The 144,179-nt window shown below is 34.5% G+C and overlaps 4 protein-coding genes and 5 pseudogenes across 13 annotated transcripts; 4 read left to right on the forward strand and 5 right to left on the reverse strand.

Moving 5' to 3' along the window:
* Window positions 1–5,449: 5,449 nt before the first annotated feature.
* Window positions 5,450–6,559, forward strand: LOC118055644 (UDP-glycosyltransferase 74F2-like). The gene is made up of 2 exons (XM_073408132.1): window positions 5,450–5,837; window positions 6,219–6,559. The coding sequence occupies exons 1-2, from the start codon at window positions 5,450–5,452 to the stop codon at window positions 6,479–6,481; spliced, it is 651 nt and encodes a 216-aa protein (XP_073264233.1). The 3' UTR covers window positions 6,482–6,559.
* A 7,936-nt stretch (window positions 6,560–14,495) lies between these two features.
* On the reverse strand, window positions 14,496–20,673 carry LOC118055635 (LEAF RUST 10 DISEASE-RESISTANCE LOCUS RECEPTOR-LIKE PROTEIN KINASE-like 2.4). 3 transcript variants are annotated; one of them, XM_035067584.2, is made up of 8 exons: window positions 19,831–20,673; window positions 19,580–19,612; window positions 19,032–19,064; window positions 18,501–18,536; window positions 18,304–18,333; window positions 18,025–18,060; window positions 17,227–17,316; window positions 14,496–15,718 (listed from the first exon to the last, which is right to left on the reverse strand). In XM_035067584.2, exons 1-8 carry the CDS (start codon window positions 20,615–20,617, stop codon window positions 14,574–14,576), a joined length of 2,190 nt encoding a protein of 729 aa, XP_034923475.1. In that variant the 5' UTR covers window positions 20,618–20,673; the 3' UTR covers window positions 14,496–14,573. The 3 variants fall into 3 exon arrangements, with proteins under 3 accessions (XP_034923475.1, XP_034923476.1, XP_073264271.1); XM_035067585.2 differs by lacking the exon at window positions 18,304–18,333; XM_073408170.1 differs by lacking the exons at window positions 18,304–18,333; window positions 18,501–18,536.
* A 7,417-nt stretch (window positions 20,674–28,090) lies between these two features.
* On the forward strand, window positions 28,091–94,562 carry LOC118055641 (uncharacterized; annotated as a pseudogene).
* On the forward strand, window positions 28,940–36,583 carry LOC140955367 (cytochrome P450 81Q32-like). The gene is made up of 3 exons (XM_073407929.1): window positions 28,940–28,946; window positions 29,382–29,674; window positions 35,966–36,583. The coding sequence occupies exons 1-3, from the start codon at window positions 28,940–28,942 to the stop codon at window positions 36,272–36,274; spliced, it is 609 nt and encodes a 202-aa protein (XP_073264030.1). The 3' UTR covers window positions 36,275–36,583.
* On the reverse strand, window positions 69,074–70,085 carry LOC140955390 (rust resistance kinase Lr10-like; annotated as a pseudogene).
* Window positions 81,777–87,755, reverse strand: LOC118055639 (LEAF RUST 10 DISEASE-RESISTANCE LOCUS RECEPTOR-LIKE PROTEIN KINASE-like 2.4). Of its 8 annotated transcripts, XM_073408171.1 has the most exons (8): window positions 86,942–87,755; window positions 86,710–86,742; window positions 86,154–86,195; window positions 85,624–85,659; window positions 85,428–85,457; window positions 85,220–85,249; window positions 84,425–84,511; window positions 81,777–82,971 (listed from the first exon to the last, which is right to left on the reverse strand). In XM_073408171.1, exons 1-8 carry the CDS (start codon window positions 87,711–87,713, stop codon window positions 81,827–81,829), a joined length of 2,175 nt encoding a protein of 724 aa, XP_073264272.1. In that variant the 5' UTR covers window positions 87,714–87,755; the 3' UTR covers window positions 81,777–81,826. The 8 variants fall into 8 exon arrangements, with proteins under 8 accessions (XP_073264272.1, XP_073264275.1, XP_073264273.1 ...); XM_073408174.1 differs by lacking the exon at window positions 86,710–86,742; XM_073408172.1 differs by lacking the exon at window positions 85,428–85,457.
* A 7,154-nt stretch (window positions 94,563–101,716) lies between the features above and the next one.
* Window positions 101,717–103,312, forward strand: LOC118055638 (UDP-glycosyltransferase 74F2-like; annotated as a pseudogene).
* A 15,829-nt stretch (window positions 103,313–119,141) lies between these two features.
* On the reverse strand, window positions 119,142–128,629 carry LOC140955397 (rust resistance kinase Lr10-like; annotated as a pseudogene).
* LOC118055646 (uncharacterized) overlaps window positions 123,159–144,179 on the reverse strand; it is a 49,318-nt pseudogene continuing 28,297 nt past the window's right edge.

The raw sequence follows: 144,179 nt of genomic DNA on the forward strand, positions 1-144,179 counted from the left end.
ATCACCGACGGAATAACAATCCGTCGGTATTATTGAAGCGGGAATTTTTTTTTTTGGCGCGCAAATTCCGTCTGTAAAACCGTCGGTAAATTATTTTTTTTTGTTTTGCCGACGATATAGCGACGGAATGGGGAATCACCTGACGAAACACTACAAGATTTAACAGTTTTACCGACGGAATTTTTCCGTCGGCGTAAGACACATACTCCATCGGTAATTAATTTACCGACGAAATCAACCGACGGAGAATTTCCGTCGGTGAATATTTTTGTCGGTAATTTTTTTGTCCGTCGCTAAATCCATCGGTAATAATATTTTACGACGGATTTACTAAGCGGAACAGACGCGTCGGTAAATTTTTTATTATTACCGACGGATTTACCAACGGGATTTACCGACGGAAATTTCCGTCGGTAATTATTTAAAAACATTTTAAAAAATTCATTTTATAAAATTATAAAATTAATTAAATTAACATAAATCAACATTGTATAATATATACTCAAAATGCTTGGAAAAAAGAATAAGAAATCAACTCAAATAAATAAAACAAAAAACTTAATTCAACTAAAAAAATTCATATGAAAAAAATGAAGTTGCAATTGCTAAAAAATTTTAAAATCCTATAAATAAATCAACTAAAAAATTGATCTCATATGAAAAAAAAAATCTCACAACAACATTTATACAATTATTATAAACAAAATCAATTAAAATTAAATAAAAACAAATACAGTGAAAAAAATCATGAAAAATAAGAAAAAAGAAAAATCTTACCTTAAATATTACTTGCAAGTGAAGCTAAGGAAAAAAAATTCGTAAAGCATATTAATTAAAAAAAACTAAGAGGATAAAGAAGAAAGAAGAAGAAGACATACCCGAGCATGGAGGAAAAGAGAAGGAGATGAGGAGAGAAAAGAAGAGAAAGAAATAGATATTGATGTTTTTTACATATAGTGAAGAAGAAGAAGAAGAAGAAGTAGAAGTAGAAGAAGAAGAAGAAGAAGAAGAGAAGAAGAAGAAAGAAGAAGTAGAAGCAGTAGAAGAAGAAGAAAAGAAATAATGAGTCTGTCTCTTGTAAAATAAGCGGATTCAGGTTTTTTTTTGGGGCGCGTTACTGACGGATAATTTAATATTAATATTTTTTAATTATTCCATCGGTAATATTTAATTTAAATTTTCAATTTCGTAAAAAGTTTTCAGAAACTGCCAAAAATTACCGATGATTTTTCAATCCGTCGGTGATTCCGTCTGTAATATTTAAATGAAAATTTTAAATCAATTGAATTTTTTCAGAAAACCGCCAAAACACACCGACGAATTTTCAATCCGTCGGTGATTTTGTCCGTAAAGTAAAACAATTAACAGTGCAATTGGAAGATGAACAATTCTGGAGCTCTCTGGAAAATACCGACGGAAAATTCCGTCGGTAATTCCCTTTGTATTTGACATGATGAACAGTGTTCACAGTTTACCAATGGATTTCCCGACGGATTTATCGACGGAATTACCGACGGAATTTTCGTTGGTAAAAAATGACACGTCGTCATTTTTTTTGCTTTGTTTTAATTTTTTTTTTTCCCACGGTAATTCCGTCGGTATATACCGAGGGAATATTTCCGTCGGTAAAATCCCTCGGAAATTTACCGACGGAAATATTCCCTCGGTATTTCCATTTGTATTTATTGATTTTCTGGTAGTGAAAGGTAAGCCGACGGACGTGTTCCGTCGGTAATGTAGTCGGTAAATATTTTACCGACGTACTATCAATCACAGACCGACAGAATATTTCCGACGGTAAAACTGTGAATTCTTGTTGTTGTGTATGTAATGCAATCCATGTTGATAGTGAAGATCTAAATGGGATTTTCTTGATTAAACAACTGGTGTGATATAAAGGAAATAATCTCAAATCATTGACAACTAAAAATATTCAACTTATTCTCTCATTTTATTGAATAAGTTAATCATTTACTGAAGAATAGTGCAATTATTTGGTGTTTTAATTATTGAATAAGTTAATCATTGATTAAAAATAATTATTTGGTGTTTTAATAAGTTTTTAGCAAAGATTTTCATGAAGGAAATAAGAATAAGTGGTACAATTATTGAAATTTGTATGTAAAAAAACCATATGAAATGTGCAAAGTCAACATGATAACCTCCTGATTAACTTTGAAAACAACGTAAAAAGAATTTAAAAAATGCTATTAAAAATAAATAAAAAGAATATAGGTTTATATATTGATATATGAGTTGGCATGAGTTTCCAAAGCTTGCATACAAGCATTGAACCTCACCAAACCAGTGAGAAAGAATCGCCACTTGATCAACAATCAAACAACTTAAGCATGGAAGAAGACTACAGTACCTTTGCAACGCTAAAAGATTTGATATCTCACAATCGAAACATCATGGCTAAAGATTGTGAAGATAATGCTAGCTAGTATGTATATTCTATAATTCTAAATATCATGCTAGGATTTAAATAACATCTCTTGAAGATCACACTATGATTAGATAACATCTCTATATTTTAATTTTTGATATATATATATATATATATATTATATATATTATATATATATTATATATATATATATATATGGATCAATATAACATTGTTGAGTTCCATTTGAACCATGCTATTCATTTTTTAGTTTTAATTTGGTATCAAAACAAGTTATTGCTCTAAATATTAGCTTCTGTTTTTATTTAAAGACTAATTTAAGCTGTTTTATTTAACCATTTTTAAAACAATTTGTTTCAATCCTCTTCATTCTCTAGATGATTTTTTATTTATTATCTTTTTAATGATACATCAATTCATGATTTGTTGATTCATCATCCTTAAAATCTCTATTATTTAAATAGTTTGAATACTCTCATTGTTATTGTTATAAAAACCATCATTATGCCTTTATGGTATTCATTGTTTATTGTTACATCCAAGTAGCAAGCATGAAAGTTTGACTTGGAATTTGATTTATTGAACATTTTTGTTCTCTCTGATTTTTTATTGTTGCAAGCATATATAACAACCTCAACCAAAATTTTATTTAATGACCAAATAAGATTGTTTATCGATTGTGATCATTTTGACAAGTAGATGAGGTTACAACGGCAATATAAATAGTATTAATATACGTCAAACTCATAAAAAGTAAAATTATCATGAGTTTGAGGGAGCGCGTTAATAAATTGTGACATGTTTAAGAAAATAATCAAGGTAATATTTCCTTGATCATTTCCTAAAAAGGATAAAAAATTAAAAAAAATATTTCAATTATCTAATTAAAAGAGATGATCAAGCATTTTATATAATTTATTTTATTCTATTTCTTTATATGTCTTGCTATGTAGCTATAGAAACTCCACATGAGTTAAACTTAATTCATATATATTAAATAATATCATTTTCTTCTAATTTTAAATTTGTACAAATCATCTTGTTGTTGTTAACCTAGTTATTCGATACTTAAAGGGGATTCTAGACCACAACATACATTACACCAAACACTCTTTATAGTCGAATAAATATCATGTACAACTAAAAAGCAAGATATTGTAGCACGCTCCAAGATTGAACTAGAATAATAAGTGTTGCACATATGTGATGTCACGATGATGTTTATGTCAGAGCAAGATCTTTGTGGTGATGAAGAAAAGAACAAAAAATTCTTATTTCTTATTAGTAAAAAAAGAAAAAAAAGAATGGAGTCACCACTTAATATTTTGATTACTAGAAACCTTTACTGGTTTCAGGGTCTAGATAAAGGATTTAATTGTATATAAGAAGGATGTATCGCCCCTAGTACATCTTATTTAAGGTAAGTTGTATTGTTTGTTTGTCTAATATAAACTAACTTATTGTTTTGTATTTCTAACCATTGGTATTTTTATAAGGTTTAGAAAAAGTTCTTATCAGTAAAAAAATCTTTATCCTATCAATTTAAATCTTAACCATTCTAATGTCAATTTCTTTTTTAATTTTCTTTTAATATCTGGAATACGTCCTTACATATAAGTTTGTGATACTTGATATTCAAACAATCAAAATAGTTTTTGATAAAATGTGTTGATGCCAAAGTGGTTCTTGATTTTAGATTTCTTCAATGTGGTCTTCAATTGAAATTTATATTTCAAATTTTTCTTTTAATTAAGCCCTATTTACACCAATTTAGTATTTTAAAGTTTCAATTGTCTCTAATATTACAATATTTGCGAATTGATTCGAATTAGACCTTCAAACTTGATTTTTTTTCAATTGAGTCATTGATTTAAATCCACAAAACCATTAGAAGTTTAATTATGTCCTTGGAATTTAATTAATTCTTTCAATTTTTGTTCAATAGACTTTTAAACTTATTTTTTCTTTAAATTAAGTCTTAAATAAGTCAATTTAAACTTGTTAGAAAGTTTGGATTTCAACCTCAATATTTCCTTCCAATTTTGGTCAAGTTTGGATTTTAACCTTAATCTTCTTCATTTTTCCATCATATCTTGTCAAAATATCATAATCTAGTTGTTTTTTTGGTATTTTGATTTTTTGCAGCTCGAAGACTATCTTCTCGTGTCTCAAAAATATTTTTGGATTTTATATTTTATATTTTTTTGGATTTTTTTAAATACACATTTTTTTATAAAATAAATTTAAAGGGTTCAAAATTAAATTATGACACTAAGCAATGACATTCATAGGTAGAGAACTTTATTGATTTATATGCTTGTTAAAAAATGACATGTCACTCTCAACACAACACCTTGCCTGCCTATATGTTAATAACTTTGGAGCCCTTTCCTTATCTTCCTATCTAGTTGAAGTGGATTATAACTTTATCTGGAAGAAATTTTTTAATGAAAACATTTAAGCTCATTATATTTCTACCAATGACAAGCTTTTGGTTCTTAATGCCATGTGGCAAGCTTATGGTTCATTCTCTCACCATTAGCTTGAAGATCATTCTAGGATATCCTATGAACTTAAAGATCATGCTAGGATATCATGATATCATATCTCTCTAGTGATAAACCTATTTATATTTAACATCATGAACATCATGATATAATATCTCCCTTTGTGCTCCCTTTCTTCCTAAGTTTTCCAGTATGTCCTCTACATATTTTAGAACAATTTTTCAAGCTGGAGTGTGAGGTAGGCAATTTTGTACCGCATAATTGGACTTTAAAACTATTTGCACTTCTTTTACGGTTTCTGGTAAAATCTCATTCTCTTTCAATTTCCATCCCAAACCAATTAATTTCATCAATTCCATCCCAAATAATTGTGAATTGTAAATGATTAAAATTTGAAACTCTTAGCAGTAAAGGTAACAGAATCATGAATATTTAGAGATAAATAATTTGAACTTGTTGTGTTTTTATGTTATGTAAATTAAGGGTCCAAATCTCCACAAATATTTTGTTGTTCCTTCAGGTAGTGGATACAATGTCAAAAGTTTGCCCGTTATTGACAATTGGACCAACAATCCCATCTCTTTCTATCAATTGGCTCAGCACTAAGCCCACTGCATCAGTTGTATATATGTCCTTTGGTAGCTGTGCTACTCTAAGCAACAAGCAAATGGAGGAAATTGCATGGAGCTTAAAGAGGAGCAATTTTCACTTCTTGTGGGTGGTGATGGATTCTGAGAAAGGGAAGATCCCAGAAGGGTTTGTTGAAGAAGTGGAGAATAAGGGATTGCTAGTGAATTGGAGTCCTCAAGTGAAAGTGCTAGCAAATAAGGCTGTGGGATGTTTTTTCACACATTGCGGTTGGAACTCAACAATCGAGGCATTGAGCTTGGGTGTGCCAATGGTGACAATGCCAGGATGGAGTGATCAATGATCTACCATCATTTGTTAGTGATGCAGGTTCATATCCAGCTAGACGAGAACTCCTCCTTGGTCAGTTCTCAAATTTTCTTGAAGCAAGATGGCTGATATGGAACAGCTTTAATGAGCTTGAAGTTGAAGTGTGAACTCCTATTCCTTCATAATATAGTCATTTCTTTTGTTCATTCATTGGATGTTGAATACTGCTTGACATTTTGCTATTTCTGTACCAGGTAGTGAACTGGATGAGAATCAATAAATGGCCAATCAAACCAATAGGACCAATGATTCCATCAATGTTCTTGGACAAACGGTTGGGAGATGACAAAGATTATGGCTTAAACCTTTGCAAGCCCAATTCAGATGTTTGCATGATGTGCCAGGATGGAGTGATCAACAAACGAATTCTAAACTCGTTGGAGATGCTTGGAAGGTGGGGGTCAGAGCTAAGGTTGATGAGCATGGAATTGTGAAAAGAGAAGAGATTGCCATTTGCATAAAAGAAGTGATGGAGGGAGATAGAGGCAGAGAAATGAAAATGAATTCCAAGAAATGGAAAGAGCTGGCTATCGAGGCTACAAGCGAAGGTGGAACTTTTGATACTAACATTAATGTACTGGTAGCTATGTTGAGAAGCACCAAATGATTTAAATTATGTCACCTTATGCACAGTGCATTTGTATTTTATTTTTTCTAGGAAATTAGAGTTAGAAAATAATAATAATTGAAACTCGTTAATCCAAATAAAGCAAATTACATAACTGATGAGGTGATTTATCACCCACGATGGAAGATACTTTTGATTCTAATCTCTTCACAATAATGCACATGTATTGCCTATGATTTGCTTGGGCATATATTTTAAAGACATTTATCTAGTTCAATCCAGGACGTGGACCTTCATATGTTCAGAAAAAAACAATTTGATGAGAAACCTTCCGCAGATTAGGAAGTATCCATCATTGCAGAGTGATATTTTATTAAATTATTCCATCAATTTGGAACCAATCCATCAATTAGGAAATATTGGTCATGTTTTCTGGCATAACAGATCCAGGGGCAGAATTGATCAAATTTATACGGCATAAGTCCGGTACCTTCACCAAGTCGGCAGCAACCATGACATCGGAGTAACCTTCCGCATTGCGGGAGCTGAACGTAGAATTATATGCAGTAGAATTTCCATTGGAGGACTCAGTACAGGATTTTCGCAAGTTATTAAAATTGATCTAAAGGTCATAAAGTCGGTGCGAAGGTTATCGAACCAAAAGTTATATGGAAGATAGTTCCTGTAGCTGATGTAATTATCATATGCGATGAGAGATCGATGAGGTATGGAGAAGCAATCATCCATCTGAACAGCAGCTTCCACAAGTCGAACAGTGAAGTTGCTGTATTCGATCGCCTGAACATAATATTTCACCGTCTTCAAGTATAAAGTTGGACGATGGTTTTCACAAACAAGTTCATAACTTTTGTGGCCGCAGCTTTTGGGATCGGTGTTTAATCGAAAAGGGTAGCTGATATTATGGATGTTTCCACAGGAAGAAGGAGAGCAGTAATTGCTGTTCTTTCTAGCACTGCAGCTATGGTGGATGGCTATGATCTGTAGAAAAAGAAGGGCTGCATATGCACCAAAGAGGTGCCTTAATGTTCCACTGAACATCAGGACACCAATCGTTTCGTTACACTTTGGACATGAGTTTTATAGCATATGTTTTAGTAAATTACATGAAGAGCTTCTTTATGGCTTCCAGTTAGGAAAGTCAAGCTAGTCGACATGATTGAGCTTCTTGTTTTGGCATGATTTGACTTTACACGAATCTAAAGTAATGAAGATGGCATCTAGATCTGAATTGTTTGCCGGTTCATTTAAATTACTTTTTGCCATCAAATTTGAACATTGAATTGCAGTCCACTATGGAAAATTGGCTTTTGGATATGGAAAATCACTTCCTGTGGTCACCCGTGATGTGAGGCGTCCCAAAGTCTCTCTTCCTTCAATATTTTATTTATTTATGGAAGGTAGATTTGAATTATATAGTAAAAGTACGGTATAATTATACGTTATTAAATATAATTTTAAACTAAATTATTGAATTGAATTAAAATTTTATCACAAAATTTTAAAGATAATTTTTTATATTGAGGCAAACTTTCAGGTGAATCGGTGTTCGGTACGGGCTTGTAATATAGGTCAGAACAGACTATATAAATTTTTATTATTTATTTTCTTTTGACTTATAGACTTTCTATTTGGTAAAAATCTTTTTTCTACGAAGATGTGACAACTTGTTTTGAAAATTTTTTAATTTTACAAGGATCTTTAATGAGTTACAACATAATTTCTAAGTATGGTTAGAATTTATTACTGTTCTAAAATCATTTTCTTACAAAGAATTTTTATTCATCCTAATTACACAAGGAAAAAACAAACGGGTGGTGTTTGATAACATATTGATTTTTAGGATCATTGGGCAGATAAAGACTTATGATTTATGAGTTTATTTTTATTTTTGTTTGCTATAGCTCAAGGCTTGTTTGAATTAGAGTTTGAGTTTATTAGTAAAGGTTTTTAGTTAATTTTTATAAGTGGATCAATTCAGCATATAATAATAGATCCATTAGGGTTAATTTCTCAAAACTATTTAAACATTTATAACTTAAATTTTGGCAGCCATTGATGAATAATACTTCTGATTTTTTTAATTTTAACATGTGAGAGATTTTTGTATTTTTTTTTATTCTTGAACAAATTGAATCTATATATAAAAAATTAACCTACTTTTGTGGTCTTATTCAACCCTTATTCCATTAGTGATGATATTTTAAAATAAGTTTTTATTGTATCAAATATATTTTTCATTTTTTGAGATAAAATCTACAAAATCAAAAGGTTGGCATAAAACAGACTACTTTCTTCTTTCGACTAAAATTGGTACCTTTCATATTAAATTAGCATAAAATCTGGGGTTGCAAACATATATGGAAAGGGTGACTTTTTACCCATGTTTTGCTCCAATCACAGCTTAGACGTGTTTGGCATTGCGTTTTAAAAGTGCTTTTGAAAAAAACAATTATTTTTATTTTTATTTTGAATTAATATGTTTTTGATGTTTTCAAATCATTTTAATGTGTTGATCTCAAAAATAATTTTTTAAAAATAAAAAAAATATTATTGACATACTTTTCTTAATGAAACAAATATTTTTCTTGTTCTTCAAGAGTAGTGTCGCACGTGTGCGGCGTCGCGACGATCGTCCACCCTCAAGGAAAAATTATAAGGGTCTACTTGGCAAATGTGTAGACACAAGAAATTCTTGTCTCCTATCAGTGAAAAATTTGAATGGGAGTCGCCACCTAGTATTCTGGTCACTAGGAACCCTAACAGATCTTAGAGATTAAGTACGGAGACTGGTTGCGTTAAGGGAATGTATTAACACCCCAAATACACTCTACCTAAGGTAGAATGCATTGCTTTAATGTCTGATAAAATCTAAGATCTTGTTGTGGTTTCTATTTGTTGATCTGTCTATGGTTCAAGAAAAGTTCTCCTTTGTAAGGAGATCCTTATCTTATCAGGTAAAAAACCTAATTATTTTAAGTCGTCAAAATAAAATACCTTTTTAATATCAGGAATATGTTTTGCGTATAAATTCATAAACCCTGATATTAAAACAAAACAAAATAAAATTTTTGTTGTTTTTGAAATTTTGGTCAATGTTCTCTGGATTTTAATAAACTGGTTATTAAAGTCAAATTGCATGCTAAAACATTGTTTTTTCTTTTTTTATGTATGAAAAATACAATATGATTTTTAGCTTTGAGACACTTGGTTGTATGCACAAAAACATTTTTCTCTTTTTTCAATTTTTTTTGTATTTCTGGAAGTTTTAACGAAAACCTGGTATTTTAATATAGGATTTTGTATTTTTAACGACATAAAATACAGATCGATATTAAGTAAAAAAAAGAAGACATAAATCAAAAGGTGAGCAAATCACAACATATTAATAAATATATTGAAATGGGCCGAACCAGACCCAAATGCATGGGCTAGGCCGAACCTAGCCTATCTATGTGTGTGAACAGTGCCCTCCACTGTTCACATGCTACGTGAACAGTGGAGGCATGGCAGCAAAGGAGAAGAAGCAGGAGAAAGAAGAAAGGGAGAAGGGCTGACCTGCGGTGGCGTGGAGGCGGTGTTGATTGTGGCTCACGGTGGCGGCTGGGAAGCTCGGTGGAAACGACTGCAATGCTTCTTCTTTTTATGTGTAAAGACAACAACCCCTGCGTTTTCTTCTTCTTTTTTTCTATTTTTACTCTCGATTCTCGCCTCTATATCCATGTGCTTCTCCTCTCTTCTCTCTCTATTCCTCTGTTTTTTTTTTATGTTCTTCTTTCTCTTTCAGTTTTGTTCCTCTTTCGGTCTCCCCGACCTTCTCTGCTCTTCTCTCTTCCCTCTCCCCTCTTTTGTGTTCTCTCTCTTCTCTTGTTGTCTCTCTTTTGGTTTGTTTTTTTTTTCTTCTTCTTCCCCTTTTGTACACTCTCCTTTTTTTGGTCTTCCCCTTCCCTTGTTTTTATAGGCAAAAACAAGGGAAGGAGACGTGGATGGGGCGGCCATTGTGCTACCGCCCCAAACCACCCAAGGGGTACGTCCCCTCCATTCTTCCACCACGTGGCAAGCAAGTGGGTTGTCGGCGTCTTTTTGAGAGAGAGCTGGCGATGGAACAGAGGAAAAAATCTTGTTCTTCCTCCCCTACTTCGCGCGTCCAGGGGAAGAAGAAGACATGGGTGTCGTTCAAAACGACATCGTTTCAAGTTTTTTTTGTGAACAGTTCATGAAATGGCGTTGTTTTTCCCAAAACACGTCGTTTCATTTAAATAGATTTTGACGCCAAAACGCCTCATATTCAAAATTAGGGCTTCAATTTGCGCGTGTTTTGCATTTTGGTCCTTGGTCTCGGATTTCTTCAATTAAGTCCCTAATTGGCCATAAAACTTCAATATTTATGCAATTAAGCCCCTGATTTGACCAAGAACTTTAATTTCTTCCAATTAAAGCCCAAATTAACTCCAAAAATCCATTTTTCTTGCAATCAAACTCTCCATAAATTAATTTAAACATTCAATAAAATTTAATTGAGTCCATAAACATCTGATTTTCGACTTTTCATTCTTAAATTGAATTTTCTTTGTCAACAAGGCTCTCATCAATTAATAAAATACTGTCAAATTTTAATCTTTGTATTTTTAAAACCTCCTCAACAATTTTTGACCATTTTTTAAGTGTTTTGAAATCCTTTTTCACTGTCATATTTTTTTTATAATATTTTTTGATTTATTATTATTATTTTGTATTTTATTATTTTTTTGTCCGAGGATTCAAAAATGGGTTACAACAAGTAGTACCATCATCTTTCAAGAGGGGGGGGGACATCAAGTTTTATGTTAAGTTTTTTTTATCTTCCAAAAATAATCATTTTTGTATATTCTATCATTGTAGAAAAAAAAAAAAGCATTTGTCTTCCTAGTTTATAAGTTAAAAAAAAAAAAAGGCAAAACAATATTTTTCATATTTTAGCATTCTATAAAAATACTTGTTTTAGTATAAAAAATATAATTTTTTTTAAAAAATTGTTTTTGCATTTGAATAAAAATGTTCGTATGTTATTTTTTTAAAAAAAACAATATTTGTGCATTTATATTTGAACTTAATGGCAAGTTTATTAGTCATATTAAGTTTTTGTTAAAATCAAAAGGCTCATTAGACCGACATACCCAAATTTTAACAAAACAAACTTTGGTCTTTTTTTTTTCTCAAATAAAAAAAAAATGTTTTTTTGTTCTTTACTTAGTCTTCCAAAAATAATCATTTTTGTATATTCTATCATTGTTAAAAAAAAAAAAAAAACATTTGTCTTCCTAGTTTGTTTGTTAAAAAAAAAGAAGGCAAAAAAATATTTTTTTATATTTTAGCATTCTATAAAAATACTTGTTTTAGTATAAAAATATAAATGTTTTTTTAAAAAATTTGCATTCGCATCTGAATAAAAATGTTCTTATGTTATTTTTTTAAAACAAAATATTTATGCATGCATATTTGAACTTAATGACAAGTTTATTAGTCAAAATAAGTTTTTGTTAAAATCTAAAGGCTCATTAGACAGACATACCCAAAATTTAACAAAACAAACTTTTTTCTTTTTTTTTTTCTCAAATAAAAAAATGTTTTTTGTTCTTTTTTTTATGCTTAAAATAAATATACTCACAACAAACCATTACTTTTGAATGTTAAGAGAAGTATAACACATTTCTATTTTGTTTTTTTAAAAGATGTTTTTATAGGTTTAATATTTATTGACATTACATTAGAATTGGAAGTGTTGATCTGAGTTGGGTTCACTAAGCTTAGTATAGGCTCACTAGTATATTCATAGATATTAATTTGAGTTGTGATTTGGATTGATTAACTTAGAGTTGGTAATTCACTAAGTAATTGAGAGTAACAAAATTAACCAACTGGATTTTAAAATTGTTAGGTTTGAACCCTCAATAAAAAGTTTACTATATTGTGATGAACTCACCATCACCTTATAAATAAATCATAATAGTATAGCATAACAAACTATTAGCAATGAAGACAAGACTGATAATGCAATTTATTTCAGGTTGGATGTTTCAGGGATGATATTATCTTTTTTTTAGACATAACATGTGCCTTATCATAGATCTCTAAAGACCAGTTAATGTTTTGAATAACTATAAGAGTCAACAAGTTATTTTTAATAAAATAAAAAGAAACAATGTCATAATGGAACAAACATTAAGTAATTTTAGAAATTCATATTTTAATGTGAGAACGATACATGACTAGTGTATATTGGATGCTTTGTAAACCAGTTAATTGCAAGTTTTAACAAATGTTGTAACTTTTTTGGGTCCTCACACAAGAAAAGAGATAATACAAAAAAAAAAAAAATATATATAAAAAATAATAAAAATAATAGAAATAAATAAATAAATAAGTAGTACAAAAATATATCAATGAAAAGAGGATGCCAAAGCGCCCCAAAAAATGATCAAAAATTGGTTTAAGAGGTCCAAAATACAAATATTGAAATTTGACAGTATATCATTGACCGGTGAGAGCCCTATTGATTAAGAAAATTTTATTTGAGGAAGAAAAATACAAAATCAAATGTTGATAGACTCAATTAAATTTTATTTAAGGATTTAATTAAATTTATGGAGGGTTGATTGCAAAAAATATATGTTTTTAAGTCAATTTGGGTTTTAATTGGAAGAAATTAAATTTCTGGAGTCAAATTATAATTTTAGAGAGTTGATTTGGTCAAATCAGGGGCTTAATTACATAAATATTGAAGTTTAATGGCCAAAATGCAAAACGCGTGCAAATTGAAGGATTGATGTGAAATCTGGCGCTTTGGCGCTAGTTTTCATTTAAATAAAATGGCGCGTTCTAAGCAAAACGACACCGTTTCATGCGTAAAAAAAAAAGAGATGAAACGGTGCCGTTTTGAGGTGGCACTGTTTCATCATCTTCTTCCCCTGGACGTGCAGCAGGGGAAGAGAAATTTTGTTTTCTTCCCCTTGTCTCTTCCTCCCACGTGCTTTAGAGCCGAAGTCAGATACCACCCATCTCATGATGAGATGCTAGAGGAAACGTGCCCCGCAAGCGACGCATGCATGCTCACAGTAACCGGCTAATTAATTAACTGGTTACTGTGCTCATGCACAATTACCAGTCATGGTTTTTTTCCTTCTCCGGCGGGCCCAACCGATGCGGCTGGGCTAAGTCCAGCCCTGTTTTATGCGGGCTGGAACATCAGCCCAGCTCTATTAACTAAAGGCTGGAACATCAGCCCAACCCACGCGGCTGGGCTGAGTCGAGCCTTGTGGTTGGGCCAATACAGGCCTAGCCTAGTCCATTTTATTTTATTTATTACTTTTTTTCTTTTTTTTTTGTTCTTGTGTGTTTTTTTATTATTAAAAATACCTGGTTTTTGAAAAAAAGAACTTTTGTCTTCAAGCATACGGCCAAGTCTCTCAAAGCTAAAAAAAAAAACTCATATATTTTATTTTTTATACAAACAAAAAAAACTTCAAAAAAAAAAATATTATTATTTTAGCATGCATTTTGGCTTTAATAACCAATTTATTAAAGTCATGAGAACTTGGCCAATATTTAAAAAAAATCATAAAAATATTTTATTTTGTTTTAATGTCTGGGATTATGAATTTATATGTAAAACGTATTCCCGATATTAAAAAGGTAGTCCTTTATAGATATTAGACCGATTAGATTTTTACCCCATAAGATAAGATCCTCCTTATTGAGGAGGGCTTTTCTTGAACCTTAGATGGACCAACATGATAAGTCCTTAGAATTTTTTAGATAATAAAACAATGCAGCTTACCTGAGGTAGGATGTATTTGGGGTGCTAATACATTCCCTTGATGCAACCAGTCTCCGTACCCAATCTCTGAGACCAGTTAGGGTTTCTAGTGACCAAAATACTAGGTGGCGAATCCCACTCCATTTTTCACCGCTAAGAGACAAAGAATTGTTTGTCTCACCATATTTTCCACAATAGATAGACTTACCATTTTTCCATGCGTGCGACAACAAACACGACTATCATCAAAATTTAGATAGTTAAGGCATACAAAATTAACATATTACTTAAATAAACAAACATATAAGTGTATTTCTATCAACGACCAAATTGATATGAAGAATCAACGCTACAAACATTCGACGGATCTCTTAAACTTGTTGGATTAGCCATATTGATCCTATCATCATTTGATGTCTGTTGTGGAACGAGAAAAGGCTTATGAGGCATTTGTAGAGATTCAATATCTGCTTCAAGCATCTGTACAACTCTATGCATCGATGGACGATTAATAGGCTTCAATTGTATACACCATAAGGCCACTATAGTCATCTTTTTTATTGTGTTCTTTTCCTGCTCTGTCGCTTGATCTTCAAGTATATCCTTTCCTTCATTAACCTGGTCATAAATCCATGAAGGGAAGTACATCTGACTTGAATGATCTGCCAATGCATTCAGATTTTTTCTTCTACCAACCATTTCCATCAACAACATCCCAAAACTATAGACATCAGCTTTGTAAGAGACGCCTCCGATACTTTTGTAAAATAACTCAGGAGCCATGTATCCCATCGTTCCTCTAGCCATAGTAAGGGACACAATGCTATTATTAGTTGGATACAATTTTGCAAGTCCGAAATCTGAGACTTTTGGAGTGAAATTTTCATCCAGAAGAATGTTGTGAGGCTTGATGTCAAAATGCAAAATCTGCATGTCACAACCTTGATGTAGATATTCAATGCCACGAGCCACCCCAAGAGAAATTTCATATATTTTCTGGTTGCTCAGCGGTATGGTACCTTGCCTAGAAAAAATATACTTTTCAAGAGATCCATTAGGCATGAACTCATATATAAGGGCACGCTTTGAGCCCTCAACAGTAAAGCCTATGAGCTGCACCACATTGCAATGGTGAATTCTTCCAATGGTTGCAACTTCATTGATAAATTCTTGCCCATTACCTTTTTCTTTGCGTAAAATTTTTACAGCCGCAAAACGACCACTACGAAGCTTTCCTTTGTACACCGAGCCATAACCTCCTTCACCTAACTTGTCATTGAATCCGTGAGTTATCTTCTTAATCTCCGAGTAAGAGTACCTTATAAGCGTGAGATTATTATCATGACTTTGCAAGAATTCTTCAATCTTACAATACATTGATAAATGCCTTCTTCGCCATTTGTAGACCAATAAGGTTATGAGACATGGAAGCCCACAAATGAATAATATTGTATGATATATCCCTGCATATAGACATTATAAGAACATTAATCAATTATGGAAACATACTATTTGTTATTAGATTGCCATGTAAATTGTTTTTTCTAAATGAAATTATGATTCTTAATTCAAACATGTATCCACAAAAGCATCGATTTTTTTTTTTTTAATTTGAAAATTCTTATCACCAAATAAATTTAATTGAGATTTCATTGATTTAAGGGAAAAATCAAAAACATATATATATATATATATATATATATATATATATCAAATTTTTCTTGCCAATATATGTTGTTTTCAAATTTTGTAATTTTATTCATTAACTTATAAAATATCTCTCTTTATTTCTTAGAACAATAATTAAAAATTAGTCCTCAAACTTTTAATTCATTTTTTTAATTCCATCTTAATCCTCTAATTTTTAAACTCAAAGCTCTAATAAACAATGAAATAATTGTATATTTCACACCTCCATTCTTGATATTTTTAATATTATTTTTTTATTCGTTCAGTCCCTTTAGTATAGATATTTTTTTAATATGATCCCTCTATTGTGATTTGATCAATGCTTCCATTAAATGTCAACGCATGCCAAGAATATATAATTTTACACCTATAATTTTTTTTTAAAAAGAATGATTAAATTTTTTTTTATAAAATCAACAATTGAGAAATATTAGAAAAAAATTTCAAATTCTGAAAATTGAAATAAATTTGAATAAAAAAATTAGATTGAAAAAATGAAATTGACAAACCATTAGGGAAAAAAAAAACACCATGGAGTATTGTAAATATTATATTTTTTCATAACAGAGAAAAATAAAATATGTTAAGTCATTCTTTTTTATTTACATTTTTTATTTTTTAATATTTAATAACTTTTTAAATACTCCATTTCTTTTCTTTTTTTTACTAGATGCTTTGAAATTTATTTTTTCTATTTTTAATTGATAATTTTTTAGATATGCAAAAGATAATGGATGGAATCATTGAAGTACCAATACGTAGAGATAAAAATCGCACTTAATGGTTTCGAATCTTAATATACATTCATTGTCCATTTTAAAATTTCAATGAAGGGTTACAATTTATTTTTTCCATTTTAATCTAGTATTTAATTTGTCTCTAAGAGTTTTAGAGATTTTTAATTTTGATTTTTTTCCCTAATGTTTCCCATTTGTTTGTTATTTTTTTATAATTTGTATTATCTTTCTTTTATTTTTGGTAACTTTTGCATTTCTAAATTTTTGACACTCATCCATATTTAATGGAAAAATTGACATCGGTTGCAAGAAAATAAGTAATTAGAATTGAATTGAGGCATTTAAATTTGAAAGACTTATTTTTAACAATTTAAATAATGAAAAATGAGCAAAAGGTAATGCATGGATGAAAACCATTAAATATGTATCTCTAAAATTGATATTATCTTTTAAAGATTTTGCATCTTAATGATTTTGCATCTTAATATATATATACACATTTAATGGTTCATAGTTATTCCAAGAAAGCAAAAGAGAACACTTACCGATATACACAAGTAGCACAAGTAGTGTAATGAGCAAAATTATGAGAATGCTTAGTGCATCTGAAGATATGATCTTTGTGCTATACTTTCCTGCCAAATAAATAAATGAAGGGAATGAAAACAAATAGAAACTAAGAAACACAAACAATATTACATAAAGGCTATGCTCTTGACAGTCGCTTAATTTGGATAGTTGCATTGGACACTCCCCTCCTCTATGAGCCAAGAAAGTTTCAACAAAATCCTAATTTGAAGAGAGAAACTAAAATTGTAATAATTATAACCAAGAATAGATAAGGACTAAAATAAGATTATATGGATAAACTTGCTAATAATATTTGTTAAATTCAAAAAAACTTTTATCTCGATGCTCTCATGCGCTAAACAATGCATGTATAATCATATGGAAATGTACGTAGCTTATACATCATATTTTAGCAATCGTAAGATTCTTAATTAAATTATAATAACCTCTTATAAGGAAAATAAAATATTAAAAAAAAAATCTATTTATACCCAATATATATGCATTAAACTTTTTTTAAAACCATCCCTGCAAGAAAAATTATTAAGGAATTTTGAATTGTAATAATTTTAAACTTTTGTATGGTTTTTGTAATAATTTTTATGATACTTCTAATTAAACTAATCTATAATTAAGTATAATTATCTAAACTAACACCAAATATTTAGATTAACTCCTTGAACCGAATAAAAGAAAACTTTCACATACATTTTTGTAAGAGAAAGATTGTAATTTAGCCTAAATAAGACATGCATGAGCTAATTAATCCTCACCGTGCTTACAAAAATTGAATTCCAATCGTGGTTGCCCTACAATAACAGAAAAAGAGAAACGTAAATATGTGAAATATATATATAAAAAAATATAAGTGAAAAGGCTACGAAAAGGGCATTATTTAAATCCTTTAGGATACATGCATGCATGCATATATATATATATATATATATATATATATACACACACACACACACACACATCACAATTCACAAATAAATTTATTACTACTACTCTGCTTAGAAAGTGTTATAATAAGATAAAATAAATTAACTCACCGGAGCTTCGATAAAATATCAAGTCGCAAGCTATATTCATAAAAAAAAAAAAAGAATAAAAGGTATTGTCACTTATCAGTGTCTAAGATTTTTGGTATACAAAAAAATAAAGAAAATGCCTTCGAGATAAATTTATCAAATCTAATCCGTATATTCTTTTTTGCAAAATTGAACCATAATAAATAAAGACTCCTCACCTGGTAAATCCCTAGTTATCAGCCATACATCAACGACTACATTTCAAGGAAAATATAACATTGCGTCAATATTCAGAATCTTATAATTCATAAATTTAACTGAAGGAAAGAGCATGCAAGTGTGTTTTGGTATTCAAATAACCTGATAGCTAGAAATAGACTTGGAGAGTTTAAAGCAAAATTAAGAAGAAATGTACTAAAAGATTATCAAATTGAATTCATTATTAAGAGAGTGGATTATCATTCTGAGAGCTAATCATTTCAACAAATTCATATATTTTTAACAGCAATAACTTCTTAGATTTACTTTAAACTTAGCTAGAAATAGGCATCTATAGTGGATATCCTTACTTCATACTCAACCTTTCACCATCTTTCATGCAAATATTTCAAGATTTTAGGTAGAAAAGTTAGAGAGTTTACGTAATAGCAAAGTTTATAAAGATCTCTCTCTCCAATTCATTTTTTTAATGTCTTGAACCTTATTTAGGTTTTATGTTAAAGAATTTAGATAAATAGAAAAGTTCTTACCAAGGTAATTTAGTATACGATTAGCCAGAATACCTGCAAGGAAAAACAAACAAATAATAAAGAGACTAAGTAACATCATATTACTTTTTATTGAGGAATATAAAAATAATTATGCATTTTGATTTAAAAAGGTTGAGGAATTGTATATAATATTTTAAATTATCATTACAAGGTGAAAGTTAGTTTTATATAATATATGGGGTGTAAAATTAAAATTATGATAGAGAAAAATATTTGTTTTTTAAAAAATTAATAAGGCTGTAAGAAAGAGGTATATGATTTTTAAAATCTGAGAGAGAGAGAGAGATAAATTTCATATATAACTGTGGAGGGGATGTTTAAAACTCAAGCCAAGTACTTTGGTCATTGCCCATTGAATAATATATGTTAATGTTTCGTGTATTGGTAATAATAATAACAATTAATTATTATTATTATTATTTCAAACAAAACAAACAGATTATAAAATAAAATAAATATGACAATCATGTTTATATTCGCATATTGATATAAAAAATATAACCATGATGTTAAAGAGAGGTACTTACCTATTGCACTTTGGATTGGAGAACTGCTTAATCCTACATGTATATATATATATATATATATATAAAGAAAGAGTTAAATTAATTAAATTAATTAAAATCCTTTTATGAGAATAATTATGCAACTGATATGAATGAAAGAGCTAATAAGAGCTTAAGACAAACGGTAAAGCATTATTTTCCTCTTTTTATCAGCGACCTGTGTGGGTGAGAGGGAGAGGGAGGGAGAGAGAGAGAGAGAGAGAGTAACGTACCGCAATAACTGCTTATGTTGGCTTCATCAAGTTTGCAGGGGTTCTCTTTCAGAAAATCACAACAGGCCCCAGACCATGAAAGATCAAACCCATATAGAATATTATCGCGGACTTCTTCTATAGAGGAAATATTGGTCCAATTTTTCGGCTGAAAAGTGAAAGGCGCGTAATACATCAAATTTACACGGCACAGGTCCGGTATGTCCCCCACGGAAGATTCAATTAAGACATAGCTGGAATAACCCTCCATATTGTGGGAATTAAAAAGAGTACTACCATTTTTGCATGAAGAAGCATCCACAATATAGCGTGGAGGACTCGGTATTGGCTTTGGGCAACTTATAAAAATAAAATTTACAAAGGACCAAGTACCGCTACCGAACCCGCCAAGATCATATGGAAGATAATCCATGTTGTCGAAAGTATAGTAGATTAAAGAATGACGAGGGATAGAGAAGCAATCATCCTTCTGAACATCAGCATCCACAAGTCGAATCGTGAAGTTGCTGTAATCGATTGCCTGAACGTAATATTTTACCGTCTTCTTCTTCAAGTATAAAGCTGGGCGGTTGTTTTCACAAGTAAGTTCATATTTTTTGTTGCCGCAGCTATTGGGATCGGTGCTTAGTCGAAAAGGGTAGCTAATATTATGGATGTTGCCACAAGAAGATGGAGCGCAGTAAACACTGTTCTTTCTAGCACTGCAACTCTGGTGACCGGCTAGGATGACTAGTAGAAGAAGGGCTGGGTATGCACCGAAAAGGTGCTTTGATATTCCACTCAACATCAAGAGAAAACTTGCAGGGTAATAAAATAATGGTTTTGTTTTGTTACTCTGCCTGCATATATATATATATATATATATATATAGGTTTTTCACTGTAGTAGTTTTTTTTTTTCTCGTTTTTGCTTTTTTTTTTATATATATATAACATGTATTTTTTATCTAAAATTGACTTTTTCTACTTCTTCTTCTTCTTTTTTTTAATTTTTTTTAAATTATCTTTTCTAAATTTTTTAAATATTGAGCTAGTTAAAAATTTAACTATCTAGTTTTTTTAAAAAACATTGTGGATTGCTATAATATTCTCATACATTGTTTTTTTATGATTTATTTATTCTTTTTTTTTTTTCAAAACAGTCTTTGTAATTTTTTTTTTATATTAAGTTGGTTGATAATTTAACTTTGTAGTTTTTTTTTTTTTAAAAAAAAACAATATCGATTGCTACAGTGTTTCCCCTACATAGTTTTTGTTTTGCTGCATATTTCCCCACATATTTTTTTAAAAAATTATCTTTATCGAATTTATTTTTTTCAATAATAAGTTGGCTGATAATCTAGTTTTAGCTTTCCCCACATGTTTTTTTTTATTTGTTTTTCTTTTTTTTTCAAAATTGTCATATTTTACATTTTTTTTGTTTTGTTTTTTTCAGAATTATTTTTGTTGATTTTATTTTTTACTATTGAGCTTATTGAAAATTTAGTTTTTTTAGTTTTTTTCTTTAAAACACTGTAGCTTTCCCCACGTGTTTTTTTTTTTTCCGCTTTTGTTTCCTTTTTTTTTTACATGGTTTTTTTTAATTGACCCAAAATTGACTCTTTTTTTTAAATAGTCTTTGTCGTTTTTTTTTTATATATTGAGCTGGTTGAGAACTTAGCTTTGTAGCTTTTTTCAAAAAAAAAAAAAGGATTATGAATTGTTACAGTGTTTCCCTTACATGGTTTTTTGTTTGGTTGTAGTGTTTCCCCCACATGTTTTTTTTTTTAAATTATCTTTGTTGAATTTATATTTTTAATATTAAGTTGGTTGAGAATTTAGCTTTAGCTTTAGCTTTCCCCACCTTTGTTCTCATTTTTTAAAATTTTTCCCAAAATTGTCTTTCTTCTTTATATTTTTTTTCATAATTATTTTTGTTGATTTTATTTTTTTACTATTGAGTTGATTGAGAATTTAGTTTTTAATTTTTTTTTCTTTGAAACACTAGATTGCTACAGTGTTTCTCTACATAGTTTTTTATTAAATAATTTTTTTTTCAGAATTATCTTTGTCGATTTTATTTTTTTCATATTAAGCTGATTGAGAATTTAGCTTTGTAGTTATTTATAACACTGTAAATTGCTACAATATTTTCCCACATTATTTTTGCCTTGCTACAATGTTTCCCCACATGTTTTTTTTATCGATGTTTTTTTTCCAAATTTATTTTTGTCGAATTTTCTTTTTTTATACTGAGCCGGTTGGCAATTTAGCTTTTTTTCCTTAAAACATTGTTGATTGCTACAGTGTTTTCCCATATGATATTTTTTTTTAATTATCTTTGTCGTTTTTATTATTTTTAATATTGAGCTGGTTAAAAATTACAACTGTAGATTTTTCTCATAAAACACTATAGATTGTTACAGTGTTTTCCCTGCATGTTTTTTTTCCTTTCGTTTTTTTTTATATTTGTCAAATTATCTTTGTTGAATTTTTTTAATATTGAGCTGGTTGAGAATTATAATTGTATATTTCCTCACAAAAAACTATAGATTGCTACGGTATTTTCTTAGATGATTTTAAAATTGAGCTGGTTGAAAATTTAACTTTGATTTTCACCACATGTTTTTTTTCCATTTTATTATTATATTTGTTTTTTGCTTTTTTTCTTCCAAAATTATCATCTTCTTTTTTTTCATTTTTTTTTGTGTTTTTTGTTTTCATAATTATTTTTATCGATTTTGTTTTTTATATTGAGCTGGTTGAGAATATAACTTTGTAATTTTTTCCTTTAAAATATTATTGATGGTGATATTTTTTTTTTTATATAATTTTTTTTCACAAATCCACGATAATACACAAACATAACACAAGCCCACGGCATCACTCGATCATGTCATCTAGTAATATATATATATATATTTTTATGTGGTCTTGGGAACAATACTTTTTTATAAACTGGGTCCATCCTCGTTCAATACAAAAAGGGATCGATCATGGGTCAAAGTCGACGAATTAATAATTGCATGGTTACTACTGAAGCCTTAGGAAATTATATGAGGAGTTCGCACCAATGAAAGTTAACGCAATTACAAAATATCAACGATCACTTTTTAATTTTTTTAATTTGATAATCATTTCATTTATAATATTTAATTTAAAATTTTAATTTAATTTAATTTTTTTAAAAAATCATTAAATAACACTAATGACTTTTAATCTCAGTAATTTTATTTATAAAAAAACAGTAATTAACCATACGAATTAATTAAACTGGATATTTATATAAACGGGGTCCATCCTCATTCAATACGAAAGTGACCGACCATTAGGAAATTACAAGAGGAGTTCCCATCTTGGGTCAAGTCTACGAATTAATTATGGCATGGTTACTACTGAAGCATTAGGAAATTACAAGAGGAGTTCCCACCAAAGAAAAGGGGAAGCCAACTTTGAATTTTATAAAAATGCACAAGGGGTACCCACCAGTGTTCTTTCTAGCACTGCAACTCTGGTGACCGGCTAGGATGACTAGAAGAAGAAGGGCTGGGTATGCACCGAAAAGGTGCTTTGATATTCCACTCAACATCGAGAGAAAACTTGCAGGGAAATAAAATAATGGTTTTGTTTTGTTACTATGCCTGCACATATATATATATATATATATATATATATATATATATATTATGTGGTCCTGAGAACAATACTCTTTTATAAACTGGGTCCATCCTCATTCAATACAAAAGGGGGATCGATCATGGGTCAAGTCGATGAATTAATAATTGCATGGTTACTACTGAAGCATAAGGAAATTACATGAGGAGTTCCCACAAAAGAAAAGGGGACGCCAAATTTGAATTTTATAAAAATGCACAGAAGGGGTACCCACCAATGAAAGTGAAGGCAGCTTTTACGACTTTGCAGCAATTACAAAATCAAGGTAGTGGTCGTCTTGGACCGTTCAGTCAATTAAAGGAACCCAGCCCAGGAATATCCAAGAAGCAGAGAAAACTAAAAGTAGCCGCGTCGGCTTCCCCTTTCTTCAGCACCAGCCTCAAACCAGAGAACCTACCCAGAAAGATTAGCTAAAAAAGAGAACAACATGTTCACAGACTCTGATGACATTGCAGGACTTTGGTTTCTAAGATCACTTTTCTTCAGAGTTCACAGCTATGACAATAAGCCATCAAAGACAAACATGTTCTTGAAAAATTTGGCAAACAAACTTAAATCATCTGTAACAATATTTACAGACTCTGATGACAGATTGGTGAAACTTCATTCTTTTAATCTGTTTGTTGGGCTAGTCCTAGCAAGCACTAGGATAACTTACTGGTGAAAAATAAAAAAATAGTAACTTATTGGTTCTTGGCATACTCTGTCTGTATACGCCATCTCTGCCCTAAATTTCTTCATTCAAACACATCCATGTTTTATCTAAATTTCTAATTTCATATTGATCCAAATTTTAGGGTATTTTTCTTAACCTATTCCCTAAGAAATGATCAAAACTGGAATATATCTTAATGTTATTAGGGCCTAATCAAACAACAAATGAGAAGAGATTATAATCCTTGAGTTGATGACGATCATAAGTAGTAAATGGTTCTCTCTTTCATATATTATTATCTAGGATTTAAATAAATCTAAAAATAAATGTTGCAATGATGTATTTATTGCGATAGTAAATATGATTAGAAAAAAAAAACAAAAAACTACTATGAAGATATATCTTATCTTATTGGTTGGGTTTTTACAATTTACACTTTCTAATTTATTGAATGATACTGTTTTTCTTGCCCCAAAATTCATTTTGACGGGATAGAGATTGATGAAGTGGATAATTGGGAATCTTGAGCTCACAGGTCTACGAAGAAGAAAAACAAGTGCTAGTGGATGATGAGATTAAGAGACTTGTCGGAATGACTTTCCAAGTCTATGAAAAAAGAAGAAGCAAAGTAGCTTAAACAACAAGTTGATGGACATCCCGTTCCACAAGCTTGAAGAAAAACAACAACAAATAATAGACTAATGAAAATAATTGTAGGGCCCATGAAAAGATGATTGGCAACAAGTTGCTTGAAATGTCAAAGATAAATTATGGTTGGGTTTTACATTTTCAAAGATAAAAGATGATGAGATTAAGAGACTTGTCCAAAAATCAATTGTTTGAACCATAGTTTTAAGACTCGGCCCGGTGGTCGGCCCGGTCCAAGGCCCTGGTTCCGGGTTTTGACTGGGTCACCGGGTCGGCCGGGTCAAAATTTATTTTTTATTTTTTTTAAAAAAATCAAAACGACGTTGTTTTAGGAAAAAAAAACAAAAAAAAAATAAAAGTCAACGGGTTTGGGGCCGGGTGTTGACCGGGTCTTGCCGGGTCCCGGGTCGACCGGGTCTGGCCGGGCCAATTTCCAAGCGGGTTTTGGCCTTCACCCGGACTGGTCCCATGCCCGGGTCGGCCGGGTCCCGGATCGACCCGCCGGGCCGGTCTGAGTTTTAAAACTATGGTTTGAACAAATGACTTCCCAGGTCTATGCAAAACAAAAAAGAAGCAAAGTAGCTTAAAGAACAAGTCGAAAGAACACCCCGTTCCATAAGCTTGAAGAAAAACAATAAGAAATAATAGACTAATGAAAATAATTGTAGGGCCATGAAAAGATGATTAACAACAAGTTGCTTGAAATGTCAAAGATAAATTATGATTGTTTGCTTACAGAAATTATATTTTTTTATAATTCATAGAGAATTAATGGGTTTTTATTTTTATTTTTATCAAATATTATGGAGTTGAAGGGTTTGGTTGAGAAAAAAGGTATTATTTACATATCCAACGTATTAACAAATAATTAAAGAAAGCAAAATTGTTTCCATCAATTCAGATTAAGAAGTTAGAACCACTCTAAAAAATTCAGATTAAGAATCCAACAATAATTAATATGGAAGTAAATCAACCTAACATATATTTCTTTCTTCAACCAAATTAGCAATAATTAATTGATGATATTGATCTTCGGGAATCTTGACTTCACAAGTCTACGAAGAAAAAGAAATGCAAGTGGATGATGAAACTGTCGGCAAATCACTTCAATCCATTAAAAAAGTCAAGGAAGAAACTTTTTTATTCCACAATATCAAATAAATTGTTCAGAACACAAGTTAATGCATGTCTATGAAGAAAAAGCAAAGTAGAGAACTGTTAGTGCAGATTAATTAGGGTAGGAGTCGGTTAGAGTTAGTTTACAATATAATAAATCGTTTAAGTATATAATGCTACATAGGAGGATTATGTAATAAACCAAATATGATTATAAGGAGAAATTCATACTTCTACTTGATCTCAGTACATAGCATTGTTACATCTAAGAATAATATATTAAGATTTTGTCATAAATTTCCATCTTATATACTTGATTTTAAAATAAAATATAAAACATATAACAACAATAGAGAAACATATCTTCTCTTTTTATCAATAAACCAAATATAATTACCTGCTTTAAGAAGAAAACGAGGAGAAATTCATGCTTCTACTTGATTTCAATCGTGTGAATTAAGGCCGAGAAAAATCTACTATTTGTTTTTCGTAGCTTGCAATCTTGCTAAGCATGTGATAACAAGCTGCTATTAAAGAATTCCTCTTTGATCCAAGGTGTTTTTGTAGTATTTACATCGCACTCCCATGCCAGCCTAATACATATATTAACAGATCTAATTGTTTTTTTGGACGTTGTTGCTGAAGTTTAAATCCAAAAATATAGTAAACATTCTTAATAACCATCATACTATAATCTTTTAAAGTTAGCATTTTCCCCCCCTGGAGATCGAACTAGATATAATAGCACGAGAAGTATAATTGTCAAATCTAGTTTGGATCATTAGATTATCGCGTGTGAATTCAGCCACCGCACGCAAGGAGTTGTTTCTGTGGAGTAAATGTTAGTAGTTGAGGGCTTAAGATGGCTCGAGAAAGCAATAAATGTGACAAGCCCCCTGCAAAACAATCTCATTAATGTGCGAGAAATTTGATTGAGTTCGAGTCAGAGTCCACTCCTTTGGCTGCTTCTGCAGCCTTGATGACGAGAAAAGACATGTTCTTGCTTCTTCCATGACTATCACCACCACGTGATTTTTTTTTGGGGGGTCTATCCATATTCCATACCGAATTGTTGCTCATATTTACTCTGGAATCCATACATGTTATCAAATTTCATAAATGCTTTGCCCTGTTTTGATAAAATTTTGAGACACGATGCCCCATGTTCTACTATAACAACCATGCTAAACACACCGAAAACCTTTCTTGAAATCATTTTCCGAAAATACCAAGCATTGGATTTGTGGAATATATCGATGGGATTCACTTGTTCAATGTGTAGAGTTTTCTGCAATTAACTTCAAGATTTTCAATGAGAGTAGTATTTGTTTCGATGTTAAATTCCCCAGACTAATAAGGAATCTCACATCGATTAAGAATAAAACCTTTTCCGTCTTACATTAATAATATATATAACTTGATTGAAATCGATGTCCGTAACACCATAAGATCAACGATAATGAAACTAAGATCCATGATTATGCATGGTGCGCCACAGGCATGATTTTTTACCCGGACACAGGCCAGTTATGGCTTGATTTTAACAGAGAGGAACTCCCGTTGATATTCTGGAGTCGCATTAAGCTCGATGCTATCGAATGCTTTTCACACATTAATACTGGAATTTTGCCATTTTCATTCATAGATCAACGGAATTAGTTTTCCCGGTTTTCTTTAGAATGTTCACAGCCGCCGGAGACTTTTTCCGTGGTAAGTGCTCTCTCTCTCTCTGGTTCAATTTTGAAGGCAGTAAACAGCTTTAAACGCCAGGGTGACTAATGATCTAATGATTCACCTGCCTCTGCAATTCGCGTGTGAATTCTCTAAAGCCATTTATGCTAAAGTTCGTTTCAATGTAAACCTATCATGGAAGTATACCGATTAGCAAAGTACTCGCTACATAACATAGGCCTGATTTACTGAGAACTGGGTAGAAAAGCCCATGAAAAACAATGTTTTCGTGTTAATATGAAGATACCATGCCAGCAGCCTTGTAGTCAAATATGAGTACATAATTGAGAGCTGGACAAAGAAGACCAGACACGAGGAGAATGGGGCCTCTATGCTTACTTATTGAGCAAAACCTCACATAAAAAGTGTGTTTGGTATTGCCTTGAGTTTCAACAAAAGTCCACCAAGTTTTCAAGTATTATGACAAATAATACTTGAAAATAAGTGCGATCAAACAAGCAAGCAGTCAACAAATGATTGACAAGCAAAGCAAAATAAACGAGAGCAGCAATGCTTCAAATTCCTACTTACAATCTCTTTTCTTTGCTCACAAGACGATACCATATTTCAAAGTATGCTCCTTTTACTTCAGTGGCACTCAAAATTTTGTTGATTTCCATCAGGCGGTAAACTGGTTGGCAAGCCAAAGGTCAATAAAGCCAATAGGACCAATGATCCCATCATTTTACTTGGACAAGCAGCTGGAGGACGATAAAGAGTACGGTCTCAGCCTCTTCAATCCCAATCCGGACGGGTGCAATGAGTGGCTAGATTCAAAGGAAACTGGCTTAGTGGCTTATGTGTCATTTGGAAGCAAATGGCAGAAATTGCTTGGGGCCTAAAGAGGAGTGCCTGCTGCTTCCTGTGGGCAGTCAGAGAATCGGAAAGGAAAAAACTTCCAAGCAACTTTGTGGAGGAGTCATCAAAGAAATCTCTGCTTGTGACCTGGAGCCCGCAGCTAGAGGTTCTGGCTCACAAGTCTGTCGTTGGTTGCTTCATGACTCATTGTGGGTGGAACTCAACACTCGAGGCGTTGAGCTTAGGAGTGCCAATGGTGGCAATGCCAGAGTGGACTGATCAACCAACAAATGCAAAGTGCATTGCCGAAGTTTGGCATGTAGGGGTTAGAGTGAAGGAAAATGAAAAGGGGATTGTCACTAAAGAAGAGGTAGAAGGGTGTATAAGGGAAGTCATGGAAGGTGAAAGAGGGAATGAGATGAGAAGGAACTCTGAGAAATGGATGAAACTGGCCAAAACAGCAGTGGAGAAAATCATCTGTTGACTAGGTTCTTGGTAAATAAGAGGTATGACTGGTTTGCTTTAGCGGCGAAGAAATATTTTTTCATGTGGCATGGTAAAAAGAGGAAAGATGATAAGATGTCTTCTAATAATTCAGCAAAAATAAGATGTGGCTTCTTAGAACCAAAACCAGTTTGCATGTAGGAGCTGAGCTCAAGAGAACAAATGCATTAATCCTCTAATAAGAAAGAAAGTGATGAAATGTTGAAACATGCAGACACAATTCCCAAAATGATACATCCTTCAAGTACATCGCAGCAGCTGATGAGTTCTTGGATGCCTTCCTTGCCTGATGTATCCTTCAAGTACATCGCAGCAGCTGCCACCTCCTCAGGAGTAACTTTCCCATCATAATCCCTGCATACAAGTAGGATTACTGGATGTAAGTGTCATCACAGGATGGAGTTCATAAACCATCTTATTCCCTGTATTTGCATCCCTCTGCGTAGATGTTAAGGAAATTGAAGAGGCCAGGATTTTGAGGGAGATCTTGGAAGTGTTTTTTGCATATATTTCCATGATAAATGTGGGGGATCTGATTCCAATGTCGCAGTGGGTTGATATTACAGGCTACTTGAAGAAGTTGGATAGACTAAGTAAGAAGATGGATGTGTTCTTACAGGGACTGGTTGATGAGCATCGAGATGACAGGGACAGAAACACTATGATAAACCGGTTTCTCGCTTTGCAAGAAGAACAACCTGAATACTACATTGATGACATAATCAAAGGCCATGTTCTGGTTAGTCAAACCTAACGCTTTTTATGTTGATTCTGTTGGTGGGAGAAACCACTGGTGGTGGCTTTGAAACACTCAAAGGGGATAAAAACACAAAGTTTTATTACAAATCGAAGCTTATAATTAACACAAAACAAAAGCTTAATACACGCCCTCTCTCTCTTTCTTTTTCTTTCTAGTGTTTCTCTCAATTCTCTCCACACGAAATAACATAACTGAGCACCCTATTTATACATAAATTCAGAATACGAAAATCTACTGTTCCAGGTGTGAAGGCGGCTGCGGCTGGTGGCTGGCGGCTGCGGCTGGTGGGTGGTTGCCTTCCTTGACCATCTAGGTGCTTCTAGATTGAGTTTATTCAACAAATCTCCCCTTTAAACTCAATCGAGGGATGTCATGCCAAGCATGAACTTTAATCGGATGAATACTTCTCCTTTCAATGGCTTTGTGAAGATGTCAGCAACTTGATCATTTGTGTTGCAAGATATCAGTTGGACTTCTTCATTCTTCACATGTTCCCGGATAAAGTGATGACGCGTATCAATGTGTTTGCTCCTCTCATGATACACTGGATTCTTTGCTAATGCGATTGCTGATCGATTGTCGATATAAATCTCCGTAGGACTTTCTTGAGGAAATCCCAAAAACTTCAGCATATTCCTTAACCATATTGAATGGCATACGGCTGAGTTGGCAGCAACATACTCAGCTTCACAGCTTGATAATGTGACAATCGATTGCTTCTTGGATGACCATGTGAAAAGATGTGTCTCTCCCATGAAAAAGACAAACCCTGTTGTGCTTTTCCTTTCATCCCAATCTCTACCCCAATCACTATCCGAGTAGCCTACAAGATTAAAGTCTTTACTTGAGGTATAAAACGTACCTTCATTCATTGTGCCTTTGATGTAGCGAAGAATTCTCTTGGCTGCATTCAAATGAGACTGGTCTGGTGTCTCCATGTATCTGCTGACGAGTCCGACTCCGTAGAGTATATCTGGTCTGGTACATGTCAAGTACCTTAAGCTTCCTACTAAGCTTTTGAAGTAAGTTGGATCAACATTTCCAACCTTACTCTTCCTCAATTCCACTCCATTCTCAACTGGAGTTGATACCGGATTGCAGCTTTCCATCTTGAACCTTTCAAGAATATCTTTGGCGTAACCGCTTTGGGATATAAAAATCCCTTCTTCCTTCTGCGTTACTTCTAAGCCAAGAAAATGTGAACATTTAGACCAATGTCAGTCATTTCAAAACTCCTGTACCATGCTTCGTTTGAAGTCATCAAACATGGTAGGGTTGTTGCCGATGAATATCAAATCATCAACATACAGGCACACAAATAAGATGCTGCCATCTGCTCCTTTCTTCACATACATTGCGTGTTCATATGAACATTTTTCAAATCCATTATCTTGAAAATACCTGTCAATTCTGGTATTCCAAGCACGCGGAGCTTGCTTCAAACCATAGAGAGCCTTCTTCAACTTGTATACTTTGCCTTCATTTTCAGCATCAATGTATCCAAGTGGTTGTTCAACATAGATTTCTTCTTCTAGGAAGCCATTCAGAAATGCTGACTTCACATCGAGTTGATAGATCTTCCATCTATGTTGTGCAGCTAGTGAGATCATCAGTCTGATTGTCTCTAGCCGGGCTACTGGAGCAAATACTTCTCCATAGTCAATGCCTTCTCTTTGTTTGTAGCCTTTAGCCACTAATCTGGCTTTGTATCTTTGCACATCTCCTTTGGCGTTCTTCTTCGTCTTGTAGACCCATTTGACTCCTATTGCTTTCTTGTTTTCTGGTAGATAAGTCAGCTTCCAGGTATCATTCTTCTCAATGGCATGTATTTCTTCATCCATTGCTTCTATCCATTTCTCTTCTGTGACAGCTTCATTGAAGTTTAATGGATCACTATCTGCAAAGAAACAAAACAGAGTTGTATCTTCCATGACCTGAGTGGTATCGTACAACTCTTCAAGATTCCGCATCCTTCTTGGTCCTTCTGATGAGGATGCTGGTGGTGTTGATGATGATGCTCCTGGTGTGTTCCTCCTGTTGAATACAGGGAAACTGTGTGCCGGACTTTGTGGTTCAGCTGCTGGCACAATCGGTTCTTCGACAAGTACTGTTGGTACTTCTTCACCTTCAAGGATCAAATCAGTGTTGATCCATCTGACTGCTTCTTGATCACCATTCCATGCCCAAGATTTATCTTCTTCAAAGATAACATCTCTACTCGTAATCACCTTCTTCGTGATGGGATTATACAGCCTGTATCCCATCCTTCTTTCACCATATCCGACAAAGATGCATTTCTCGCTCTTATCATCGAGCTTTCTCCTTCTTGCATCTGGGATCTTTGCATATGCCACACAACCAAAGACTCGTAGATGAGTAACACTTGGTTTGTGACCACTCCATTCTTCTTCTGGAGTGACTCCTTGCAAACTTCTGGTTGGGCAGCGATTCAGTAGATACACTGCACATGATACAGCTTCAGCCCAGTATTGCTTGGGCAGCTTCTTTGCTTTGAGCAGACTTCTTGTCATGTCAAGAATCGTGCGATTCTTCCTTTCTGCTACACCGTTCAGTTGTGGTGTATAAGCTGGCGTCGTCTGATGTCTGATGCCTTGTTGTGTACAATAAGCTTCAAAGTCATTTGCTGTATATTCTCCACCTTGATCAGATCTTACGGTTCTGATCGTGTAACCAGTTTGCTTCTCCACAATTGCTTTAAAATCTTTAAAACAATTGAATACTTCTGACTTCCTCTTCAGAAAGTATATCCACGTCTTTCTACTAAAATCATCAGTAAAAGTGAGGAAGTACCTATTTTGTCCAGTCGACATAGGCGTAATTGGGCCACACACATCTGTGTGTACTAACTCCAGTGGCCTCTTTGCTCTCCAGTTGACTTCTTTGGCAAAACTGGATCTGTGATGTTTGCTGAGGACACAACTCTCACAGACTTCATCTAGATGATCAATGTGAGGCAAACCTTTGACCATCTTCTTGCTTGCTAGCATCTTCATACTCGTGAAATTCAGATGTCCAAGCCTCAGGTGCCAAAGCCATTCTTCACTGTTGGTGATGGCACTCAAACACCTTGCTCCATCATACTGGATGTCCAAAGGAAACATCTTATTCTTGGACATTTTCACGTAGGCCATTAATCTCCCATTGTTGTCTCTAATTGCCAGATGACAATTCTCCGAGTAAAAACTATATCCTCTCTCCAAAAGTTGACCTAAGCTGATCAAGTTCTGCTTTATGGCTGGGACATAATAGACATTGGCGATGTAGCTGGAATCGCCATTCTTCAACTTGACTGGGATGCTGTCTTTACCTTTGAATGGAACCTTTGTGGTATCTCCAAAAGTAACTAGACCTTGCTTGGTCTCATCTAGATCACCGAATAACTCTCGGTAGCCGCACATGTGGTTGCTGGCTCCAGTATCTAGATACCATATCTCCTCTTGTTTCTCGCCATGTCCTTGTTGGACAAGTAATGCAGATGCTTCTCTGTCATCCTTCTCTGCATAGTTGGCTTGCTCACGTATCTCCAACGGAGCTTTCCATCGGCATTAAGTGCTATAGTGCCCAAATTGATTGCAGCTATAACATTTGATATTTCTCTTGTCACGGTTATTGTAACCGCCTCCTCTTCCTCTGGGAGTGAATGCTTGTTGGCCTCAGCCTCCTTTGGTGGTGTTTCTGCCACCTCTTCCTCTAAAGCTTGTATTCCAAGAACCTCTTCCTTGGAATCTCTGGAATCCTCCTCTAGATTGTTGACTTCCTCCTTGAGTGGTGTAGCCACTTGATGAAGTCTCCCCTTGCTCATATCTGTCCTTGAGGGACAACTTTGCTTGTAAGGCATGCTCGATGGCCTTATCTTCATTTCGCATTACAATCTTCTGCTCATGAGCTTGCAAAGAACTAATAAGCTCATCCACTGTCAACTTGTCCACTTCCTTGGACTCTTCAATTGCGACAACAACATGATCAAATTTTGGATCTATGGATCTCAAAATTTTCTCAATAATTCGAGTATCTATGATGGCTTCTCCATTTCTCCTCATCTGATTGACTATCACCATAATCCTTGTATGATAATCAGAAATAGATTCTGAGGACTTCATTCTTAATAATTCGAATTCTCCTCTCAAAGATTGAAGACAAATCTTCTTGATTCTGTCAGCACCTTTGTATTTCTGTTGGAGAGCCTCCCATATATCATGTGACGTTTCAGCGGAAGCTATTATCTCGAATGTATCTTCATCAAGACCTTGATAGATAATGGTCTTTGCCTTGTTGTCCTTCTTTCTGTTGACTTTCAAAGCTTGCTTCTGTGCCTCTTGTAAAGCATCTTCTCTTTCTTTGGATTCTGGTTCATCATAACCAGTTTGTACAATATCAAAACACTCTTGTGACCCAAGAAATGCCTTCAATCTGATGCACCAACTATCATAGTTGTCTTTGGTCAGCTTCGGGATGAGTGTATGTGTACCTTCTGTAGTCATTTTGCTCTTTTAATGACTATATCGCCTTCTGGGAGCCGAATTTGGCCAAACGGACACTGTAGATCGATCCGGAATGGTCCAAATAGTAGGGAACCGGTCTGACTTTGTTGAAATCGTGTCAGAAAATGGGTGAACCGGTCAAAAAACCAATTCTGTACGGCGGGCGGTTCGCTGGGTTGAACCGGGAATATTCTGTGGAATATTCGTGGAATATTCTGTGGAATATTCTGTGGAATATTCCTTCGGCTCGGCTGAGGCTGGAACGCGGCTCGGCTCGGCTCGGGGTACGGCTCGGCTAGGACTCGGCGTATACGGCGCGGCGCGGCTCAATATATGGCGCGCGTGTGGCTTAGTCGTCTTCAACCTCGGGGCGCGTGGGATGCGCGTGGGCGATCTGGCTGAATATTCAGGCGGCGCGTGTGGGCTACCCCGAACTCCGATTTGGCTGATTTTTGCGGCAGTGAGTTCGTCTTGATGAGCTCTACACTGTGGAATGATCAAAACTTGTTTTTGACAATTTTGAAAATTCAGATATACCCCAAAACTCTTCTGTTTTCCAACGAACGGGGCTCTGATACCAATTGTTGGTGGGAGAAACCACTGGTGGTGGCTTTGAAACACTCAGAGGGGATAAAACACAAAGTTTTATTACAAAATCCGAAGCTTATAATTAACACAAAACAAAAGCTTAATACACGCCCTCTCTCTCTTTCTTTTTCTTTCTAGTGTTTCTCTCAATTCTCTCCACACGAAATAACATAACTGAGCACCCTATTTATACATAAATTCAGAATACGAAAATTTACTGTTCCAGGTGTGAAGGCGGCTGTTGACCGGCGGTGTGAAGGCGGCCGGCGGCTGCGGCTGGTGGGTGGTTGCCTTCCTTGACCATCTAGGTGCTTCTAGATTGAGTTTATTCAACAGATTCAATCATTTAACTTGTTAAGGAAAAATGATGTTTTTGTTTTGATTCACTCAATTTTTCTTACGGTTTGATCTTTTGGTATCATCTCCCCTTTCAATTTCTTAGAGTTTCATTCACTAAAAAGGGAAACAAAACCACAAATTATGCCTAAAGCCACCTGTTTTTCTCTCCACCGCTTCATCAAATTTTGTGTCAACGTATTAAACAATTCATCATGTATTTTTCTCAACCCGACCTAATCCAACGTATTAAACTAATAAATTTTTTTTGACAAGATAAAATCAACAAAATAAAGATCATCATCGATGGTAGCATGACATGACATGCATCGCCATTAGATGAAGACACGTGTGCAAACACGTGATAGATAGTTTTCCTTGTATTTTTTCATTTCAGTTTTTAAATTAGCCAAATTAAGGAAAGAGAAAGATAAGGACAAATAATGGGAGAAAAAGAGAAAAACATTATTGGCATGCTCCAAATAATGGGAGAAAAAAAATATTGGCATGGAGATAATGGAGAAAAAAAGAGAAAAAAAATATTGGCATGCCAAATAATGGGAGAAAAAGACAAAAAAAATATTGCCATGGAGATTCCAAGTCATTTTCAGATAACAAACTTGTTCATCGCAGGTGGGCATCTTTCTCTTGATTTAAGCCTTTGTATAATGTAGATGAATCTACATTTTCTATATGATGAATTTGGTGCAACAACTACTAGCATACTTGCAAGTCTCACTAAATACTTCAAAGAAATATGAGTATTTTGTGCAGGTAAACCCTTCTCATCTTAGCTTTCGGGTCGGAGCTGGCTTGAGTTTAATTCACTAAATATTTTGTGTAGGTGTTGTTGCTTGGGGGAACAGAGACTGCTGCTACATCTATGGAATGGGCATTAGCCAATCTACTCAACCATCCAGACGTGCTAAGGAAAGCTAAAGCAGAACTGGACGCTCAAGTTGGAGACCGCTTGATAGAAGAGTCAGATTTTGCAAAACTAAATTACCTTCAGAGCATCATATCGGAGAATCTGCGTTTATGTCCGGTGACACCGCTTATACCACCGCACATGCCATCCTCCGACTGTACCATTGGAGGATACCATGTCCCAGCTGGGACCATATTATTTGTAAACGCATGGTCTCTCCATTGAGACCCTACACTGTGGGATGAGCCCACGAGTTTCAAGCCTGAGAGATTTGAATCTGCAGGCAGAGTTGATGCATGCAAGTTCATCCCCTTTGGGATGGGAAGGAGAGCTTGTCCTGGAGATGGCCTAGCAAACAGAGTGATGACCTTAACTTTGGGATCGTTGATACAGTGCTTTGAGTGGGAAAGGGTTGGTGAAAACAAGATTGACATGACAGAGAAGACAGCAATGACCATGTTCAAAGTTGAGCCCTTAGAGCTCATGTGTAGAGCTCGCCCGATTCTAGACATGCTTCTCTCTTTAAGTGATCAAAAAATATATATAAAATTGTCAAGAGTGCTGCCAATATTATATGTATTATTTTCAAATAATAACAATAAATTACCCCTTAGGGTTTGATTTTCTTGTTATTTTGGGGAATGATGCTACCAAATGTTAAAATGATATCAAACTCTAACTTTCAGCAAAAGTTTTTTGGTTCCATCAAGAAGGGGAAAAGATGAAGGTTAATGATAATAAACGTGGATTATCAATTTATCTAATTAAAATAAAATTTTTTGTTTTTTAAATAATATTAAAATAAACATAAAAGTTTTTTCTTTTCCCTTATACATACCAGCTTTTTTATCTACTATTACAATTTTTTTAATGTAATAAATATGTATATTTATTTTTTATGTTGAAAAAACAAATCATTCAACCCATGATAAAGTAGAAGTCATATAACTATTATTTTATTTTTTATGTTAAAAGAACTTTCATCCGACCCGGGGAAGATAACTTAGTGGAAATCTAAAATGGGTTATTATTGATTAAAAAATTGGTCCCCTTGCCAACCCACTTAATAAAAGGATGGTAGGGATTTCGTGTCCTGTTACATCAACATGTTTATTTAGGTACGTAGGCATGTTGTTGGGTAAAAAAGTGATTGAAAATGGATTTTTAGGGTTTAAAACACCCCTAGTTTACTGCAATAAATGATATATTTGGGTAGAGGTCTCAGCTGGGTAATGTCACATACCCTTGATGACTTTCAATGTCAATGGCTAGGTCTTCTAGAGGAAAATCATTGTAAGTTTGAAAGATTTGTTTGGGGAGGGGGGGCTTTATGTTTAGTATTCTCTGGACTATATGGAATACTAGGACCATTTTGATATTTGAGAAAAAGCAGCCAATCTAGAAAGATGTCTTATGACATTTGTTCTACTTTGCTGCAGGTTGGATCAGAAATCTGAATTCTTCATTTTTCTATACAGGTGCTGATCTTTATAGAAATCAAGAATGCATTTCGGCTTAGTCCGTTTAAGTTATGATTTCATTTGGTTTTTGAGTTGTTGCTCCATTAGTAGGGCTGTTTGTTTCCTTATTTTTCTTCCTTGTAATTAGGTTGATGCCTAGGTTACAACCTATGTAGCTAAAGCTCTGCTCTCTCTATTCAGGTTTTCTCTTTTTATTCTATATATATTCTTGATTTCACCCAAAAAAAAATGACGCATTGCTTGCTATTTGTTTTTTTAGAAAAACATAAAAGATCAAACAACTACTCACAGAATTGATAGAGAAAACCACACCTTTTCATTATAATGTTGAGTGAAATATATACAAGAGAAGAGTTTGTTTTTGGTAATGAATACATATGGACATTGCTATAATTCTGGCAGAATATTTTCTGCAGTAAATGGAAAGATTTGTAACAGTTGGAATGCTAAACTTTGGTAGGAATATGTTGCTTGATTTTGGCAGAGTTTATGCAGATTTCCTTAATACACCCCCGCAAGATAAGACTCCCATTAGTAAGGCCAATCTTGGATCTAAGAAACTCAGTACGCTGCCGAGATAACAGTTTTGTCAGCAGATCTGCGAGCCGATCCTAGGTGTGAACATGATTGACATGAAGAGAACCCTTTTGAACTAAGTCATGCACAAAGTGCAGATCAATTTGAATATGCTTCATTTTGGAGTGATGAACTAGATTGAACTGAGATGAGTAGCTCCAAGATTGTCACATAGCAGAGAAGGTGGAGCTTTGAGTGGAAAGCCAAGTTCATTGAGAAGACTAAGCAACCACATTGTTTTAGATGCTACATTGGCTAAGGATCTATATTTAGCCTTTGTAGATGAACATGCAACAACCCGTTGTTTTTTTAAACTCCAGGAAATGGGATTGTGTCCTAGAAAAATGATATAGGCAGAGGTGGAAGTACGATCATCAACGTTGCCAGCCTAGTCTGCATCAGAGTATGTTGTGAGATGCCAAGTGGTAGCCTTTTGGATGTGGATACTATGGAAGATAGTTTGCTTCAGATACCGAACGAGTCTTTTAACTGCTGTCTAGTGTGTATTAGTTGGCCTGTGCATGAATTGGGATAACTTGTTCACGGTAAAGGAAATATCAGGACGGGTGAGGGAGAGATATTGAAGACTCCCAAGTACTCGATGAAATTCAGTATTATCAATAGAGGCAGTGCCATCAACCAGTTTTAAAGATATGCCAGTAGATAGGGGGTACAGACATCCTTGGCACCAACCATGTTGGTTTTGGACAGCAAGTCACAGACATATTTATGTTGTGACAAGAATAAACCTGCATAGGTTGAGATAACTTCCACTCCTAGAAAATAGTTAAGAGGACCCATATATTTCAAAGAAAATTGATCACCAAGCTGCTGAATAAGAGATTGCACAAAGCTGGAATCATTTCCAGTAAGCACAAGATCATCCACATATACCAACATATAACACATAACAGAGCCACGGTGATAAATAAACAAGGAGGAGTCAGACTTAGAATTATGAAAGCCAAGTTGAATAAGAGCATGCTTGAGTGTTGAATACCATGCCCAAGGGGCTTGTTTAAGCCTATAGATAGATTTATGCAGCTTAAATACATGATGAGGTTTTGTTTGATCCTTGAACCCTGAAGGTTGACTCATTTAGACAGTCTCAGTAAGCTGACCATGCAGAAAGGCATTGTTAACATTCATTTGCCTCAAGGTCTAACCTTGCATGACAACAATAGTGAGCATAGACCGAATGGTTGCATGTTTTAGAAAGGGACTAAAATTTTCTTTGTAATCAATCCCAAGGTGTTGGTGATAGCCTTTGGCAACAAGTCGAGCTTTGAAGCGAGCAATTGTGCCATTTGCTTTTCGTTTAACACAAAAAACCCACTTACAACTGACGGGTCTGCAACTAGCTTGGGGTGGAACTAAGTCCCAAGTGCCATGTCTCATATGAGCAGTAAGCTCATCAGACATGGCTTCACGCTAATTTGGCATGGACAAAGCTTGGGTAACACATGTTGGTTCTAGACTTTGAGGAAGAGGATGTTTGGTGACAAAATTGATTTGTTTGGGTTTGAATATGTTATTCATGGATCTGGTAGTCATGGAGTGTGTCCGATTAGATGGTGGTGATATTATGGTTATGGGAACTAGGGGAGACACATGATGGGATGAAGGAGACACTGGTGTAGCTAGGTGATCTTATGGTGAAACAGGGGAGGGTGGATGAGTAGTCTCACAGTTTTGCTCAATTACACACAGGTTCAACAATGATGAAATAGGAAAATTATTTGAAGAGTGTAAAGAAACCAGAGAATGAGAGGAAGAGGGGTTACCTGAAGGAGATGATTCCACGGTGATAGCAGATTCTGAAAACACTAGCGAAGTAGAAAATACGGGCGGGGCAGCACTCAAAGTAGATGACACAGAAGAAGAGGAAGAAGAGTGAAATGAGGCTAAGGTTTATTTCTCATCAAAGAGTACATGCCTTGAGAGATATATTCTATTTGTTTTGGGTTCTAGACAACGGTAGGCATTTTGGGTTAAAGAATACCTCATGAAAACACAAAGAATGGACTTGGGTTGAATTTTATGTGTGTTATAAGGTTTGATTAGGGGATAACAAATACACCTAAAAGATTTTAATTTAAGATAGTTGGGCTTTTGGCTAAAAAGACTTTCAAATGGTGATTTGTTTTGTAGTAGAGAAGTAGGTTGACGATTAATGAGATACGTGGTAGTATAAAAAGCATGTGGCCAATATGAGAGAGAAAGATTGGCATCGTGTAGTAGAGTGAGACCAGTTTCAACTAGATGGTGATGCCGACGTTCAGAGACCATTTTATTGAGGTGTGTGAGGGGCAGTGATATAGTGACTAATCCCATGAAGAGAGAGAAAGGGTTTGAGACTTGTGTACTTGCCACCATTGTTAGAGTAAAGGCTTTTTATTTGTGATTGAAACCATTTCTCAACAAGTTGTTTGAATTGAGGAAAAATGCTTTTAACACAAGATTTTGCATTAACGAGATAAAACCACATATATTTTATGTAATGGTCAATGAAAATTAAATAATAGCAAGAACCATCTAGACCAACACAATGAGCAGGTCCCCACACATCAGTATAAATAATATCAAGGGGAGCATGAATCTGAAAACTGGTAGGCCGAAAAGGAAGTTGATGGGCTTTATTGATAGAACATGGTGAACATAAAGAGTTCATTTTATTGTGCGCTATAGGAAGAGAAAAATGATTGACAAGATTTCTGATAATTTTGAAGGATGGATGATTGAGATGTTTGTGCCACCCGTCAAACAAGGTTCATTCATGCGCATTTGCAACAATTTTAGAGGCAGAGCCCACCAGTGAGTTCGAAAAATGATAAACGCTGCTTTCACACATTCCTCTTAGTAATGTTGCCCCCGTAGTCTGATCCTTCACAAGCAAATAAAAGGGGTGAAACTCAAGAAAAACATTATTTTGAGAGGTGAAGTGATGAACAAGAATTAAAATTTTGCAAATATTGGAAACACAAAGAGTGTCACAAAGCATAAATGTCTGTTTTGGTGATTTAAAGTCAAGGAACCAATATGGGAGACTGCCAAACCTAACCCATCACCAATAACAACTTCATTAGTGCCATCATACTCAGAATGAATAGATAAATTCTTTAAGTCACCAGTAATGTTATGGGAAGCGGTAGAATCAAGAAGCCATTTCTGATCTGCTGGTTGAAAGGTAGATGTGCAATTGGCTATGACTTTGAGAAGGAGTGTGCCCATTTGTTTTATAAGAACTATCGCATGTGTGCGGCGTCACAGTGAAATCGGTTCCACTTTTGTCAGGAGGTGTATATCTATCTAATCTCTGGCAAATGTTGGGGAGACAAGATAATATTGTCTTTTGTTGGTGGAAAATGGAATGGGAGTCGCCACCTAGTATTTTGGTTACTAGGAACCCTAACTGGTCTCAAAGATCAGGCACGGGGACTGATTGCTTAAAGGGAAGGTATTAGCACCCAAAATACGCCCTACCTAAGGTAAGCTGCATTGTTTTATTGTCTGATAAAATCTAAGGTCTTTTCGTGTTTTCCTAGTTGTTGGTATGGTTCAAGAAAAGTCCTCCTCAGTAAGGAGATCCTGATCTTAATAGGTAATTCTGACGTTAACAAAAGAATTTAATATTTAGAATACGTCTTACGTATAAGATCGTAACCCCGAATACTAAAAGAAAACACAATAATTTTTTTGCAATTTTTGAAATATTGGCCTAGTTCTCATGGCTTGAATAAACTGGTTATAAAAGTTAAAATGCATGCTAATACATATATTGTTTTGAAATTTCCTTTGTTGTGTGAAAATATGATGTTATAATATTTATATATATATTGGAGAGACTAGGCCGTATGCATGCAAACAAAACATTGTTTTTTAATAAACTTTTTTTTCTTGATGAAAACCGGGTATTTTAATACCGGATTTGTATCTTTACAGTATAAAAATACAAATCGATATTGGTCAAAATGCAATAATAAAATTACAGAAAAATCACAAATTCTTAGAAATAATTTTTGAAGAATTTTTATTTTTATTATTTTTTTTTTGGGCTGGGCCCACGTGGCTGGGCTGAACCCAGCAGGCCTTACCAGGCCGCAAATTATATCTTACGTGAACAATGAAATAGCATTTCATTGTTCACATGAATTATATTTGATGTGCACAGTGAAATAGCATTTCACTGTTGAAGTGAATTATATTTCACTTGAGCAGTAAAATGCAAGAAAATGGTGCATGCATAGCAACGAAGGGGGGAAAACCTGGTGGCGAAAACGATGCTGAAGGCGATGGCGAACACTCATAGTGATGCTGGTGGCGGTGGGGAGGAAGCCAATGAGGGCTCACGGTGGTTCTGACGGTGGTAGTGGCTGGTTTGGCGGTGGCGTTGCTGCGGCTCCTTTTCCTCTTCCTTACTGTTTTGGCGCTGCTTCTTCTCTTTATTTCCTTTGCTTCCTCTGTCAACAAGGTTCTTCTCTTTCTTCGGCAGCTTCGTGGAGATGCTGGTGGTGGCGGCCTGGGAAATGGCCTAGATGGTGGTCGACCCTTCTTCCTCTTTTTCTCTGCGTTTTTCTATTCAGCTTTGCTCTCCTTTGTTTTCATTTCCTCCTTCTGCTTTTCACGGGGCTGTTGTTGACTGAGATGGCAATGACAACTGGTGGTGGGGGAGAGGAAGTGCTCTGTTCCTGGTGGTGTTGGTGTCGCGGCGGCTGGCTGTGACGGTGGTCGGTGGCTAAGGGAGCCCGGTGAAAGCAGTTGTTCTTTCCTTTCTACAACGATTCAGGGGAGGTGGGAAGGTGAAGGTAACAAATCAATGGTGTTGGCAGTGTTGGTGTGTTTTTCTTTCCCTCCTGTTCGGTTTCAGAGCTTCCCTGTTTTCTCCCCTTCTTTTCCTATCTTGTTTCCTCTCTTCCTAACCTCTCACAGTAGCTCTCTTTGTTTCAAAACTTCCCTCCCTTTTCAGTTTCAAAAGAGCCCTCTCTCATCCCAAAAAAATCCCCCCTCACTGCTGGTGTTGAGAGCAGTATTTATAGGCTAGAAGGGAGCGGGCTGCTGTTGCGCGTGGGGAGCAGGGGAGTGGCCTACTGTTACGCCTAGGGAGTAGGGGAGCGGCCTGCTGTCAGGCGGCTTTGTAGGGCATGCCTGTGCTGTTTTCCAGTCATGTGGCGTGGGGCTTTAGCAGCAACATGCGGTCACTATTTCCTTGTTTTAAGGGGACATGGGGCTTTAGGTTTTGGGAGTAGCGTGCGGGAAGAGAGAAAGACGACACTGTTTTATTATTATTATTATTATTTGTGGGGTGTACCCAAAAATGGGTTACAACAGATGCCCGCTCTTTATAATACTTACGGAGCAGGGATTTTGCACAGTAAGTGTTATAAAGATAAACAAAACTGGACTATCGTAACTGATCTTGATAAAGCTTGATCGATTTGAAACTTTGTTTTTACGACAATCCTCCTCAGCCCAAAAAACTATGATCAAAACGTATTCGTCTCGAGATCCCAATCTGGTGATCCTCTGAATTCTAACTTCGGTTTGATTAGCCTGGCATTCTATCTGAAATCCCTTCTAGCGATCTCTTTTAACTAAAATCTATATTTATATCTTGGCCAACCTTAAATCCCATCTGGCAATTTCCCTTAGCCAAAGCTAATATCGGTGTTTTGATTGGGTTAACCTGAGATTCTCTTCTGGTGAACTCCTTTAAACAAAAAACAAAAAATTGGTAATTATAGCTCAATCAATCTGGAATCCCATCTAGCGATTCCCTTTAACCAAAGCTGAAACATGAGATTCCTTCTAGCGACCTCCTTTGATCAAAGCTGAAACACGAGATCCCTTCTGGTGACCTCCTTTAACCAAAGATGAAATATGAGATCCCTTCTAGCGACCTCCTTAGACCGAAGCTGAAATATGAGATCCCTTCTGGCGACCTCCCTCAACTAGATCTGAAATGAGATCCCTTCTAGCAACCTATTTTAAATTATATCTGTAGCTCGGTCAACCTGGAATCCCATCTGGCGATTCCCTTTAACCAGAGCTAAACTACGAGATCCCTTCTGGCGACCTCCTTTGACCAAAGCTGAAATATGAGATCCCTTCTGGCGACCTCCTTTGACCAAAACCAAAATATGAGATCCTTTATGGCGACCTCTTTTAACCAAAAAATTATATATGTAGCTCGGTCAACCTAGAATCCCATCTGGTGATTCCCTTTAACCAAAGCTAAAATACAAGATCCCTTCTGGCGACTTCCTTTGACCAAAGCTGCAATACGGGATCCTTTCTGGCAACCTCCCTTAACCAAATCCAAAATATGAGATCCCTTCTGGCGACCTCTTTTAACCAAAAAATTATATCTGTAGCTCGGTCAACCTGGAATCCCATCTGGCGATTCCCTTTAACCAAAGCTAAAATATGAGATCCCTTCTGGCGACCTCCTTTAACCAAAGCTGAGACATGAGATCCCTTTTGGCGATCTCCTTTAACCAAAACCAAAAAAATCTATTTTTGTAGCACGGTTAACCTGGAATCCCATCTGGTGATTCCCTTTAACCAAAGCTGATATTGATGTCATTCTTCCTGATGGCAGGGTCTAAACCTTTCATTTTCTTTTGAAAATTTCCTAATAGGTTCTTCTCATTGTTCCAGAATCAAAATCATGATTCTTTGTTATCATTAACTCGATGATTCTTTCTTCATCCATAATTTTGTTGGATTACATTAAGGATTCCTCTTGTAACGATTCAAAAATAATGCAATGATTTATGATTAGATGCCATGCATGTATTTGTACCTGGTTTTCAAACATAGGCCCCATCATCTTCTTCTAGCTCATGAAACTCTCTCTTAACATGAGCTTACTTTTGAAGTCGTATGCTGGATTCATTTCTTGTGTTGCCTCTTTTTACCTATCATATCTTGGAGAAGAAGTCTTCGACTTTTTACAAGTAGCCTTTTTTCTCAAAATGTATGACTTGTCATTGCCTCTTTGTCATGCTTTTGTCAAATGCTTTATCTTTTTCAAATCTACGGGCTCTCATCCCATTTTGAAAACACGTAAAACTTTTCATGAAACATCTCTTGTTACCCCCAGTGTATGGGTGTGATTCTAGTCTGGGTTTTTATATAGAGAAGAAATTTATTCAGCCCATGATAAACTTTTTAGTCAGTGATGCGATAACAACAAAAAATGCACTGTTAGGATTAATGTCAAAAAATGATTGTTGTGAGATCAATGCAAAAAATAAAGAAGTCAATGGCCAAACTTTTCTTTACTGATTTAGGAGCCTACATCAAGCATAATATCTTTTTACAGAGTCAGAATTCACAGGTTGAGCTAGGTCTTCTCCGTCCATTCTAGCCAACTTCAGCGCTCCTCCTGAGAATGCCTTCTTTACTACGTAAGGACCCTTGTAATTTGGTGCCCATTTGCTTTGATCGTCTCCGGGTAACGACAATATTTTCTTCAATACTAGATCCCCTTCTTGAAACAACCGCGGTCTAACCTTTTTATCATATGCCTTTGCCATTCGTTTCTGGTAAAGTTGGTGATGACATATTATAGCCATCCTCTTTTCACTAATCAGGTTCAGTTGCTCATATCTCCCTTTAGCCCACTCGGCCTTTTCTAATTCGGAATCCATCAACACTCTTAACGACGAGATTTCCACTTCCAAAGGCATCACTGCCTCCATACCGTACACCAGAGAATATGGGGTAGTCCCTGTCGAGGACCTGACTGTAGTGCGGTATGCATGAAGAGCAAACGACAACATCTCCTGCCAATCTCTATATGTGACTACCATTTTCTGAATAATCTTTTTGATGTTCTTATTGGCGGCTTCTTCTGCGCCATTCATTTTTGGTCAGTATGGTGAGGAATTCGAATGCTTGATTTTCCATTTAGTACACAGCTCCACTATCATTTTGCCATTGAAATTCTGTGCATTATCTGTCACTATCTTTTCTGGAGGACCATATCTGCAAATCAAATCCTTTTCTACAAACTTCTTCACTACCTTTTGTGTTACATGGGCATACGAATTAGCTTCCACCCATTTTGTGAAGTAGTCAATAGCTACGAGGATGAATCTATGACCATTGCTAGCTTTTGGGTTAACAGGACCGATGACGTCAATTCCCCACATTGCAAATGGCCATGGAGATATTAGATTAAACAGAGGAGCTGGAGGTGTATTAACCTTATCACTGTAAACTTGACACTTGTGACACTTCCTGACATAGTCGATACAGTCTTTCTCCAGTGTCATCCAAAACTAACCAGCCCTTTGAATTTTCCTTGCTATCATATGCCCGGTAGCATGGGTCGAGCAAATCCCCTCATGGACCTCTCATAATGCCTTTCTAGCATCTGCCTTGTTGTAACCCATTTTTAGGTCCCCACATAAAAAAAAAATAAAAAAAAAATTCAAAAAAATATATTATCAAAAAATATAACAGTGAAAAAATGCCAGAGCGCCCTAAAAATGCTCAAAAATTGATTGAGGATGTTCAAAAATCAAAAATTAATTTTTGACAGTATATCATTGACTGATGAGAGCCCCGATGATAAAGAAAATTCAATTTGTGGAAGAAAAATGCAAAATCAGAAGTTTATGGACTCAATTAAATTTTATTAAAGGTTTAATTGCATTTATGAAGATTTTAATTGCAAGAAAAATTGATTTTGGAGTTAATTTGGGCTTTAATTAGGAGAAATTAATTTTCTAGGGTCAAATTATAATTTTTGAAGTTAATTTGGTCAAATCAGGGGCTTAATTGCATAAATATTGAAGTTTAATGGCCAATTAGGGACTTAATTGAAGAAATCCGAGACCAAGGACTAAATTGTAAAACGCGCGCAAATGGAGGGCTGAAATTTGAATCTAATGCTTTTGGCGCCTTTTTCTTTTAAATGAAACGGCGCGTTTTGACCAAAACGGCGCCGTTTCATTCACTGTTGCAAAAAAAAAAAAAACCCCAAAACGGTGCCGTTTTGACGGGGGAGGCAGGGGAAGAAGAAGATTTTTTCTTCCCCTTTTCACCTAATTTCTTTCCCGTTTTTCGCGCAATAAGACGCCCGCAATCACCCACTTGTCTCCTCCTTTTTATCCTTCTGAGTCGATAGTAGAGGGGCGGCCGACAGTGGCCGCCCCACCACGACACCACCCCCCTGTTTTTTACTATAAAAACAGGGGAGGGGCACCGAAAAAAAAAGAAAAAAAGAAAAGAAAAGAAAAAACAAAAAGGAGGACAGAAGGGAGAAGAGAGAGGGGAGAGAAGGAGAGGAACGAGAGAGAGCGCAGAAGAAGGAGAGGAACGAAAAGAAAAGAAAAGAAAGAGGTTCTCACCTCTGCACCGAAGAAAAGAAACAGGGGAGAGGCTGCCACTGTCATCGCCAGCACCGTCTCCGCCTCCGCCTCCGCTGCCACCAGCAGTCGCCGCCTCTCCAGGTAAACACTGCCCCCTTTTATTTTTATTTTTGTTTCTTCCCTCACCATGCAGGACGTGCACGGTGCACGCCTGCAGGCGAGGTGAAGCTGCTAAGGTGGGCTGGGCCCGAGCCCAGCCCATGCATTTGGGCCAGGTTCGGCCCAGCCCACTGAAATGGGCCGGGTCCGGCCCATTTCAATCCATTTCAAATTTTTTTTATATAGATTTTTTACAATTTTTCCAGCACATGTTTTTATCAATTTTGATTAATATCGGGCAGTATTTTTACATCGTAAAAATATAAATCCGGTATTAAAATACCCGGTTTTCGGCAAAAACTTCCAAAAATTAAAAAAAAATGAAAAAAGATAAAAAATGTTTTTGTGCATACGGCCAAGTGTCTCAAATCTAAAATATCATATCGTATTTTTCATATGTCAAAAAACAATATTTTAGCATGCATTTTGGCTTTAATAACCAGTTTATTAAAGTCAAGAGAACATTGGCCAAAATCTCAAAAACAACAAAATATTTTATTTTGTTTGATTTTAGTATCAGGAATTATGAATTTATACGTAAATCGTATTCCTGATATTAAAAAGATATTTTCTTTTGACGACTTTGAATAGTTAGTTTTTTAGCTGATAAAGATAAGGATCTCCTTACAGAGGAGGACTTTTCTTAAACTGTAAACGAACCAATAATTCAAAAACCACAACACGATTTTAGATTTTATCAGACATTAAAACAATGCAGCCTACCTTAGGTAGGGCGTAGTTGGGGTGCTAATACCTTCCCTTTACGCAAGCAGTCTCCGTACCCGATCTCTAAAGACCAGTTAAGGTTCCTAGTAACCAGAATACTAGGTGGCGACTCCCATTCCAATTTTTCACATGTAGAGACAAGAATTCCTTGTCTCTCCACATTTTTCCAGGAATAAATATTCCGATTTTTTCCTTGAGGGTGGACGATCGCCGCGCCGCCGCACACGTGCGACAGAATGGCGACTCCACTGGGGACCTTATGGACTAAGCTTTGTTTTTGTCTGATTATTGTGTTTTTTGTTGTGGTTTGCGTGTTTATTTTTAAATATGCATTTCATTTATTTTTTTTCTTGCGCGCTTTAATTTCTGTACATATTTTTCAAAGCATACACAAGCCTTTAAGTTAAGTGGGGAATTAACGATCTGCCCTATGACTATTGGTCAGGTTCAGATGCGTGAAACACCCAACTCATATCTGAGAGCCTGCTTGGTAATGGTGGGCATACGTGCCTTAACTGTTCCTTGCAACGCCCCCATACTGCCTTTACGAAGGACGTCACTGGGCAGATATGAGACCAGGTAGAAAACCTATTCATGAATAGACCCTGTCTTTAGTTTGTATGCGCTATCTTTCTTTACAGAATATGTCATACAAAAATAATAATAATAAAAAAATCATGTCATCCCTCGAAGGGCAAGTTTATCATATAAATTACATGTTCATACATTTAACATGCATACATGCCAGATTGAAATATAGGTCCCCAAAAAAGTCTACAACACCCGACTTTGAGCAAGAAACATGGAAGATGAAGAGCGTGCTCAACGTGAGGCCTATTTGCACGACGAGTTGGAGTCTCTGAAAATAAGTGTGGCTCACCTCACTAGCTTACTCAAGCAAACACTAAGAAATACCTCTGATGAAGGTCCTTCTAATCAACCGATCACCTTTGATCCGGCTCCTACTACAATTCAGCCTGAGGAAAGAATGAGCGAACATGGTCAAGAACCTCAGCAAAATCCAACATTTGTGCAGTCAACGACACCTGCACCATCCCCAACAGTCGTGAAGGCATCTGCTAATGAGTCCCACAAGGCTAAGTCATCTGATAGCATTGATCAAGCTAAGATAGAGGCGTTGGAAGCCAGACTCAAAGCCATTGAAGGGATAGACTTATATGACCCGGTACGGGCAGCAGAGATGTGTTTGGTCCCAAATGTGGTTATCCCAAAGAAATTTTGTGTTCCTGAATTCATCAAAAACAGTGGAACACAATGCCCCATGACTCATCTCAGGTCCTACTACAATAAAATGGCTGAGGTAATACATGATGAAAAACTACTAATGCACTTTTTCCAAGACAGTTTAAGTGAGGCAACTTTGAGTTGGTACATGAGATTGGATAACACAAAAATTCGCAACTGGAAAGATCTTGTGGATGCTTTCGTCAAGCAATACAAATACAACATGGACATTGTGCCTGACAGAACCAGTTTGTCCAATATAGAGAAAAAGGATAAAGAAAGCATAAGGGAATATGCTCAAAGATGGCGAGAATTAGCTGCTCAAGTACATCCCCCACTTCTGGACAAAGAGATGGTCTCTTTATTTGCCAATACACTCAAAGCACCATATTACGAACATATGATGGGTAGTTCAGCCCAACAATTCACTGATGCTGTGATAGTGTGTGAACGCATAGAGCAAGGTGTCAAAAGTGGTAGAATTGCTGCTCCAACCGAGAAAAGAGGCGTCGAAAGAAAAGATGTTCACCATGTTGAAGATGGCTACAAGGGTAAAACAAATACATCCCAAAATTACCATACTCCATCCCAAATTGCCAACATAAAAAAACCTGAACCCCAAAACTTTCAAGCCAAAAGCCAAATTGGAAATTTCCAAAGGGGTCAAGAACAACTACCTCCACTACCGTTACCCTTGAATGAGATGTATCAAAAGCTATTAAGCATCGGGCAAATAGCTCCAGAACCTCTAACACCTCTGCAGCCACCTTATCCTAATTGGTACAAGCCAGAACTCAATTGTGAATACCATGCCGGTATTACTGGGCATAGCATCTATACCTGCAACGCCTTCAAGAGAAAGCTTTTGCAATTAATCAAGGCTGGTTGGATAGAATTGGAAGACGCCCCCAATGTGAATACGAACCCACTGCCTAATCATGCTTTTTAGCATATTACGATGGAATGTTTGGGGAATTGGAAAGCATCAATGGTCCAGCATGATAGCTTGAATTTTGTAGAACTCAATTTTTGACCGTGGTGTTGTTCCGCATTGTCTTTGAGTCCTCTACGCAGAGCTTTTGAGAGGAGGTTAACCTTTGAGCAGATTCGCCAAAATAGAGGAATGAAGCCTGCCTTGTTATTGCCTTTTGTTAATGCTTTCGAATAAGACTTTCTTTGTTAATGAGCTTCTCTTGTGAAATAAGATCATGTGTTTTCTTGTGTTCACATAACACTCTTCTTTGTTGTTATTACATGTAAATAACATTTTGAGCGCAACTTTGCTCACAACACTACAACATGAAAAATCCTTTGGTATTCCTTTTTTCTTCCAAACCCATACATTAATCTCATATGTTTTCAAGGATATTTTTTTGGGACCTCCAAAGTGAGTACAAAAAAACAAAAATCGTGTTGATATTTGTCCAAAACAAATGCATTTTGAAAATTCAAGTGATTCCTTAAATAGGTACACATATACCTAGAAAACTTGAAAGAAAAAAGACAACAAAGATAAACAACACTATGAGGTGACTCAAAAGCTGAGTTTTATTTGACTGAATAAATCATTTGGCATACGCGCATGAAAGCAAGACCTATCGATCCTCAATGCATGAGGTTGAGATGAGGAAAGGCCATCTTTGATAATCCTTTCACAAGGCTAAAAAATATCCGTTGCAGTCCCATTTTGAGCCTAGTAATGTTTTTTGGAAATAACCTTGACTAGGATCACACCCCACACTGGGGGGCAAAATAAGAGAGTTTTTTGTTTTTTACCATCCAGACAAAGCAGTGAAGATGGGTGCTGGAATTGATCATGTAATGTTTAATCTTTCATTATCATCTAAATGAAGTAGTGATATGGTTAAGAAAAGAAAAGAGAAGAAGATCTAAAGGATCTAAAAAGATTTGAGCTTTCTCAATACAAACAACTGATATGATTTGTGCTCAACCAAACAAAAACGAAGAAAAAGAAAAGCCTAAACCCGACACTAGGGGGCAGGATAAATCATTTTGAAAAACAAACAATTCCAAAAGACAAAAGGTCAGGAAACAAGCACAAGTGATCCCTAGTCTTGAAATCCCTTAAACACCTTTTGAGCCTGCAACATATCCATGTTCTTCATAACCAATAGCCAAAGCCTACATTACATGCCTGATAAAGCCCTTTCTGATCAAAGGCAAGCAATCTGGATCGGTATGTAGTGCTTTCTCGTGCGGGTCAAATCATTATTCATGCAAAATAAAATAAATGCTATTGAATCAAATTCGATTCTCAATAACCCTTAAATTGAAATTTCAACCTTTTTTGACCAACCAGAGGTCACTTCATCTTTAAACCAAAAGCAAAAAAGCTTTCATCACTTCAAGAAACCTGTCCATAGGAATCACTTGAATTTTTTAGAACAAGTTTATTTTGAACCAATATCAAAAAATAATTTTTGTGATTGGAATAACTTGGAAGTTCCTAAAATTTTTGCATGATCCGCATGAAAACATTCATTGTACAAAAACCCAAACTTACTTTCACATATCCTCACCCCAAACTATAATCCAAGTTGAACACTTGGGGGGCATGATCAAGCTGGGGGGGCAATCAAACACACATGGTAGGGGCTCGGCATCCATTGATTCCTTTTCTAAGGAAAAATGTCGGGCAAAAATTGGCAACTCTTGAGATTAAAGGGTGAAGGACAAGATGTATGATGACATCAAACCCTTCCCAGAGGTCAAGATCACAATATGTAACCCGAGTAAGCAAAAGTGGAAAAGTTATCGAAGTTTACTACCAACACTACAACTTTTGAGAGAAAACAAAGACACCATGTAGAAATGGGGGCCTATATTTCTCAGGTAAGTATACATGCATATCACTCATAATGCATTTGCTTTTCAACATTGACAATCATTGTTTCAACATCAACTTTTGGGTAGTGCGTTTTATAACCCAACCTCCTTTCGAGTGCACCTTTGAGCCCTCACCTCCATTTTGAGTGCGCCTTTGAGCCCTCATCCCTTTGGTAGTGCGTTTTCTAACCCTACCTCCTTTTGAGTGCGCCTTTGAGCCCTCACCTCCATTTTGAGTGCGCCTTTGAGCCCTCATCCCTTCGGTAGTGCGTTTTCTAACCCTACCTCCTTTTGAGTGCGCCTTTGAGCCCTCACCTCCATTTTGAGTGCGCCTTTGAGCCCTCATCCCTTTGGTAGTGCGTTTTCTAACCCTGCCTCCTTTTGAGTGCGCCTTTGAGCCCTCACCTCCATTTTGAGTGTGCCTTTGAGCCCTCATCCCTTCGGTAGTGTGTTTTCTAACCCTGCCTCCTTTTGAGTGCGCCTTTGAGCCCTCACCTCCATTTTGAGTGCGCCTTTGAGCCCTCATCCCTTCGGTAGTGCGTTTTCTAACCCTGCCTCCTTTTTGAGTGCGCCTTTGAGCCCTCACCTCCATTTTGAGTGCGCCTTTGAGCCCTCATCCCTTTCGGTAAGTGCGTTTTCTAACCCTGCCTCTTTTTGAGTGCGCCTTTGAGCCCTCACCTCCATTTTGAGTGCGCCTTTGAGCCCTCATCCCTTCGGTAGTGCGTTTTCTAACCCTGCCTCCTTTTGAGTGCGCCTTTGAGCCCTCACCTCCATTTTGAGTGCGCCTTTGAGCCCTCATCCCTTCGGTAGTGTGTTTTCTAACCCTGCCTCCTTTTGAGTGCGCCTTTGAGCCCTCACCTCCATTTTGAGTGCGCCTTTGAGCCCTCATCCCTTCGGTAGTGTGTTTTCTAACCCTGCCTCCTTTTGAGTGCGCCTTTTGAGCCCTCACCTCCATTTTGAGTGCGCCTTTGAGCCCTCATCCCTTCGGTAGTAGTGCGTTTTCTAACCCTGCCTCCTTTTGAGTGCGCCTTTGAGCCCTCACCTCCATTTTGGAGTGCGCCTTTGAGCCCTCATCCCTTTGGTAGTGGCTGCCCTTTTGAGTGCTCTTTTGCCTTTTGAGTGCGCCTTTGAGCCCTCACCTCCATTTTGAGTGCGCCTTTTCATCTTTCGGTAGTGCGTTTTCTAAACCCTGCCTCCTTTTGAGTGCGCCTTTGAGCCCTTCACCTCCATTTGAGCCTCACCTCCTGCGCCTTTGAGCCCTCACCTCTTGGGTAGTGCGTTTTCTAACCCTACCTCCCTTTGAGTGCACCTTTGAGCCCTCAACCTCCTTTTGAGTGCGCCTTTGAGCCCTCAACTCCTTTGTAGTGCGTTTTCTCACCCTACCTCGAGTTGTGCCTTTAAGCCCTCACCATCCAATTCTTCATATTTTTTCCATCTGGGTAGTCACCCATTACAATGAGACCACTCTTTACTTTTATGTTTGGGCAGGTCGCCCATGAAAAATAGACCAAATGTCAGCGTAAGTGTGTGGGCTGGGTCGCCCCTGAAATAGACCACCTCAAGTATGTGTTGGGCAGCTCGCCCGTGAAAATATACCATCTTAAAAAACAAAGGGTTTGAACACACAGGATTTTTGGTTCTGGTTAGAGGGGATTGCCAAAGAATCTCAGTCTATCCCAACCACACACAGGTTTTTTGGTTCTGGTTAGAGGGGATTGCCGATAGGAATCTCAGTCTATCCCAACCACGGGGTTGTACACAGGTTTTTGGTTCTGGTTAGAGGGATTGCCGAAAGGAATCTCAGTCTATCCCAACCACACACAGGTTTATTGGTTCTGGTTAGAGGGGATTGCCGACAGGAATCTCAGTTCTATTCCCAACCACACACAGGTTTTTAGTTCTGGTTAGAGGGGATTGCCGAAAGGGATCTTAGTCTATCCCAACCACACACATGATTTTGGTTCTGGTTAGAAGGGATTGCCGAAAGGAATCTCAATCTATCCCAACCACACACAGGTTTTTGGTTCTGGTTAGAGGGGATTGCGACAGGAAATCTCAGTTTAGCCCAACCACACACAGACTTTGGGTCCGGTTGAAGTTTTAGGTCAATCAATTTCGAGACGACAGTTTCGGAAGACCAATTTTATTTTATCTTGTACAACACTTACTATGCACAAATCTTTGCTCCGTAAGCATTGGTAAAGAGGGGGGCACTGTTTTTAACCCATTTTTGGATCCCACATAAAAAAAAAATGCAAAACATTCAAAAAATTATATTATCAAAAAAAATATAACAGTGAAAAAATGCTAGGAGCGCCCTAAAATGCTCAAAAAATTGATTGAGGAGTGATGTTCAAAAATCAAAAATTAAATTTGTTGACAGTATATCATTGACTGATGAGAGCCCCGTGATAAAGAAATTCAATTTGTGTGGAAGAAAAATGCAAAATCAGAAAGTTTATGGACTCAATTAAATTTATTAAAAGGTTTAATTGCAGTTATGAAGTGTGGGTTGATTTTAATTGCAAAGAAAAAATTGATTTTGGAGTTAATTTTGGCTTTAATTAGGAGAAATTAATTTTCTAGGGTCAAATTATAATTTTTGAAGTTATTTGGTCAAATCAGGGGCTTAATTGCATAAATATTTGAGCTTTAATGGCCAATGTAGGGACTTAATTGAAGAAATCGAGACCAAGGACTAAATTGTAAAACGCGCGCAAATGGAGGGCCGAAATTTGAATCTGATGCTTTTGGCGCCTTTTCTTTTAAATGAAACGGCGTGTTTTGACCAAAACGAGCCGCTGTTTCATTCACTGTTGCAAAAAAAAAAAAAAAAAAACAGAAGCCCAAAACGGTGCTGTTTTGACGGCACTGTAGCTCTTCTTCTTCCCCTGGACGCGCGAGGCAGGGGAAGAAAGAGATTTTTTCTTCCTCTTTTCGCCTAATTTCTTTCCCGTTTTTCGCGCAATAAGACGCCCGCAATCACCCATTTGTCTCCTCCTTTCTATCCTTCTGAGTCGATAGTGGAGGGGCGGCCGACAGTGGCCGCCCCACCATGACACCACCCCCCTGTTTTTGCCTATAAAAAACAGGGGAGGGGCACCGAAAAAAAAAAAAAGAAAAAAAATGAAAAGAAAAAAAACAGAAAGGAGGACAGAAGGGAGAAGAGAGAGGGGAGAGAAGGAGAGGACCGAGAGAGAGAGCAGAAGAAGAAAAGAAAAGAAAAGAAAAGAAAGAGGTTCTCACCTCTTCACCGAAGAAGAGAAACAGGGGAGAGGCTGCCACTGCCATCGCCAGCACCGTCTCCGCCTCCGCCTCCGCTGCCACCAGCAGTCGCCGGCGTCGCCGCCTCTCCAGGTAAACACTGCCCCCTTTCATTTTTATTTTCGTTTCTTCCCTCGCCATGTAGCACGTGCACGGTTGCACGCCTGCAGGCGAGGTGAAGCTTGCTAAGGTTGGGCTGGCCCGAGCCCAGCCCATGCATTTGGGCCAGGTTCGACCCAGCCCAGCCCACTGAAATGGGCCGAGTCCGGCCCATTTCAATCCATTTCAATTTTTTTTTATAGATTTTTTACAATTTTTCTAGCACATGTTTTTATCAATTTTGATTAATATCGGGTAGTATTTTTACATCGTAAAAATATAAATCCGGTATTAAAATACCCGGTTTTCAACAAAAACTTCCAAAAATAAAAAAAATTGAAAAAAGATAAAAAATGTTTTTGTGCATACGGCCAAGTGTCTCAAATCTAAAATATCATATCGTATTTTTCATATGTCAAAAAACAATATTTTAGCATGCATTTTAGCTTTAATAACCAGTTTTTAAAGTCAAGAGAACATTGGCCAAAATCTCAAAAACAACAAAATATTTTATTTTGTTTGATTTTAGTATCAGGGATTATGAATTTATACGTAAATCGTATTCCTGATATTAAAAAGATATTTTCTTTTGACGACTTTGAATAGTTAGTTTTTTAGCTGATAAAGATAAGGATCTCCTTACAGAGGAGGACTTTTCTTAAACCGTAAACGAACCAACAATTCAAAAACCACAACACGATTTTAGATTTTATCAGACATTAACACAATGCAGCCTACCTTAGGTCGGGCGTAGTTGGGGTGCTAATACCTTCCCTTTACGCAAGCAGTCTCCGTACCCGATCTCTAAAGACCAGTTAAGGTTCCTAGTAACCAGAATACTAGGTGGCGACTCCCATTCCAATTTTTCACTTGTAGAGACAAGAATTCCTTGTCTCTCCGCATTTTTCCAGGAATAAATATTCCGATTTTTTCCTTGAGGGTGGACGATTGCCGCGCCGCCGAACACGTGCGACATGCCTCTTTCAAACACCTTAGCAGGGTTCCATCAAGTGACCTTTTATATAAAATCTCTCCATCTAAATAGAAGTCTATAGCCAACCTTCTTAAGGTTTTTCTTATCCGTTTTAGAAAGCCCCCACCGGATATTCATGATTTTGCACAAAGATTCTTGATATCGTAATACCAAGGTTGTCCCGTCTATCTCTCCTTCAACTAAGCAACAGTGAGCTGGGGTCATTTCTAATGTCAATGATGTACAGTTGTACCCTACATTTTGAGATCGATGTATATCTCTCTCCTGGTTAGTCATAATGCAGCTTTAGCATGGCAAAGCATCTGCAAAATGTTCCCCTCTCTTCTTAGATGGTTGATCTAATTTCTTCGAAATTCCTTTGCTAAAGCATGGCATAGGTATTCTGGTACGCCCCTCAACTTTTCCTCCTTAGTCTGCCATTCCCCTTTAACTTGCAGATAATCAACATTGAATTCCCATATACATCTATCTTCTTTATCTTCAAGCCTAATGCCGCTTCTAAATCGAGGATGACAGCTTCATACTCGTTGTTATGTTAGGTACACTCAACTGCAGTTTCACCGAAACTGGATACTGTTTCTTATTAGGAGAGATTATTACCGCACCGGCCCGTTACGTATACATTCTACTGCACATCAAAAAAACATGGTTCCACCGAATCGTCTTCTCTTCTTCTTTTTCTTATTGACAATATATCTTCACTGGGAAATCAAAATCCAAAGGTTCGTAATCTTCAACAAACATTTCGGCATTGGTCCGCGATTGCACTCCCTTTTACGGCTTTCCTTTGTCAATATACATTATGTCATATTCTGCCAATAAAACCTGCCCCATCCTTTGCCAATTCGGCTTGAAGAAAGGTTGTTACAAAATATACTCAAAGGATCCCACTTTTGGAAATCAAACCAAGTGGCTATAGTTATAAATACATGTCGCAACCTCTTTGCCGATCACACCAAGCGCACAATAAAGCCTTTAGTATCTCAGTGTATCTAGACTCACATTCAGTTGAATTTTCTACTTAAGTAACAAAATAGCTTTTTCCTTCCTTCTGGTATTCATCATGCTGACTAGTACACATTCCCATGGCTGCTTGAGTTACTGTTAGATATAATACTAGAGGTTTTTCCTATACCGGAGAACAGTAAAGGTGGATTTTGTAAATAATGCTTGACTTTATTGAATGCTCCTCACACCTCATTCCAGGTTCCAGATTCTGTTCCTTAGTAGTCGGAATATAGTCACATGTTGTTGTTAGCTGAGCTATAAACGAGCAATGTAGTTTAACCTTCCAAGAATCCTCTTACTCTTTCTCCGTCTTAGGGGATGACATAGCTTGATGTCCCTTATTTATCTGGATCCACCTCTATACCTCTATCACTTACCGCAATCTAACAGCTTACCCGATTTAACTCCGAAAAAAAAAAAAAAATATATAACATTTATGTAGGATAAATAAAGCCTTAGTTCATTACTTCCTCAACCGCCCTCAAATAACTTCCTACACAAAACAACATGATAAACTTGTCCCTTTTTTGACTTGGCACATCATATCCATCTACATATAAAAACCAAATCAATAATTAATAAAAAATAAAAAAATAATAACAAAAAAAAATGATATAATAAATAAAATTAATTGTCGTTGGAATAAGTACACAATCATTGCTTCTTTGAATATCATCTGTTGCTCCTGCATTCTTCAAACCAAATGGCATGACCTTGTAGTAGTAGGATCCCCCAATAGTTGATACAAAGTTGTTTTCACCTTATCCTTCTAGAGCCATTTTTATCTGGTTGTATCCTGAAAAACCATCCATACAAGGAATAAGTGGAACTTCAGGCATCACAGCTTTGGTCCACTAAAACATCTATGTGTGGTAGAGGAAAATCATCCTTTTAGGCTACTCTATTCAAATTCTGAAAATCCACACAAACTTCTAATCTTCCCCTCCTTATTAGGCACACACAACAATGTTAGATACCCATTGTGGATAGTGATTAGTACTTAAAAGTGCATACTATTCAAGGTTTTATATCATCATTTTGCACTTAAAAGTATCAATAACTCTTAACTAAAGCATTTTTATAATAACAAGTCTAATACTAAAAATACCTTAATATATGGTAATGTTCATCTTAAATGCAGGCTTATCACATAAATCAAAGGATTGAGAGATGAGTTCAAGTATGGAAATTGAAAGGACAAAGAGAGGCCGAACTTAGAAAAGAGATGTTTGGTGCAGTCCAAACTGGAACATGTTCGTAATTGGTCATATCACGAGTTCTAGATGTCCAATGACTCAAAGTTTTTACACAGATTTCAGTAAGACTTTAGGCCTACAACTTTTATGCTTTCATCAAGATCTAGAGAAGGCCGTTTTCAAGTCAACAATTATAGCAAGCAAACAGAGAAGTCTATTACTGAATATGTCCTGCAGCCCGAACACTGTTCAGTGTTTGCCCATATCTGGGAGTTCTAGAAGTCCAAATGACCTCAAATGTTTACACGACTTGTTAAGACAATTTCCTGCAACTTTCATGCTTTTCAAGTGGACCAGTTCTGATGCTAGCATTTTTTTTTTAATTCAGAGAGAAGATAAGGATTTTCACAAAGTCAAGAGTTGGCCATCCACTCAACAATTAGTCATCAAATCAATAATTCCGAATTTTGGCTATAAAAGGAGGCATTTGCCATGTATTTGGGAGCTTGGTTGTTCAGATCAAGTTCATGCTTCTTTATATTTCTCTCTTTATATTTTTTTTGTAATTTTTAAGTTTTTGCTTTCTTAATATCTTGTTTATGCTTTTCCTTTCCTTTCCCTTCCTTAGTGAACTTGTATTCTTATTTATGTTCTTTTTTGTTTATTTACTCTTTCTCTTCTTCATTATGTTTAGCTAAGTTTATTATGTCAAGGTGAAAAGGTTACACTAATTGGTGTAAGAATAAATATCATGTCTTATCATTTTTATCTTTACTAATTCTTAATACCTTTGCTAGTTAAATGGTTAATCTAGATTTGTGTTGTATAACCACTTGGTAGAACAAATGCTTGGCACTCTTCATAGCTCAACCGTATGGTATTACCTACACCTGGCTTATGTGAAGGAACTTGATTTGTTGTTGAACATCAGTTAATATCATGAAATCCTGATAATATTTAAAAGTTTGGTGTTACTGTAAATAAGATAATTAATATATCATGTTAATAATTTATAATGAGCTATTAATGACAAATCATCGATTGGAACCTCCTCCGTGTGTGGTTTCGCAAATTGAATAATAAGAGTTTACACTATACTTGTTTTTGAAATACCATTAGTGGATCCTCTAACCTTGACATTTGTTTTTTATCATTGTTTTTAATCCTTACATTAATCTTCCATCTTAAAGTTCTCATTAATTTCTTCCTCCTTTTCTTTTTATTGTTATTATTATTACTACTACTAATCATTATTATTATTATTATTATTATTATTATTTACATTTCTTGTGTTATATTTATGTACGTTAAGTATGCTTTGTGTTTGTCAAGGATCCTGATATTGTTGTCTTGCCCTTGGTTCATTCGCATAAGAAATCTGTTATATTATATATAATATATCTCTTTGATCTTTCATAAACTCAGTATATAGGCTGGAAACCTGTGACCGATCTTTTTAGATCATTCTCAGGTATAACAACGCCACGTACTGAGTATTATTTATGTTATTATTATTTATTATTATTACTATTTAATATTATTATTACTATTACTATTATTGTTGTTATTTTTTGTATTATTTGTTGTTGTTGTTGTTGTCTTGTTATTATAATTTATACAATTACCTGTCTATGTTCGAACACCGATCTTTTGCCGGGTTATTTATTATTTTTGACACTCCTGCACTTGGGAGAAGACATCAATCATTTTTGACCACTCCTGCACTTGGGAGATAACAAATATAAAACATGTTAGTATCCGAACGTTAAGGTCCATGTTAAGTTTATATATATACTTGTTCTTACACCATTAGTGTACCCTTTTCACCTTGACATAATTAACTTAGCTGGACATAATAAAAGAAGAAACTATAAATGAGCAAGGACAAGAACATAAATGGAGAAGAAGTTAACTAGACAAAGGAAAGGAAATGAAGTGCATAAACTGTGATATTAATGAAAGCCAAGACATAAGCAATACAAAGAGAGAAAAGCAAAGAGCATGATCTTGATCTGAACACCAAGATGCCTCAATTACATGGGTAAGTGCCTCCTTTTATAGGCGCAAAATTTGGAACTATTGATTTGTTGACTAATTGATGAGTGGGTGGCCACATCTTAGACTAGATAACAATCCTTATCTTCTTGTCTGATCAAGACGTCAATTGCTAACGTCATAATTGCCCAGAATCCTCAAGGAATTTCTATGAAATTGTCTCAGCTTTCAACAAAAAAAAAGATTGAGGTCATTTAGACTTCTAGACTCAAGATATGAATGAACACTAAATAGTGTTTGGGCTGCAGGACAGCTTCGGACTACTTCTCGTCGTGTTCCTTCAATTTGGACTCACAAAACGACCTTTTCAAATCTTGGGCTCCCATGAAAGATATGTAGCTTTTGTCTTACCTTTCCCATCCATATAAAGTGGACCTAAATCCGAAATCTAGAGCTCCAGATATTGATCCAATTACCGAAGCAATGTTCCGGGTTTAGGACTGCACCGACATCTCTTTTCTAAGTTTTGCCCATCTCTTTGTCCTCTTAACTTTCAATGCTTAAAACTCATCAATCAATCCTTTTATTTAATGTGATAGTCCTGCATTTAAAATGAGCATTTACCATAAATTAAGTATTTATAATATCAAACTTTGTTATTATAAACATGCTTTAGTTAAGGAGTTATTGATACTTCAAGTGCAAAATGATGATATAAAACCTTGATAAAACATGCACTTTTAAGTTACTAATCTCAAAGAGCTTCATCAAATAGTCATAACATGTCACAAGGTGGAACATGTGCACCAATCCAAGTTGGCCGTCAAACAGTCAGCTTCCTCCTCCTCCTCCTGATCCTCCTCAAACCTCCTTTATATTAATTGGTTTGATAAACATTATTACATTTAAAATTTCATTTAATGTTTTTTTGAACAATTTTCATTTGTAATGAATATTATTTATCTTACATTTTTTTTTGTTTTTGATGGCTTAATATATAATTTTATTTGCATAATTGGTTTTTTATTACCATTAATTTATATCATTTTATATTATGTATTCTAAATAATTATAAATAAAAAATAAATTAATAAACAATTACAAAGGGATTTACCGACGGAATAACTCCGTCGGCATTAGACATTAGCCGACCATCACCGAAAATTCTAGATATAAATCCTGATCCGGTGTTTTCAGGACTCACCCAACAATTTACCGACAGATTAATTCCGTCGGTAATTATATTACGATGGATTCACAGTCGGTATATTTGTCGGTAGTCACAATTCACCGACTAAGTTACCGACGGAAATTAACCGTCGGTATCACCGACGGTATAAACAATACGTCGGTCTTGGTATTATTTGAAGCGGGAAATTTTTTTTTTTTTGGCGCGCAAATTCTGTCTGTTTTAAAAACCGTCGGAAATGGTTTTTTTGTTTGCCGACGATTTTTATAAGCAACTAAATTATTTATTACCGACGAAAGGTAAGCCGACGGACGTGTTCCGTCAGGTAATGTTAGTCAGTAAATATTTTACCGGATAACATACTATCAATCACAGACCGACGGAAATATTTTCTGTCGATAAAATTGTGAATTCTTGTTGTGTATTGTAATGGCAATCCATGTGATAGTGAAGATCTAATGGGATTTTGCTTGATTAAACAACTGGTGTGATATAAAGGAAATAATCTCAAATCATTGACAACTAAAAATATTTCAACTTATTCTCCCGTTTTATTGAATAAGTTACATCATTGACCGAAGAATAGTGCATTTTATTTGGTGTTTTTAATTATTGAATAAGTTAATCATTGATTAAAAATAATTTTTTTGTGTTTTAATAAGTTTTTAGCAAGATCTTCTTGAAGGAATAAGAATAATTGGTACAATTATTGAAATTTGTATGTAAAAAAACCATATGAAATGTGCAAAGTCACATGATAAACCTCCTGAATTAACGTTGAAAACAACGTATATATATATAATATTAAAAATGCTATTAAAAATAATAAAAAGAATATTAGAGTTTATATATTGATATATGAGTTGACATGAGTTTCCAAAGCTTGCATATATTATATGAACCTCACCAAACCAGTGAGAAAGAATCGCCACTTGATCAACAATCAAGCAACTTAAGCATGGAAGAAGACTACAATACCTTGCAACGCTAAAGATTTGATATCTCACAATCGAACATCATTGCTAAAGATTGTGAAGATAATGCTAGTAGTATGTATATTCTATAATTTTAAAATATCATGCTAGGATTTTAAATAACGACTCCTGAAGATCACACTTATGATTAGATAACATCTCTATATTTATATATATATTGGATCCAATAAAACATTGTTTGAGTTCATTTTGAACCATGCTAATTCATTTCTTATGTTTTTAATTTTGGTATCAAAACAAGTTATTGCTCTACAATATTAGCTTCTGTTTTTATTTCAGACTATTTTTAAGCTGTTTATTAATCACTTTAAAACCAACTTGTTTCAATCCTCTTCATTCTCTATAGATGATTTTATGTTTTATTATTCTTTTAATGATACTCAATTTCATGATATTGTTGATTCATCATCCTTAAATCTTCTATTATTTAAATAGTTTGAATACTCTCATTGTTATTGTTATAAAATCCATCACTTATGCCGTTATGGGTATCATATTGTTTATTGTTACATCCAAGTAGCAAAGCATGAAAGTTTGACTTGGAATTTGATTTATTGAAACATTTTTGTTCCCTCTGATTTTTTATTGTTGCAAGCAATTATAACAACCTCTAAACCAAAATTTTATTTAATGACCAATAAGATTGTTTATCGATTGTGATCATTTTGACAAGTAGATGAGGTTACAACGCAATTATAAATAGTATTAATATACGCCAAACTCATGAAAAGTAAAATATATCATGAGTTTGAGGAGCGCCGTTAAGAAATTGTGAATGTTAAGAAAATAATCAAGGTAAATATTCTTGATAATTTCCTAATTAATAAAAGAATAAAGAATAAAAAAATATTTCAATTATCTAATTAAAGAGATGATCAAGCATTTTATATTTCCTTATATGTCTTGCTATATAGCTATATAAACTCCATATGAGTTAACTTAATTCATTATATATTAAATTATTAAATAATATCATTCTTTTCTTTTTTCTATTTTTTAAATTTGTACAAAAAAATTTTTTTTTCATTTTCTTTTTGTTTGTTAAAACCTAGTTATTTTTTCGATACTTAAAAAAAAGGGGGGGATTTTTCTTAAACCCCCAACAAACCCATACATTACACAAACCCAAACACTTTTTTCTTTTACAGTCGAATAAATATCATGTACAACTAAGAAGAAGATGTTGTAGCACGCTCCAAGACTGAACTAGAATAATAAGTGATTTGCACATATGTGACGTCACGATGGATCTCTGTCGGAGCAAGATCTTTGTCGGGTGATGAAGAAAAGAACAAGAAATTCTTATTTCTTATTAGTTAAAAAAAAAAATGGAGTCACCACTTAGTATTTTTGATTTACTAGAAACCTTTACTGAGTTTCAGGGTCTAGATAAAGGATTTTAATGTATATAAGGAGGATGTATCGCCACCTAGTACATCTTACCTCTCAGTCTGTATTGTTTGTTTGGCTAATCATAAACTAACTTATTGTTTTGTATTTCATAACCATTGTATGTTTATAAGGTTTTAGAAAAAGTTCTTATCAGTAAAAAAATCTTTATCCTATCAAGTTAATCTTAACCATTATAATGTCATTTTTTTTTAATTTTTCTTTTAATATCTGGAATATGTCCTTACATATAAGTTTGTGATTGATATTCAAACAAGCAAAATAATTTTTTTTCAAATGCAAACCAAGTTCTAATGTATTTCATAAAACTAGCTTAATATAAATCTAAAAATGATTGCAAAATATCAACAAAACTATTTTTCCTTGAATTTTTGTATTTAAAGATTCTAGGGTGTGTTTTGAGATTGTGGTAACAGTGGCGGCTATTTTTCCGAAAATCAAACATTGGTTCTTCCACATTTCTTATCCACCATCATGGTGAACTTATGAAAATGATGTGCAAGCGGGAAAAAAAAACTAGAAAAAAAAAAAGGATGACACTATCGCGCAAACATTAGAGGCATGTACATGCTCGCATAACCTAATTTATAGAAAGGGGGCTTGAAAAAGTTTTTGGAAAAAAGCCCCTGCTAGGAATTAGCTATAAAAATGCAAGTTCAAGCAAATTCTAGGAGTCTTTTGAAACATGCAGAACATAGCAATTGGTGAGTGATGTATAGCCCTAAGAACGATGCTAGCAGGAGAGAACAGAAAAAGGAGATTCATGCTCTATAGGTACTTCTGTTGAATGCTTGACTGAACCCTTCAATTCTTTAATGAGCAAGTTATTTAACTCCGCTGCAGGTTCAGGGGGCAGCTCAACAGAAAAATCTGAGAATTATTTGCAGGAGAAACCACGATCGCTAGCCCATGCAACAGAGCTGGATTCCATGTCATCTTCATCTTCATGCGTAAATCTTAGGACATGACTCTTAAACTCGCCCACTGTCTGTACTTGTCAGCCGAGTTTTCCAATGATGATTGGAGTCAAGGAATGTGCACAAAGATGATGAGAAACTCCCATTCAACAGCTTTTGAAAAGATATGCTGACACTTTTATAGAGGAGTGATCATTTGCGAATTGAGATTAAACCTGTTTTTTATTACAATTTGAGTTTTGTTTATTTTTATTAACTTAATTACTCTTTAAAAATATTTTTGGATAATTTTGATAAAATGTGTGATGCCAAGTAAAAGTAAGGTTTCTTGACTTTAGATTTCTTCATGTGGTCTTCAAATTGAAATTGATTTATATTTCTAATTTCATTAATTAAGCCCATATTTACACCCAATTTAGCTTTGAAGTTTCACAATCGTCTCTAAATTATTCAAATCTTGTGATGAATTTTCTCTCTCGAATATAAGACCCTTCAAACTTGATTTTTTTTTAATTGAGTCATCGATTAAATCTACAAAACCCATTAGAAGTTTAATTAAGTCCTTGAATTTAAATTAATTCTTTTAATTTTGTCCAATAGACTTTTAAACTTATTTTTTCTTTTAATTAAGTCCCTAAATAAGTCAATTAAACTTGTTATAAGTTTGGATTTCAACCTCAATATTTCCTTCCAATTTTGGTCAAGTTGGATTTTAACCTCAATTTTCTTCTTTTTCCATCATATCTTGTCAAAATGTAATAATCTAGTTGTTTTTATGGTATTTTGATTTTTTGCAGCTTGAAGACTATCTTCTCGTGTCTTAAAAATAATTTTGGATTTTATTTTATATTTTTTTGATTTTTTTAAATACATATTTTTTTATAAATAAATTTAAAGGGTTCAAAATTAGATTATGACACTAAAGCAATGACATTCATAGGTAGAGAACTTTATTGGTTTATATGCTTCTTAAGGAATGACATGTCACTCTCAACACAACACCTTGCCTGCCTATACGTTAATTAATAACTTTGGAGCCCTTTCCTTATTTTCCAATCTAGTTGAAGTGGATTATAACTTTATCTAGAAGAAATTTTTTAATGAAAACATTTAAGCTCATTACATTTCTACCAATGACAAAGCTTTTGGTTCTTAATGCCATGTTGACAAGCATTATGGTTCATTCTCTCACCATTAGCTTGAAGATCATTCTAGGATATCCTGTGAACTTAAAGATCATGCTAGGATATTATGATATCATATCTCCCTAGTGATAAACCTATTGATATTTAACCAAGGCCCTTACTTCCTTTCAATTTTTAATCCTGAAGATCATGATATAATATCTCCCCTTGTGCTCCCTTTCTTCCTAAGTTTTCGAGTATGTCCTCTACATATTTTAGAACAATTTTTCAATTTGTTAATCCTTTATATTTTGATCCTTATTTTTTTTATTTTAATAATTTATAGAATTGGAATTGTTTTTTTAATCTCACCCTTTTCAATTTTTTTATTTTTTTTTGTTCATATTCTTTTGATTACTATTCACTGTTTTTATGGGGTTTTTTTTTAACTATTTCATCCTCATTTTTCCTATCAAATTTGATTATCATTGTTTTGATTGTCATTTTTTTTTTTACTTTTGGAAAATTTCTTAAATTGATTTTTTTATTTCATCATTCAATATTAAATTGGTTGGAGTTTGAGCTTTTTGATTGTGCTTGAGTATAGAATTTCATGAGTTGTGGATTTTAAAGGTTAACAAAGGTTTAAGAAGGTTCACTTAGATTTACTTGTTTTTTTTTCTTTCTTTCTTTAAACTCATATTTTATTCGGTTTCATTTTTAGTATTTATTTAATTAGAGACAAAACTCATATTTTAAAAATATACTTGTGTCACCCGAGCATCTTTTTTTACTAATAAAAAAAAATTCTGGTTTATGGCGGCAAATGACCACAAATCTAGTCATAAATTACAAATCAATTATTGTGAATATTTAGAAGAATATGATTACTTACAAAACATAAAACAATTTAATATATGAGATTGATGATTATAGGATATTAGATTTTTAATTTCATTGATATCCAATCTAGTCCTTCAATTCTAGTTTAAAAATTTATAATAGTCTAGCAGTCAATCTGGTCAACTTTGAGCTTGAACTGACTTGGTTGAAGAAAAATAAAAAAAGATTGACTTAATGTGATTCGATTAAAAACTCGAATCGACTTAAATCAAAACTCAACTATCAACTTTTTTTAAAAAAGAATTTATGTTTTTTTAATTAAAATAAAGTTATTTTAATCATTGATTATATTACCCAACATGTGACCGGATCACCGCATCCGATTTTATAAGTAAGCCATCAATCTAATAATTAAAACGTGCAAGTTCGAAGAATGTATTGTAATCTGCAGTATATGTCATCGTTGATAACGTGGAGAGTTCACTTCCAAAAGACTCTTTTCACTATTGAAATGAATCAATAATGAGCCCTACGGAGAGGGTGAGAGAGATGCAAAAGATGGTGAAAAGGAGCCATGTACTAGTAGTTCCGCTGCCAGGCACAGGCCACATAAATCCCATGCTGCAATTCTCTAGACGTCTGGTCTCCAAAGGGCTCAAAGTCACCTTCATAATCACCAATTTCATATCCAAGTCCAGGCAGCTTGGCTCATCAATTGGTCCCATTCAACTCGATACCATATCAAATGGCTATGATGATGGATTTAATCAAGCTGGTAGCAGGGAACCCTATCTTTCAAGCCTACATGATGTTGGTCCAAAAACCCTATCAGATCTCATCAACAGATACCAAACCTCTTCAAGCCCTATCCATGCTGTAATATACGAGCCTTTCTTGGCTTGGGCTCTGGATGTGGCAAAGGATTTCGGGTTATTTGCAGCTTCTTTTTTTACACATGCTTGTGCTGTTGATTACATCTTTTACAATGTCTACCATGAAGTGTTAAAGATGCCAGTTTCTTCAACCCCTGTGTTGATCGAGGGATTACCACTACTGCTTGAGCTTCAAGACTTGCCAACATTTGTTGTTCTGCCAGAGTCAGTTTGCTAATTTGGACAAGGCTGATTGGATCCTCATCAACACTTTCTACAAGCTGGAGTGTGAGGTAGGCAATTTTGTACCGCATAATTGGACTTTAAAACTATTTGCACTTCTTTTACGGTTTCTGGTAAAATCTCATTCTCTTTCAATTTTCATCCCAAACCAATTAATTTCATCAATTCCATCCCAAATAATTGTGAAACTGTAAAATGATTAAAATTTGAAAACTCTTAGCAGTAAAGTTAACAGAATCATGAATATTTAGAGATAAATAATTTGAACTTGTTGTGTTTTTATGTTATGTAAATTAAGGGTCCAAATCTCAACAAACTATATAAAAAAGAAGAAGAAGATGTTTAGTTTTACTTGAGAGCAAATCAAACTAAATCATTCATGAATATATAGATACTAAGATTAACCATATAATTTTAGAAATTTCATGTTTTAATGCTAGTGTGTGATGCTCTGGCTATTACTTGGATTCAATAAAAGCATGAAGAGCTTGATTGATATAATAAATACATCTCTGACGCTTCATTAATCCATTATTGAAATCTATAAACAGACAATTATATATTTATTAACGACCAAACTGATATGAGGAATTTATACAATAACTTGAAAGATCTGATTGATTGGCCACGTCATCATGTTTTGGCATTTGTTACGAGGTGGTGAGAAAAGGTTTAGGAGACATTTGCAGGGATTCAACATCAGCTTCGAGCATCCTTACAACTTCATGCATTGAGGGACGATCCTCGGGGGTTTAATTATATACACCATGATGCCATTATAATGATCTTCTTTGTTATCTTCTTTTCTTACTTTATGGTGTCTCTTAGTACTTTTAGGTCATTTCCTTCACAAACCTGCTCATAAACCCACGAAGGAAAGTAGATTTGGCTTGCATCCTCTGCCAATTCACTCAAGTTCTTCTTTCTTCCTATAATGTCCATTAACAACATCCCAACACTGTAAACATCAGCTTTGTAAGACACGCCTCCGATATTTTTGTAGAACAATTCAGGAGCTATGTATCCCATTGTTCCTCTAACCGCAGTGAGGGCCACAATGCCATTATTTGTTGGTACAATTTGCTAATCCAAAATCTAAAATCTTTGAACAAACTTCTCATTGAGAAGAATATTGTGAGGCTTGATATCAAAATGCAAGATTTGCATATCACAACCTTGATGTAGATAATCAATGCCACGAGCAATCCCAAGAGAAATGTCAAACATTTTCTCTTTACTTAATGTGACGCTACCTCGTTTAGGAAAAATATACTTATCAAGAGAACCATTAGCCATGAACTCATATATACGACCACACTTTGATCCCTCAGCGGTAAAGTCTATAAGCTACACCACATTGACATGGTAAATTCTTCCGATGGTGTCAACTTCATTGGTAAAGTCTTATCCATTACTCTGCAAGAACTCTTCAATGATGTCATACATTGATAAGTGCCTTCTTCGTCATGTGTAGATTAAATAGGTCACGAGGCATGAAAGCCCAAAAAGGAATAATATTGCATGAAATATCATTGTGCAGAGAAACAACATGAACAGTCAATGGCAGAATGAAATAGTGCTAATTTGATAGATTGCTGCATCAAAATTATTTTATAAATGAAATGTGATTTTCATTGTGTTTGCCTCCTGATAAATCCTTACAAGCTTGCTATGTATCGATGGAAGCATCAACTTTTTTCAAATCTCAAATCCATTGCACCAAAAGGTAAAAACTTCTTACAAAAATGCAAGAAAAAAAAAAGATTTTTCACGGAGCATCTTAGTGAATTTTGATTTTATCCATCTTAGCTTTGGATTTTTTTAAGTCATTAAAGTTGCTAATAAAATTAAAGAATTAGACTCAATTAGAAAAACTAAAAAGTTGAAGGGCTTATTTCCATGAAACCAAAGTCACTGAAGATACTTTCTTGCGCTTTTCCATTTTTCTTTCAATCTTATGTTTTGATCTTACAATGCACACATTTCATGTTCTACAACGAATCCAAAGAAGCATAGGAAAGTACTTACCAGTGAAAATAAGTAGTGCTATGAGCAAAACTATGATTATTCTGAGAAAATCTAAAGATATGGTCTTGGTCCCAACATACATATAGTATTCTGCCATATGAAAACATGAAGACATTGGAAAATAAATAAATAATATTAAAAAGGGATTTTAGATGAGCTCGATAATCTCAATATTTACATGATAACTCGAGAGTTTTTGTAATTTACCTTTGTAAATTCGGAACCCCAAATGTGGTTGTCCTACAAGATTTATAGAAAAGGAGAAAAATCAATATGGGGAAATCTTATAGATAGTGAACAAGTGGCAATCATGTACAAGAAAGAAAAAAAGTAATTAATCATAAATTATTCCCTATATAATGCTTTTAAATGGTTTTTCTGCGCATATTGTCTATCATTAATGAAACAATTCTAGATTATAAAAAAAGGAACTCTAAATTAACTCACCCCCTCTTCTTGAATTGTATATCCATGTTCCACTTGGAAAATACTTGGTTATCAGCCCAAAGACTTCATTGCGAAGAAAAGAGAAGGTCGTGTCAGTGTTCAGCCTTTGTAGAACCAATTCATGTAATTAAAATTATGTTCCATGCATGCAGTTTAGACTTCATGTTTGAGTAAAGAAAAAGGCAGGTTCTTACTGAGATAACTGAGTATACGATTAGTCAGAAAGTCTGCAAGAAAAAACAAATAATTTTTAAAGAAACTAGTGATCTCAATAATTGGTAATATTTATTGGCAGACAAAGACAAGTTGTGTCACCTATTGCCACTCTGATAGGAGCACCATTGAGGCCTGCGTTCATATAAAAGAAGAAATCATCAAATTACTTGAGTTTTGAAGGTTTGCGTTGTCATTGAATACCTAATTGATTGAAATAAAGAACCGTAATATCAAATAGGCCAACATGGAGAAAGTAACAAATATAAAGGACTGCCAACGAAAGCAACAGTCAGGCAAACGAAAAAAGCTGCAACAAGCAACGAAAAAGGCAAAACCACAGGACATGAACAAATCTCTGGCCCAGTTGAAATAAAAAAACTAGCTTGATAACCAAAACAGTACCACACTCCAGCAGCAGGAAGGAAATGAAGATTCGACATCCTTCTCTGCATAGTTGGCTTGTTCACGTATCTCCAACAGAGCTTTCCTTCGGCATTCAGTGTTATAGTGCCCAAATTGATTGCAACTATAACATTGGATATTCCTCTTGTCACGGTTATTGTAACTGCCTCCTCTTTCTCTAGGAGTGAATGCTTGTTGTCCTCGACCTCCTCTGGTGGTGTTTCTACCACCTCTTCCTCTAAAGTTTGTATTACAAGATCTTCTTCCTTGGAATCTCTGAAATCCTCCTCTGGATTGTTGACTTCTTGCTTGAGTGTTATATTCACTTGTTGAAGTCTCCCCTTGCTCATATTTGTCTTTGAGAGACAGCTTTGCTTGTAAGGCATGCTCAATGTCCTTATCTCCATTTCCCTTTACAATCTTCTGCTCATGAGCTTGCAAAGAACTCATAAGCTCATCTACTATCAACTTGTCCACCTCTTTGGACTCTTCAATGGCGACAAAAACAAAATCAAATTTTGGATCTAGGGATCTCAAAATTTTCTAAGTAATTCGAGAATCTGAGATGGCTTCTCCATTTCTCCTCATTTGATTGACTATCACCATAATTCTTGTGTGATAATTAGAAATAGACTCCGAGGATGTCATTTGCAATAATTCGAATTCACCTCGCAAAGATTGAAGACAAATCTTTTTTATTCTGTCAGCACCTTTGTATTTTTGTTGGAGAGCCTCCCATATTTCTTTTGATGTTTCAGCAGAAACAATTATCTCGAATGTATCTTCATCAAGACCTTGATAGATGATGGTCTTTGCTTTGTTGTCTTACTTTCTGTTGACTTTTAGGGCTTGCTTGTGTGCCTCTTGTAGAGCATCTTCTGCTTCTTTGGACTCTGGTTCCTGAAAACCAATTTGTACAATATCTAAACACTCTTGTGAACCAAGAAATGCCTTTAATCTGATGCACCAACTATCATAGTTGTCTCTAGTCAGCTTCGGGATGAGTGTTTGTGTACTTTCTGTAGTCATTTTTCTCTTTTAATGACTGTATCACCTTCTAGGAGCCGAATTTGACCAAACGGACACTGTAGATCGATCCGTAATGGTCCAAATAGTAGGGAACCAGTCTTACTTTGTTGAAATCGGGTCAAAAAATGGGTGAACCAGTCAAAAAACGATTCTGTACGGCGGGCGGTTCGCTGGAGTCGAACCAGGAATATTCCAGGGAATATTCTGTTAGCGCACTGGCAGCTGGAACGCGGCTTGGCTCGGCGCGATGTAATGCTCAGCTTGTGGCTCGGCGCGGCTGGATGGTGGCTCGGCTTAGATGGCTGAAACGACTCAGATATGGCGCGCGTGGACGACACGTGTCTTCAACCTCTGCGCGCATGGCTACACGTGGGCGACAGTCACCGAATCTTCAGGCGGCGCGTGTGGCTCACCGCAGGCTCCGATCAAGCTGATTCTTGCACCTGTGAGTTCGTATGGATGAGCTCTATACTGTGGAATGATCAAAACGTGTTTTTGACAACTTTGAAAATTCGGGTATACCCCAACACTCTTCTGTTTTCTGACGAACGGGGCTCTGATACCAATTGTTGGTGGGAGAAACCACTAGTGGTGGCTTTGGAACACTCAGAGGGGATAAAACACAAAGTTTTATTACAAAAACAGAAGCTTACAACAACACAAATGCTTAATACACGCCCTCTCTCTCTATATCTAGTGTTTCTCTCTAAACTCTCCCACACAAAATAACATAAGCTTAACTGCCTATTTATACACGAATTCAGAACAAGAAAATTCAACCTTCAAGTGTGAAGGCGGCTGGTGGCCGATGGTGTGAAAGCGGCTAGGCGGTGACAGCTGGTGGCTGGCGGCTGGTCGGTGACAACTGATGGCTGGCTGGGCGGTGGTTGCCTTCCTTGACCTTCTAGATTGAGTTTAAGTTCAACACTTTGGACATGACTTTTATAGCATATGTTTTAGTAAATTACATGAAGAGCTCCTACCAAATTAAGAAGGGGTGGGCAGCTTCTTTATGGCTTCCAGTTAGGAAAGCCAAGCTAGTCGACATGATTGAGCTTCTTGTTTTGGCATGATTTGACTTTACATGATCTGAATTGTTTGCCGGTTCATTTAAATTACTTTTTGCCATCAAATTTGAAACATTGAATTGCAGTCCACAGGGCTTGGCTTTTGGATATGGAAAATCATTGCTCGCGGAAAGCCAAGCTAGTCTTTTGTTCAGAATTAGTAACCTGCCGCCCATGTAGTGGAAGGTGGCAATCTACAGCTAAAAAGATAATGAACATGGAAGTGTGAAAACAGAAGAGATTTCTTTTTCGAAAGAAGAAGTGATTTTCATTTCAAGGAGTTGATCAGTGGAGGAGACTTCAAATTCCAACATCAATGAACTTATCTCTAACTTGACAAACATCAAGTTGACATAATCTTGAAGTTTCAAGGTTGTCTCAATCTTGACTAGCTAGCGATCGTATGCTTGTTTGTAATTTAATGGTTTCACACTACCCAATTGCATGCTTATTTATTAAACATGTTTTCCTACTAAAATCATTTGAATAAGCAAAACACAGGATAATTTTTAAATTATAATTTATATTTATTTTTTCAATATAACCACAGAAATTGCTATATTACCAAACAAAAACTAAATGATTGCATTTTGAGTGTGCTTATTAGACAAAAATCCTAAATGGGAGAAAATAAAATTGAACGTAGCCCATTGCATCGGGTGTTTTATATATATCAATTTTTTTTAATCATAGGTGTCCGGAACTTTTACGCATATTATTAAGATTCTAGAGTTAATAACAATGTAAATCTTTAGTAGTTCTGAAGTTTGTGAAACTTAAATTGATAATTTTTAAAAAGCAAACTCAGGATCTAACTCGTTGAATTATACCCCTCAAGTTTATAAAAGTCGTTGCTTTTTTGGCCTTTGCCACATGCAATATGGTATAAAATAAGCCAATTATCTAGTAGTTGACCCAATAGTAAAAGCTTGGAACTAAAATGATTGCTTCTCATGAGGTCTCAGGTTCAAGCTTTGTAGTTGCTAATATTGATGGCCGGTAAAGGTTTATATGGTCGTTAATTTCAAAGCTCGTGTGATTAATCGAGGTGCACGCAAGCTGACTTGAACACACATATTAATAAAAATATAACAATAAATAAGCCGATTAAATATCTATAGTTGGATAGTTGTCAACATTGAAAGGAGTAATCAGTAGGTAGCTAGTTCTTCGTCCCCAAAATTGTAAATGGAAATACCAGTAGGCCAACTTGTGGGTGGTCCTTAAACGACGTGCATATATGGTTGTTTTTTTTGTTTTTAAACTGACGGACTTGGCATTCAAAATTCCAATGCATCCACCTCTCCTGTGGTCACCCGTGATGCGAGGCGTCCCAAAGTCTCTCTTCCTTCAATATTTTATTTATTTATGGAAGGTAGATTCGAATTATATAGTAAAAGTACGGTATAATTATATGTTATTAAAATATAATTTTAAACTAAATTATTGAATTGAATGAAAATTTTATCACAAAATTTTAAAGATATTTTTTTTATATTGAGGCAAACTTTCAAGTGAATCGGTGTTCGGTACAGGCTTGTAATATAGATCAGAACAGACTATATAAATTTTATTATTTATTTTGACTTATAGACTTTCTATTTGGTAAAAATCTTTTTTCTACGAAGATGTGACAACTTGTTTTTGAAAATTATCTAATTTTATAAGGATCTTTAATGAGTTATAACATAATTTCTAAACATGGTTAGAATTTATTAATGTTCTAAAATCATTTTCTTCCAAGAAATTTTTATTCATCCTAATTACACAAAGAACAAAAAATTAGTGGTATTTAATAACATATTAATTTTTAGGATCATTGGGCAGATAAAGACTTATGATTTATGAGTTTTATTTTTATTTTTGTTTGCTATATAGCCCAAGGCTTGTTTGAATTAGAGTTTGAGTTTATTAGTAAAGGTTTTTAGTTAATTTTTATAAGTGGATCAATTCAGCATATAATAATAGATCCATTAGGGTTAATTTCTCAAAACTATTTAAATATATGTAACTTAAATTTTGGCTGCCATTGATAAATAATACTTCTGAATTTTTTAATTTTAACGTGTAAGAGATTTTTTGTATTTTTTTTATTCTTGAACAAATTGAATATGTATAAAAAAATTAACCTACTTTTGTGGTCTTATTCAACCCTTATTCCATTAGTGATGATGTTTTAAAATAAGTTATTGTATCAAATTTATTTTGATTTTTTGAGATAAAATCTACAAAATCAAAAGGTTGGCATAAAACAGACTACTTTCTTCTTTCGACTAAAATTAATACCTTTCATATTAAATTAGCATAAAATCTGGGTTTGGAAACATATATGGAAAGGGTGATTTTTTACCCACGTTTTACTCCAATCACAGCTTAGACATGTTTGGCATTGCGTTTTAAAAGTGTTTTTGAAAAAAAATTTATTTTTATTTTTATTTTGAATTAATATGTTTTTTATGTTTTCAAATCATTTTAATGTGCTGATCTCAAAAATAATTTTTAAAAAATAAAAAAATATTATTGACATACTTTTCTTAATGAAACAAATATTTTTCCTATTCTTAAAGAGTAGTGTCGCACGTGTGTGGTTTCACAAAAATTGTCCACCCTCAAGGAAAAATTGTAAGGGTCTACCTGGCAAATGTGTAGAGACAAGGAATTCTTGTCTCCTATCAGTGAAAAATTTGAATGGGAGTCGCCACCTAGTATTCTGGTCACTAGGAATCCTAACTAGTCTTAGAGATTAGGTACAGAGACTGGTTGCGTAAAGGGAATGTATTAGCACCCTAAATACGCTCTACCTAAGGTAGGATGCATTGCTTTAATGTCTGATAAAATCTAAGTTCTTGTTATGGTTTCTATTTGTTGATCTGTCTATGGTTCAAGATAAGTTCTCCTTTGTAAGGAGATCATTATCTTATCAGGTAAAAAACCTAATTGTTTTAAGTCATCAAAATAAAATACATTTTTAATATCAGGAATACGTTTTACGTATAAATTCATAAACCCTGATATTAAAAATAAAACAAAATAAAATTTTTGTTGTTTTTGAAATATTGGCCAATGTTCTCTTGACTTTAATAAAACTAGTTATTAAAGTCAAAATGCATGCTAAAACATTGTTTTTTTTTTTTTTATGTATGAAAAATACAATATGATTTTTAGCTTTGAAACACTTGGCCGTATGCACAAAAATATTTTTCTCTTTTTTCAAATTTTTTTTTGAATTTCTGGAAGTTTTGACGAAAACCTGGTATTTTAATATCGGATTTGGTATTTTTAACGACATAAACTACAGATCGATATTAAGTAAAAAAAAGACATAAATCAAAAGGTGAGCAAATCACAACATATATATATATATATATATATATATATATATATATATATATATATTTGAAATGGGTTGGGCCAAACCTGGCCCATCTACATGTGTGAACAGTGCCCTCCATTATTCACATGCTAGGTGAATAGTGGAGGCATGGCAACAAAGGAGAAGAAGCGGGAGAAAGAAGAAAGGGAGAAGGGTTGACCTGCGGTGGCGTGGAGGCGATGCTGATGGTGGCCCGCGGCAGCTGGGAAGCTCGGTGGCAGCGGCTGCAACGCTTCTTCTTTTTCTATGTAAAGACAGCAACCCCTGTGTTTTCTTCTTCTCTTTTTTCTGTTTTTACTCTCGGTTATCTTCTCTATATCCCTGTGCTTCTCCTCTCTTCTCTCTCTATTCCTCTGTTTTTTTTCTGTTCTTCTTCTTTCTCTTTCAATTTTGTTCCTCTTTCGGTCTCCCCGACCTTCCCTACTATTCTCTCTTCCCTCTCCCCTCTTTTGTGTTCTCTCTCTTCTCTTATTGTCTCTCTCTCTGTTTGTTTTTTTTTTTTGTTTTCTTCTTCCCTTTCTGTACACTCTCCTTTTTTTGGTCTTCCCCTTCCCTTGTTTTTATAAGCAAAAACAGGGGAAGGAGACGTGGCTGGGATGGCCATTGTGCTGTCGCCCTGAACCGCCCAAGGGGTACGTCCCCTCCATTCTTCCACCATATGGCAAGCAAGTGGGTAGTCAGCATCTTTTTGAGAGAGAGCTGGCGGTGGAATAGAGGAAAAAATCTTGTTCTTCCTCCCCTGCTTCGCACGTCCAGGGGAAGAAGAAGACGTGGGTGCCGTTCAAAATGGCATCGTTTCAATTTTTTTTTTGTGAACAGTGCATGAAATGGTGTTGTTTTTCTCAAAACACGTCGTTTCATTTAAATGGATTTTGGCGCCAAAACGCATCATATTCAAAATCAGTCCTTCAATTTGCACGTGTTTTACATTTTGGTCCTTGGTCTCGGATTTCTTCAATTAAGTCCTTAATTGGCCATAAAACTTCAATATTTATGCAATTAAGCTCCTGATTTGACCAAGAACTTTAATTTGACCCCAGAACTTTAATTTCTTCCAATTAAAGCCCAAATTAACTCCAAAAATCAATTTTTCTTGCAATCAAACTCTCCATGAATTCAATTAAACCTTCAATAAAATTTAATTGAGTCCATAAACATTTGATTTTGGACTTTTCTTCCTCAAATTGAATTTTCTTTGTCAACAGAGCTCTCATCAATCAATAAAATACTGCTAAATTTTAATCTTTGTATTTTTAAACCTCCTCAACCAATTTTTTTGACCATTTTTTGAGTGTTTTGAAATCCTTTTTCACTATCATATTTTTTTGATAAATATTTTTGATTTATTATTATTATCATTATTATTTTGTATTTTATTATTTTTTATCTAGGATCCAAAAAATAGGTTACAACAAGTAGTACCATTATCTGGGGATCCACAAATAGGTTACAATAAGTAGTACCTACAAAAACAATTATGCATGCATATTTGAACTTAATGACAAGTTTATTAGTCATACTAAGTTTTTGTTAAAATCTAAAGGCTCATTAGACTGACATACCCAAAAATTTAACAAAACAAACTTTTGTCTTTTTTTTTTCTCAAAATAAAAAAATGTTTTTTGTTCTTTATTTTTTATGCTTAAAATAAATATACTCACAACAAACCATTACTTTGAATGTTAAGAGAAGTATAACACGTTTCTTTTTTTAAAAAAAAAAGATATTTTTATAGGTTTAATATTTATTGACATTACATTAGAGTTAGAAGTGTTGATCTGAGTTGGGTTCACTAAGCTTAATATAGGCTCACTAGTATATTCATAGATATAATTCACTAAGTAATTGAGAGTGAAAAATTTAACCAACTGGACTTTTAAAATGGTTAGGTTTGAACCTCAATAAAGAGTTTAATATATTGTGATGAACTCACCATCACCTTGTAAATAAATCATAATAGTATAGCATAACAAACTATTAGCAATGAAGACAAGACTACAATGCAATCTATTTTAGGTTGGATGTTTCAGGGATGATATTATCTTTTCTTAGACTTAACATGTCCCTTATCATAGATCTCTAAAGACCAGTTAAAGTTTTAAATAACTATAAGAGTCAACAAGTTATTTTTAATAAAATAAAATAAAAAGAAACAATGTCATAATAGAACAAACATTAAGTAATTTTAGAAATTCATATTTTAATGTGAGAATGATACATGAATAGTGTATATTGAATGCTTTGTAAGCCAGTTAATTGAAAGTTTTAACAAATGTTGTAACTCATTTTTGGGTCCCCACATAAGAAAGAGAAAAATACAAAAATATATATATAGATAATAAAAAAAAATACAAAAAGATATCAATGAAAAGAGGATGCCAAAGCGCCGAAAAAATGGTCAAAATTGGTTTAGGAGGTTCAAAATACAAATATTGAAATTTGGCAGTATATCATTGACTAGTGAGAGCCCTATTGATTAAGAAAACTTTATTTGAGGAAGAAAAATACAAAATCAAATGTTGATAGACTCAATTAAATTTTATTTAAGGATTTAATAGAATTTATGGAGGGTTGATTGCAAAAAAATATATGTTTTGATAGACCAAGAACCAAAATTCAAAACGCACACAAATTGAAGGATTGATGTGAAATTTGGCACTTTGGTGCTAGTTTTCATTTAAATAAATGGCGTGTTTTAAGCAAAATGAAATCGTTTCATGCATAAAAAAAAAGAGACGAAACAGTGTTGTTTTGAGACGGCACTGTTTCTTCTTCTTCTTCCCCTGGACGTGCAGCAGGGAAAGAGAAGTTTTGTTTTCTTCCCCTTGTCTCTTCCTCCCACGTGCTTTAGAGCCCAAGTCAGACGCCACCCATCTCATGATGAGATGCTAGAGCACCCGTGCCCCGTAAGTGACGCCTCCATTGGCCACCGCTGTCAGCGCCGAGGAAGAGTAGGCAACGCGCACACCATGCACGGGCGACGATGGGACGGGGCAGGGTCAACCTCGCTCCCCCTGCCCCTATAAATACCACCCAAACCAGGGGGAAAAAAAGGGAGAGGAAAAGAGGAAAAACGACAGAAAACGGGAGGGAAACCGAGAGAGAGAGAGAAACTGATAGTGTTGAGAGAGAAACGACTAAAACTGAGAAACACAAAAACAGGGGATATCGACTGGGAAACTTAGAGAGACAGACGGGGAGAAGGAATAAAAGGAATAGAAGGGATAAATCGGTGGGGAAGAAAACACCGACTGGTATCTCTGCACAATGGAGAAGAAGCGCCGCTGCTGTCACTAGGTTTCACTGTCATCGCCACCGCAGTGCCACCGAGAACAGTCACCAGTACCATCTTCAACTCAGCCATTCGAGATCATCGTCTCAGGTAAATTCCCTTCCCCTCCTCGCGCCAGTCATTAATCATCTTCTTGACAACAGAACGTGCATTGTGCACGTTCTGCATGCAAGAAGAAAATAATTAGCCGGTTACTATGCATGCGCACAGTAACCGGCTAGTTAATTAACTGGTTACTGTGCTCATGCACAATAACCAGTCATGGTTTTTTTTTCCTTATATGACGGGCTGGAACATCAGCCCAGCCCACGCGGCTGGGATCAGTCCAGCCCTTTTTACTTCGGGCTAGAACATCAGCCCAGCCTTGTTTTATTGCGGACTGGAACATCAGCCCAGCCCACGCGACTGGGTTGAGTCCAGCCCTGTTAGCTAAAGGCTGGAACATCAGCCCAGCCCACGCGGCTAGGCTGAGTCCAGCCTTGTGGCTGAACCCAGCCTTGTGGCTGAACCAATATAGGCCCAACCCAGTCCATTTTATTTATTTTTTTTCTTTTTTTTGTTCTTGTGTGTTTTTTATTATATATATTAAAATTGTGATTTTTCCACGGATTTTTCTACGTCATTTAGACTAAGATTGGTCTGTATTTTTATATCATAAAAATACAAATCCGGTATTAAAAATACCTGATTTTCAAAAAAAGAACTTCTGTCTTTAGTCATACGGCCAAGTCTCTCAAAGCTAAAAAAAAAAAAAACTCATATTTTATTTTTTATACAACAAAGAAAACTTAAAAAAATATATATTATTTTAGCATGCATTTTGGCTTCAATAACCAATTTATTAAAGTCATGAGAACTTGGCTAATATTTCAAAAAAATATTTTGTTTTGTTTTAATGTCTGGGATTACGAATTTATACATAAAACGTATTTCCAATATTAAAAAGGTAGTCCTTTATAGATATTAGACCGGTTACATTTTTACCCCAAAAGATAAGAACCTCCTTATTGAGGAGGGCTTTTTTTGAACCCTAGACGGACCAACATGATAAGACCTTAGAATCTTTTAAACAATAAAACAATGCAGCTTACCTTAGGCAGGGCGTATTTGGGGAGCTAATACCTTCCCTTTACGCAATCAGTCTTTGTACCCAATCTCTGAGACCAGTTAGGGTTCCTAGTGACCAAAATACTAGGTGGCGACTTCCACTCTATCTTTCACCGCTAAGAGACAAAGAATTCCTTGTCTCACCATATTTTCCACAATAGATAGACTTACCACACTCGATGATGGGGGGTGGGCGATCACTGCGACGCTGCACGCATGCGACAACAAACACGACTATCATAAAAATTTAGATAGTTAAGGCATACAAAATTAACATATTACTTAAATAAACAAACATATAAGAGTATTTCTATCAACGACCAAATTGATATGAAGAATCAATGCTACAAACATTCGACAAATCTCTTAAACTTGTTGGATTGGCCATATTGATCCTATCATCATTTGATGTCTGTTGTGGAACGAGAAAAGGCTTAGGAGGCATTTGTAGAGATTCAATATCTGCTTCAAGCATCTGTACTACTCTAAGCATCGATGGACGATCAATAGGCTTCAATTGTATGCACCATAATGCCACTATAGTCATCTTTTTTATTGTGTTCTTTTCCTGCTCTGTCGCTTGATCTTCAAGTATATCCTTTCCTTCATTAACCTGGTCATAAATCCATGAAGGGAAGTACATCTGACTTGAATGATCTGCCAATGCATTCAGATTTTTTCTTCTACCAACCATTTCCATCAACAACATCCCAAAACTATAGACATCAGCTTTGTAAGAGACACCTCCGATACTTTTGTAAAATAACTCAGGAGCCATGTATCCTATCGTTCCTCTAGCCATAGTAAGGGACACAATGCTATTATTAGTTGGATACAATTTTGCAAGTCCAAAATCTGAGACTTTTGGAGTGAAATTTTCATCGAGAAGAATGTTGTGAGGCTTGATGTCAAAATGCAAAATCTGCATGTCACAACCTTGATGTAGATATTCAATGCCACGAGCCACCCCAAGAGAAATTTCATATATTTTCTGGTTGCTCAGCGGTATGGTACCTTGCCTAGAAAAAATATACTTTTCAAGAGATCCATTAGGCATGAACTCATATATAAGGGCACGCTTTGAGCCCTCAACAGTAAAGCCTATGAGCTGCACCACATTGCAATGGTGAATTCTTCCAATGGTTGCAACTTCATTGATAAATTCTTGCCCATTACCTTTTTCTTTGCGCAACATTTTTACAGCTGCAAAACGGCCACTACGAAGCTTTCCTTTGTACACTGAGCCATAACCTCCTTCACCTAACTTGTCATTGAATCCGTGAGTTATCTTCTTAATCTCCGAGTAAGAATACCTTATAAGCGTGAGATTATGATCATGACTTTGCAAGAATTCTTCAATCTTACAATACATTGATAAATGCCTTCTTTGCCATTTATAGACCAATAAGGTTATGAGACATGGAAGCCCACAAATGAATAATAATGTATGATATATCCCTGCATATAGACATTATAAGAACATTAATCAATTATGGAAACATATTATTTGTTATTAGATTGCCATGTAAATTTTTTTTCTAAATGAAATTATGATTCTTAATTCAAACATGTATCAACAAAAGCATTGATTTTTTTTTTAATTTGAAATTCTTATCACCAAATAAAATTTAATTGAGATTTCATTGATTTAAGGGAAAAATCAAAAACATGAATATATATCAAGTTTTTCTTGCCAATATATGTTGTTTTCAAATTTTGTAATTTTATTCATTAACTTATAAAATATCTCTCTTTATTTCTTAGAACAGCAATTAAAATGAGTCCTCAAACTTTAATTCATTTTTTTAATTCCATCCTAATCCTCTAATTTTAAACTCAGAGCTCTAATAAACAATGAAATAATTGTATATTTCACACCTCCATTCTTGATATTTTTAATATTATTTTTTTATTCGTTCAGTCCCTTTACTCTAGATATTTTTTAATATGATCCCTCTATTGTGATTTGATCAATGCTTCCATTAAATGTCAACGCATGCCAAGAATATAGAATTTTACACCTATATTTTTTTAAAAAAAAAAATAATTAAAAATTTGTATAAAATCAACAATTGAGAAATATTAGAAAAGAATTTCAAATTTTGAAAATTGAGATAAATTTGAATAAAAAAATTAGATTGAAAAATGAAATTGACAAACCATTAGAAAAAAAAAAAACACCATAGAGTATTGTAAATATTATTTTTTCATAACAAAGAAAAAGAGAAAAATAAAATATGTTAAGTCATTCTTTTCTATTTAAATTTTTTATCTTTTAATATTTAATTTTTTTTAAGTACTCCATTTCTTCTTCTTTTTTTACTAGATGCTTTGCAATTTATTTTTTCTATTTTTAATTGATAATGTTTTAGATATGCAAAAGATAATGGATGAAACCATTGAAGTACCAATACTTAGAGATAATATCGCCCTTAATGGTTTCGAATCTTAATATACATTCATTGTCCATTTTAAAATTTCAATGAAGGGTTACAATTTATTTTTTTCCATTTTAATCTAGTATTTAATTTGTCTCTAAGAGTTTTAGAGATTTTAAGTTTGATTTTTTTCCCTAATGTTTCCCATTTGTTATTTTTTATAATTTGTATTATCTTTCTTTTATTTTTGGTAACTTTGCATTTCTAAATTTTTGACACTTATCCATATTTAATGGAAAAAATGACATCGGTTGCAAGAAAATAAGTAATTAGAATTGAATTGAGGAATTTAAATTTGAAAGACTTATTTTTAACAATTTAATTGATGAAAATGAGCAAAAGGTAATGCATGGATGAAACCATTAAATATGTATCTCTAAAATTGATATTATCTTTTAAATATTTTGCATCTTAATATATACATACATTTAATGGTTCACAGTTATTCCAAGAAAGCAAAAGAGAACACTTACCGATGAACACAAGTAGAAGTAGTGTAATGAGCAAAACTGTGAGAATGCTTAGTGCATATAAAGAGATGTTCTTCGTGCTATGCTTTCCTGCCAAATAAATAAATGAAGGGAATGAAGACAAATAGAAACTAAGAAACACAAACAATATTACATAAAGGCTATGCTCTTTACAATCGCTTAATTTGGATAGTTGCCTTGGACACTCCCCTCCTCTATGAGCCAAGAAAGTTTCAATAAAATCCTAATTTGAAGAGAGAAACTAAAATTCTAATAATTATAACCAAGAATAGATAAGGACTAAAATAAGATTATATGGATAAACTTGCTAAGAATCTCTGTTAAATTCAAAAAAACTTCTACCTCGATGCTCTCATGCGCTAAACAATGCATGTATAATCATATGAAAATGTACGTAGTTTATACATCATATTTTAGCAATCGTAAGATTCTTAATTAAATTATAATAACCTCTTATAAGGAAAATAAAATATTAAAAAAATAATTCTATTTATACCCAATATATATGCATTAAACTTTTTTAAAACCATCCCTTCAAGAAAAATTATTAAGGAATTTTGAATTGTAATAATTTTAAACTTTTGTATGGTTTTTGTAATAATTTTATGATACTTCTAATTAAACTAATATATAATTAAGTATAATTATCTAAACTAACACCAAATATTTAGATTAACTCTTTGAAACCGAATAAAAGAAAACTTTCACATCCATTTTTGTAAGAGAAAGATTGTAATTTAGCCTAAATAAGACAAGCATGAGCTAATTAATTCTCACCATTTTTATATAAGTTTAATTCCAATCCCCCTACAATAACAGAAAAAGAGCAAAGTAAATATGTGAAATATATATATATATATATATATATATATATATATATATATGTATGTATGTTTTGTTTTCATATATCACAATTCACAAAATAAATTTATTAGTACTACTCTTCTTAGAAAATGTTATAATAAGATAAAATAAATTAACTCACCCGAGCTTCCATAAAATGTCAATCTGACAGCTATATTCATAAAAAAAGAAGAAGAATAAAAGGTATTGTCACTTGTCAGTGTCTAAGATTTTGGTATACAAAAAAATAAAGAAAAATGCCTTTGAGATAAATGTATCAAATCTAATCCGTATATTCTTTTTTCAAAATTGAAGCATAATAAATAAAGACTCCTCACCTGGTAAATACCTATTTAGCGGCCATAAATCGATGACTACATTTCAAGGAAAAGATAACATTGCGTCAATATTCAGAATCTTATAATTCATAAATTTAACTGAAGGAAAGAGCATGCAAGTGTGTTTTGGTATTCAAATAACCTGATAGCTAGAAATAGACTTGGAGAGTTTAAAGCAAAATTAAGACGAAATGTACTAAAAAATTATCGAATTGAATTCATTATTAACAGAGTGGATTATCATTCTGAGAGCTAATCATTTCAACAAATTCATATATTTTTAATGGCAAAACTTCTTAAATTTACTTTAAACTTAGCTAGAAATAGGCATCTATAGTGGATATCCTTACTTCATACTCGACCTTTCACCATCTTTCATGCAATTTTTCAAGATTTTAGGTAGAAAAGTTAGAGAGTTTACGTAATAGCAAAGTTTCTAAAGATCTCTCTCTCCATTCCGTTGTTTTTAATGTCTTGAACCTTATTTAGGTTTTATGTTCAAGAATTTAGACAAATAGAAAAGTTCTTACCAAGATAACTCAGATAAGTTAGTATATAATCAGCCAGAAAACCTGCAAGGAAAACAAACAAATAATAAAGAGACTAAGTAACATCGATATGACTTTTTATTGGGGAATATAAAATAATTATGCATTTTGATGTAAAAAGGTTGAGGAATTGTATATAATATTTTAAATTATCATTACAAGGTGAAAGTAAGTTTTATATAATATATGGGGTGTAAAATTAAAATTATGATAGAGAAAATATTTTTTTAAAAAAAAATTAATAAGGCTGTAAGAAAAAGGTATATGATTTTAAAATCTAAAGAGAGAGAGAAAGATAAATTTCATATATAACTGTAGAGGAGGTGTTTAAAAATCAAGCCAAGTATTCTGGTCATTGCCCATTGAATAATATATGTTAATGTTCCGTGTATTGGTAATAATAATAACAATTAATTATTATTATTGTTATTTCAAACAAAACAAACAGATTATAAAATAAAATAAATATGACAATCATGTTTATATTCGCATATTGATATAAAAAAATATAACTGTGATGTGAAAGAGAGCTACTTACCCATTGCAAATTCGATTGGATTACCGATTAATCCTAATGTATATATATATATATAAGAAAGAGTTAAATTAATGAAATTAATTAAAATCATTTTAAGAGAATAATTATGCAACTGATATGAATGAAAGAGCTAATAAGAGCTTAAGACAAAACGGTAACGCATTATTTTCCTCTTTTTATTAGCGAACTGTGTGGGTGAGAGAGAGAGAGAGAGGGAGAGAGGGAAACGTACGGCACTGGAAGCTTATCTCGGCTTCATCAAAGTTGCAGGGGTTCTCTTTCAGAAAATCACAACAGGCCCCAGACCATGAAAGATCAAACCCATATAGAATAGTATCGCGGACATCTATATAGGAAATATTGGTCCTATTTTTCGGCTGGAAAGTGAAAGGCGCTAGATAGATCAAATTTACACGGCATGAGTCCGGTATGCCCCCCAAGGAATCACCAATAAAGACATAGCTGGAATAACCCTCCATATTGTGGGAATTAAAAAGAGTACTACCATTTTTGCATGAAGAAGCATCCACAATATAGTGTGGAGGACTCGGTATTGGCTTTGGGCAACTTATAAAACTAAAACTTACAGAGGACGGAATATCGTAACCGAACCAGCCATAAATACGATATGGAAGATAATCATCTAAGAATAAAGAATGACGAGGGATAGAGAAGCAATCATCCTTCTGAACATCAGCAACCACAAGTCGAATCGTGAAGTTGCTGTAATGGATTGCCTGAACGTAATATTTTACCCCATTATTCAAGTATAAAGCTGGGCGGTTGTTTTCACAAGTAAGTTCATATTTTTTGTCGCCGCAGCTATTGGGATCGGTGCTTAGTCGAAAAGGGAAGCTAATATTATGGATGTTGCCACAAGAAGATGGAGCACAGTCAACAGTACTGTTCTTGCTAGCACTGCAACTCTGGTGACCGGCTAGGATGACTAGAAGAAGAAGGGCTGGGTATGCACCGAAAAGGTGCTTTGATATTCCACTCAACATCGAGAGAAAACTTGCAGGGTAATAAAATAATGGTTTTATTTTGTTACTCTGCCGCACATATATATATATATATTATAAACTAGGTCCATCCTCATTCATTACAAAAGGGAATCGATCATGGGTCAAGTCGACGAATTAATAATTGCATGGTTACTACTGAAGCATTAGGAAATTACATGAGGAGTTCGCACCAACGAAAGTGAAAGCAATTACAAAATATCAACGATCACTTTTTTAATTTTTTAATTTGGTAATCATTCCGTATATAATATTTAATTTTATTTAAATTTTTTAAAAATCATTTCGTTTATAATATCAAAGTGTCAAGCACTTTTTAATTTTTAATTTGATAATCATTTCGTTTATAATATTTAATTTACAATTTTAATTTAATTTAAATTTTTTAAAAAAATCATTAAATAACACTAACAACTTTTTTAATCTCAATAATTTTATTTATAAAAAACAGTAATTAACCATACGAATTAATTAAACTGGATATTTATATAAACAGGGTCCATCCTCATTCAATACAAAAGTGACCGATCATGGGTCAAGTCTACGAATTATTTATGGCATGGTTACTACTAAAGCATTATGAAATTACAAGAGGAGTTCCCACCAAAGAAAAGGGGAAGCCAACTTTGAATTTTATAAAAATGCACAGAAGGGGTACCCACCAATGAAAGTGAAGGCAGCTTTTACGACTTTGCAGCAATTACAAAATCATGGTAGTGGTCGTCTTGGACCGTTCAGTCAATTAATATACGAACAGACTTTGACCTATATAAAACGCAAATGGCCATCAACACCGTTCATCTTCTTCGCCCGACCCAAAAAAAGGGATGCCCGACGATGCATCAAGATTAATCCTGCAATAACAGTCACTTCATTACCCAACAATGAAAGTGAAGGCAGTTTTTACGACTTTGCAGCAATTACAAAATCAAGGTAGTGGTCGTCTTGGACCGTTCAGTCAATTAAAGGAACCCAGCCCAGGAATAAAAAGTAGCAGCGTCGGCTTCCCCTTTCTTCAGCACCAGCCTCAAACCAGAGAACCTACCCAGAAAGATTAGCTAAAAAAGAGAACAACATGTTCACAGACTCTGATGACATTGCAGGACTTTGGTTTCTAAGATCACTTTTCTTCAGAGTTCACAGCTATGACAATAAGCCATCAAAGACAAACATGTTCTTGAAAAATTTGTCAAACAAACTTAAATCATCTGTAACAATATTTACAGACTCTGATGACAGATTGGTGAAACTTCATTCTTTTAATCTGTTTGTTGGGCTAGTCCTAGCAAGCACTAGGATAACTTACTGGTGAAAAATAAAAAAATAGTAACTTACTGGTTCTTGGCATACTCTGTCTGTATACGCCATCTCTGCCCTAAATTTCTTCATTCAAACATATCCATGTTTTATCTAAATTTCTAATTTCATATTGATCCAAATTTTAGGGTATTTTTTTAACCTATTCCCTAAGAAATGATCAAAACTGGAATATATCTTAATGTTATTAGGGCCTAATCAAAAAACAAATGAGAAGAGATTATAATTCTTGAGTTGATGACGATCATAAGTAGTAAATGGTTTTCTCTTTCATATATTATTATATAGGATTTAAATAAATCTAAAATAAATGTTGCAATGATGTATTATTGCGATAGTAAATATGATTAGAAAAAAAAAACAAAAACTACTATGAAGATATATCTTATCTTATTGGTTGGGTTTTACAATTTACACTTTCTAATTTATTGAATGATATTGTTTTCTTGCCCCAAAATTCATTTTGACGGGATAGAGATTGATGAAGTGGATAATTGGGAATCTTGAGCTCACAGGTCTACGAAGAAGAAAAACAAGTGCTAGTGGATGATGAGAGTAAAGAGACTTGTCGGTATGACTTTCCAAGTCTATGAAAAAAAAGAAGCAAAGTAGCTTAAACAACAAGTTGGTGGGCACCCCGTTCCACAAGCTTGAAGAAAAACAACAACAAATAATAGACTAATGAAAATAATTGTAGGGCCCATGAAAAGATGATTGACAACAAGTTGCTTGAAATGTCAAAGATAAATTATGATTGTTTGCTTACAGAAATTATTCTTCTTTATAATTCACAGAGAATTAATGGGTTTTTATTTTTATTTTTGTCAAATATTATGGAGTTAAAGGGTTTGGTTGAGAAAAAAGGTATATAAATACCAACGTTTTAACAATAATTAAGAAAACAAATTGTTTCCATCAATTCAGATTAAGAAGTTAGAACCACTCTAAAATTCAGATTAAGAATCCAACAATAATTAATATGGAAGTAAATCAGCCTAACAGATATTTCTTTCTTCAACCAAATTAGCAACAATTAAATGATGATATTGATCTTGGGGAATCTTGACTTCACAAGTCTACGAAGAAAAAGAAGTGCAAGTGGATGATGAAACTGTCGGCAAATCACTTCAATCCATTAAAAAAGTCAAGGAAGATACTTTTTTATTCCACAAGATCAAATAAATTGTTCAGAACACAACAAGTTGATGCATGTCTATGAAGAAAAAGCAAAGTAGTTTACCCAACAAGTTGGATAACTGTTAGTGCAGATTAATTAGGGTAGGAGTCGGTTAGAGTTAGTTTACAATATAATAAATCGTTTAAGTATATAATGGTACATAGGAGGATTATGTAAGAGTCACGCAAGAAATAACAGAATCATTCTTCTCTCATTTCTCTGTTTTCCTTCACGCAAGAAATAACAGAATCATTCTTCTCTCATTTCTCTGTTTTCCTTCTGCTTCATTAGTTTTGTTAATAACCATCATAAATATAAAACGAAAGAAAGTTTAAATCCAAAAATATAGTAAACATTCTTAATAACCATCATACTATAATCTTTTAAAGTTAGCATTTTTCCCCCTCGACATCGAACTAGATAGATATAATAGCACGAGAAGTATAATTGTCAAATCTAGTTTGGATCATTAGATTATCGCGTGTGAATTCAACCGAGCCATTTATGCTAAAGTTCGTTTCAATTCAACTTGAAAACTAGCCCAGATCAAGCTATGAGTCAAGCTATTTCCATGTAAACCTTGAAAATAGCTATTTCCTTGAGTTTCAACAAAAGTCCACAAAGTTTTCAAGTATTATGACAAATAATACTTGAAAATAAGTGCGATCAAACAAGCAAGCAGTCAACAATTGATTGACAAACAAAGCAACATAAACGAGAGCAGCTGGAGGACGATAAAGAGTACGGTCTCAGCCTCTTCAATCCCAATCCGGAGGGGTGCAATGAGTGGCTAGATTCAAAGGAAACTGGCTTAGTGGTTTATGTGTCATTCGGAAGCATGGCTGCACTTGGAGAGGAGCAAATGGCAGAAATTGCTTGGGGCCTAAAGAGGAGTGCCTGCTGCTTCCTGTGGGTAGTCAGAGAATCGGAAAGGAAAAAACTTCCAAGCAACTTTGTGGAGGAGTCATCAAAGAAATCTCTGCTTGTGACCTGGAGCCCGCAGCTAGTGTTTCTGGCTCACAAGTCCGTCGTTGGTTGCTTCATGACTCATTGTGGGTGGAACTCAACACTCGAGGCGTTGAGCTTAGGAGTGCCAATGGTGGCAATGCCAGAGTGGACTGATCAACCAACAAATGCAAAGTGCATTGCCGATGTTTGGCATGTGAAGGAAAATGAAAAAGGGATTGTCACTAAAGAAGGAATGAGATGAGAAGGAACTCTGAGAAATGGATGAAACTGGCCAAAACAGCAGTGGATGAAGGCGGAAGCTCTGATAAGAATATTACGGAATTTGCAGCAGAACTTGCAAGGAAGTTCCATGAAACCAAAGATTCAAAGGTGTGAAAGCCTACATATGCATGGCCTTAAAACTTGAAAATGCATCTTATTTAGCTGATGTAGTTTGCCTCAATCATAAACTTGATTACACATCCACCTGATTCAACTAGATCAACACCATATGCAAAAGCATGATTTCTCAATCTCAAGAATAAACTTGCACAGAGCATTTTATTTCCCAAGGCACGAGATATAACTGTCACGCCCAATATATCGATTTCTTGTTCTGTACTGTGTACCTATATCATTTATATATTCATCAGAATTCACTTTTACAGCACTAGCAAGCATGTCCAGCTTTATCAATGAGCTGGGAAAACCAAGGTTACTTGTATATATATGACCCTAACAGATATGGGACCTAATCACATTAGATGGCATGCCATTTTATCGTTAAATAAACTATTCGTTAGGTAGGGTGCTATCCAGACAACAGCAGGAAAGAATTTGAAGGAAAACTGTTTTACATCTCCCTCTCTTCAGTTGCTTCGGCATCTTCCGTCCAACTGCCTAATTTGACAATGTCTTCCACAAGAATCTTTCCATCTGTTCGATTCAAAATGATCTAGGCATCAGTTATACAAGGTAAAAAAGAAGAAAATACTAAATTTAGCAAATGCTCAACAAAATGACAAGAAGCAGAGAAAAACTACAAGGTAGAAGAAAAGCATCATGTTAATTTTCTGACCCTTGATAGATTTTCATAAGCAACTCAAAACACCCAATTGGATTGAGAAAATTATCTGTTGACTAGGTTCTTGGTAAATAAGAGGTGTGACTTGTTTGCTTTAGCGGCGAAGAAATATTTTTTCATGTGGCTTCTATAATTCAGAAAAATAAGATGTGGCTTCTTAGAACCAAAACCAGTTTGCATGTAGGAGCTGAGCTCAAGAGAACAAATGCATTAATCCTCTAATAAGAAGAAAGTGATGAATGTTGAAACATGCAGACACATTCAAAATGATACATCCTTCAAGTACATCGCAGCAGCTGATGAGTTCTTGGATGCCTTCCTTGCCTGATGTATCCTTCAAGTACATCGCAGCAGCTGCCACCTCCTCAGGAGTAACTTTCCCATCATAATCCCTGCATACAAGTAGGATTACTGGATGTGAGTGTCGTCACAGGATGGAGTTCATAAACCATCTTATTCCCTGTATTTGCATCCCTCTGCTTCATACTAGCCACCAACACTGATTTCTGAGACATTCCTTAGACCCCCCCTCACCATTTGCTACTCTCTTCTTCTTCCATGCTTTGTGTTTCTTGTTCCTTCAACCAAGTTCTTGCTCCAGAAAAGAAATCAAGGCAAGATGATCAGTAATCTCCCACCAAGCCCTTTTGCTCTTCCAATTATAGGCCATCTCCATCTCTTCAAACAACCTATCCAGCGAACACTCCACTCCCTCTCAGAAAAACACGGTCCCATATTCTCTCTCAAACTCGGTTCCCGCCTTGCCGTTGTCATATCTTCACCATCGGCTGTGGAAGAATGTTTCACCAAGAACGATATTGTCTTGGCCAACCGTCCTCTCTTTTTGGTCAGCAAGTACTTAAACTACAACAACACCACCTTGGGCACAGTCGAACACGACGACCATTGGCGCAACCTTCGCCGCATAAACGCTCTTGAAATCTTCTCCTCTCCACGCCTCACTTCGTTATTTAGCATCCGAAGAGAGGAAGTCATGGTCTTACTGCGTAGACTTCGCGGTGTTTCCAAGCATGGTAACTATGCTAAGGTAGAGTTGAGATCCATGCTCTTGGACCTGACGAGTAATATTATAATGAGAATGGTTGCGGGAAAGAGGTATTATGGCGTAGATGTTAAGGAAATCGAAGAGGCCAGGATTTTTAGGGAGATCTTGGAAGAGTTGTTTGCATATATTTCCATGATAAATGTGGGGGATCTGATTCCAATGTTGCAGTGGGTTGATATTACAGGCCACTTGAAGAAGTTGGATAGACTAAGTAAGAAGATGGATGTGTTCTTACAGGGACTGGTTGATGAGCATCGAGATGACAGGGACAGAAACACTATGATAAACCGGTTTCTCGCTTTGCAAGAAGAACAGCCTGAATACTACACTGATGACATAATCAAAGGCCATGTTGGTTAGTCAAACCTAACCCTTTTTTTGTTGATTCAATCATTTAACTTGTTAAGGAAAAATGATGTTTTTGTTTTGATTCACTCAATTTTTGGTATCATCTCCCATTTCAATTTCTTAGAGTTTCACTCACTAAAGAGGGAAACAAAACCACAAATGATGCCTAAAGCCACCTGTTATTCTCTCAACCGCTTCATCAAATTTTGTGTCAGCGTATTAAACAATTCATCAACGTGAAACTCTGGGGCTCTGGGTTGTGTGTCAACCCGGTAAACCCTTCTCATCTTAGCTTTCGGGTCGGAGCTGGCTTGAGTTTAATTCACTATATATTTTGTGCAGGTGTTGTTGCTTGGGGGAACAGAGACTGTTGCTACATCTATGGAATGGGCATTAGCCAATCTACTCAACCATCCAGACGTGCTAAGGAAAGCTAAAGCAGAACTGGACGCTCAAGTTGGAGACCGCTTGATAGAAGAGTCAGATTTTGCAAAACTAAATTAACTTCAGAGCATCATCTCGGAGAATCTGCGTTTATGTCCGGTGACACCGCTTATACCACCGCACATGCCATCCTCCGACTGTACCATTGGAGGATACCATGTCCCAGCTGGGACCATATTATTTGTAAACGCATGGTCTCTCCATAGAGACCCTGCACTGTGGGATGAGCCCACAAGTTTCAAGCCTGAGAGATTTGAATCTACAGGCAGAGTTGATGCATGCAACTTCATCCCCTTTGGGATGGGAAGGAGAGCTTGATACAGAGTGACGACCTTAACTTTGGGATCGTTGATACAGTGCTTTGAGTGGGAAAGGGTTGGTGAAAACAAGATTGACATGACAGAGAAGACAGCAATGACCTTCTCATGTGTAGAGCTCTTAGAGCTCATGTGTCGCGCGATTCTAGACATGCTTCTCTCTTTAAGTGATCAAAAAATATAAAAGTGTCAAGAGTGCTGCCAATATTATATGCATGTTTTTATTTTTCAAAACATAATAATAAATCACCCCTTAGGGTTTGATTTTCTTATTATTTTGCGACATGATGATACCAAATGTCAAAATGATATTAAACTATAAACTTCAGCAAAGGGTTTTTTTTTTTTTTTTTTTTCCATCCAGAAGGGATAAAAATTGAAGGTTAATGATAATAAACGTGGACTATCAAATTATCTAAATTATATATATATATATATATATATATATATATATATATATCCGCTTTTTTTATCTACTATTATAATTTTTTAATGTAAAAAATCTGTATTTTTATTTTTTATGTCCATGACAAAGTATAAGTATATAATTAATATTTATTTTTTATGTAAAAAAACCTTGTATCCACCTGTGGAAAATAACTTAGTGGAAATCTAAAATGGATTATTATTGATTAAAAAATAATAATAATTAGAACCCAAATAATACTATTTTTAATATTAATACTTTTAATTATAATAAAAATAATAATATTTATAACACAAACAATAATATTTTTGATATTAACACTTTTAATTATAATAAAAACAATAATATTTATAATACAAATAATTATATTTAGAAACCTAAGACCTAATAACCTTGGGTTTTGACGCAGGACCCATTAGCCTTGGGTCTTGATGTCGGACTCAAGAAAATTGAGTCCTAACACAAAATTCATTAGCCTTGAGTCTTGACGCCAGACCCAAGAACATTGGGTCCTGAAACATGACTCATTAGCCTTAGATCCTAACGCAAGACCTAAGAGATTGGGTCCAGAAGAAAAACCAAAAGTCTTGGGTCAGGTGTGGTGTAAGACCCAAGAGATTTGGGTCTGTGCTCTAGCTACACCCAAGCTCTTTAGGTTAGGTGCTCTTTTCCAGCCCCAAGTTTTTTGGGTCTGAGAATGGAATGTCTGACCCAAGTTAACAACAATAACAACAAAAATAATTGATTTTACCTTTCAAATTAATTCTATGTTTTTTTTATAATAATAATTTTTTTTTACAAATTTAATAATATTAATGCATATAATAATATTTACAATATTAATAATAATATTAAACTCATTTGACCTAAGTTCTTATGATATTTATAACACATATAATACTATTTTTAATATTAATACTATTAATTATAATAAAAATATTATTATTTATAACACAAGTAATAATATTTTTGATATTAATACTGTTAATTATTATAAAAAAAAAATAATATTTATAACACAAATAATACTATTTTTATAGTAATACTTTTAATTATAGTACAAATATATTATTTATTACACAAATAATAATATTTTTGTTATATTAATACCTTTAAATATACTAAAAATAATATTACTTATAACCCGAATAATACTATTTTTTTAAAAATGAATAATTTTAATTATAATAAAAAAACAATATTTATAATACAAATAATAATATCCTTAGATGTGGCTGCACAACTAGACCTAAGGACATTGGATCCTATTACCCAGCCAGACCCAACCCCGTTTTAAAGTTTTTTGAGTCTAACTTAGCCAAACCAAACATTATTGGGCCATGTTGGGAAGCAGAACCCAACACTAGTGGCTTATTTTGAAAGTGTTTTTGGCCAGACCCAAGAGCGTTGACTCCAGCTACCAAGCCAGCCCCATAGCTTTTAACAGAAGAGGCAATGCCTCCAGCTGTAATTCTTGACAAAAATCATAGTAGAGGAGGCAATGCCCCCAACCGCAATTCTTAACAAAAAAACATAGCAGAGGAATGCCTCTCAGGGCTCTACAATATTTATAACATAAATAATACTATTTTTAATAGTAATACTATTAATTATAGTAAAAATAATAATATTTATAACATGAATAATACTATTTTTTAATTTTAATACTGTTAATTATAATATTATTTATAATACCAATAATACTATTTTTTTACATTAATTACAAATAATAAAATTTATAATATTAATAATAATAAAATTTTTAATATTTATAATACAAATAATAATTTATTTCGATATGGGTGCATAGCCAGACCCAAGGATATTGAGTCCAGCTCCCCACCTAGACTCAAGATCGGTAAGTCTTACTAGGCAGCTAAACCCACATCCCTTTTGAAGTATTTTGGATCTGGCTGAGCTAAACCCAATACTATTGGATCCTGTTGAGCAGTAGGATCCAACGTTGTTGGCTCTTTTTGGAAGTGTTTTGGGCTTGGCTTGGAAGCTAGACTCAATAGCGTTGAGTCCATCTACTAAACCAGACCCAATAGCTTTTGGTAGAGGAGGTGATTAGTACTTAAAGTGTATTTTCATTAAGGTTTTATATCATCATATTACATTTAAAGTATCATTAAATTCTCTAACTTAAGTATGTTTTATAACAACAAGTATGATAATATAAGATATCTTTAATTTATGATAAATGTTCATTTTGAATGAATGCATATCTCACCATTCAAAGGATTAATTGACAAGCATTGAACCTCACCAAACCAGTGAGAAAGAATCGCCACTTGATCAACAATCAAGCAACTTAAGCTTGGAAGAAGACTACAGTACTTTGCAACGCTAAAGATTTGATATCTCACAATCGAACATCATGCTAAAGATTGTGAAGATAATGCTAGCAAGTATGTATATTCTATAATTCTAAATATCATGCTAGGATTAAATAACATCTCCTGAAGATCACACTATGATTAGATAACATCTCTATATTTTAATTTTTGATATATATATATATGGATCAATATAACATTGTTGAGTTCCATTTGAACCATGCTATTCATTTCTTAGTTTTAATTTGGTATCAAAGCAAGTTATTGCTCTAATTATTAGCTTCTATTTTTATTTCAGGCTATTTTTAAGTTGTTTATTTAACCACTTTAAAACAACTTGTTTCAATCCTCTTCATTCTCTAGATGATTTTTTTATTTATTATCTTTTTTAATGATACATCAATTCATGATTTGTTGATTCATCATCCTTAAAATCTCTATTATTTAAATAGTTTGAATACTCTCATTGTTATTGTTATAAAAACCATCATTATGCCTTTATGGTATTCATTGTTTATTGTTACATCCAAGTAGCAAGCATGAAAGTTTGACTTGGAATTTGATTTATTGAACATTTTTTGTTCCCTCTGCTTTTTTTTTTATTGTTGCAAGCATATATAACAACCTCAACCAAAATTTTATTTAATGACCAAATAAGATTGTTTTATCGATTTGTGATCATTTTGACAAGTAGATGAGGTTACAACGGCAATATAAATAATGTTAATATACATCAAACGCATGAAAAGTAAAATTATCATGAGTTTGAGGGAGTGCATTAAGAAATTGTGACATGTTAAGAAAATAATCAAGGTAAATATTCTTGATCATTTCCTAATTAATAAAAGGATAAAAAAAAATATTTCAATTATCTAATTAAAAGAGATGATCAAGCATTTTATATAATTTATTTTATTCTATTTCTTGATATGTCTTGCTATATAGCTATATAAACTCCACATGAGTTAACTTAATTCATATATATTAAATTATTAAATAATATTATTCTCTTCTATTTTTAAATTTGTACAAATCATCTTGTTGTTGTTAAACTAGTTATTCGATACTTAAAGGGGATTCTAGACCGCAACATACATTACACCAAACACTCTTTACAGTCGAATAAATATCATGTACAACTAAGAAGCAAGATGTTGTAGCACGCTCCAAGACTGAACTAGAATAATAAGTGTTGCATATATGTGACGTTGCGACGATCTTTCTGTCGAAGCAATATCTTTGTGGTGATGAAGAAAAGAACAAGAAATTCTTATTTCTTATTAGTAAGAAAAAGAAAAAAGAACAGAGTCATCACTTAGTATTTTGATTACTAGAAACCTTTACTGGTTTCAGGGTCTAGATAAAGGATTTTATTGTATATAAGGAGGATGTATCGCTCCTAGTACAACTTACCTAAGGTAAGTTGTATTGTTTGTTTGTCTAATATAAACTAGTTTATTGTTTTGTATTTCTAACCAATGGTATGTTTATAAGGTTTAGAAAAAGTTCTTATCAGTAAAAAAATCTTTATCCTATCAATTTAAATCTTAACCATTCTAATGTCCATTTCTTTTCTAATTTTCTTTTAATATCTGGAATACGTCCTTACATATAAGTTTGTAATACTTGATATTCAAACAATCAAAATAATTTTTTTAAAATGCAAGCCAAGTTCTAATATATTTCATAAACTAGTTATTAAATCTAAAAATAATTGCAAATATATCAACAAAACTATTTTTCTTGAATTTTTGTATTTAAAGATGTTAAGGGTGTGTTTGAGATTGTGGTAACGGTGGCGGTTCAAAGTGTTTTTCGTTTAGAAATGAATCAAAATGAAGTTTTTTTTATTTTTTTAAAAAATATTTTTGACATCAGCAAATCAAAACGATCCAAAAAAATAAAAATAATAATTTATTTTAAGTAAAAAAATAAAAAAAATTCAAAATTTGAGGGAACAGGGTGTCAAATACACCTTAAATCATGCCTTGTATGTTGTTTTTATTTTTATTATTTATGAAAATATGATTTTTTATTTTTATTTTCGAGAGACGTTTCCATATATAATTAAAAATATAAGGAATGATTTTTTGTTGTTTGTATATAAAACCAAATAAAATGTGCAACCCATGTAAACAAAAATATATACACTCGGCCCATAACATGAATTAATACGGCCCAAACAAAACAAAGGAAACAAACAATGTTCGCCCATATAATCAAACCCAAATCAAACCATGTTCTTCCACATTTCTTATCCACCATCATGGTGAACTTTTGAAAACGGTGTGCGAGGGGAAAAAAAAACTAGAAAAAAAGAAGAAAGGGATGACACTATCGCGTAACATTAGAGGCATGTACATGCTCGATACCTAATTTGATTTGTTTTTATTTTAAATTATTTTTTAAATATTTTTGGGTAATTTTGATAAAATGTGTTGATGCCAAAGTGGTTCTTGATTTTAGATTTCTTTAATGTGGTCTTCAATTGAAATTTATATTTTAAATTTCTTTTAATTAAGCCCCTATTTACACCAATTTAGCATTTTAAAGTTTCAATTGTCTCTAATATTACAATCTTTGTGAATTGATTCGAATTAGACCTTTAAACTTGATTTTTTTTCAATTGAGTCATTGATTAAATCTACAAAACCCATTAGAAGTTTTATTAAGTCCTTGAATTTAATTAATTCTTTCAATTTTTGTCCAATAGACTTTTAAACTTATTTTTTCTTTAATTAAGTCCTTAAATAAGTCAATTAAACTTGTTAGAAGTTTGGATTTCAACCTCAATTTTCTTCCTTTTTCCATCATATCTTGTCAAACTATCATAATCTAGTTGTTTTTTTGGTATTTTGATTTTTTGCAGCTTGAAGACTATCTCCTCGTGTCTCAAAAATATTTTTGGATTTTATATTTTATATTTTTTTGGATTTTTTTAAATGCATATTTTTTTATAAAATAAATTTAAAGGGTTCAAAATTAGATTATGACACTAAGCAATGACATTCATAGGTAGAGAACTTTATTGGTTTATATGCTTCTTAAAAGAATCCCATGTCACTCTCAACACAACACCTTGCTTGCCTATAGGTTAATAACTTTCCAGCCCTTTCCTTGTCTTTCAATCGAGTTGAAGTGGATTATAACTTTATCTAGAAGAAATTTTTTAATGAAAACATTTAAGCTCATTACATTTCTACCAATGACAAGCTTTTGGCTTATGGTTCATTCTCTCACCATTAGCTTGAAGATCATTCTAGGATATCCTATGAACTTAAAGATCATGCTAGGATATCATGATATCATATCTCCCTAGTGATAAACCTATTGATATTTAACCAAGGCCCTTATTTCCTTTCAGTTTTTAATCTTGAAGATCATGATATCATATCTCCCCTTATGCTCCCTTTCTTCCTAAGTTTTCGAGTATGTCCTCTGTATATTTTAGAATAATTTTTCAATTTGTTAATCCTTTATATTTGATCCTTATCCTTTTGATTATTTTTTTATTTTTAATAATTTATAGAATTGGAATTCTTTTTTAATCTCACCCCTTTTAGTTTTTTTATTTTTTATTTTATTTTTGTTCATATTCTTTTGATTAATATTCACTATTTTATGGGTTTTTTTTTTTTATACTATTTCACCCTCATTTTTCCTATCAAATTTGATTATCATTGTTTTTGATTGTCATTTTTTTTTACTTTGAAAAATTTCTTAAATTGATTTTTTTTATTTCATCATTCAATATTAAATTGGTTGGAGTTTGAGCTTTTTGATCGTGCTCGAGTATAGAATTTCATGAGTTGTGGATTTTAAAGGTTAACAAAGGTTTAGAAGGTTCACTTAGATTTCCTTGGTTTTATTTTTCTTTCCTTTCTTTAAACTCATATTTATTCAGTTTTATTCTTTAGAATTTATTAATTAGAGACAAAACTCTTCTTTTTTTTTAGATTTTTTAAAACATACTCGTGTCACCCGAGCATCTTTTTTTACTAAAATAAAAATATTTTGGTTTATGGTGGCAAATGACCACAAATCTAGTCATAAATTACAAATCAATTATTGTGAATATTTAGAAGAATATGATTACTTACAAAACATAAAACAATTTAATATATGAGATTGATGATTATAGGATATTAGATTTTTATTTTCATTGCTATCCAATCCAGTCCTTCAATTCTAGTTAAAATTTATAATAGTCTAACAGTCGATCTGGTCAACTTTGAGCTTGAATTGACTTGGTTGAAGAAAATTAAAAAAAAAATTGACTTAATGTGATTCGATTAAAAAATCGAATCGACTTAAATCAAAACTCAACTATCAACTTTTTTTTTAAAAAAAGAAAATTATGTTTTTTTAATTAAAATAAAGTTATTTTAATCATTGATTATATTACCCAACATGTGACCGGATCACCACATCCGATTTTATAAGTAAGCCATCAATCTAATAATTAAAACGTGCAAGTTAGAAGAATGTATTGTAATCTGCAGTATATGTCATCGTTGATAACGTGGACAGTTCCTAACCATCCACTCACTTCCAAAAGACTCTTTTCACTATTGAAATGAATCAATAATGAGCCCTACGGAGAGGGTAAGAGAGATGGAAAAGATGGTCAAAAGGAGCCATGTACTAGTAGTTCCACTGCCAGGCGCAGGCCACATAAATCCCATGCTGCAATTCTCTAGGCGTAATCCCATGCTGTCTGGTCTCCTATCTTTCAAGCCTACATGATGTTGGTCCAAAAACCCTATCAGATCTCATCAAGAGATACCAAAAACCTCTTCAAGCCCTATCCATGCTGTAATATACGAGCCTTTCTTGGCTTGGGCTCTGGATGTGGCAAAGGATTTCGGGTTATTTGCAGCTGCTTTTTTTACACATGCTTGTGCTGTTGATTACATCTTTTACAATGTCTACCATGAAGTGTTAAAGATGCCAGTTTCTTCAACCCTTGTGTTGATCGAGGGATTACCACTACTGCTTGAGCTTCAAGACTTGCCAACATTTTTTGTTCTGCCAGAGTGATCAGTTTGCTAATTTGGACAAGGCTGATTGGATCCTCATCAACACTTTCTACAAGCTGGAGTGTGAGGTAGGCAATTTTGTACCGCATAATTGGACTTTAAAACTATTTGCACTTCTTTTACGGTTTCTGGTAAAATCTCATTCTCTTTCAATTTCCATCCCAAACCAATTAATTTCATCAATTCCATCCCAATTAATTGTGAATTATAAATGATTAAAATTTGAAACTCTTAGCAGTAAAGGTAACAGAATCATGAATATTTAGAGATAAATAATTTGAACTTGTTGTGTTTTTATGTTATGTAAATTAAGGGTCCAAATCTCCACAAATATTTTGTTGTTCCTTCAGGTAGTGGATACAATGTCAAAAGTTTGCCCGTTATTGACAATTGGACCAACAATCCCATCATTATACTTGGACAAGAGTATTGATGATGAGGATGACTACGGTATTAGTCTCTGTGAAATAGACGCATCTCTTTCTATCAATTGGCTCAGCACTAAGCCCACTGCATCAGTTGTATATGTGTCCTTTGGTAGCTGTGCTACTCTAAGCAACAAGCAAATGGAGGAAATTGCATGGGGCTTAAAGAGGAGCAATTTTCACTTCTTGAGGGTGGTGATGGATTCTGAGAAAGGGAAGATCCCAGAAGGGTTTGTTGAAGAAGTGGAGAATAAGGGATTGCTAGTGAATTGGAGTCCTCAAGTGAAAGTGCTAGCAAATAAGGCTGTGGGATGTTTTTCACACATTGCGGTTGGAACTCAACAATCGAGGCTTGGAAGGTGGAGGTCAGAGCTAAGGTTGATGAGCATGGAATTGTGAAAAGAGAAGAGATTGCCATTTGCATAAAAGAAGTGATGGAGGGAGATAGAGGCAGAGAAATGAAAATGAATTCCAAGAAATGGAAAGAGCTGGCTATCAAGGCTACAAGCGAAGGTGGAACTTCTGATACTAACATGAATGTACTGGTACCTATGTTGAGAAGCACCAAATGATTTAAATTATGTCACCTTATGCACAGTGCATTTGTATTTTATTTTTTCTAGGAAATTAGAGTTAGAAAATAATAATAATTGAAACTCGTTAATCCAAATAAAGCAAATTACATAACTGATGAGGTGATTTATCACCCACGATGGAAGATACTTTTGATTCTAATCTCTTAACAATAATGCACATGTATTGCCCTATGATTTGCTTGGGCATATATTTTGAAGACATTTATCTAGTTCAATCCAGGACGTGGACCTTCATATGTTCAGAAAAAAACAATTTGATGAGAAGGACAGAAATAGCAAGTATCCATCATTGCAGAGTGATATTTTATTAAACTATTCCATCAATTTGGAACCAATCTTTGATGGATCCAAGGAAGGTGAAATGGCAGCAAACATTAATAAGTATTTCGAGCATTACAAGCTCCCAATGCCTCACAGCTTATCCAACCTCATTGATAGATATAATGGCAGTGAATATCCATTTGGAGTTCAAAGATCTACCATCAATTGTTAGTGATGCAGGTTCATATTAAACTCAATATCCAGAAGGTCAAGGAAGGCAACCACCACCCAACCGGCCACCAGCTGTCACCGACCAGCCGCCAGCCGCCAGCCGCCAGCTATCATCGCCCAGCCGCATTTACACCATTGGCCGCCAACCGCCTTCACACATGACGGTTGAATTTTCTTGTTCTGAATTTGTGTATAAATAGGCATCTAAGCTAAGGTTATTATATGTGTGGAGAGAAGAGAGAAACACTAGATATAGAGAGAGAGGGCGTGTATTAAGATTTTTTATGTTGTTGTAAGCTTGTGTTTCTGTAATAAAACTTTGTGTTTTATCCCCTCTGAGTGTTTCAAAGCCACCACCAGTGGTTTCTCCCACCAACAATTGGTATCAGAGCCCCGTTCGTCATAAAACAAAAGTGTTTTGGGGTATATCCGAATTTTCAAAGTTGTCAAAAACAAGTTTTGATCATTCCATAGTGTAGAGCTCATCAAGACGAACTCACTGGTGTAAAGAACAGCCTAATTGGATCCCGCGGTGAGCCACACGCGCCGCTTGAAGATCCGATGATAGTAGCCCACGTGCAGCCACGCGCGCCAGAGGTTGAAGACGAGTGCCGTCCACGCGCGCCATATTTGAGCAGTTTAAGCCGCCTAAGCCGCCTAAGCCGAGCCGCCATCCAGCTGTGCCAAGCCACAAGCCAAGCCGTACCCCTGAGCCGAGCCGAGTCGTCCAGCCGAGCCGCCAAGTCGCTTCGTACCGCGCCGAGCCGAGCCACTCCGTACGCGTGCCGTTTTCCCAGCTGCCAGCGCGCCGACAAAATATTCCACGGAATATTCCCAGTTCAACCCAGCGAACCGCCCGCCGTACATAATCGGTTGTTTGACCGGTTCACCCATATTCTGACCCGATTTTTTCAAAGTAAGACCGGTTCCCTACTATTTGGACCATTCCGGATCGATCTACAGTGTCCGTTTGGTCAAATTCGGCTCCCAGAAGGCGATATAGTCATTAAAAGAGCAAAATGACTATAGAAAGTACACAAACACTCATCCCGAAGCTGACCAAAGACAACTATGATAGTTGGTGCATCAGATTGAAGGCATTCCTAAGTTCACTAGAGTGTTTGGATATTGTACAACATGGTTTTAAGGAACCAGAGTCCAAAGAAGCAGCAAATGCTCTATAAGAGGCACAAAAGCAAGCCTTAAAAGTCAACAGAAAGAAAGACAACAAAGCAAAGACCATCATCTATCAAGGTCTTGATGAAGACACGTTCAAGATCATTGCTTCCGCTGAAACATCAAAAGATATATGGGAGGCTCTCCAACAAAAATACAAAGGTGCTGACAGAATCAAGAAGATTCGTCTTCAATCTTTGCGAGGTGAATTTGAGTTATTGCAAATGAAGTCCTCGGAGTCTATTTCTGATTATCACACAAGAATTATGGTGATAGTCAATCAGATGAGGAGAAATGGAGAAGCCATCATAGATTCTCGAATTACTGAGAAAATTTTGAGATCCCTAGATCCAAAATTTGAATTTATTTTTGTCGCCATTGAAGTGTCCAAGGAAGTGGACAAGTTGATAGTTGATGAGCTTATGAGTTCTTTGCAAGCTCATGAGCAGAAGATTGTAAAGAGAAATGGAGATAAGGCCATGAACATGCCTTACAAGCAAAACTGTCTCTCAAGGACAGATATGAGCAAGGGGAGACTTCAACAAGTGGATATACCACTCAAGCAGGAAGTCAACAATCCAGAGAAGGATTTCAGAGATTCCTAGGAAGAGGATCTTGGAATACAAGCTTTAGAGGAAGAGGTGGTAGAAACACCACCAGAGGAGGTCGAGGACAACAAGCATTCACTCCTAGAGGAAGAGGAGGCGGTTACAATAACCGTGATAAGAGGAATATTAAATGTTATAGTTGCAATCAATTTGGGCACTATAGCATTGAATGTCGAAGGAAAGCTCTGTTAGAGATACGTGAGCAAGCCAACTATGCAGAGAAGGATGACACAGAAGCAGCTGCATTACTTGTCCAACAAGGACATGGTGAGAAGCAGAAGAATGTGTGGTATCTAGATTCTGGAGCCAGCAATCACATGTGCAGCCACCGAGAGTTATTTGGTGATCCAGATGAGACCAAACAAGGTTTAGTTACTTTTGGAGATACCTCAAAGGTTCCATTCAAAGGTAAAGGCAACATCCCAATCAAGTTGAAGAACGACGATCACAGCTACATCGCCGATGTTTATTATATCCCAACCATAAAGCAGAACTTGATCAGTATAGGTCAACTTATGGAGAGAGGTTATACTCTTTACTCGAAGAATTGTCATCTGACAATTAGAGACAACAATGGGAGACTAATTGCCTATGTGAAAATGTCCAAGAATAGGATGTTTCCTTTGAACATCTAGTATGATGCAGCAAGGTGTTTGAGTGCCATCACCAACAGTGAAGAATGGCTTTGGCACCTGAGGCTTGGACATCTGAATTTCAAGAGTCTGAAGATGCTAGCAAGCAAGAAGATGGTCAAAGGTATGCCTCACATTGATCATCCATATGAAGTCTGTGAGAGTTGTCCTCAGCAAACATCACAGATCCAGTTTTGCCAAAGAAGTCAACTGGAGAGCAAAGAGGCCACTCGAGTTAGTACGCACAGATGTGTGTGGACCAATAACACCTATGTCGACTAGACAAAATAGGTACTTCCTTACTTTTATTGATGATTTTAGTAGTAAGACGTGGATATACTTTCTGAAGAGGAAGTCAGAAGTATTCAATTGTTTTAAAGATTTTAAAGCAATTGTGGAGAAGCAAAGTGGCTACATGATCAGAACCGTGAGATCTGATCAAGGTGGAGAATATACAGCAAACGACTTTGAAGCCTTTTGTACACAACAAGGCATCAAACATCAGACAACACCAGCCTATACACCACAGCTGAATGGTGTAGCCGAGAGGAAGAATTGAACGATTCTTGACATGACAAGAAGTCTGCTCAAAGCAAAGAAGTTGCCTAAGCAATATTGGGGTGAAGCTGTATCATGTGCAGTGTATCTACTGAATCGCTGCCCAACCAGAAGTTTGCAAGGTGTCATTCCAGAAGAAGCATGGAGTGGTCACAAACCAAGTGTTACTCATTTACGAGTCTTTGGTTGTGTGGCATATGCAAAGATCCTAGATGTAAGAAGGACAAAGCTCGATGATAAAAGCGAGAAATGCATTTTTGTCGGATATGGTGAAAGAAGGATGGGATACAAGCTGTATAATCCCATCACGAAGAAAGTAATCATGAGTAGAGATGTTATCTTTGAAGAAGATAAATCTTGGTAATGGAATGATGATCAAGAAGCAGTCAAATGGATCAACATTGATTTGATCCTTGAAGGTGAAGAAGTACCAACAGTACTTGCAGAAGAACCGATTGTACCTGCAGAAGAACCGATTGTGCCAGCAGCTGAACCACAAAGTCCGGTACACAGATTCCCTGTATTCAACAAGAGGAACACACCAGGAGCATCATCATCAACATCACCATCAGCATCCTCATCAGAAGGACCAAGAAGGATGCGAAATCTTGAAGAGTTGTACGATACCACTCAGGTCATGGAAGATACAACTCTGTTTTGTTTCTTTGCAGATAGTGACCCACTAAGCTTCGATGAAGCTATCACAGAAGAGAAGTGGATAGAAGCAATGGATGAAGAAATACATGCCATTGAGAAGAATGATACCTGTAAGCTGACTTATCTACCAGAAAACAAGAAAGCAATAGGTGTCAAATGGGTCTACAAGACAAAGAAGAACGCCAAAGGAGAAGTGCAAAGATACAAAGCCAGATTAGTGGCTAAAGGTTACAAACAGAGAGAAGGCATTGACTATGGAGAAGTATTTGCTCCAGTAGCCCGGCTAGAGACAATCAAACTAATGATCTCACTAGCTGCACAACATAGATGGAAGATCTATTAACTCGATGTGAAGTCAGCATTTCTGAATGGCTTCCTAGAAGAAGAGATCTATGTGGAACAACCACTTAGATACATTGAAGCTGAAAATGAAGGCAAAGTATACAAGTTGAAGAAAGCTCTCTATGGTTTGAAGCAAGCTCCGCGTGCTTGGAATACCAGAATTGACAGGTATTTTCAAGATAATGGATTTGAAAAATGTCCATATGAACACGCAATATATGTGAAGAAAGGAGCAGATGGCAGCATCTTATTTGCGTGCCTATATGTTGATGACTTGATATTCACCAGCAACAATCCTACCATGTTTGAAGACTTCAAACGAAGCATGGTACAAGAGTTTGAAATGACTAACATTGGTCTAATGTCACATTTTCTTGGCTTAAAAGTAACGCAGAAGGAAGAAGGGATTTTTGTATCCCAAAGCGGTTACGCCAAAGATATTCTTGAAAGGTTCAAGATGGAAAGCTGCAATCCGGTATCAACTCCAGTTGAGAATGGAGTGGAATTGAGGAAGAGTAAGGTTGGAAATGTTGATCCAACTTACTTCAAAAGCTTAGTAGGAAGCTTAAGGTACTTGACATGTACCAGACCGAATATACTCTACGGAGTCGGACTCATCAACAAATACATGGAGACACCAGACCAGTCTCACTTGAATGCAGCCAAGAGAATTCTTCGCTACATCAAAGGCACAATGAATAAGGTATGTTTTATACCTCAAGTAAAGACTTTAATCTTGTAGGCTACTCGGACAGTGATTGGGGTAGAGATTTGGATGAAAGGAAAAGCACAACAGGGTTTGTCTTTTTCATGGGAGACACATCTTTCACATGGTCATCCAAGAAGCAATCGATTGTAACATTATCAAGCTGTGAAGCTGAGTATGTTGCTGCCAACTCAGCCGTATGCCATTCAATATGGTTAAGGAATATGCTGAAGTTTTTGGGATTTCCTCAAGAAAATCCTACGGAGATTTATATTGACAATCGATCAGCAATCGCATTGGCAAAGAACCCAGTGTATCATGAGAGGAGCAAACACATTGATACACTTCATCACTTTATCCAGGAACATGTGAAGAATGAAGAAGTCCAACTGATATCTTGCAACACAAATGATCAAGTTGTTGACATCTTCACAAAGCCATTAAAAGGAGAAGTATTTATCCGATTAAAGTTCATGCTTGGCATGACATCCCTCGATTGAGTTTAAATGGGAGATTTGTTGAATATTAAACTCAATCTAGAAGGTCAAGGAAGGCAACCAGCCACCAACCACCAGTCACCGACTAGCCACCAGCCGCAGCCGCCAGCCACCAGCTACCACAGCCGCCAGCTGCCTTCACACTTGAAGGTTGAATTTTCTTGTTTTGAATTCGTGTATAAATAGAGTGCCCATCTTATGTTATTAGTATGGAGAGAATAGAGAAAAAACTAGAGAGAGAGAGGGTGTGTATTGTAAGCTTTGTGTTGATTTGTAAGCTTCTGTTTTTGTAATAAAACTTTGTGTTTTATCCCCTCTGAGTGTTTCAAAGCCACCACCAGTGGTTTCTCCCACCAACAAGAAGCACCATTGAGGCCTGCGTTCATATAAAAGAAGAAATCATCAAATTACTTGAGTTTTGAAGGTTTGCGTTGTCATTGAATACCTAATTGATTGAAATAAAGAACCGTAAGATCAAATAGGCCAACATGGAGAAAGTAACAAATATAAAGGACTGCCAAGGAAAGCAACAGTTAAGCAAACGAAAAAAGCTGCAACAAACAACGGAAAAGGCAAAACCACAGGACATGAACAAATCTCTGGCCCAGATGAAATAAAAAACTAGCTTGATAACCAAAACAGTACCACACTCCAACAGCCAGGAAGGAAATGAAGATTAGGGCTCCGTTTGTTTGCAGGAAAGTAGTTTCCTTTTTGGAAAGTGAATTCCGGGGAAAGTAAATTCCTGGAAAGTGAATTCCGGGAAAGTATTTTCCGATGTTTGGTAGTGTTTATGGAAAATGAACTGGAAAATATTTTTCCAGTGTTTGGTTGTGTTATGGAAAATGAACTGGAAAATAATTTATTAATGAATTAAATTTTTTTTTCAAGTTTATCTAATATATATAAATATTTAATATAAAATATTTAATCACTTACAATTGTCATAACCCCAATTTTTGACATTTTTATTTTATTATTTTAAAAAAAAAGATGATGAAAAATAAAAATAAAATAAATGAAGGATTAATTAAAATTTGGGGTTAAGGGCAACATGATTGGAAATTTAAAGATTTAATTAAAACTCTTGACTAGTTTAATTAATTAAATCAAGGGTTTAATTGGAGAATTGATTTAATTAAAATTTAGATTATTTTAATTAATAAATCAAGAGTTTTAATTTAAGAATTAATGAGTTTGAGGAATTAATTAAACTTTGATTTAATCAAAAACCCACCGCTTTGCATTTTAATTAACTGCTGCAGTGCAATCAAATTATAATTCACTTGCTACAGTGCAAGCGAATTATAATTCACTTGACACAGTGGCAAGTGAATCATATCACTGCCTACTGTGGCAAGTGAATTATATCGCTTGCCACTATAGCAAGTGAAGGCGTGCGCTACGCACGTCGAAAGGAAAGTGTTTTCCTTTTCTAACAGAAGGAAAACACTTTCCTTCGAGCACATTATTAATTATAGATGGATGGAATTCAGTTTCCTTTCATTATTTTTCTTTATCGTCGCCAAACATAGGAAAAGCAGCTTTCCTGCAATCAAACACGGCCTAGAAGTTGTGTTTAATTGAGATATGAAGGAAATATGTATATAGCAAGAGCTTGAAGACACAAACATTAACACTTTCAGTAGAATCAATTTTCTTTCTTTTCGTTTTTCCCCCCTTTTTTTGTCGTTACAATGTACTGTTAAGATTGATTATACTACCTCTAGTAGTTTGAAAAAAAAAAAATATAGGTCAAAGCCACCAAGAGCTAACAAGAAGAAGAAAATATGTATGATCAATGGGAAGATATATATCTAGGCCAATTAACTTATAATAAACCCAGAACAAGATAAAGCTTTAAGCAATGTCACAACAACAAGACAATGGTCATGGATTTGCATAAAACACCTCTTTTATCAAGTATAAAATAGAGAGATTTGTGCTGTTGTGAAATCTATATTCAAATTAAGGTAAGCGCAGAGAGAGATAGAGAGAAGAAAACGCACCGTATGAATCACAATATGTACTATCATAGTTGCAGTACTAGATCTCATTGACAGAATCACAACAAGCTGAGTACCAGGAAAGCTCAAATCCATATAACAAAATATCATCCTGAGTACCAGGACATCTCTGTAGGAAATATTGGTCATGTTTTCTGGCATAACAGATCAAATTTATACGGCATAAGTCCGGTACCTTCACCAAGTCGGCAGCAACCATGACATCGGAGTAACCTTCCGCATTGCGGGAGCTGAACGTAGAATTTAATGAGGTATGGAGAAGCAATCATCCTTCTGAACAGCAGCTTCCACAAGTCGAACAGTGAAGTTACTGTATTCGATCGCCTGAACATAATATTTCACCGTCTTCAAGTATAAAGTTGGACGATGGTTTTCACAATTAAGTTCATAACTTTTGTGGCCGCAGCTTTTGAGATCGGTGTTTAATCAAAAAGGGTAGCTGATATTATGGATGTTTCCACAGGAAGAAGGAGAGCAGTAATTGCTGTTCTTTCTAGCACTGCAGCTATGGTGGATGGCTATGATCTGTAGAAAAAGAAGGGCTGCATATGCACCAAAGAGGTGCCTTAATGTTCCACTGAACATCAGGACACCAATCGTTTTGTTACACTTTGGACATGAGTTTTATAGCATATGTTTTAGTAAATTACATGAAGAGCTCCTACCAAATTAAGAAGGGGTGGGCAGCTTCTTTATGGCTTCCAGTTAGGAAAGTCAAGCTAGTCGACATGATTGAGCTTCTTGTTTTGGCATGATTTGACTTTACACGAATCTAAAGTAATGAAGATGGCATCTAGATCTGAATTATTTGCCGGTTCATTTAAATTACTTTTTGCCATCAAAGTTGAACATTGAATTGCAGTCCACAGGCCTTGGCTTTTGGATATGGAAAATCACTGCTCGCGGAAAGCCAAGAGACACACGGTCTTTTGTTTAGAATTAGTAACCTGCCGCCCATGTAGTGGAAGGTGGCAATCTACAGCTAAAAAGATAATGAACATGGAAGTGTGAAAACAGAAGAGATTGCTTTTTCCAAGTGATTTTCATTTCAAGGAGTTGATCAGTGGAGGAGACTTCAAATTCCAACATCAATGAACTTATCTCTAACTTGACAAACATCAAGTTGACATAATCTTGAAGTTTCAAGGTTGTCTCAATCTTGACTAGCTAGCGATTGTTGACTAGCTAGCGATCGTATGCTTGTTTGTAATTTAATGGTTTCACACTGCCTAATTGCATGCTTATTTATTAAACATGTTTTCCTACTAAAATCATTTGAATAAGCAAAACACAGTATAATTTTTAAATTATAATTTATATTTATTTTTTCAATATAACCACAGAAATTACTATATTACCGAACAAAAACTAAATGATTGCATTTTGAGTGTGTTTATTAGACAAAAATCCTAAATGGGAGAAAATAAAATTGAACGTAGCCCATTGCATCGGGTGTTTCATATGTATCAATTTTTTTTTAATCGTAGGTGTCCGGAATGTTTACGCATATTATTAAAATTCTAGAGTTAATAACCATGTAAATTTCTAGTAGTCCTGAGGTTTGTGAAACTTAAATTGGTAATCTTTAGAGAGCAAACTCAGGATCTAACTCGTTGCTTTTTTGGCCTTTGCCACATGCAATATAATATAAAATAAGCCAATTATCTAGTAGTTGACCCAATAGTAAGAGTTTGGGAATAAAATGTTTACTCCTTCTGAGATCTCAGGTTCAAGACTTGTGGTTGTTAATATTGATGGTCAGTTGAGATTTATATGGTCGTTAATTTCAAAGCTCGTGTGATTAGTCGAGGTACATGCAAGCTGATTTAAACACACATATTAATAAAAATATAACAATAAATAAGCCGATTAAATATCTATAGTTGGATAGTTGTCAACATTGAAAGGAGTAATCAGTAGGTAGCTAGTTCTTCGTCCCCAAAATTGTAAATGGAAATACCAGTAGGCCAACTTGTGGGTGGTCCTTAAACGACGTGCATATATAGTTGTTTTTTTTTGTTTTTAAACTGACAGACTTGGCATTCAAAATTCCAATGCATCCACATCTCCTGTGGTCACCCGTGATGTGAGGCGTCCCAAAGTCTCTCTTCCTTCAATATTTTATTTATTTATGGAAGGTAGATTCGAATTATATAGTAAAAGTACGGTATAATTATACGTTATTAAATATAATTTTAAACTAAATTATTGAATTGAATTAAAATTTTATCACAAAATTTTAAAGATAATTTTTTATGTCGAGGCAAACTTTCAGGTGAATCGGTGTTCGGTACAGGCTTGTAATATAGGTCAGAACAGACTATATAAATTTTATTATTTATTTTCTTTTGACTTATAGACTTTCTATTTCGTAAAAATCTTTTTTCTACGAAGATGTGACAACTTGTTTTGAAAATTTTCTAATTTTACAAGGATCTTTAATGAGTTACAACATAATTTCTAAGTATGTTAGAATTTATTAATGTTCTAAAATCATTTTCTTATAAGGAATTTTTATTCGTCCTAATTACACAAGGAAAAAAAAACGGGTGGTATTTAATAACATATTGATTTTTAGGATCATTGGGCAGATAAAGACTTATGATTTATGAGTTTTATTTTTATTTTTGTTTGCTATAGCCTAAGGCTTGTTTGAATTAGAGTTTGAGTTTATTAGTAAAGGTTTTTAGATAAATTTTATAAGTGGATCAATTCAGCATATAATAATAGATCCATTAGGGTTGATTTCTCAAAACTATTTAAATATATGTAACTTAAATTTTGGCAGCCATTGATGAATAATACTTCTTAATTTTTTAATTTTAACGTGTGAGAGATTTTTGTATTTTTTTATTCTTGAACAAATTGAATTTGTATAAAAAATTAACCTACTTTTGTGGTCTTATTCAACCCTTATTCCATTAGTGATGATGTTTTAAAATAAGTTTTTATTGTATCAAATCTATTTTGATTTTTTGAGATAAAATCTACAAAATCAAAGGGTTGGCATAAAACATACTACTTTCTTCTTTCAACTAAAATTGGTACCTTTCATATTAAATTAGCATAAAATCTGGGTTTGCAAACATGTATGGAAAGGGTGATTTTTTATCCAAGTTTTGCTCCAATCACAGCTTAGACATGTTTGGCATTGCGTTTCAAAAGTGCTTTTAAAAAAAAATTATTTTTATTTTTATTTTGAATTAATATGTTTTTAATGTTTTCAAATCATTTTAATGTGCTGATTTCAAAAATAATTTTTAAAAAATAAAAAAAAATATTATTGACATACTTTTCTTAATGAAACAAATATTTTTTTTGTTCTTGAAGAGTAGTGTCGAACGTGTGCTGTGTCACGAAGATTGTACATCCTCAAGGAAAAATTGTAAGGGTCTACCTGGCAAATGTGTATCAATTCTTGTCTCTTATCAGTGAAAAATTTGAATGGGAGTCGCCACCTAGTATTCTAGTCACTAGAAACCCTAACTAGTCTTAGAGATTAGGTACGGAGACTGATTGCGTCAAGGGAATGTATTAGCACCCCAAATATGCTCTACCAAAGATAGGATGCATTGCTTTAATGTCTGATAAAATCTAAGATCTTGTTGTGGTTTCTATTTGTTGATTTGTCTATGGTTCAAGAAAAGTTCTCATTTGTAAGGAGATTCTTATCTTATCAGGTAAAAAACCTAATTATTTTAAGTCGTCAAAATAAAATACATTTTTAATATTAGAAAGATGTTTTACGTATAAATTCATAAACCCTGATATTAAAACAAAACAAAATAAATTTTTTGTTGTTTTTGAAATTTTGGTCAATGTTCTCTTGACTTTAATAAACTGGTTATTAAAGTCAAAATGCATGCTAAAACATTGTTTTTTTTTTTTTATGTATGAAAAATACAATATGATTTTTAGCTCTGAGACACTTGCCTATATGCACAAAAAACATTTTTCTCTTTTTTCAAATTTTTTTGCATTTAAAGGAAGTCTTTTGACGAAAACCTGGTATTTTAATATCGGATTTTGTATTTTTAACGACATAAAATACAGATCGATATTAAGTAAAAAAAGACATAAATCAAAAAGGTTAGCAAATCACAACACACACACACACACACACACACACACACACACACACACACACACACACATATATATATATATATATATATATATATATATATATATATATATTGAAATGAGCCGAACCAGGCCCAAATGCATGGGCTGGCCGAACTTGGCCCATCTACGTGAACAGTGCCTACACTGTTCACATAGCATGTGAACAGTGGAGCATGGCAGCAAAGGAGAAGAAGAAAGGGAGAAGGGCTGACTTGCGGCGGCTGCAATGCTTCTTCTTTTTCTGTGTAAAGACAGCAACCCCTGCGTTTTCTTCTTCTCTTTTTTCTGTTTTTACTCTCGGTTCTCTCCTCTATATCCATGTGCTTCTCCTTTCTTCTCTCTCTATTCCTCTGTTTTTTTTTTTTTTTTTTTTTTTTTTCTGTTCTTCTTCTTTCTCTTTCAGTTTTGTTCCTCTTTCGGTCTACCTGACCTTCTCTGCTCTTCCCTCTTCCCTCTCCCCTCTCCCCTCTTTTGTGTTCTCTCTCTTCTCTTGTTGTCTTTCTCTCAATTTGTTTGTTTTTTGTTTTCTTCTTCCCTTTCTGTACACTCTCCTTTTTTTGGTCTTCCCCTTCCCCTGTTTTTATAGGCAAAAACAGGGAATGATATGTGGCTGGCTGGGCAGCCATTTGTGTTGCCGCCCGAACCACTCAAGGGGTACGTCCCCTCCATTCTTCCACCACGTGGCAAGCAAGTGGATTGTTGGTGTCTTTTTGAGAGAGAGCTGGCGGTGGAATAGAGGAAAAAATCTTGTTCTTCCTCCCCTGCTTCGCACATCCAGGGGAAGAAGAAGACATGGGTGTCGTTCAAAACGGCACTGTTTCAAGGTTTTTTTTTTTTTAACAATGTATGAAACAACGCTGTTTTTTCCAAAACACGTCATTTCATTTAAATGGATTTTGGCGCCACAACGCGTCATATTCAAAAATTAGTCCTTCAATTTGCGCGTGTTTTGCATTTTGATCCTTGGTCTCAGATTTCTTCAATTAAGTCTCTAATTGGCCATAAAACTTTAATATTTATGTAATTAAGCCCCTGATTTGACCAAGAACTTTAATTTGACCCCAGAACTTTAATTTCTTCCAATTAAAGCCCAAATTAACTCCAAAAATTAATTTTCCTTGCAATCAAACTCTCCATAAATTCAATTAAACCTTCAATAAAATTTAATTGAGTCCATAAACATCTGATTTTGGACTTTTATTCCTCAAATTGAATTTTCTTTGTCAACAGGGCTCTCATCAATCAATAAAATACTGCCAAATTTTTAATCTTTGTATTTTTAAACCTCCTCAACCAATTTTTTGATCATTTTTTTTAGTGTTTTGAAATCCTTTTTCACTATCATATTTTTTTTTGATAATATAATATAATTTGATTTATTATTATTATTATTATTTTATTATTTTTTATCCGGGAATCCAAAAATAGGTTACAACAAGTAGTACCACCATCTTTCCACGTATGTTCCCTTTTTTTTTTCTGAGCACTTCAGCTTGCTTCAATGAATTCATTCCGCTTATGGGTGCTTTTGTTTGTATAAATAGAAGAATGACGAGAGAATGGAGTTGATTTCATTTTGCTATTGCAATGATTTTTGAAGAGATTTTTAGAAAAAGTTCCAATTTGATTAATCTAAGCTTGCATCCTGTTTGTTTTTCAAGTTGCAGTAGTTCCAAGTTGCATCCTGTTTGTTTCACGAAGAGAATGATTTATGTTATTTAAAAAAAAAAATATTTATGCATGCATATTTGAACTTAATGACAAGTTTATTAGTCATAATAAGTTTTTGTTAAAATCTAAAGGCTCATTAGACCGACATATCCAAAATTTAACAAAACAAACTTTTGTCTTTTTTTTTTCTCAAATAAAATTTTTTTTTTTGTTCTTTATTTTTTATGCTTAAAATAAATATACTCACAACAAACCATTACTTTCAAGACATTACATTAGAGTTTGAAGTGTTGATCTGAGTTGGGTTTACTAAGCTTAATATAGGCTCACTAGTATATCCATAGATATAATTTGAGTTGTGATTAGGATTGATCAACTTAGAGTTGGTAATTCACTAAGTAATTGAGAGTGACAAAATTAACCAACTGGACTTTAAAATGGTTAGGTTTGAACCCTCAATAAAGAGTTTAATATATTATGATAAACTCACCATCACCCTTGTAAATAAATCATAATAGTATAGCATAACAAACTATTAGCAATGAAGACAAGACTGACAGTGCAATCTATTTCAGGTTGGATGTTTCAGGGATGATATTATCTTTTCTTAGACTTAACATGTCCCTTATCATAAATCTCTAAAAGACCAGTTAAAGTTTTGAATAACTATAAGAGTCAACAAGTTATTTTTAATAAAATAAAAAGAAACAATGTCATAATGGAACAAACATTAAGTAATTTTTAGAAATTCATATTTTAATGTGAGAACGATACATGACTAGTGTATATTGGATGCTTTGTAAGCCAGTTTAATTGCAAGTTTTTAACAAATATTGTAACTCATTTTTGGGTCCCCACACAAGAAAAAGAGAAAATACAAAAAATAAAGATAAAAAATATAAAGATAATAAAATAATAAATAAATAAATAAGATATCAATGAAAAGAGGATGTCAAAGCGCCCAAAAAATGGTCAAAATTTGGTTTAGGAGGTTCAAAATACAAATATTGAAATTTGACAGTATATCATTGACAGGTGAGAGCCCTATTGATTAAGAAAATTTTATTTGAGAAAGAAAAAGCACCGCTGCTGTCACTAGGTTTCACCGTCACCGCTACCGCAGTGCCATCGTGAACAGTCACTAGCACCACCGTCAGCTCAGCCATTCGAGATCATTGCCTTAGGTAAATTCCCTTCCCCTCCTCACGCCGGTCATTAATCATCTTCTTGCCTACAGAACGTGCATTGTACACGTTCTGCATGCAAGAAGAAAATAATTAGTCGGTTACTATGCATGCACACAGTAACCAGGTAATTAATTAACTGGTTACTGTGCTCATGCACAATAATCAGTCATGGTTTTTTTTCCTTCTACGACAGGCTAGAAAATCAGCCCAGCCCACGCGGCTGGGCTGAGTCCAACCCTATTTTATACGGACTAGACCATAAGCCCAACCCACGCAGCTGGGTTGAGTCTAGCCCTGTTAACTAAAGGCTGGAACATCAGCCCAGCCCATGCGGCTGGGCTGAGTCCAGCCTTGTGGCTGAACCAATATACGCCCAGCCTAGTCCGTTTTATTTTATTTATTATTATTATTATTATTATTTGTTCTTGTGTTATATATATATATATATATATTAAATTGTGATTTTTCCATGGATTTTTCTATGTCATTTAGATTAAGATTGGGTGTGTATTTTTATATCATAAAAATACAAATCCGGTATTAAAAATACCCAGTTTTCAAAAAAAGAACTTTTATCTTTAGGCATACGGCCAAGTCTCTCAGAAACTAAAAAAAAAACTCATATTTTATTTTTTATACAACAAAGAAAACTTCAAAAAAATATATTATTTTTAGCATGCATTTTAGCTTTAATAATCAGTTTATTAAAGTCATGAGAACTTGACCAATATTTCAAAAAATTATTTTGTTTTGTTTTTAATGTCTGGGATTACAAATTTATACGTAAAATGTATTCTCGATATTAAAAAGGTAGTCCTTTTATAGATATTAGTCCGGTTAGATTTTTACCCCAAAGATAAGAAACCTTCCTTATTGAAGAGGGCTTTTCTTGAACCCTAGACGGACCAACATATAAGACCTTAGAATTTTTTTAGACAATAAACAATGCAACTTACCTAGGCATGGGTATTTGGGGAGCTAATACCTTCCCTTTACGCAACCAGTCTCCGTACCCAATCTCTGAGACTAGTTAGGGTTCCTAGTGATCACAATACTAGGTGGCGACTCCCACTCTATTTTTCACTCCTAAGAAACAAGGAATTCCTTGTCTCACCATATTTTCCACAATAGATAGACTTACCACACTCGATGATGGGGGGTGGGCAATCGCCGCGACGCTGCACTTATGCGACAACAAACACGACTATCATCAAAATTCAGATAGTTAAGGCATACAAAATTAACATATTACTTAAATAAACAAACATATAAGAGTATTTCTATCAACGACCAAATTGATATGAAGAATCAACGCTACAAACATTCGACGGATCTCTTAAACTTGTTGGATTAGCCATATTGATCCTATCATCATTTGATGTCTGTTGTGGAACGATAAAAGGCTTAGGAGGCATTTGTAGAGATTCAATATCTGCTTCAAGCATCTGTACAACTCTATGCATTGATGGACGATCAATAGGCTTCAATTGTATGCACCATAATGCCACTTAGTCATCTTTTTTATTGTGTTCTTTTCCTGCTCTATCGCTTGATTCTTCAAGTATATTCCTTTTCCTTCATTAACCTGGTCATAAAATCCATAAAGGGAAGTAAATCTGACTTGAATGATCTGCCAATGCATTCAGATTTTTTCTTCTACCAACCATTTTCCATCAACAACATCCCAAAACTATAGACATCAGCTTTGTAAGAGACGCCTCCGATACTTTTGTAAAATAACTCAGGAGCCATGTATCCTATCGTTCCTCTAGCCATAGTAAGGGACACAATGCTATTATTTAGTTGGATACAATTTTTGCAAGTCCGAAATCTGAGACTTTTGGAGTGAAATTTTTCATCGAGAAGAATGTTGTGAGGCTTGATGTCAAAATGCAAAATCTGGCATGTCACAACCTTGATGTAGATATTCAATGCACGAGCCACCCAAGAGAAATTTCATATATTTTTTTTGGGTTGCTCAGCGGTATGGTACCTTGCCTAGAAAAAATATACTTTTTTCAAAGAGATCCATTAGGCATGAACTCATATATAAGGGCACGCTTTGAGCCCTCAACAGTAAAGCCTATAAGTTGCACCACATTGCATGGTGAATTCTTCCAATGGTTGCAACTTCATTGATAAATTCTTGCCCATTACCTTTTTCTTTGCGCAAAATTTTTACAGCTGCAAACGGCCACTACGAAGCTTTCCTTTGTACACCGAGCCATAACCTCCTTCACCTAACTTGTCATTGAATCCATGAGTTATCTTCTTAATCTCCGAGTAAGAATACCTTATAAGCGTGAGATTATGATCATGACTTTGCAAGAATTCTTCAATCTTACAATACATTGATAAATGCCTTCTTCGCCATTTATAGACCAATAAGGTTATGAGACATGGAAGCCCACAAATGAATAATAATGTATGATATATCCCTGCATATAGACATTATAAGAACATTAATCAATTATGGAAACATATTATTTGTTTATTAGATTTCCATGTAAATTTTATTTTTCTAAATGAAATTATGATTCTTAATTCAAACATGTATCCACAAAAGCATTGATTTTTTTTTTTTTTTTAATTTGAATTTCTTATCACCAAATAAAATTTAATTGAGATTTCATTGATTTAAGGGAAAAATCCAAACATAAAAACATATATATATATATATATAAAGTTTTTCTTGCCAATATATGTTGTTTTCAAATTTTGTAATTTTATTGCATTACTTATAAAATATCTCTTTTTATTTCTTAGACAACAATTAAAATGAGTCCTCAAAATTTAATTCATTTTTTTAATTCCATCCTAATCCTCTAATTTTAAAACTCAGAGCTCTAATAAACAATGAAATAATTGTATTATTTCACACCTCCATTCTTGATATTTTTAATATTATTTTTTTATTTGTTCAGTCCCTTTACTCTAGATATTTTTTAATATGATCCTCTATTGTGATTTGATCAATGCTTCCATTAAATGTCAAGCATGCCAAGAATATAGAATTTTTACACCTTATATATTGTTTTAAAAAAAAGAATAATTAAACATTTTTATAAAATCAACAATTGAGAAATATTAGAAAATTTTTCAAATTTTGAAAATTGAGATAAATTTGAAAAAAAAATAAGATTGAAAAATGAAATTGACAAACCATTAGAAAAAAAAAAAAAAAACACATAGAGTATTGTAAATATTGTTTTTTTTATAACAGAGAAAAGAGAAATAAAATATGTTAAGTATTCTTTTTCTATTTAATTTTTTATTTTTTAATATTTAAGAAAAATTTTAATATACTCGCATTTCTTTTTTTTTTACTAGATGCTTTGCAATTTTTTTTTTCTATTTTTTTAATTGATAATGTTTTAGATATGCAAAAGATAATGGATGAAACCATTTGAAGTACAAATACTTAGAGATAATATCGCACTTAATGGTTTTGAATCTTAATATACATTCATTGTCATTTTAAAATTTCAATGAAGGGTTACAATTTATTTTTTCCATTTTAATCTAGTATTTTAATTTGTCTCTTAAGAGTTTTTAGAGATTTTAAGTTTGATATTTTTTTCAATGTTTTTTTATAATTTGTATTATCTTTCTTTTATTTTTGGTTAACTTGGAATTTTCTAATTTTTTGACACTTCTCCATATTTAATTGAAAAATTGACATTGGTTGCAAAGAAAATAAGTAATTAGAAAATTGAATTGAGGAATTTTTAAATTTGAAAGACTTTATTTTTAACAATTTAAAATGATGAAAATGAGCAAAGGTAATGCATGGATGAAACTATTAAATATGTATCTCTAAATTGATATTTATCTTTTAAAGATTTTTCAAGATCTTAATCATATATACATACACTTTAATGGTTTCAGAGTTTTTCACAGTTATTCCATGAGAAAGCAAAAGAGAACAACTTACCGGCTTTGGATGAACTACTAAGTTATAGCACAAGCCGGTAATGAGCAAAACTATGAAAATGCTTTAGTGCATCCGAAGAGATGATCTTCGGGTTATATAAGATAATAAGAACTTGAGTCTGTCCTGCAAAATAAATACATGAAGGGAATGAAAAAACAAATTAGAAACTAAGAAACACAAGCAATATTACATAAAGGCAATGCTTTTGATAGTCACTTTGAATAGTTGACCTTTGGACACACCAAAATCCAAGGAAAGTTTCAACATAATCCTAATTTTTAAGAGAGAGAAACTAAAATTGTAATAATTATGAAAAAACCAAGAAAATAGATAAGGATAAAAATAATATTATATGGATAAACTTGCTAATAATCTCTGTTAAATTCAAAAAACTTCTATCTCGATGCTCCTTCATGCGCTAAACAATGCATGTATAATCATTATGGAAATGTACGTAGTTTATACATCAAAATTTTAGCAATTGGTAAGATTCTTAATTAAATTATAATAACCTCTTATAAAGGAAAATAAAATATTAAAAAAAAAAAATCTATTTATACCCAATATATATGCATTAAACTTTTTTAAAACCATCCTTCAAGAAAAATTATTAAGGAATTTTGAATTGTAATAATTTTTAAACTTTTGTATGGTTTTGTAATAATTTTATGATACTTCTAATTAAACTTAAAATATAATTAAGTATAATTATCTAAACTAACACCAAATATTTTAGAATTAACTCTTTTGAACCGAATAAAAGAAAATTTTTCACATCCATTTTTTGTAAAGAGAAGAAAGATTTGTAATTTAGCCTAAATAAGACATGCATGAGCTAATTAATCCTCACCGTTTTTTATAAAACTCGTATTCCAACCGCGATCGGTTGCCCTACAATAACAGAAAAATAGCAAAGTAAATATGTGAAATATATATATAAAAACATATAAATGATATTAGTACTACTCTTCTTAGAAAGTGTTATAATAAGATAAAATAAATTAACTCACCCGAGCTTCGATAAAACATCGTGCAAACTATATTCACCAAAAAAAAGAAGAAGAATAAAAGGTATTGTCAATGTCTAAGATTTTGGTATACAAAAAAATAAAGAAAATGCCTTTGAGATAAATATATCAAATCTAATCCGTATATTCTTTTTGCAAAATTGAACCATAATAAATAAAGACTCCTCACCTGATAAATAATTGTTTGGCGGACATAACTTGATGACTACATTTCAAGGAAAAGATAACATTGCGTCAATATTCAGAATCTTATAATTCATAAATTTAACTGAAGGAAAGAGCATGCAAGTGTGTTTTGGTATTCAAAAAACCTCATAACTAGAAATAGACTTGGAGAGTTTAAAGCAAAATTAAGAAGAAATGTACTAAAAAAGTATCGAATTGAATTCATTATTAACAGAGTGGATTATCATTCTGAGAGCTAATCATTTCAACAAATTCATATATTTTTAACGGCAAAACTTCTTAAATTTGCTTTAAACTTAGCTAGAAATAGGCATCTATAGTGGATATCCTTACTTCATACTCGACCTTTCACCATCTTTCATGCAATTTTTCAAGATTTTAGGTAGAAAAGTTAGAAAGTTTACGTAATAGCAAAGTTTCTAAAGATCTCTCTCTCCAATCCATTTTTTTAATGTCTTGAACCTTATTTGGGTTTTATGTTCAAGAATTTAGATAAATAAAAAAGTTCTTACCAAGTATATGATTATTAGCCAGAAAACCTGCAAGGAAAACAAAACAAATAATAAAAGAGACTAAGTAACACCGATAATACTTTTTATTGGGAATATAAAATAATTATGCATTTTAATTTAAAAAGGTTGAGCAATTGTATATAATATTTTAAATTATCATTACAAGGTGAAAGTCAGTTTTATATAATATATGGGGTGTAAAATTAAAATTATGATAAAGAAAATATTTGTTTTTTAAAAAATTAATAAGGCTGTAAGAAAGAGGTATATGATTTTAAAATCCGAGAGAGAGAGAAAGATAAATTTCATATATAACTGTCGAGAGGGTGTTTAAAAATCAAGCCAAGCACTCTGGTCATTGCCCATTGGATATATATGTTAATGTTCCGTGTATTGGTAATATAATAACAATTAATTATTATTATTATTATTTATTTTATTTCAAACAAAACAAACAGATTATAAAATAAAATAAATATGACAATCATGTTTATATTCGCATATTGATATAAAAAATATAACTGTGATGTGAAAGAGAGGTACTTACCTATTGCATTTTGGATTGGAGAACCGCTTAATCCTACATGTATATATATATAAAAAAGAAAGAGTTAAATTAATGAAATTAATTTAAAATCCTTTTAAGAGAATAATCCTTTTTGGATTGGAGAACCGCTTAACCTACATGTATATGAATGAAAGAGCTAATAAGAGCTTAAGACAAACGGTAACGCATTATTTTCCTCTTTTTATCAGCGAACTGTGTCGTTGAGATATTTATGTGCGTGCGTGCGTGTGTGTGTGTGTGAGAGAGAGAGAGAGAGAGAGAGTAACGTACCGCAATACCATGAAAGATCAAACCCATATAGAATACAACCGTGCACATCTATATAGGAAATATTTTCCAGCTGATCAAAAGGACAAAAAGGCGCGGGATACATCAAATTTACACGGCATGAGTCCGGTATGTCCCCCAAGGTGGAAGAACCCGTAACATAGGAATCACCACTGAAGACATTGCTGGAATAACTAATAAAGACATAGCTGGAATAACCCTCCATATTGTGGGAATTAAAAAGAGTACTACCATTTTTGCATGAAGAAGCATCCACAATATTGTCTGCAGGACTCGGTATTGGCTTTGGGCAACTCATAAAAACAAAAGTTGATGTATAAGATTCAAGATAATAATCCCTGTAGTAGGAGACATATTCATCGTATAATAAAGAATGACGAGGGATAGAGAAGCAATCATCCTTCTGAACATCAGCATCCACAAGTCGAATCGTGAAGTTGCTGTAATCGATTGCCTGAACGTAATATCTTACGCCCTTCCAGTATAAAGCTGGGCGGTTGTTTTCACAAGTGAGTTCATATTTTTTGTCGCCGCAGCTATTGGGATCGGTGCTTAGTCGAAAAGGGAAGCTAATATTACGGATGTTGCCACAAGAAGATGGAGCGCAGTAAACAATGTTCTTTCTAGCACTGCAACTCTGGTGGCCGGCTAGGATGACTAGAAGAAGAAGGGCTGGGTAATGCACCGATAAAAGGTGCTTTGATATTCCACTCAACATCGGAGAGAAAACTTGCAGGGAAATAAAATAATGGTTTTGTTTTGTTACTCTGCCTGCACACACACACACACACACACACATATATATTATGTGGTCTTGAGAACAATACTCTTTTATAAACTGGGTCCATCCTCATTCAATACAAAAGGGGATCGATCATGGGTCAAGTCGACGAATTAATAATTGCATGGTTACTACTGAAGCATCAGGAAATTACATGAGGAGTTCGCACCAACGAAAGTGAAAGCAATTACAAAATATCAACGATCACTTTCAATTTTTTAATTGGGTAATGGATGATATTGATCTTCGGGAATCTTGACTTCACAAGTCTTCGGGAATCTTGAGTTCACTTCTTCAACCAAATTAGCAACAATTAATTGATGATATTGATCTTCGGGAATCTTGACTTCACAAGTCTATGCAAAAAAAAAAGAAAAAGAGCGAAGTAACTTAAACAACAAGTTGGAGAAACACCCCATTCCACAAGCTTGAAGAAAAACAATAACAAATAATAGACTAAAAAAAATAATTGTAGGGCCCGTGAAAATATGATTGACAACAAGTTGTTTGAAATGTCAAAGATAAATTATGTTGTTTGCTTACAGAAATTATACTTCTTCATAATTCACAGAGAATTAATGGGTTTTTATTTTTATTTTGGTCAAATATTATGGAGTTGAAGGATTTGGTTGAGAAAAAAGATATATAAATACACTAGTTACATATCGAATCGTATTAACAATAATTAAGAAATCAAATTGTTTCCATCAATTCAGATTAAGAAGTTAGAACCACTCTAAAATTCAGATTAGGAATCCAACAATAATTAATATGGAAGTAAATCAGCCTAACAAATATTTCTTTCTTCAACCAAATTAGCAACAATTAATTGATGATATTGATCTTCGGGAATCTTGACTTCACAAGTCTACGAAGAAAAAGAAGTGCAAGTGGATGATGAAATGTCGGCAAATCACTTCAATCCATTAAAAAAAGTCAAGGAAGAACTTTTTTATTCCACAAGATCAAATATAAATTATTCAAAACACAAACAAGTTGATGCAATGTCTATGAAGAAAAAGCAAAGTAGTTTACACAACAAGTTTGGAGAACTGTTAGTGCAGAATTAATTAGGGTAGGAGTCGGTTAGAGTTAGTTTAAAATATAATAAATTGTTTAAGTATATAATGGTAACAATAGGAGGATTATGTAAGAGTCACGCCAAGAAATAACAGAATCATTCTTCTCTCATTTCTCTGTTTTCCTTCTGCTTTCATTAATTTTGTTAAGCCAAGCTTAACAGACGATTATATTATAATACACAAAATTAATATTAATGGATACTTCCAATCTATCCTTCTTGACAAAAATAAAAACGCACCGAAAAGACTTTTACCGTAATATCAAAGTGTCACGAACTCAAGTTTGCAAGGTTTGTCATTATTATTTTCTTAAAAAAATTAATATTATTAGAAATGTGATTAAATATATATATCTTGGAATATAAAAATAGATTTAAAACACAAAAATATTTATAAAAAAATATAAATATAAAACGAAGATCAGTACATGGCATCCTGTTACATCTAAGAATAATCTTAAGATTTTGTTACGAGTTTTCAGCTTATATATTTTATCTCAAAATAAAATATAGAGCATATAACACAATAAAAAAACATATATTCTCTTCTTATCAATAAACCAAATATAATTATCTGCTTTAAAAAGAAAACGAGGAGAAGTTTATGCTTCTACTTGATCTCAATCGTGTGAATTAAGGCTGAGAAAAATCTACTACTTGTTTTTCGTAGTTTAACTTCAAGATTTTCAATGAGAGTAGTATTTGTTTCGATGTTAAATTCCCCAGGACTAATAAGGAATCTCACTCGATTAAGAATAAAACCTTTTCCGTCTACATTAATAATATATATAACTTGATTGAAATCGATGTCCATAACACCATAAGATCAACGATAATGAAACTAAGATCCATGATTATTCATGGTGCGCCACAGGCATGATTTTTTACAGGCCAGTTATGGCTTGATTTTAACAGAGAGGAACTCCCGTTGATATTCTGGAGTCGCGCATTAAGCTCGATGCTATTCGAATGCTTTCACACATCAATACTGGAATTTTGCCATTTTCATTCATAGATCAACGGAATTAGTTTTCCCGTTTTCTTTAGAATGTTCACAGCCGCCGGAGACTTTTTCCGTGGTAAGTGCTCTCTCTCTCTCTCTGGTTCAATTTTGAAGGCAGTAAACAGCTTTAAACGCCAGGGTGACTAATGATCTAATGATCCACCTGCCTCTGCAATTCGCGTGTGAATTCTCTAAAGCCATTTATGCTAAAGTTCATTTCAATTCAACTTGAAAACTAGCCCAGATCAAGCTATGAGTCAAGCTATTTCCATGGAAACCTATCATGGAAGTATACCGATTAGCAAAGTACTCGCTACATAACATAGGCCTGATTTACTGAGAACTGGGTAGAAAAGCCCATGAAAAACAATGTTTTCGTGTTAATATGAAGATACCATGCCAGCAGCCTTGTAGTCAAATATGAGTACATAATTGAGAGCTGGACAAAGAAGACCAGACACGAGGAGGAATGGGCCTCTATGCTTACTTATTGAGCAAACCTCACATAAAGTGGCTCAGCAGTTGCCTTGAGTTTCAACAAAAGTCCACCAAGTTTTCAAGTATTATGACAAATAATACTTGAAAATAAGTGCGATCAAACAAGCAAGCAGTCAACAATTGATTGATAAACAAAGCAACATAAACGAGAGCAGCAATGCTTCAAATTCCTACCTACAATCTCTTTTCTTTGCTCACAAGACGATACCATATTTCAAAGTATGCTCCTTTTACTTCAGTGGCACTCAAAATTTTGTTGATTTCCATCAGGCGGTAAACTGGTTGGCAAGCCAAAGGTCAATAAAGCCAATAGGACCAATGATCCCATCATTTTACTTGGACAAGCAGCTGGAGGACGATAAGAGGTATGACTTGTTTGCTTTAGCGGCGAAGAAATATTTTTTCATGTGGCATGGTAAAAAGAGGAAAGATGATAAGATGTCTTCTATAATTCAGCAAAATAAGATGTGGCTTCTTAGAACCAAAACCAGTTTGCATGTAGGAGCTGAGCTCAAGAGAACAAATGCATTAATCCTCTAATAAGAAGAAAGTGATGAATGTTGAAACATGCAGACACATTCAAAATGATACATCCTTCAAGTACATCGGAGCAGCTGATGAGTTCTTGGATGCCTTCCTTGCCTGATGTATCCTTCAAGTACATCGCAGCAGCTGCCACCTCCTCAGGAGTAACTTTCCCATCATAATCACAGGATGTGAGTGTCATCACAGGATGGAGTTCATAAACCATCTTATTCCCTGTATTTGCATCCCTCTGCTTCATACTAGCCAACAACACTGATTTCTGAGACATTCCTTAGACCCCCCCCCCTCCTCACCATTTGCTACTCTCTTCTTCTTCCATGCTTTGTGTTTCTTGTCTTTCAAACCAAGTTTCTTGCTCCAGAAAAGAAATCAAGGCAAGATCAGTAATCTCCCACCAATTACAGGCCACTTGAAGAAGTTGGATAGACTAAGTAAGAAGATGGATGTGTTCTTACAGGGACTGGTTGATGAGCATCGAGATGACAGGGACAGAAACACTATGATAAACCGGTTTCTCGCTTTGCAAGAAGAACAGCCTGAATACTACACTGATGACATAATCAAAGGCCAAGTTCTGGTTAGTCAAACCTAACCCTTTTTATGTTGATTCAATCATTTAACTTGTTAAGGAAAAATGATGTTTTTGTTTTGATTCACTCAATTTTTGGTATCATCTCCCATTTCAATTTCTTAGAGTTTCACTCACTAAAGAGGGAAACAAAACCACAAATGATGCCTAAAGCCACCTGTTATTCTCTCAACCGCTTCATCAAATTTTGTGTCAGCGTATTAAATAATTCATCAACGTGAAACTCTGGGGCTCTGGGTTGTGTATCAACCCGGTAAACCCTTCTCATCTTAGCTTTCGGGTCGGAGCTGGCTTGAGTTTAATTCACTATATATTTTGTGCAGGTGGTTGTTTGCTTGGGGGAAAACAGAGACTGTTGCTACATCTATGGAATGGGCATTAGCCAATCTACTCAACCATCCAGACGTGCTAAGGAAAGCTAAAGCAGAACTGGACGCTCAAGTTGGAGACCGCTTGATAGAAGAGTCGGATTTTGCAAAACTAAATTAACTTCAGAGCATCATCTCCGAGAATCTGCGTTTATGTCCGGTGACACCGCTTATACCACCTCACATTCCATCCTCCGACTGTACCATTGGAGGATACCATGTCCCGGCTGGGACCATATTATTTGTAAACGCATGGTCTCTCCATAGAGACCCTACACTTAAAGTTGAGCCCTTAGAGCTCATGTGTAGAGCTCGCCCGATTCTAGACATGCTTCTCTCTTTAAGTGATAAAAAAAAATATAAAAGTGTCAAAAGAGTGCTGCCAATATATATGTATGTTTTTATTTTTCCAAAAACATAATAATAAATCACCCCTTAGGGTTTGATTTTCTTATTATTTTGCGACATTGATGATACCAAATGTCAAAATGATATTAAACTATAAACTTCTGCAAAGGGTTTTTTTTTTTTTTTTCCCATCCAGAAGGGATAAAAATGAAGGTTAATTGATAATAAACGTGGACTATCAAATTATATATATATATATTATATATATATATTATATCAGCTTTTTTATCTACTATTATTAATTTTTTAATGTAAAAAATCTGTTTAAAAAATCTGTATTTTTATTTTTTATGTCCATGACAAAGTATAAGTAGAATAATTAATATTTATTTTTTTATGTAAAAAAACCTTGTATCCACCTGTGGAAAATAACTTAGTGGAAATCTAAAATGGATTATTATTGATTAAAAATAATAATAATTAGAACCCAAATAATACTAAATTTTTTTAAATTAACATTTTTAATTTATTAAATAAAAATAATAATATTTATAACACAAACAATAATATTTTTGATATTAACACTTTTTAATTATAATAAAAACAATAATATTTATAATACAAATAATTATATTTAGAAACCTAAGACCTAAGAACTTTGGGTTTTGACGCAGGACCCATTAGCCTTGGGTCTTGATGTCGGACTCAAAGAAAATTGAGTCCTAACACAAAATTCATTAGCCTTGAGTCTTGACGCTGGACCCAAGAGCATTGGGTCCTGAAACAAGACTTATTAGCCTTAGATCCTAACGCAAGACCTAAGAGATTGGGTCCAGAAGAAAAACCAAAAAGTCTTTGGGTCAGGTGTGATGTAAGACCCAAGAGACTTGGGTCTGTGCTCTAGCTACACCCAAGCTCTTTAGGTTATGAGCTCTTTTCCAGCCCCAAGTTTCTTGGGTCTGAGAAGGGAATGTCTGACCCAAGTTAACAACAACAAACAACAAAAAATAATTGATTTTACATTTCAAATTAATTCTATGTTTTTTTGTAATAATAATTTTTTTTACAATTAATAATATTAATGGCATATAATAATATTTACAATATTAATAATAATATTAAACTCATTTGGACCTAAGTTCTTAATGATATTTATAACAACATATAATACTATTTTTTAATATTAATACTATTAATTATAATAAAAATATTATTATTTATAACACAAAGTAATAATATTTGTTATTAATATTGTTAATTATTATAAAAATAAAATTAATTTTTATAACACAAATAATACTATTTTTTATATTAATAACTTTTAATTATAATACAAATATATTATTTATTTACACAAATAATAATATTTTTTGTTATATTAATACCTTTAAATATACTAAAAATAATATTTACTTATAACCCGAATAATACTATTTTTAAAAATTATAATTTTAATTTTAATATAAAAATATTATAATACAAAATAATAATATCCTTAGATGTGGCTGCACAACTAGACCTAAGGACATTTGGATCCTATTAACCAGCCAGATCCCAACCCCGTTTTAAAGTATTTTGGGTCTAATTTAGCCAAACAAACATTATTGGGTCATGCTGGGAAGCAGAACCAACACTAGTGGCTTATGTTTGGAAGTGTTTTTGGCCTAGACCCAAGAGCGTTGACTCCAGCTACCAAGCCAGCCCATAGCTTTTAACAGAAGATGAGGCAATGCCTCCAGCTGTAATTCTTGACAAAAATCATAGTAGAGGGGCAATGCCCCACCGCAATTCTTGACAAAAAACATAGCGAGGAATGCCTCCCAAGGCTCTACATATTTTTATAACATTAAAAATTACTATTTTTAATAGTAATTACTATAATTATAGTAAAAATAATAATTATTTATAACATGAATAATACTATATTTTTTAATTTTAATACTGTTAATTATAATGATTATTTATAATACCAATAATACTATTTTTTACATTAATGCTTTTATTATATACAAAATTTATAATACAAATAATAAAATTTTTATAATGATTAATAATAATAAAATTTATAATATTTATAATAAAATAATAATTTATATTGGGTATGGGTGCATACCCAGACCCAAGGATATTGAGTCCAGCTCCCCACCTAGACTCAAGATCGTGGGTCTTACTAGGCAGCTAGACCCACATTCCTTTTGAAGTATTTTTGGATCTGGCTGAGCTAGAAACCCAATACTATTGCGTCTTGTTGAGTAGTAGGATCCAACATTGTTTGGCTCCTTTTTGGAAGTGTTTTGGGCTTGGCTTGGAAGCTAATCTCAATAGCGTTGGGTCCATCTACTAAACCAGACCAGTAGCTTTTGGTAGAGGAGGTGATTAGTACTTAAAAGTGCATTTTCATTAAGATTTTTATAATTATCATATTACATTTAAAGTATCATTAAATTCTCTAACTTAAGTATGTTTTTATAACAACAAGTATGATAATATAAGATATCTTTAATTTTATGATAAATGTTCATTTTGAATGCATGCATATCTCACCATTCAAAGATTAATTGACAAGCATTTAACCTCACCAAACAATGAGAAAAGATCGCCACTTGATCAACAATCAAGCAACTTAAGCATGGAAGAAGACTACAGTACCTTGCAACGCTAAAGATTTGATATCTCACAATCGAACATCATGCTAAAGATTGTGAAGATAATGCTAAGCAAGTAGTATATTCTATAATTCTAAAATATCATGCTAGGATTAAAATAACATTCTCCTGAAGATCACACTATGATTAGATAAACATCTCTTATATTTTAATTTTTGATATATATATATATATAAACAGATAACAATAATAATAACATTAAAATAGAAAACAGATAACAATAATTAAATAAATACTCAGTACGTGGCGTTGTTATACCTGAGAATGATCTAAAAGATCGGGTCACAGGTTTTCCAGCCTATATAACTGATTTTTTGAAAATTAAAGAAATACAAACAGATTTTCTGATGCGAAATGAACAAGGCAAGACCAACAATGTCAGGATCCTTGATCAAACACAGAGCGATACTTAATGTTACATAAATTTTAAACAACATAAAATTTAACAAGAATATAAATAATGAAAATAGAATCTTACTAATTTTTAAATTAACACAAGAGATACTTGGGTACAAAGGAGAATCGATATGGGTTACAGGTTATGAGTTACAATGAGAATAAGGTTTTTCTGTCCAGGAAAAAATAATGTCTGTCTTCTGAAGCATTTGGAGTCCCCTTTTATAAACGAATTGGCATGGAAAGAAGCCAAATGTTCCTGGTGACAAAAAAAAGGAAGGTGCCCATGTGATGACGGAGAAGGAAGATGCCCATGGTGGGGACGGAGAAGGAAGATGCCCATGTGGTGACGGAGAAGGAAGATGCTCATGTGGGGACGAAAGAAGGGGAATGGCCAGTGTGGTGACGAAGAAGGAAGATGCCCATGTGGTGACAGGAGATGCCCATGTGGTGACAGGAAGGATAAGGAGATGCCCATGTTTTTTATGGGGACCTTCATCCGTTGTCTGATTGCTGCTACCGGGACACGGTTTTGTAGTAAACAGGTAATAAAAAAAGAAAAGCCTAAAACAAACAGGCTTAAATGGTTATATCGAAAGTGACTCTCAAAACAGGTGAGTCTAAAATTAGGGCTCTTGAACAGATGAGCCTAATTTTTTTTTTTTATTATTTTCGCCTGATAGGTGTAATATACCAAAAACAGTCATCTTCATTATCAATTTCCAAGGGAAATGGCAGGAGATGTCGATCCAGATGAGCTGTCATGATTGGGACATAGACCGTGTTCGTCTTGGTCTTGGCTTTGTTATAATGCTTTGGACTATTTGTAGGTATTCTTTCCTCGGTTCTTAGCAGACGCAAGGAGAGCTGCCGTTTGAGCGCTTCTCTGGCTAGAAACCTTGATTGAGAGGACGGCTCTGTATTGATCAATGATGGGAGCTGTTTGAGTGATTTTTGTAACCATTCCGTAACTGCTAATTTGGAACTTTTGGATTCAGCTGCAAAAGAATCCCACCATTTGATTTTGAACTTGCGAACCAAAAACTGGATTTCCGTTTTTGTAAATTATAATCATAGAACCATGAACATACCCACGGCACAAAAAATTTGTACAGAAAATGAGTAGGGAAGGGAAAACTTCGCTTTCAGAAGGGGCTGGTTGGAAGTTTTTTTGAAATGGAGGTAGCCATTTTTCAACCAAAGGATGGGATCTTTAAGGTAATCAACATGACAACCCATAGTAGTCCCACCACCATTGGATGGAACCAGAGGGGGAGGTTTTGTAGTATCCATGTCATTATGGAAGTAGAAAAGCCAAGAATGACTATGGTTTGGATTTTGTAGGAGGAAGGGCATTGAACCATGCATGTTGATAATCCCAGTATGTATAGGGTGGTATTAAAGTCCCTGGGGGTTTGTTCGGAAGTGTATGGGGAAGGAAAGAGGTTGATGTAAGGGTTGTCCCCAATGCTTTAGGGTGAAGGATTCGTGTGAATGATACACTGTAGAATATGCGGTTCAGTTGATCGGAATGAAGTTTGAAGTGTTTGAATTTGACAGAATTATTAATCTCAAGTATTGCGGCAGGTATATAGGACTGTGGTTTGGCTAAGATGTCCAGGGTTTGTAGTACCAATTTGGAGGGAAAATTTTTGATAGCAGCAATGGAAGGATTTTCATGATAAAATCCTTCTTCCATAGTTAAATATTTGGAAAAATAGTTTTGAAATATATTTGGGATTTGGTTTTTTGGAAAACGTGGTTTGTTGTAAAGAAAGGAGGGGTTTTGAAGTGGAAATGCTCCTTGATGTTTTGAAAGTGGTTTAGAAAATACTACCTGTTTGAGACGACAGAATCACCAAGAGGTCTGCTTGAGAAACTTTTTGTAGTGCCAGGTAGTATTCTGGCGATTTGGAAATGGTGTCGACACCCAATGCTGGACGGCGTCTGTTTGGTCCCTGTTGGGGTTTTGAAGTTTCTTCTTCTTCAATAACTGCCTCTAACGAAGATATTGACTGGGTTTAGCAGCTAAGATAGCGGAAGACATGAGTTTTGTAGAAGGGTATTTGCATCTCTGGGTTTTGTAGGCTGGGTTTTGAGGGGCTGTTGCGCCCCTTGTCTTTGGCCTTTGTCTTCGAGAGGATCAAGACACGTGTTTTGAAGGAATTTTCTCGGTGTTAGGAAATCTGGAAGTGGAATTTGATCTCCTTTAATGTACCGAATTATCATGATAGTCAAAAATACTTAGAATGAGCTTGCCATCGGGAAAAATTTGTTTTGAAGCAAATTTGGACATCTTTTTGGCATGAATATCTCTTTGGCGGATTTAACGCTCAATCAACACGTAGAGAAATTTTTGGAATTTAGTAAATCACATTGAAATTTTGGTTAAATACAGAGAACAATTGAAGAGGATCTTCTTTTTGATGAGTAGAGAGTGAGGTGTAATTTTTTCTGGCATCATTCCCAAGTGGGCGATGTGTATTTGGAAGGGATGCTGAGTTCTTTGTTATCTTGGAACTGTTTTGAGCAATTCCGACATTATCTAAGTCAGGAAGCATCAGGTTCTCAACTATCTTAGGAGCTAACTTTGGGTTTAAGCTAGGATTGGAGGATGGGGAATGGTTTGGACCTGTTGCTGTAATGTGTTTTAAGAGTTGGTATGGAAGGTCGGATACTCAAGGAATGGGGTTTGTTTTTTAACTCTATCATGGTTAAGGGTTTTTGCTGGAGAACGGCTGAAGTAAGTTTGGGGATTAGTAGTCCTAGAGGACAGTAATTAAGGACTGTGGCCTATAACAAACCTTTAGCAGATTGGGGTATTTATGTTGCAGGTGTGATCTTTATCTAAGGAGAAATTGTGTTGTTAGAAGGGGTAAGAGAACCTCTCTTATTGGTGTCTACATACTTGGCAAATATACATGGCTAGCGAACATCCGGCACCAGCGGCAGGTTTGAAATAGCAGCAGACCAGTGACTTCAGATTCTACGCCCACACACCACATCAGACCTTTTGTTTGGGCAGTGGAATGAAAGAAATTATATTGTAAAAAGTGTAGTTGATGAATGTTGATCAATCGGATTAAGTGTGAAAAAACAGCGACAGACGTCAATGTTAAACAATGCAGAATTGGTGTGTGACATGGTGAGGCATTTAGAAAGTGTCAGTGTCCGATTGATGGCGCTAGATTCAGATCGGAGCAATTTTTTTTAGGAGCAAAGGCATGACATTCCATTTCATATTGGGGACCAAAGGGAACAGTAAAAAGGCAGTTTTGTTATCTATGCTTTGTAGATCATTCTAGGTATATACAACGCCACGTACTTATGGTATTTATTTTAATTTATTGTTATCTGTTTCTTTCTATTTTAATGTTATTATTATTGGTTATGCCTGTTTAAATCTTTAATGTAAGTTTGTTGTTGATGTTAGTTATCAAGTCCTGTCTGTTTTGTTCTTTATTACATTTGGTATCAGAGGCAGGCTGAAAGGTGTAAGTTCCCGCGTGTGAGTCTTTATTTACATTTGGTATCAGAGCCCTATTGGGGTCCGGGTGGAAGACAGGATTGATAATGAGGTGATGCACTGAATGGTGTAAGTCCTCGCTTGAGGTCTTTAGGGCAATAGAATCATATAGACCTGGCAGCCTGTTTCCTAGTTTTATTTTCTTCTCTCGTCGTATGGATTCCTGTTGTTGCAGTAGGAACTACTTCTATTTCAGCTTCCTCCACCTCTGAATCTTCTGGAAAGTAGAAAATTTGTGTGCCAAGAGTGGAAGAGAATGAACTATTGAACCGATTTTGTACAAGGAAAGCAGTTGATGATTGGAAAATCCCAACAAATTCCGTCAAAAGATCAGATTTATCAGGGCGTGTTGGCATTGATGGCGGCTATTGTGCAGTGTCTGGGCTGAGATGTTACAGTGAGGAGTAGTATCCCCGTGTGGGTTTAGAATAATGTGCATCAGGCTGGTGCTATGGTTGTAGGTGTGGAACTGGGCCGCACTAAGGTTGGGGGATCTTGATCTCACTTAGAGTGGGACGCAGTGCATGCCAGAGGGCCGCGTTTTCAGGAGTGACTGACTGAGCCACTTTCTCAGGAAGCCCACTGCAAAAAATCGCAAGTGAGGGTATGGTCATATTTTTAAAAGAGAGAGCTAGATAAGTACGCTTGTTCAAGAAACTGAGGGATATCAGGGATGATATTCATGCTTATCAGAGTAGTCGTGACACGTTTGGTGAAACGCAGCAACTCCCTCTTCTCACCAAGTCTTACAAAACATCTGCCAGAAGACTACAAAATATATCCATGTTGGTCTTTGTCCAAGTCGGAATAATAAACCTCTCACCCCAAAGAAGGTCCTAAACACCTCCATCCTCGGGAATGTCCTAAGGAAATGCTGGCGGATTTCAAAAACTTCCAGGACTCCTCTCCTTGTTCTATTGAGTCTAGCCTTTGTAGTGGCCCCGTATCTTTTGATTGGTTATCCAAACATAACCATATCCCTCAAAGACAAAAATTCCTATCAGAGTATGATATGTACAAATTAAAAACCTCATGAATTATAACATGCTCGAAGGATCTATCCTGCTTTGCTTCTCATATTTATAAATTCACTACAGAAGAGGCCCATGTTCTCAGCTTTTTTCCAGAAACCACTAAATTCCATGCTCAAAAGGGAGAAACTACTCCTCCTAAAACCCGATTTATTCCGGCTCAAAACACACTGTTGTTCCCCAAAGCCATCCAATGGAAAGAACATTATCCCTTCCAGAAATTGGGTCCTTGAAGGTGGGCAGCACCAACCAGAAAAACCTCAACACCTCAAACCCAAGTGTTGAAATCAAAAACATTAACCTTCGGAATCACAGATGGGCAAGGTCTAAACTATCTTTCATCGTCAAGACTCTATCAAGGTTCCAGATTCTCAGAAGCCTCATCTTTCTTCTTCAAGGGTAACAATAGGTATTTGGGAAGGAATTTCCAAATCGCCTTCTTGTTTAATAACCTTACAATCAAAACCTCACCAAAGAAAATCTACATCGATATCCCTTCTACTAGCTTCCAAAATGCCCTGGATGACAAAAAGGAAGGGTGGCCCATGTGATGACGGAGAAGGAAGATGCCCATTTCGTGGGAGACGAGGAAGGGAAGATGCCGGTCATGGTTGGGTTTGGATCCAGAGGGCCTAGTATGGTGGGTCTCTGAGTGATTGGAAAGACGTATTAGGATGACATAATGGTGGAGGTAGGCAGAACCTGAATGCGTGTTAAGTCCGCTTTGAGTCTTGTAGGGCAATAAAATCCATAATCAAGCTGCAGCTGTTTCCCTAGTTTATTCTTTCCTCCTCTCTTCTCCTCTGGATTGCTGTTTTTTCATAGGACTACTATTCTATTTCAGCTTCCTCTCACTCGTCTGAATTTCTGAAAGTAGAAAAATTGTGCAAAGTGAAGAAATAACTGATTGAAGATTTTACAAAAAGCATTGATGATTGGAAAATCCCAAAAATTTCTAAAACTCAGATTTAATCAAAATCCAAGTATGATATTTTTATAAAACAGATTTTACTATCAAAACTGAGGAACGAGATATTCAGCTTTACAAAACCTTTTGAAAGGGCCATCCAACTCCTTTCTCACAAGTCCTTACAAAAACATCTAGCCAGAAACTACAAAATATTATTCATGTTGGTCTTGATCTAAGTCGGGAATAAAACCTCTCACGAAAGAAGGTCTAATAAGAAGCGCACCTCCATCCTCGCTGTCGGCTAAGGGGATGCTCGATTTCAAAAACTTCCAGGACTCTCTCCTTAGTTCTATGGAGTCTAGCCTTTGCAGTGGCCCCGGTATCTTTTTGATTGTTTATCCAAACCATAGGAACCATATCGGGCCTCAAAGACAAAAATATCCACTGGTGAGGTTTCCAAATAGGGGGTATGGTTATGTGAGGTTGGAATAACAATCAAAAGATTGGTACGGGGGCCACTGCAGAAGGCTAGGACTCCATAGAAGAACTAAGAGGGAGAGAGAGTCCTGGGAAGTTTTTGAAATCGAGCATCCCTTAGGTTTACAGCGAGGATGGAGTCCGTGTGTTAGACTTGTCTTCTTCGTTGTAGAGGTTTTTATTCCGACTTGGACAAGACCAACATGAATATAGTTGCATGTTATAGTTTCAGGTGAGGCTAGATGGTGTTTTGTAACGGGGACTTGTCGAGAAAGGAGTTGGATGGGTTTCAAAAGGTTTGTGGTGTAAGCTGCTGAATATCTCGTTCCTCACGGTGTTTTGATAGTAAAAATCTGTTTTAAAAATATCATACTTGGATTTTTGATAAATCTGAGTTTGAGAAATGTTTTGGGATTGTTTCCAATCAAGATCAATGCCTTTTTGTAAAATCTTTCAATAGTTATTTTCTTCACTTTGCACAATTTTTCTACTTTCAGAAGATTCAGAGAGTGGAGGAAGCTGAAATAGAAGTAGTCCTATGAAAAACAGAATCCATAGAGAAGAGAAGAAAGATAAACTAGGAAACAGGCTGCAGGTTTTATAGGATTTATTGCCCTAAAGACTCAAGCGGGACTTACACATTCAGTTTGCACTCACCTATTATCTAATATGTCTTCCTACCTGGACCCCCAATAGGCTCTGATACCACATGTGGCATTGATTAGTACTTAAAAAAGTGCAATGTTTATTCAAGGTTTTATATCATTCATTTTGCACTTGAAGTATCAATAACTCCTTAACTTAAAGTATGTTTTATAATAACAGTAGTTTGATATTATAAGATACGCTTAATTTTATGGTAAATGTTCATTTTAAATGCCAGGACATCAACATAAATAAAAGGATTGATTGATGAGTTTAAGCATTGATAAGTTAAATGGACATAAGAGATGGCCAAACTTAGATACCAAAAGAGATGTCAGTGCAGTCCAAACCGGAACAGTGCTCGGTAATTGGATCATATCTGGAGCTCTAGATCTCGGATTTAGGTCCATTTTATTATGGATGGAAAGGTAAAAACATAGGCCTACAACTTTTATTTGGACACCAAGATCTAAGAAGGCCGTTTTCAAGTCCAAAATATAGGAACAACGAAGAAGTACGAAGCTGTCCTGCAGCCCAGACAACTATTTAGTGTTCAGCCCATATCTTGAGTTCTAGAAGTCCAAATGACCTCATCTTTTTTTTTTTTTGGAAAGCTGAGACAATTTCCTAGAACATTCCTGAGGATTCTGGGAAAAAATTATGATGTTAACAATGACGTCTTGATTAGACAAGAAGATAAGGATTGTTATCTAGTCTAAGATGTGGCCACCCACTCATCAATTAGTCAACAAATCAATAGTTCCAAAAATTTTGGCCTATAAAAGGAGGCACTTACCAATGTATTGAGGCATCTTGGTTTCCAGATCAAGATCATGCTTTTGCTTTCTCTCTTTGATTATTGCTTATGTCTTGCTTTCATTAATATCAAGTTTATGCACTTCATTTCCTTTCTTTTACTTAGTTAACTTCTTTCTCATTTATGTTCTTATCTTGTTTATTTATGTTTCTTTCTTTCATTATGTTTAGTTAAGTTAATTATGTCAAGGGTGAAAAGGGTACACTAATGGTGTAAGAATAAGTATTAAATATAAACTTAACATGGGCCTTAAACGTTGGATACTAAACATGTTTTATATTTGTTATCTTGTTCACTTTTAATACTTTGCTTGTTAAATGGTTAATCTAGATTTATGTTGTATAACACTTGGTACAACAAATACTTGGTACTTTCATAGCCCATACTGTATGTATAACCGACACCTGAGCTATGAAAGGGACTTGATTTGTTTGTTAACATAAGTTATAATCATGAATGCCTGCCAACATTTACAAGTATTAGCTTTATTCGAATAAGAATAACTAATGTAATCATGTTAACAATTTATAATCCTGAATGGAAACCTCCTTTTATGTGTGGTTTCCAATTTGAGTAAAAAGAGTTTATATTATACTTGTTTTGAAGTACCATTAGTGGATCCTCTAACCTTGACATTTGTTTTTATCATTGTTTAATCCTTACGTTAATCTTTCATCTCAAAGTTCTCATTAATTTCTTCATCTTCTGCCTTTTATTATTGTTATTATTGTTATTAAATTATTATATTATTATTTACATTCTGAATATATCCTCTTGATCTTTTCATAAACTTAGTATATAGGCTGGAAACCTGTGACCCGATCTTTTGGATCATTCTCAGGTGTAACAACGCCACGTACTGAGTGTTATTGTTGTTATTGTTATTGTTGTTGTTGTTTTGTTGTCTTGTTATTTATAATTTATACAATTAACCTCTCTGTGGTTCGACCCCGGTCTTGCCGGGGTTATTTATTACTTCGACACTCCTGCACTTGGGAAAAGACATCAAGCTTTTGCTCGTGTCAAGTTTTTGGCGCCGTTGCCGGGGAGGTAAATTCTTGTATAAATTATAATATTTATTTTATTTTATCTTTTCACTTTTCATTTTATTTAACTTTTGTTTCTTTTGTTTTCTTTTGTTTCTTTTTCTTTTATTTTCTTTTCTTCCTTTTATTTTCTTACACGTGCATGAGAGTTTGGTCACGTACATTAAGTGGTCGACTTTGTAGGGTATGTTCATCATTTTCAGAAAATATGGCCGAAGAAGATAATCAATCGCTTCATAATGAGAATAATGAGAATAACCGTATGAGAACACTTAGAGACCACATGAATCCCACAAGAACAAGTGCACCCTCATGCATAGTTTTCCCTCCTGATGCATCTCATTTTAATTTTAAGCCAAGCATTATTCAACTTTTACCATCTTTTCATGGCTTAGACTTAGAAAATCCATACTTGCATTTAAGGGAATTTAAGGAGGTCTGTAATACCTATAATGACTCAAATTGTAGCATGAACACCATTCGATTAAAGCTTTTTCCTTTTTCATTAAAAGATAAAGCTAAAACATGGCTACAAAATTTGGGACCAGGATCCATTCATGCTTGGGATGATATGCAACAACAATTTTTAAAGAAGTTTTTTCTATCTCATAGAACAAACTCTTTCAAAAGACAAATCATCACTTTCACTCAAAAGCCAGGAGAAACATTTTACCAATGTTGGGATAGGTATCGAGATTTGCTTAATACTTGCCCACATCATGGTTTTGAAACATGGAGATTGGTTTCACATTTTTATGAGGGTTTAACACCTAGAGATAGGCAAATGGTTGAATTGCATGTGCAATGGAACTTTTGAAGATAAAGACCCTAATGAAGCAATGGAGTACCTAGACTTGCTAGCTGAAAATGCTCAAAATTGGGACACCACAGGTACTTATGAGGCACCAGGTAAAACTCAACCTCATACATCTAGTGGGGGTATGCACAACCTTAGGGAAGATCATGACCTCCAAGCCAAGTTTGCATCTTTAGCTAGAAAAGTCGAGGCACTAGAATTTAAAAAAGAGTGGTCAATTAAAATCTGTTCAAGACATTGTGTGTCAAAATCTGTGAAACAAATGAGCATGCAACCAATGATTGTCCAACTTTGCCTTCTTTCAAGGAATGCCTCCATGAACAAGCCCATGCTTTAAACAGTTTCCAAAGACCCAACCATAACCCATACTCACAAAACATATAACCCTGGTTGGAGAAATCACCCAAATTTTAGTTGGAAGAGTGATAGCAACAATGCACAAACTTCACATCCACCATTTCAAGCACACCATAATTTCCAAAATTCTCATGATATGCACCTCCTTATGCTCCACCTCCTAGAAGAAATCTTGAGGAAACATTGCATGCATTCATTGAAAAGCAGGAGACAATCAACACTCAACTTGCTCAAAGCATGACCGATTTTAAAGATGCTCTTGCAAAATTAACATCTGCTCTCAGTTTCCAAGAGAAAGGTAAGTTTTCCTTCTCAACCACAGCAAAATCCAAAGGGGCAATACAATGCAAATGCAAGTAGTTCTGGAAGCCAACACATGGATCAAGTCAAATTCAGTCATCACTCTTCGTAGTGGTAAGGTTATTGAAAAACCTATTCTTGAACCTTGTGAGAAAGATGATGAGTCTATCTCTGAGGGTAAGGAAGGGGTTGAAACCTGAACATTGCAAAGAAAAGGCTGATTCCCCGCCAGCACTTCCATTTCCTCATGCCCATGATCAAACAAAGGAAAGTTAGTCACAACTCTGAAATCTTTGAAATTTTCAAACAGGTAAGGATCAATATACCTTTGTTGGATGCTATTAAACAGGTTCCTTCCTATGCTAAATTTTTGAAAGATCTGTGCACTGTGAAGAGAAAAATTGAATGTGAAAAAGAAAAGCATTTTTAGCCGAACAAGTAAGTGCCATTCTTCAGAACAATAATGCTTTGAAATATAAAGACCCTGGGTTGTCCTACAATTTCTTGCTTTATTGGAGAACATAAAATTGAAAGAGCCTTACTTGATCTTGGAGCTAGTGTGAAATTTACTTCCATATTCAGTTTTTCAAAGTCTCAATCTAGGTGAGTTAAAACCAACTTCTGTAAACTCTTTTACTCGGCCGATAGATCTGTAAAAGTGCCTAGAGGAATAATTGAAGATGTGTTAGTACAAGTCGATAAAATTCATTTATCCTGTGGATTTTATTGTCTTGGACATGCAACCTGTTGAAGCATGTAATTCATTTCCTATTATTTTAGGACGTCCGTTTCTTGCAACTTCTAATGCATTGATTAATTGTAGGAATGGACTCATGAAGTTATCTTTTGGAAACATGACATTAGAGATGAATATTTTCAACGTTTGCAAGCAGCCTGGAGATGATAATGATTTACAAGAAGTAGATCATATTGAAGAATTAGTTCATGATCAACTTGAATCTACTTTGAGTAAAATTGAGTTGGATGAATATGAAGATTTGCAAATGATTTATTCTCAGGAAGAAATCACGGATGAAAAAGGCACCGAAAATATTGATGCCGATCTTTTGTCAAGGAGTGACAACAGATTTGATATCTGACATCACACCAATCGATGATTACTTTCCTGAAGAATCCTTACTTTCTCTCAGTTCAATGCCTTGGTTTGCTAAAAATATCAATTTTCTTGCAAACAGGAGATTCGCCAGCTCACTGGAGTACCGAAGACAAAAGGAAAGTTTTTGAATGAAGTGAAGAACTTTTACTTAGATGACCCTTACTTATTCAAAAATTGTCCTAATCAAATATTTCAAAAAATGCATTCCCGACAATGAGGTAAGTAATGTCATTAAACTTTGTCATTCTGAAGCATGTGGGAGTCAATTCTCATCAAAGAGAGACGACTGCAAAAAATCTTACAAAAATGGATTTTATTGGCCCACCATGTTCAAGGACACACATGCATTCTGCAAAACTTGTAAAATTGTCAAAAAGTTGATACTGGTCAAAACGTTTTGCTTTATAT

The sequence above is a fragment of the Populus alba genome, chromosome 3 (genome assembly GCF_005239225.2).
Source record: "Populus alba chromosome 3, ASM523922v2, whole genome shotgun sequence".
Lineage (NCBI taxonomy): Eukaryota > Viridiplantae > Streptophyta > Magnoliopsida > Malpighiales > Salicaceae > Populus > Populus alba.

Bases quoted from the DNA above. Each gene is read 5' to 3' on its own strand.
- LOC118055639 (XM_073408171.1), bottom strand. From the start codon at position 87,713: ATGTTGAGTGGAATATCAAAGCACCTTTTCGGTGCATACCCAGCCCTT. The intron at 85,458-85,623 runs GTGAGGAGTCTT...TTATGAATATAG, and splicing joins GCTAAATAGGTATTTACCAG to CTGTCAGATTGACATTTTAT. The intron at 85,250-85,427 runs GTGAGTTAATTT...CTGTTATTGTAG, and splicing joins GACATTTTATGGAAGCTCGG to GGGGATTGGAATTAAACTTA.
- LOC140955367 (XM_073407929.1), top strand. The intron at 29,675-35,965 runs GTTAGTCAAACC...TATTTTGTGTAG, and splicing joins TAATCAAAGGCCATGTTCTG to GTGTTGTTGCTTGGGGGAAC.
- LOC118055644 (XM_073408132.1), top strand. From the start codon at position 5,450: ATGTCAAAAGTTTGCCCGTTATTGACAATTGGACCAACAATCCCATCT. The intron at 5,838-6,218 runs GTGATCAATGAT...ATGATGTGCCAG, and splicing joins GGTGACAATGCCAGGATGGA to GATGGAGTGATCAACAAACG.
- LOC118055635 (XM_035067584.2), bottom strand. From the start codon at position 20,617: ATGTTGAGTGGAATATCAAAGCACCTTTTCGGTGCATACCCAGCCCTT. The intron at 18,537-19,031 runs GTAAGAACTTTT...CTTGAAATGTAG, and splicing joins TCGTATACTAAATTACCTTG to TCGTTGATGTATGGCTGATA. The intron at 15,719-17,226 runs GTAAGTGTTCTC...GTCTATATGCAG, and splicing joins TGTGCTACTTGTGTATATCG to GGATATATCATACAATATTA.